The sequence below is a fragment of the Diplotaxodon limnothrissa genome, linkage group LG6 (genome assembly GCF_057381915.1).
Source record: "Diplotaxodon limnothrissa isolate DT_005_m linkage group LG6, D_limnothrissa_male_GT1.1, whole genome shotgun sequence".
Classification (NCBI taxonomy): Eukaryota; Metazoa; Chordata; class Actinopteri; order Cichliformes; family Cichlidae; genus Diplotaxodon; species Diplotaxodon limnothrissa.
In genome coordinates, this window is record NC_140601.1 from 23,267,021 (window position 1) to 23,407,624 (window position 140,604).

At 41.0% G+C, this 140,604-nt stretch overlaps 7 protein-coding genes across 7 annotated transcripts; 4 read left to right on the forward strand and 3 right to left on the reverse strand.

Annotated features, from left to right (window-relative positions):
• The first annotated feature begins 14,762 nt into the window (after positions 1-14,762).
• On the forward strand, positions 14,763-49,462 carry doc2g (double C2-like domains, gamma). The gene is made up of 10 exons (XM_085355945.1): positions 14,763-15,162; positions 15,664-15,743; positions 16,308-16,382; positions 19,258-19,367; positions 27,550-27,676; positions 28,585-28,641; positions 29,242-29,366; positions 39,112-39,193; positions 39,435-39,531; positions 49,323-49,462. The coding sequence occupies exons 1-10, from the start codon at positions 14,775-14,777 to the stop codon at positions 49,460-49,462; spliced, it is 1,281 nt and encodes a 426-aa protein (XP_085212071.1). The 5' UTR covers positions 14,763-14,774.
• A 2,726-nt stretch (positions 49,463-52,188) lies between these two features.
• Positions 52,189-58,108, reverse strand: serping1 (serpin peptidase inhibitor, clade G (C1 inhibitor), member 1). The gene is made up of 11 exons (XM_085356971.1): positions 57,966-58,108; positions 57,613-57,660; positions 57,382-57,493; positions 57,139-57,288; positions 56,735-57,034; positions 56,385-56,606; positions 55,179-55,322; positions 54,884-55,087; positions 54,667-54,806; positions 52,935-53,157; positions 52,189-52,684 (listed from the first exon to the last, which is right to left on the reverse strand). The coding sequence occupies exons 2-11, from the start codon at positions 57,658-57,660 to the stop codon at positions 52,437-52,439; spliced, it is 1,791 nt and encodes a 596-aa protein (XP_085213097.1). The 5' UTR covers positions 57,966-58,108; the 3' UTR covers positions 52,189-52,436.
• Positions 58,109-61,107: 2,999 nt separating this feature from the next.
• On the forward strand, positions 61,108-69,658 carry tmem134 (transmembrane protein 134). Its single transcript, XM_085355946.1, has 8 exons — positions 61,108-61,286; positions 61,648-61,889; positions 63,738-63,805; positions 63,892-63,978; positions 64,047-64,123; positions 64,622-64,666; positions 69,167-69,220; positions 69,325-69,658. Exons 2-8 carry the CDS (start codon positions 61,692-61,694, stop codon positions 69,405-69,407), a joined length of 612 nt encoding a protein of 203 aa, XP_085212072.1. The 5' UTR covers positions 61,108-61,286; positions 61,648-61,691; the 3' UTR covers positions 69,408-69,658.
• Positions 69,659-72,927: 3,269 nt separating this feature from the next.
• On the forward strand, positions 72,928-78,461 carry aip (aryl hydrocarbon receptor interacting protein). Its single transcript, XM_085355947.1, has 7 exons — positions 72,928-73,055; positions 73,518-73,700; positions 73,786-73,974; positions 74,648-74,824; positions 74,970-75,111; positions 77,337-77,566; positions 77,694-78,461. The coding sequence occupies exons 1-7, from the start codon at positions 72,957-72,959 to the stop codon at positions 77,697-77,699; spliced, it is 1,026 nt and encodes a 341-aa protein (XP_085212073.1). The 5' UTR covers positions 72,928-72,956; the 3' UTR covers positions 77,700-78,461.
• A 457-nt stretch (positions 78,462-78,918) lies between these two features.
• On the reverse strand, positions 78,919-85,249 carry cdk2ap2 (cyclin dependent kinase 2 associated protein 2). Its single transcript, XM_085355949.1, has 5 exons — positions 85,200-85,249; positions 83,750-83,905; positions 83,379-83,470; positions 80,961-81,081; positions 78,919-79,496 (listed from the first exon to the last, which is right to left on the reverse strand). The coding sequence occupies exons 2-5, from the start codon at positions 83,802-83,804 to the stop codon at positions 79,429-79,431; spliced, it is 336 nt and encodes a 111-aa protein (XP_085212075.1). The 5' UTR covers positions 83,805-83,905; positions 85,200-85,249; the 3' UTR covers positions 78,919-79,428.
• A 15,330-nt stretch (positions 85,250-100,579) lies between these two features.
• Positions 100,580-101,556, reverse strand: LOC146630572 (general transcription factor II-I repeat domain-containing protein 2-like). The gene is made up of 2 exons (XM_085356579.1): positions 100,722-101,556; positions 100,580-100,611 (listed from the first exon to the last, which is right to left on the reverse strand). The coding sequence occupies exons 1-2, from the start codon at positions 101,554-101,556 to the stop codon at positions 100,580-100,582; spliced, it is 867 nt and encodes a 288-aa protein (XP_085212705.1).
• Positions 101,557-122,384: 20,828 nt separating this feature from the next.
• On the forward strand, positions 122,385-128,049 carry LOC146630573 (serine/threonine-protein kinase pim-2-like). Its single transcript, XM_085356976.1, has 10 exons — positions 122,385-122,445; positions 123,084-123,326; positions 126,089-126,331; positions 126,466-126,600; positions 126,718-126,812; positions 126,954-127,001; positions 127,105-127,323; positions 127,427-127,607; positions 127,694-127,864; positions 127,958-128,049. The coding sequence occupies exons 1-10, from the start codon at positions 122,385-122,387 to the stop codon at positions 128,047-128,049; spliced, it is 1,488 nt and encodes a 495-aa protein (XP_085213102.1).
• Positions 128,050-140,604: the final 12,555 nt, after the last annotated feature.

Genomic DNA, 140,604 nt, shown 5'->3' on the forward strand with positions numbered 1-140,604 from the left:
GGGTGTGTGTGACCCTGCTTGTCAAAGTTAAGGACAAATCAGAGAGAGAGTTAATGGAATCTGTCTGTGTCAAAAAAGAAGAAAAAACCCTCAGAGGGAGAAATGGAGAAGGAGAAAGGCGTAGAAGTTGAGGTTGAGCCTGGTAGTAGATCATATCAGTGAAGGGAGGGAGGGCTGAGAGCGACTGAAAAACAAGGACGGGGGAGCGGCTTCTCGTGCGAGACTAGAAGCTCCGCATGCAGGATTTAGCATGTGGTGAGAAGAATAATGTACCTTGACAGAGCAGCGCTCTCTTCCAATGCGACCGATCACTCCACCCCCACCTCGAAGCGGAGTGATGTGGAGCGCGAGCACCACCTGTGACACCAACTGCCACCCTGGGGGAACATCCGCAGCTAGCCACCTGTTAAAAAATGCAGCCGCCAACCTGTCTGTTATATTCATTCAGTTCCCCGTTATTGACGTTGATTTGAAATGCGATGAGTGCCTCTTAACAATTCTTGAGCAGAATTCAAATGCCACTCAAACTGTTTCTCACAGGAGGAAAATTTGCATCATGCACATCATGTGCTCATCAGGAAACATCCTCTGGCGGCTGCTTAATAAGATGTTGATACAGCGCCTCACTGTTCCACACTTCAAAGAAGGAAAAACTGTCTTTGGCTAACGCATACACGAAGAAAGAAAATAAAGTGTTTTGCTTGATATAAGATACTGTTGATGTCCCCTTACTCCTTTTCCCAGTCTTTTCTATTCCCAGTGGCAGAAAGGTGCAGTTTCTCCAATGGCCACTTGAGGCTGGCTCCAAACGCAAGTCAACCTCCCATGACTTTCATGTTAAAAGCATATTTCAAAACTGGTTACACACTCGCACACACACAAATACAAACACTTTGTTTGTCCTGAAAAATAACATAGCCTACTGTGTGTTTAGGTGAAGGAAATTCTTGTGTTATATTAGCAGACACGTCCCTCAAACACAAACAAACACGACTGAAACAGCATTTTTATATTTCAGGTCAACAATGGTTGAAGTAAGGTGGCAAAAAATATAGAGTAGAACGGTCAGATTGTTGAGGTTGTTTCCACCTATTAAAGGCCCAGTGAGACAAAGCAACTGAACTCATTTTATTATGATGAAATGAAGAAACAAAATTTCTTTTTTTTTCTAGTCCTGTGAGCGATATGGTTTTGGCTTTTGGAGCTGAAAGTAGGAAATGCTAGAAAACGCTAAAACACAGCTGTGTCACGGGTGAATTTTTATTTTAGTTTGACTTTAGCAGCCATGCCATTAATGTGGCTTTGCTTTTTGCAAAAAGTAGCAAAGTTACTCGGGAACTTAATATAGTCTGGCAGTCTGTCTGCACACATTTGCAAGGGCAAGTGTAGGAAACGGTAAGCAGTTCTTTTGATCTCTATCAGAAGATTTATGCTGTTTCTTAGCCTGTGCTGTGGTCAAATGTTAAAAAATTCACCATATGCTAGTGCTGAAGTATGTAAATAGAGGTTTACTTAATCTCAGAGCTAATGGCTGGGTGAGAGGCTTGGGAGGCTGTGGTTATACACTTAATGGAAAACCTGCACTGCTTTGTGCTGTAGTAATGGGAGGAGATTATCTTGCCATGCAGAAGGACTGGATAAATGCTTCTCCACAAATTGCTCACAGCCTCTCCCTCCTTCCCACCAATCTCTTTCTCACTTATTCTAGATGTTTATTATTCATATTATACTCATGAGCGATGTGGATGCTTTAATCACGCTGACACGGAGGCTGAGGCGTGTGTGGCAGCTGAACGGCTTTGTTCAGAGATTCTGTTTTCCAGCATTGTTTCCCTCTTTACTTCTCTCTATTTTTTTTTACTGTTTATTTAGGTTTTTAGTCGGTGATATCACTGACTAATATTTTCAGTTTATGCAGCTCCTTTCATCATTCTTTGTCAGGGTTTACGTTTTTTGTTTTTGTTTTTGGAACTCACTTGACTCGTTTTCTTTGGATGTTGCTCGCCATGCTTCACTTTTGTCAGCTCATGGATAATGCAATGTTTACCCCTAAGAAAGATCAATACCTCAACACCACTGAGCAGACTTCATTCTTCAAGCACAATTGATTGGATTTCTTCCTCACAGCTTGCCTGGACATGTTAAACCAGACAAATCCATGACACCCTGAATGAAGAACAGCGTAAACCGAGCATGTGCCTGTTGAATGTACCACCTCACTCCCCTCATTGGTGAGCTGTAGTTATGATGTTTTCACTGCTAGCATTGAATACATTTTTTAGGTGTAGACTCCAAATTTGAGCCATTGATTGGGCAAAAACTCGTTTAATGGAAGTAAGTCAAAATTTTGAGCTTTTATGTCATTATATAAACTATTTTGCCAAACCTACAGTTTCAGTGTAGCCAGTTAGGACGATAACTATTTGTACAATAACACACCACCACAGAGGAGTTTACAAACTGTGATTGAAGCATGGAGTTTCATCTTTAATTAAAGGATTTGAACAAAAAGATTTTGCATTAACTTTTTTCTGAATTACAGCCATCAGCCACAACATTTTCAGAGGCTCAAAGGTTATCAGACAAGCTAACATAATTTTAGATATAAGTATTATTTTTTAATGCTTACAAGAAATGAGTCTCTGAAGTCTAGAAGCTATGGACGGCACCAAATGTTGTGTTTGCTCTCTTGCTATACTCTGTCAGGCCTTTACGGCAGCTCGCTTCAGTTGCTGCTTGTTTACGGGGATTTCTTTTATTCAGTTTTGTATTTAATAACTAAACAGCATGCTCTTTTGGATTATGATCAGGTGACTGACTTGGCCATTGAAAATGTAATAATATCCCTTTTTTTGCTTTGAGAAACTCTTGGGCTATTTTGCAAGATGCTTTGGGTCATTATATCCATTTGCACCGTGAAGCACTGATCAGTCAGTTTTGCAGCATTTGGCTGAGTAGAGAGTCCTGTACACTACATTTTCACACAGCAGTCACACAATCAGCAATCATCAATAAACACTAGTGGTTTACATCTTTCTAGATAGATGTTGTGATGGTATTTTTCTTAACCATGGAAATAATTCAGTTATTACAGACTTAAGCTGTAATCTGTGGCCTCCAGACTTTTTGGAGCTGCTGTGCCGGCCAGGATTTAAAATGTCTTCGGGTGGAGAAACAAACTCTTTAGAACTGAGTTGTATGTGAACGGAGGGCCGAGAGCATGTTGGTGAAGGAAATAAAAAGCAAGATACAGGAAGTCTTGACTAACTGCATTTTATATATAAAAACACCCAGCACGCCCCTGCGGGCGGTTTATCCTTCAAGCTCGGGTCCTCTACCAGAGGCCTGGGAGCTTGAGGGTCCTGCGCAGTATCTTAGCTGTTCCCAGGACTGCGCTCTTCTGGACAGAGATCTCCGATGTTGTTCCCGGGATCTGCTGGAGCCACTCGCCTATCTTGGGAGTCACCGCACCTAGTGCTCCGATTACCACGGGGACTACCGTTACCTTCACCCTCCACATCCTCTCGAGCTCTTCTCTGAGCCCTTGGTATTTCTCCAGCTTCTCGTGTTCCTTCTTCCTGATATTGCTGTCATTCGGAACCGCTACATCGATCACTACGGCCGTCTTCTTCTGTTTGTCTACCACCACTATGTCCGGTTGGTTAGCCACCACCATTTTGTCCGTCTGTATCTGGAAGTCCCACAGGATCTTAGCTCGGTCATTCTCCACCACCCTTGGGGGCATCTCCCATTTTGACCTCGGGACTTCCAGGTTATACTCCGCACAGATGTTCCTGTACACTATGCCGGCCACCTGGTTATGGCGTTCCATGTATGCCTTGCCTGCTAGCATCTTGCACCCTGCTGTTATGTGCTGGATTGTCTCTGGGGCATCTTTACACAGCCTGCACCTGGGGTCTTGCCTGGTGTGATAGACCCCAGCCTCTATGGATCTTGTGCTCAGAGCTTGTTCTTGTGCTGCCATGATTAGTGCCTCTGTGCTGTCTTTCAGTCCAGCTTTGTCCAGCCACTGGTAGGATTTCTGGATATCAGCCACCTCCTCTATCTGCCGGTGGTACATACCGTGCAGGGCTCTGTCCTTCCATGATGGTTCCTCGTCTCCCTCCTCTTTCTTGGGTTTCTGCTGCCTGAGGTATTCACTGAGCACTCGGTCAGTTGGGGCCATCTTCCCAATGTATTCTTGGATGTTCGTTGTCTCATCCTGGACTGTGGTGCTGACACTCACCAGTCCCCGGCCCCGTTCCTTCCGCTTAGCGTACAGCCTCAGGGTGCTGGACTTGGGGTGAAACCCTCCATGCATGGTAAGGAGCTTTCTTGTCTTTATGTCAGTGGCTTCTATCTCCTCCTTTGGCCAGCCTATTACCCCAGCAGGGTACCTGATCACGGGCAGGGCGTACGTGTTGATGGCCCGGATCTTGTTCTTACCATTCAGCTGACTCCTCAGGACTTGCCTGACCCTCTGCAGGTACTTGGTGGTTGCAGCTTTTCTAGCGGCCTCTTCATGGTTCCCATTCGCCTGCGGGATCCCCAAGTACTTGTAACTGTCCTCTATGTCTGCAATGTTGCCTTCTGGTAGTTCAATCCCCTCAGTTCTGACTACCTTCCCTCTCTCTCTCTCTCTCTCTCTCTCTCTCTCTCTCTCTCTATATATATATATATATATATATATATATATATATATATATATATATATATATATATATATATATATATATATATATATATACATACATACATACATCCATCTTCATCCATTTTATCCGGGACCGGGTCGCGGGGGCAGCAGCCTAAGTAAAGAGGCCCAGACCTCCCTCTCCCCAGCCACCTCCTCCAGCTTATCCGGGGGAACACCAAGGCGTTCCCAGGCCAGCCGAGAGATATAATCTCTCCAGCGTGTCCTGGGTCTGCCCCGGGGTCTCCTCCCGGTGGGACATGCCTGGAACACCTCACCCAGGAGGCGCCCAGGGGGCATCCTTGTCAGATACCCGAACCACCTCAGCTGGCTCCTTTCGATGTGGAGCAGCAGCTGCTCTACTCTGAGCCCTCCTGGATGGCCGAACTTCTCACCCTATCTCTAAGGGAGAGGCCAGCCACCCTTCGGAGGAAGCTCATTTCCGCCGCTTGTATCCACGATCTCGTTCTTTCGGTCACTACCCACAGCTCGTGGCCATAGGTGAGGGTAGGGACGTAGATCGACCGGTACATTGAGAGCTTCGCTTTTACACTCAGCTCCCTCTTCACCACGACGGACCGGTGCAGCGTCCGCATCACTGCAGCCGCCGCACCAATCCGTCTGTCGATCTCCGGCTCCCTTCTCCCATCACTCGCAAACAAGACCCGAGATACTTGAACTCCTCCACTTGGGGCAGGAACTCATCCCCGACCCGGAGTGGGCACTCCACCCTTTTCCGGCTGAGAACCATGGCCTCAGATTTGGAGGTGCTGATCCTCATTCCCGCTGCTTCACACTCGGCTGCGAACCGTTCCAGTGCTGGAGGCCCTCACCCGATGAAGCCAACAGAACCACATCATCCGCGAAAAGCAGAGATGAGATTTTGAGGCCACCAAAGCGAAAGCCCTCCGCCACTTGGCTGCGCCTAGAAATCCTGTCCATAAAAATTATGAACACAACCGGAGACAAAGGGCAGCCCTGGCGGAGCCCATCACCCACCGGGAACGAGTCCGACTTATTGCCGGCAATGCAAACCAAGCTCTTGCAACGGTTGTATAGGGATCGAATGGCCCGTAGCAATGGGCCAGACACCCCATATTCCCGCAACACCTCCCACAGGACACCCCGAGGGACACGGTCGAATGCCTTCTCCAAGTCCACAAAACACATGTAGACTGGTTGGGCAAACTCCCATGCACCCTCAAGTATCCTCGAGAGGATAAAGAGCTGGTCCAGTGTTCCGCGACCAGGACGAAAACCGCATTGTTCCTCCTGTATCCGAGGTTCGACTAGCGGACGAACTCTCCTTTCCAGCACCCTGGCATAGACTTTCCCAGGGAGGCTGAGGAGTGTGATCCCCCTGTAGTTGGAACACACCCTCCGGTCCCCCTTCTTAAAGATGGGGACCACCACCCCGGTCTGCCAGTCCAGGGGTACTGCCCCTGATTTCCACGCAACATTGTAGAGGCGTGTCTACCAGGACAGCCCTACAACGTCCAGAGTCTTCAGGAACTCAGGGCGGACCTCATCCACACCAGGGGCTCTGCCACCAAGGAGTTGTTTAACTGCCTCAGTGACCTCGCCTCCGGAAACTGGCGGGTCATTCCCCTCATCCCCAGACTCTGCTTCCTCCTCGGAAGACGTGTCAGTGGGATTAAGGAGGTCCTCGAAGTATTCCTTCCACCGCCTATATATGTATAATAAAATGATCTTCAAACTAATTTTAGAAGTTAAAAATGTCACACGTTATTCCAAAATAACTTCCACAAGAAGGAGGCCCTTCTATTCTACAGTCTACCTCACTTAATGGTGAGGTAGAGATTTCACTTTTAAAGACCATCAATTATTATCCAGAGTGTTTGAGTCATACTAATTTTTTGCCTTGGTTCAGTTTTTAGTAGCTATTAAATTTCATTTTACCTTGCTGCTTGGTTTAGGAATCAAAATAATTAGTAGTGAGGTTGAAACGTTCACCTGAGATGTTGCATGCACTTATTAAAGTAGCCAGAGGCTTCACACACCTATTCTGGGTTGTTTCCTGTTTATCACTGATGATGTCTACTAGCCACAGAAATGCAAGTAAATAAAGCTGATATCAGAGATTTAACAGCCATAACATTCAAATCGAGTGATTCTGGATACAGGGTACTCATGTTTCACAAACATTTATATTCCCTTCATTTTGCTCATACAGTGTGTAAAAATCACGGACATTTTCTTTCATAGGAAAATGTTACTGTGAAAAACAATGCCTGTGATTAATCCAGAGTAGCAGAGGCATTGTTTCTGGGCTGTGTTTTGGCTGTTTAATGTTTTGGATGGATGATTTCAGTGCTTTGAGGAGAGCAAACAAAATGAAAAAAAACTTCATCTGCAATGGTGTAGAACAGGATTTTAAGAAAACCCCACAAATCCTAAAATTATTCAGTTATTTAGACATGATTCAATAAAGGTTTTCTTATATAGTAACCTACATTTCATTTAAATGGTTCTTTAGAGCCCTTTTGTATAGAGAGATAGATATAGAACAGCAAGAAGCTTTAATACACAGTGTTGATAACAGTATGGATGATTTCCTGAAGTATTCTTTATGCCATCAATAACTGAATAATGTTGAGGAAGAATGAGCTCCGCTGCTTGTGTGGTGATGAATGGAGCTGATGTGACAGGTATCCATGATGGAGAGCAGTTTTTCAGTGACCTCTTGTCCTCACTTACTCAAACACCTCCAGAATCTGGCCAGTGATGACTCCTGGCTTGTGAATTAGTTTATTGATCCTGCACGGCTCTCTCCCACTGATGCTGCCCCCCAGCAGACAACAGTAAAATCGCCTCCACAGTCAGGTGGAAGATCTCAAGCATCTTTCTGCACACACTGAAGGACCTGAGCTTCCTCGGAAAGTAGGGTGTGTTGCTCATCCCCTTCTTGTACACATCATCACGGTTGCTCCACCAGTTCAGTATGTCATTCAAATGAACACTGATTTAACCTCCTCACCTCCTCACCTGTAGTTTTTTCCCCTCCGGGAATCAACCGCCATCTCTGAATGTCTGACATTCAGGAGCAGGTGATTTCTGCCTGGCAAAATTCTTCACCGGCTCCCTGTGCTCCAACTGGTGCCCACCCCTAACACACCCAACCACTGCGATGTCATCAGTATACCTCTGCAGGTGACATGAATCACTGATATACTCGATATCTGAGGTGTACAAAGTAAACAGGAATGGAAACAGGACTGGCTTTGGTATTACTAACCACCACATCAGACATAATGCCTCCCCCAGCCACACAACTAAATAGCCTAAATACACTACCTACAAAAGCCAACCAATATAGCTCTCCTATAACCTTGTTCCTCTATATACCGTCCAGCTTAAAAAATAAAAAATAAAAAGAACAAACCCCCCTGGTGTTCCAGACACCACTCAGATAATTGAAAACTTTTTTTTGCAATTGTTTTGCTAAACTAACTCAGCAAAAGTGCCTCACAAATCTGTGGTTCATTGTTCATCCATGACCTGAACATGCTGCAAGAGCCCTCCTGGTGGACTACAGTGCACAGACACATGAAGAGCGTCTGAGAGTTTTGGAGGTCAGCTATGAGCACTCTAATAACTGACGCTGTGGGTGGAGTGAAATTGCTCACCTATGCTTCTTCATTTTCACCAGACAGCTGAGTAGCTGTGTGGAAACCAACACCATGAAGACTTTGTGTCTGTGTAGCCAGAACTCAGGCAGATGTTTACTGTAGGAGAATCAATTTCAAGCCCCTCGAAGCATGTGGCGCATGTCGAAAGCACCTATTTAAAAATAGTTCATTTTGGCACCGGTACACTGAGTAATCATTTATCTCATTTCAACTCATTTAGCCAACATGTTCTTCTTGCAAATTAATGAATAAACAGTGTAATGGTTTGTTAACGCAATATTGATGTGGTAATCCTGATAGTGATGACATGCCCAGACTAAATCTGCCTATAAACGGATGAGCTGACACACCCACATGCATTTACCCCTCTTCTCCTCCGACCATTAACATAACTGAATATGCTTGATGTTGATCATTTGTTACTTTTTAACAATGCAAAATGACATTGTTAATGTTTACGCCAACCCACTGAGTGCAGCTCAGACCAGCATTTACTACATATATTAGTAATTATAGGACAGGTGTAATTCTGTAATTCTGAGAATAGTTGAGCTGCTATCAGACAACTCTTGTCATCTTGGTTGCCATAATAAACACACTGTTATTATTAGACAAGGGTCAAAATGCTGCACTCCCACCTGAAAGCAATTTTTCAGCAGCTCCAGTGACGCTCCCCTCATCCACCATAAACTTTGTGCTCTATGACCACAGTACTCCACTTTACCCTTAGCATGACTTGGGGTTTTTTTGCCAGTCAAGATTATCACAATGAAATAGGAGGTAATCATAGACTGTATATAAATGATGGATGCAGCCAGCCTAATATTAGCCACTAGTTTGTACAAAGCTTGGATCTAACTGAAAACCGATGAATGCATGCTTATATGGTGGAGACTCGTCAATCAGACTAAATTAAGCTAAATCACATCCTGCTTTGTTCTGTATTTTTATCTGAATAGGACTTTAATTACATATTTAACTTGTTGCATAACTACTGAGGCTGTAATGTCATCAGGAATTTTTTATAAGATCATAAATTCAGTGAGCAGTGGGGTCAGTTGGGCTTCATCTCACAACCAGATGCCCTCTGATGGCCATTACAAAGATTTAGAGCTAAGACACTTAGACACTGGCTTGACTTTTCAGACCTGACGTTATGTCTGTTTTTTATATACAGCTCATAGCTGGAATAAGTGTCTCAAACAAATCGGGTCATTTAAAGGCAAAAAGCCTGTTTGTGTCTCTGAAGAAACTCAGTTATATCAGACAAAACAAATATACTCACGTTTTTAAAATGCTTTTCTCAAAGCTCTTTAGACTGAAGGCGAATTTTAACCGTGGTAAATGGACTGGTTCTTATATAGCACTTTTCTACTCAAAGCACTTTATACAACTTGCCTATACAAGTGTTTTGTATCTAACATTCACACTCCGACAGACACATCTGCAGCAACTTAATATCTTGGCATGCTGACTGCAGCCAGGGATCAAACCAACAACCTTCCAATGGGCTCCCACTCTACATGACACATCATGTAGCGTTCATGTCTTTGTGCAGTTGTTTGTGCTATACACTATCGCTAGCTCACTTCCATGGCCAATTTAAAATCACTTTGTCTTTGGACTCTGGGAGGAAGCCAGAGCACCAGAGGACATGCCAACTCTCCCCCAGCTGGGATTTGAACCATGAACCTTTTTGCTGGGATTCCAAAGAGCTGCCACCCAGGTTTATTGGTTTACTCTCATTTTTCTCATTGAGACTGGATATTTTCTCTTTTATATCCATTTTTCCATCTTTGTTCTCCCCTTTTCCTTAGAATACTGGAGATGGCCCCTTCTTCACCCCTCCTATCAAAGCCTCGTGTTTTATTGATATTGGCTGCATGTCCCATCGACCTTAATGCTCCTCATGCTAACATTTACAAAATGTTATCTTTCCTTTAATTTTTCCTTCAGATATTCTCTTTTCTTTTGACTTGATTAAAATCCACTTCAGAAAGTTTACTAACCAGTCGCTTTGAAGATAATTTAATAATGTAACCAAACAGGACCATAAAACATTTTTATTGCACCAAACAGTTCACATTTTATGCCTTAAGGTCTTTGAATGACTAAAAAGTATAAACTATTTCATACATTTGGATGACTGCCAGGTCTAAATGCATGTTGAACCTCTTAGAAAATAGGATTTGGGGGTTAAAAAAGTATTATCACAACAAATAAAACACAAAAATCGACATACATGTCTGATTTGGAGTTTTCTAATGCTAATAAGCCCTCTAATTTTAAAAACCTCATAAACTTGCAGGGTTTAACGCACTCAGTCAGTCCTATTCTTGCTCATCCTTGTGTCCATCGCTGATTTCCATCAGTGACATCCCACATAAATCCACTGCTACTGATGCGTTGCTGCCTTTGATTCATTTTATTACTGTGGCAGGTGGCAGCCGTTACTATCAGCTCTTCTTGAATTGGACACATGCAGACAAACACACACGCACACACATATGCTTGTCTGATATTGGCTGTAGTCATAGCCCACACAAAGTAATCTGGTAGTGTAATTTAATGGTTGGCGGTGTGTTTTGTTGAGCTCAGTCAACACGTTGAATTTAATTTCCTTTCTGTGTCCTTCAGCTAGTGCCCCCGTCCCCCTTTTTCCCACCCTAAAGTAATGTTTCCTATTGTGTGCAGTCAGTGTTTTCACACCCATTTCCCTCCACATGTACTGTATGTATATATATATATATATATATATATATATATATATATATATATATATATATATATATATATATATATGCGTCTCTGTGTGTTTGTCTTTGCTCCTACTGCCTTGTGTTTGTCTGTATGTCTGTTTGTCTCCCCATCTGTCCCGATGTATTGCTCTTCTTGTCTGTCTGTCACTCTCTCTCCCTCTCTATCCCTTTCTGTCAAAACCCCACAAACACTTCTCCCTCCCAAGCCTGCCTTTTTACCCGGATTTCTCCCCACTGCCGAGAAAGTGAGTGACAGTACTATATGCACAGTATGGAAACGACTGATGTGGATTTTAAGCACATACGTCACAAGTAAAGGGGAAGGGAGAGAGGGAGGGGAGAGGAGAGCAAACGATGAACAGAGACAAGGAGAAAGCAGAGAGAGAGAGAGAGAGAGTACAGAAGGATATATTGACTCAAAGCTGGTCTGCATGCTCCACAGAGTGTGAGAGACAGAGGATGTGAGAGCAGGCAAGATGGAGTGCTGGCACAGATGAAGACTGTCCCTGGGTATGTTTTTTTGAGGGTGGCTATAATTGTGAATGTGTGTACGAGTGTCTGGAAGTCTGTGTGTGTGTGAGCACATGTGCTCGCATGTGCGCGTCTCAGTATGTAGAAGGACGCGAGCGAATGAGTTTGCAAGCAACATGCTGCAAGTGAACATTTGAACGCGGGTTCCCAAGCAGCGAATTTAGGTGCTGTTACGTAAGAGCGGCGTGAGTGACTGAATGAGTGTAGTTGTTGAGGACGGGGACAGGCGGTTTGGGGTCTTTATGTGTGTTGAGGGTGTGAATAAATGTGTGTAATGAAGTATGGTCAGGAATGCGGGATGCTCTTACAGATGCAAGTTCAAAAGCGAGTTAAGGTGTTGACACAGAGGTGCGTTAAAATTCAGCCTCACATGCACGTGAATGTTTGTGCGTGGAGCTTCACCGTAGACTGGAGAGGAGCTACACCAATGCTGATGAAAACAAGGCATTGTTAGTCTGTTTTTGTTTTTCCCCCCGTTGCTGATTTTTGCTCGAGCTCTGACTCATGTAGATGGAGAAATTAAGCTCACTGTGAAAAAAGATGACATCGAACGACATTCCCGCAAAGTCTCATTAAAGCTCGAGCTCATTTCAAAGGAGGTGAAACAATCAATCAGTTATTCTGTGTGCAAATTGACAGGACAATAATCAATAACAATTTTCAAGACTGATTAAGTCATTTGTTATGCAAAAATGGCAACGATTCCGAATTTTTCCATGATTTTCTGTTTTTCGTGAACTATCTTTGAGTTGTAGACCCTTGGTCAGCCCACAGTCAAAAAAACCCAAAAAAGCCTGAAATGCTGACTTTAACTAATTTAATTACATGCAATTTTTTCATCTAATTTTCTTACAAAATTTTACATTTAATGGAATCTGGTCAAGTGAATGTTGCTTGAGTACAGTCTCAGTTTATACCAATTACATTTTCCTTATTAATTAATTATTTGCATGAATAAACCTTTGATTTTATTTATTTCAGTTGCATTTTACTCAGACTCATTGCCTCACATTTGCTGAGGGTGAAAAACTATTTTTTTAGTGCAACTGTGATAACAATTTGGCCAAAAAGCTGGTAAGAGAATATTTTCAGTCTATTTGTTTTTTCCCTAATGAATCGCCCCCTCTGTGCCAAGAGAAACAAATCTTTCAGGTCTTCATCACACTACATTTGAACATTTAGCCAGTGCAAAACTGATGTGACACAACAAATATATATCGTCCGCTGCCGTCAGCGAATGCTGACTTGTTTGCAACACCATTCGACCGATTTATCATTGCATCTTTCTCTTATCTGACAGATAAGAGAAAGATGCTCTTGAAACATGCGTTAGGTTTTTTTCTGTGCACTTTTAATTAATAGGAAAGTCATCCGCAATGAAAACTGCTTCAGCACTTTCACACGCAACTTTTCAAGTTAAGGAAACGTTTGTGCCTTCAACAAACGAATCAAGTTGAATCAGTCAAACACTAAAGAGCGAAACCCTTTTATTTGGAAAGATGTGTGTGAAACACAAACTGCTCAGATATTAAGGAGCAGATGCCACCAGCTGAATCTAAAAAGCTGTGACATCATGGACATGTGAAACATATAGGAAGGATGACGACTGGCGTGCATCCTCACATGACCTGCTGTTGTGATGTGGCTGTCGACAGTGACTTCGTCATGCTCGTTCATGAAGTGCATCTGTATATTTTTGCACACACTAAGCCAGTTTTTTCTTTAATGGAGTTATTTTTATATTTAGCATTTTAATCTGGGACAGCGACAGTAAACAGTCTGAAGTTGGTTTTTCTTTTTTTGTTGTTGTTGGGTTTTTTTGTTTTTCTTTTTTTACTGTGACCAATAAAATCAAACAGGATCTTGAAATATTAAAGACTCAAGAGCACCGTGGGAGTACATGAGATAGGACATCTTCAGTATTTCTTAATTACTGCCAGGAAAATAGGAAATTAGAGCATTTGGCTTAATGATGATGGAGTCTAGAAACAGTCATTATGCTTCATTTAGGTACAAATATGCTAAGGACTGAGAAAGGCTCCAAGTAGTATTATGTAAATATTGCTCCGGGGAGTTGCAGATGAGAGAGAGAAGAGGGAAAAGAGGGCGGTAAGGGATGGATTTGAGAACCGATACACAAGTGACATCTCTTGTTCATACTCTACAGCATTGCATTTGAATATTCATTCAGAGCACAGACTCGGTGCTGACACAATGTGTGAGTCATGCTTGAAGTGCCAAAGGTTCTGGCAAATTCTATTTTGGCTTTTGACAGGTCAGGATTTCATCAGTGGATTAAAACAGGAACACATTTCAGTTTTTCACAGGATGTTGCAGATGCGTGTCATGACCACCTGTGACTGGATTTTCACCTCCCTGCTCCATATGCAAATAAACACATGGAAATATAGTGTTGATTTTAACCCGTGGGAGGCAGCAACGCGCTCCCTGTGCATAGTCTGCCAGAAAATAAAAGAAGAAGACAAATAAATACTAGCTGGATCCACTTATGTGGAGGGTGTGGATTGAGTAAGTGGTCCTTCACTCTGGTGCAGGGCACATTTCTCATGGGAAAAGTTTGTCTTCAGTGGCTTTCTGCCACGCAGAGATTGGAAGACACAGTAAACATTTAAATGAAGGTGGGTTTAAACCGCAGGCTTTATTTTTTGCTATATCTACCTATTTTGGTGCCTGTATATAACTGAAGAAGTGAAAATAATGAAAGATATATTAAAAAAAATTTTTTAAAAAGCTTTGAGAGACAAAGCATTTCTGGCAGAAAGGTAAACTTTCTCCTTACATAGTGCTAACAGAAACAGCCCAGACCAGCTCCGAATGTGGTCTGAATGATCTCAGAGATCTGAGAGTTCTTGCATCTCAGTGCAGCCTGAATGCATCTCAGGGGACTCAGACCTTTGCTTGAAGGTGCCCACTAGTGATGGGTTCACCCATCCTTCCATGTGAATACGAGACCAGTGTGCTCTTTGAAAACCGCTGACCCCCTGCAAAGTGGAGTGTGACAGAGTCAGAGGAGGCTGACGGTGTTTTCGTGTAATTATCTTTGTCTTTCTCACCTTTTTTTTTTGTCCTTCTCCGCTTCACTTCTCCATTTTTATTCCACAGTCCCGTCTGACAGTCCACATGAGTGTCTCCAAGCCCCCACCGCCACCCTCGACCTCCCACCTGGCCATCCCCCCTTCCTCCGCCTCCACCCCTTCCTCGTCCGCCTCCTCCCCCTTGGCGACGCCCCACTCTATCGCCCCGCCCCCGCCCTCGCCGGTCAAAATCTCTATGCAGGAGCACTTTGCCATTAACGTGTGCCCAGGGCCCATCCTCCCCATCCCACAGATCTCAGACTTCTTCCCGCGTTTCCACGACTACCCCTGCACGCCGCCACCTCCCAGGGAGAAGAAGATCCTGAAAGAGGAGACTTTCAATGGGGAGACGGGCGGAGGGTACAAGGATGGCGAGAGAAGAGGGGAGAATGAGGGTGACAGGGAGGAGCTGATCGACTCTGATGATGATGACAGTGAGTTTTGCGGTGGGGAAAGTTGTGTTCGAAGTTCAAAGTCGGGGGTTTTCATTCATGCGAAAATGACTAAGCACCGCAGCATAAAAAAACAACGCTGTTTTATGCAGTTTAGAGTGGAACATTATCTTGTTTTACTTGATTTGAGCTTCTGCTTTTTTCCCCCTTCCCCTTTCAGAAGCACAGCATATGCTTGCAGAGTAATTGTGGAGTGAAGCATTTTGTGTTTGTGTGTTTGTCACTCCCACTTTATGTGACACAGCGGCTCTAATGATTTATTACACCGCGCTGCAATAGCAGGGCTCTGGTTTCTGTTCTTTCCCAAACAGTAATCAAACAAGACAGATCAATTCATATTAGGCAGCATCGTATTTTGAAGAGCCCATCTGCTACAAATATGACTCAGAGCTTTTGAGTGTGTGTTAGACTGAACGTGTCTCTGCTTTTTACTGACAGTAATTGGTGTGTTTTGTGCGTGGTTGTTTTTCTTCTTTTTTATAGCCTACCTGGGAACGCTGGAGTTCAACCTGCTCTTTGATCAAGAAAACAACTGTCTGCATTGTACTATTCACAAGGCAAAGGTATGCGCAATTGTAAAATCTTCTTTATAACTAGGCTGTCTGTCTGCATGTGTGCCGTTGCGTAATCCTCCTTGAAGGCCCAGTGAAAATAATTCTCCTGTAATGCTTTTACGTTTGCAGAAGACGTCAGACTCCTGTCTCTCAACCTTTGTAGGGAAACAAATTTGCCACGTAGCCTCGGCAGCTTGTCAGTTCAAGACTAAATCATCTCACAGCGCGACGTAATGCTGGATAATGTTGCTAGGTTGCTCTCGCAGACACATTTTGGTCATCGTGCAAGGACACGAGCCGTCCGTTGCATGCTGCACGCACTCCCATGATGTCAATTATGCAAATCTCACTGAACAGTTCCCTTGAGGACATTACAAAGGAGGTAGAAAACACTAGCCTAGAGGGAGAAAACCGCCAGAAGAACTACTGAGATGTGACTGCTGTCAAACAGGTCCGTCGTACGTGCTGTCTTTTTCTGACCCTGACAGTTACGTGTGAATAGTTGGAGGGCACCATGACATCACCTTTGACACTATAGTACTTGTGTGTTTGTGTGTCTGTTTGTGTCCACAGGGACTGAAAGCCATGGACTCCAATGGGCTGGCTGATCCATACGTCAAGCTGCATCTTCTCCCTGGGGCTAGCAAGGTCACTGCTTCACCCTTACCTCAACAGCAATTATCGTAACATGCCGCCATGCTGGGATGTCCCAGTTACTAACTGTCGTTGAGCTTGTATGTCACGCAGTAACTGGTAGTAGAAGTAGATCACTTACTGAGGAAACCAAAAAAAAAAACCCAGATGCAGTTCTATGTGAAATCCCCCCTTGTGGATTCTTCCTTATGAAACATCATGAAGAGGTCAAAAGCCTGAAAAACAAAAATGCAACATGGGAGCAAGCTAATTTGTTGTGTGTGTGTCGCTTCAATCCAACGAGCAGGGAGCGTTTCAGAGCTCGTCCGGTGCTCCTCTTTATCGAGCGCAAACACGTTCTGGTCCACTGGACTTCTCTTGTCTTGTTTTCAGCTCAAGCAGCAGGGAAGATAAAGCTTGCCACAACAGCAGCAACCCCATAATACAACCTGTTGTCGGCCATTTTGGCTCAAAGTTGACTCCAAATGAGGTTATGAAAGTGCTGCGGGTGGAGACGATGAAGGCGGCACAGCCCGAACAAGGCAAACGTCTGAAGTCTTAAGGTGCCATAACGACGTCTGGGGGATTTTTGTCCTCCAGCCTTCCTCTGTCTGTCTTCTGTCCCATTGTTGTAATTCTCACCTCCCCACTTCGCCAGCCCTATCTCTGTCTCTATCTCACTATCTGCCTGTGACCCTCTTTGACCTTGAAATACCAACAGTGTGCAGAGAGGGAGACAACTGAGAGGAGAGGAAGAAAGGGGGGAGTGGAGGCAGGGAGGGCAGGGGGGAGAGAGGGAAAGACAGATGAGGGGAGGACAGCAGCAGGTGGTTGTCATGGAAACAGGGAGGATTGTTACACGGCTCACGTCAACAGGCAATTGTTGATGGGGGGTATAGGCGGTGGTGGAGGGACGCAGAGACGGCGTCAATGAGTAGTATCCATGAATGACTGTTTGCTAAATATCCACCACATGGGGGTGGGGGGTATCTCTCCTCTGCCCCGGCACGTTTCCTTGCTTCCTTTCCTACTGTCTCACACCCACCGACACACACTCTTTAACCAGCAGACAGCTAAGCGCGCCTTCCCTCGCTGTCGAGTGCACAACAAGAACACATGCTCACCGTGACCTTGTACATGTGCTGACACATGCTAAGGATTTAGTCATAACCACACAGAGATGCTCCCACTTTCCCTCTCTTACACACACACATAGAGTTGTAGTTCTTAGTGCACGTCTGTGATGGTCACCGTTATCTTCATCTCTCCATTACTAACCGACATGAAAAGAATATTCATTCAGAGCTTTGGGAAGTAGGGACTGAGGAAGAGGGAGTATGAAGTATGTAAAATGATCTATGCAGACAGATGGGGGTGGTGTGGTGGACAGATGGAGTGCTACTGATAAAACATTTAAAAACAAAGCAAAACAAAAAAAGGCAGGAGTACAGAGGGAAAACGGAGGATGGGAGTGACAGAGACGGAAGTGGTGTTTTTTTAAGTTTTTTGTTTGAAGATGGAGCAGAAACCAAATCTGATCCGGGCGCAAACAAGTGATGAGTATTACAAAAATAACTGTTCTGCTGAGTTGTGCTGGCACGCACACGGCAGGCGGTGAAACACCGCTGCAAGTCGTGATGCTGCTTAAGCGTGGCTCGTCTCGCACATTGATGAATCAAACAAATGACACGAATCGAAGACACTTGTTTTCCTCGATCGACCAACTTCTGAAGAGCCGAGTGCGGTCGATAAGCCAGATGTTTCCAGCAGGACACGGAGAATAGAGGAGGAGACAGAGATGAGGCAAGAGGGGAGAAGAGGGAATTTCTGCTCAGGCAGAACAATAGGACGAGGGGACAAAAACAGACAAAGAGAAAGAAGATGGCATGGAGCATTCAGCCTCTGGCCCTGAGGCATTATAGCAAGAAGCTGACAGTGGCAGAGAGGACGAGAGTTAAGGCATCTGACTTCACACACGCCTCAGACACGAGCAGGAGGGTATTAAGAGGGAAATGTGTATTTGTAACATACATACAGTATAATTTTGCATAGCCTGCAGTGGTGAAAGAAGAGCAACAGCACAAAAATACTCCATTAAGCAAAAGACTTGCAGTCAAATTAAAATATGCAAAGTAACTGTTGTTTATTAATGTATTTTTTCAACAGAGGGAGAAAATACACAAAAACACACATCTGCACTTTACTAACCCGTCAGTTCGTTCTGCCAGTGTCTCATCATGGTCCTACTTGTTTGTAGAAATTGAAGACGTTTTATGGGATGCAATCCAAATACAGCATATATGCATATATATACAAGTATATAAGCATCCTGATTAAACCTGAGATAAAAATCAAACAAGCTTAGAACTCCCTGAAGACAAGCGAGGCAGCACGTAGATGCAAACTTTATTTATGGTTGCTGAAGCCATTAGGAGCTCGGGAGCATTTCCTCTTCTGGAAAGGTTTAATTTTTCATGATGATTGTGTTGCACGGTTTAATTGGCTGCTGTGTCGTGTTGCGTTTGAGACGCGGTGTTTGTTTTGGAGGTCTGGCTGGTGCTAATGCACTCTCTAATCATGTTGAGAAGGAAGCAGACGGACAGGTGAGGTGAAGGTAGCCGTGCGTGCTTTCACCTCTTTTTCTTTTTTTAATAGCCCAGGCAGCAGATGTCTGTGATGTCCAAAGGGACAGTGAAAAATGATGCGTCCCCACTCTTTCACTTTCTTTTTTCTTGATCTATTGTCTCTCTTATTTTTTTCTTGTATTATGTGAATCTGAGCTATTGAATTTGCTCTCCTGCCCTTTGAACATTCCTGACTCTTCTGTTTGTTCTTTAGGTCTTCGCCTTTCTGTGACTCTCTTTTCATCTGTCTCGCTTTTCCTCTGCAGGCAAACAAACTACGCACAAAAACCCTGAAAAACACACTGAATCCTGTGTGGAACGAAACGCTGGTGTATCACGGCATCACTGCAGCAGACATGACCACCAAAACGCTCAGGTAGGCACTCAGCTTTGGATTTCAGTCCTGCTGTTACACCCCCGCCCTCCCTGAGAGCCAAAATTTATTATGTGAATGATGAAAACCCAAACTTGAAACCCTCCAGTGACTTGCCAACAGCCAGTCTGCTTCCCAGTGGGCTTTTCCAGGTACTGTAATTCATTATTCCAGCCCAGTGACACCAGCCAAATGTTCCACTTGCTACTGCTGCAGTAACTGCCCAGGTGTTGGCTTTGCCAGGAGGCTCTGCCCTCCTTCCTCCCACATCGTCCTGCATGCGGAGTGATTGAGGTCAAACGTAGCCATCTTGGCCCAAAAACTCTGACGCACGCGTGCCCGTCTGTGCGCTGATTCAGAGGCAGAGTTTTTTGTGTGTTTTGTTTGTGAACATGTAATCAGTGTCAGTTTAGTCAGAGGATTCATAATAGGTTTGGATAGCATTGTTTATCCTGTGGAAATGCAGCGGAGAAGCTATGCACGCATTCGTGCATGCACACACAGGGAAGTGCATTTACTCACACGCACATGAGTCCCATCTACTCAGCACACACAGAGGCTGGCAGTCAGGTGTGTTGCTTATCCTCTTGTGTCCATGTCAAGGGCAATCACTGGCAGGAAAGATCATGCATGGCCCTTCATCTGCATGTAGTCAGAAAACACACATACACACACAAACACTCAAACAACAAATGTCCTTGAGCGTGTACGTTTGAGACAAAAACATTTACTCTCCCGACCCAAAAAAGCCACAAAAAACCCACGCTTGACATGCAAACAACAGCTTGAGGAGAGGCCCCTCAAACTAGAGGAAACCCACCTGACCTTTGTTCAAGGACATAGCTCACAGCCACAGACCAGCAGGGGGGCTCTGGGTTGCCAAAATGAGAAAGAGGAGGAGGTGGAGTGTGACCAGTGCCAAGCAAGAGATGATGATGATGATGAGAGAGAGAGAGAGAGAGAGAGAGAGAGAGAGAGAGAGAGAGAAGTGGCGTCGAGTGCGAATGATGTCGAGTGACAGATGAGGGTGCGTGGAAGAGGAAACTAGGGAGGCCAAGACTGACAAAGACGAGAGAAAAGAGGGACGCAGAGAATCCAAGAGGTCAACTGGCAGTGTGAGAGAGTAGCTGGAGTAGAGTGTAAGATGGATGAAATGATGAATGAAGACAAAAAAACGAGTAGAGAGCTGGGGAGGAGTTTTCTCAAAAGGGGTGGCCAAAGAAACGAAAGAACGAGGACAGTAATATATATGAGACAGTAAATGAGACACTGTCTGAAAGTAAGGAGAACGGAGGAGAAGGGGAGGCTTAAAATTGGATCAGTGTCTCTCTGGATGAGTTCAGGCACTAGCACAATACCTCAGACAATAAACAGACTTTGTTCTCATTACTCCCTAGAAAGGGGCAAGAAGTCAGAGAATGGGAAAGCAGATAGGGATCCCCAGAGAGATGTTTACTCGCTGGGGTTGTGCCCTGCTGCATCTGCTCTGCTGGGGATGCTGCAGTATTTGATCCCTGTGCTCTGTGCACTGCTGAGAGGGAGGGACTCTGCCCAGACTCGGCATTCTCGTAGACTCGCCCGAAGGCCTGGAGAGTGCAAAGTGCACTGTCAAACTGGGCCGTCCTGTCACATCCAATAGGTCCTGTGTTTAAGTGATGTGTTTTTATGTAAGCGCAAGGATTACGTCCACGCAGTCCTAAACCTGCAGTAACTGAGTTTGTCTGTGGATTTGGTGTCGAGCGGGTAATGTACAGCGAGTGACTCTTTGAAAACAGCTGCGGCCAAAAGGAGGCGCCGTGAGGGTGGTGAGAGCGAACCACTCGAGTAAAGTCGCATAGCTGTGTTACAAACTGATACGTGATACAAAGTTGTGTTGTTTGGCATGTTTGTTCTGCACAAACTAGTCTTCATATTGATTCAGTAGATTGTCATAAGGCTATAGTCCCTTATATTTAAGTGTGTTAACATGGTGTAGCCCATGATTGTTATGTAACAGTCGTTGGTCCACTCCTTAAGCAGCTGTTTGCCATTGTGCTCTCATGTCTAGCAGCTATAGAGAGACCTGATTTACACTGGCTGGCCAACAAAAGTCACACACCCTAATATTTCATTGGACCGCCTTCATATTTGATGACAGCGAGCATCCACTCTGGCATCATTTCCATAAGCTTATGCAGTGTCACAACATTTATTTCCATCCAGAGCTGCTGCGTAAGGTCTTCTCCTAAAGCATATCCCTAAGATTCTCACAGGGGTTAAGGTCTGGGCTCTGTGGGGGCCAAATGTGTGAAAAAGGATGAAAACTGGCATTGTCATACTGAAATATACCCGTGCTGTGAGTGAAGAAAAAATCTGGTCACCTCAGTTTTTGGGCACACAGTGTCGCAGTATGTAGACCTCTGATCTAATGGGAAGCTCTTACTTATTTCTTTATATAAATTCAGCTGTTTTTTGTTTCCAGCTTGCAGTGACAGAGTAATTTGTTTCTGTTTTTTTTATAGTGCTGAAGTAAGAGAAGGAGCTGTCTTTTTCCTCCTCATTTATCCTCACAAAAAAGTGTTTCACTGTTACGTTGAGTGAGCCGAGGCACAGTGATGTCACAGGAGCACAGTGGCTCTGAAGGAGGTTTAGCTGATAGCTGCGTTTGCTCTGAAATTGGAGGTATTGTGTTAATGACAGTGCTTCAGGTGATTTACCTGATGAGGAGCTTTCGACTCATTCATGAATAAGCAGATCTGGAGCAAAAAACATTAGGAGTTTGTATCAGACAGAAGGAGCTCTGGATTGTGTAGCTGTCAAACTGGGTTGCATCAGCATTCTGGCACTCGGGACAGATGAAGCAGTGACATTTAGTTACTTGATTCTGTAGTTTTCCATGCCAAATATCTACTTAGGAAGCCAAAATCCCAGAAAGGCTCACGCTCTTGGAGGATGCTGGCTCACAGATGCTGTGGGCACAGCTGGAGAAAAGGAAAAAGGGGGTATCAGGATTTCCCAAAGTTAATGCTCTAGTCTTCAGCAGTGATTGAAGAAAATCAAACTTGATGTTCACTCTGAACCAACAAGTCAAACATGAATGCATACCTTGGGGACAATCTTTCAAAAGTCCTTCTGACATTTACAACTGAAACGTCTGTCAGGCTCTGAATGATCAGCAGAGAAATTGATCATGTGGAGGTGTGATGAGAGCCGGGTATCACGAGATGTGGTGTGTTTGTGCGCGTGCGTGCGTGTTAAAGGAGTACAAACATGATTTCAGTGCCAGCTCGAGTCTGTCTCCTTTCACTTTCTTTCCTCTCTCTCTCTCCATGCCTCTGCCTCATAATAGACTTCCACCGTCCTCGGATGTGGGCAGATAGGAATGAAAGCTTGTAGGTGTGCATTACTGCCACTTTTTTGGTAGTGGCAGCATGTTATTTACCACCAGGTGCTCATAAAAACAAATAAATAGATAAATAAGTACTTTTGGCTGCTGTCATATTCACGCAGGGCTCCACAGCAGGCAGCTCTGCATGTTGAGATTTTTATGCCGGATGCCCTTCCTGATGCAACCCCAAAGGGATTTGTGTCTCCTCCCAGGATATAGCCTGGGATTTTTGCTTGTTAGGTGAATGTGTCAGTGAAACAGATGCAAAACCTGTTTTTGTTTGTTTGTTTGCTGGGTTTTTTCTTTTTACATTTAATTACTCCTCTCAGTCTTTTCTTGCCCAGAAACAGTTGAAAATAACTGAGGATGGCACATTTGCCCATCATCACACTGCCTCAAAAACAGTGAGGTGGTGTGCACTTTGTGCAAAAACAACCACATTGCAGTAACCATGAGGACGTTGCTCTGGCAGAAGTTAAAGCGGATTGTGAACAAATTACGACATAATCAGCATGAAATATTCATGAATTCTCACACATATTAATGCCAGGCCTCTAGAGACGTATGATATATACGTGTATAATAGTCGTGCATTTATGGGGTTGGAAATGATTAGCTATAAAACACCAATGGGATAACCTCTGTGACAAATTCATCAGGGTTTCCATGATTGCTTTTTGCTGCTTTGTCATTTTTTTTATCTGACTCTGTTGCAAAAGGAAATTTGCTGTGAATCCCTCTTAGTCAGAATCTAGTGCAGGAATGGATAGCTTAACCACTAAAAGCTACTGCATAAAGCCATAGTTAGTAGATGTGAATGCGTTACATGGCCACTGCAGAAAAACCCTGTACACGTACCAAATATGGGCTTTGATTTCATGGAAATTTTAAGCACCGCGTCTTCTGATGGTGCTAAAGTGGGAGTGAGAGTCCATCCTCCTGCGCTGCTCTTTGTAGAACAGGACATAAAAAAAGAGTTCTTCAGTGAGTGGGTTTATGCATTTATTTCTTTTTTTCATCTTTCATTCAATAGTTTGCGCTAAGTGTGATTATATAAAACCATTATGCTAAGGCAAAATACAAAAAGGGAACGGCTAAATTAAAGACAGTTCTGAAAAAGCCCTCAAAGTTGTTTCAGCGTTATTGTTTTTTTCTTTACATCCTTTATGCAACGCCTCAATGCTTCAGTGTGCAGACTGTATCTCTAAGGGCTGCTGGAGGTCCATTCTGTTATTAACAATGAACTAGCTGAGTAAACTAATAACTAACGTCCTCAATCCAGACTTTACGGTTGGCCTCATACCAGCTAATCCTTTAATTGGTGCGGCGGGCTGCCGGAGGTGCTTTCGTCTTGAGTGAAAAGTCCACTGCAGTAAAACAGACTGGAAAAACCTCCAACCTTGCCACTTATTTATTCAGGTTATGACTCGCAAAAATTGTCAGGAAGGGTAAGACATTTGAGATCATTTTTGCACAGCTTCAGCGCTGATAGTTCGCTATAGATATATCTGCTTCCTTTTGAATTCTCAGGATGAGACAGACTCAGCCTGTTTTATCACTGCGGGGCCACGTGATTGTGGGATTAGGCCCAAAATTTCTCCATCAGTTGCCGCAGTGTGAATCTGCCTTTAGGCGGTATTTTTAATAATTTAGAGAGCAGTGAGAGTGATAATGTGATACCACGATCCAGCCCCTTATTTCAATGACACCACTCTTGTGTGCATTTTAATGCACACAAAAAATAAATAAATGCGATGAGTCAAACATGAATACACCTTGGGGACAATCTTTCAAAAGTCCTTCTGACATTTACAACTGAAACGTCTGTCAGGCTCTGAATGATCAGCAGAGAAATTGATCATGTGGAGGTGTGATGAGAGCCGGGTATCACGAGATGTGGTGTGTTTGTGCGCGTGCGTGCGTGTTAAAGGAGTACAAACATGATTTCAGTGCCAGCTCGAGTCTGTCTCCTTTCACTTTCTTTCCTCTCTCTCTCTCCATGCCTCTGCCTCATAATAGACTTCCACCGTCCTCGGATGTGGGCAGATAGGAATAAATCTGTGGCTTGATTTGGTATTAGATGGAGGCTGAAATTGCCATAACAGGTGGCTTAGATGAGATTCAGTCAGGTACAAATATGATCAAGGAGTAAAAAAAATATATATGTTGGCTGGGTGTTAGATGTTGGGTGGTGATGATATTGTTGTTGGAGTTGACTCAGCTTTATAAATTGGCTTTAAACTGAACTATCAACAGCCATGAAAGTTTACACAGACAACGCCTCGTGAATGCTGTGCTTCAATTGTTGTTTAAAACTAAATACTGGTAAAGATTAATGTCTGTAATAGAAGAGAGCTGTAATAACTCTTGCTTTTGTGACTTCATTATGAGATCAAACTTGTCATTTTAGAGTTTGCCTGCCTCAAATACGATCTGGACTGTTTTTGGGTTCATTTTAATTGGCTGGTTTTTATCACACAGAGACCTGACAACCCTGATAAGGAAATTGTGTTTTTTATGCCACTTAATACTGACCTATGAATCATTCAAGCATTAAAAGTCACCTAACTCGATCTTGTATCTTTAAACACACTAACTAGATGTCACAAAAACACATCAGTAATTTGTAGAATTACAAGAAATGTGAACGATTACACAGTTCGACGGGCAGAAAATAGTATTTATGTAGCAAAACTGTGATTTCCAAAAAGACATTAGCTGAAAACCTGGCATATCTCCGCACTGTGTGCAGTGTGTCGTCAGAAAATCTGTAGAAAATGAAAGACAAAAGAAGAAGTGGCAGCCATAAAAACCACAGCAGATGAACACGATCTGAAAGGCACACCCTTAAGAAATTGGAAAACCTGCAGCAAAGACCTAAGACAGGATCTGAAAGATACATCTGGCCTTTCAGTTTGCTGAAGCCTCATTAGAAACTATCTCAGTGAAGGGCTGGCTTTTAAGAAGCCATTCTTAATGAAGGGAAACAGAAAGAAAAGGCTGAGGTATGCCAAATCACACAAGAACAGGACTGAAAATGAGTGGTAACAGGTCCGATGGAGTGATGAATCCCAATTTAAAAATTTTAGTTCAGATTATCTTCAATATCAGGAGAAGGGTGAGTGTGTACAGCCATCTGTGGACACAGCGGAGCTACATTTCAGCCAGTGGTGTTGGGGATCTTGTCTAAATTAATGGAATTATGAATGCAGAAAAATGCAGTTTGAACCACTATTAAATACCATCTCATCACCAACAGCTTCATTTTTCAGCATGAAAGTGATCCCGCATACTGCCGCTGTGTAATACCTGGACAGAAAGAATCACAGTAGAACACTATCAGTCATGGATTGGCCTCCCCAGAGCCGGGACCTCAACATTATTGATGCATTGTGGGATCGTCTGGACAGACGACACTATCATAGGAAACACTACTTAACCAAATTACACAAAAGCTTGTCTGAGGGAGGTCAGGCCCTGTTGAATAAAGGTTGTTATACCAAAAATAGATTTTCAAGTATTGTAAATCTTTTTTGCCTTATATACCATATTTCCATGAATGTTTGCACATGTTTCAATAAATCACTGCACCTATTTCCCCTTTTCTTACCAAAGTATAAAAAAACGAATGGTGCTTCTAGACTTTTTCACAGCACAGTATAAAGCCATTTTAGTGCCAGTCTTCGTAGTTGTTTTTAACACTATGAATGGGAAACCCTAATTTTACTCTCATGTGGTGGATTTTATCAATAATATCAAACCAAACTTGGCACAAGAGGTTGAACAGATTCTACCAGCATCTGCTTGGTTTTATAGGAACTCCTAAACTGGGGAAATGAAAGAAAAATCATCACAGAAGAAGTTTGAGCAGAAATGGTGTCACATTGCCCGCCAACCTTTGTCTCAGTACAGACACCCTACATGTATGACAGAGCAAAGGGACATAAATCATCTGACAGCCGTGGTCGTGAGTCAGAGCTGTTCTGAAGCTTCTGCTAGAGATACTCATCCGTTATGACTAAAAGACTGGAACCAGCATGTCAAAAGTCCAAATGTCAGCAGGACAGGGACAGAACAGGAAGAGGGGGAAGGTGTGTGTGAAGAATGTGCGTGTGTGAGAGAGAGAGAGCGAGAGAGGTTTAGAATGAGACAGTGAAGAAAGAGGTGAAGCAGCTACAGTCCCTCTGGGAATATCGGAGCAGAGAGAGTATTGTGGCGGGCGATGGGCTGTGAAGACTCAACTGTAGCTGATGAAAAACTCGCTTTCTATCAAACATAACCATCAGTTTGAATAAGTGCTCTCGGTGGAAGAAATCATTTTACAGAACCAGTTTTGTAGCAGTAGAGACAAAGTTATTGATTTAGTTGTCTCGCTTTAAATTCCGAGTGCATCTAAAGAGAAATAAACTATAGAGGCAGCTATACATTGATTCATATTATACGTACAAACAAATCCATGATTTCTGCAGTGAAACAATGTGTGTGTGAGAGATTAAAGATTTTATTCCAGGAGATCCCTGTAGATTTAATGTGCCAGCACGCATCATTATTTTTCTTTTAGCTCCTGTGGAAAATGCTTTTTTTAAAACATCTTATGCCTCTTACATGGGAGTGGTATGTCTGATGGGCGCAAGACAATGAGAAAAAAACCCAAAACACACAGTGGACTGATCTCGTGTTGCGGATGCACTGTTCAGATGCCATTTGGATATTTTGGTGCATTATTTGCTTGCTTCAAGACTTTGGGGCAGAGCAGCACAGTTGCAAGAGGGATTGAAAACTTGCCACTAATTCGCCTGCGCCTCTTGTCTATTGAAGGCTGTGCGTCTGTGACATGGACAGACTAGGACGAAATGAATTCATCGGAGAGGTGAGAGTGGCTCTGAAGAAACTGAAAGAAGGCGAGAGCAAACGCTACAACATGGGCCTGGAGAGAATTGCACAGGTATGTGTACATTACTCTGTGTGCGTGTTTGTGTGGACAAATATGTGATATTTATTATGTATGTGCATGGTCTTCACATAGAAAGAAGGTTTAGGTGATGTGGGTTGCACGAAGGGGTCCGCAAAGGAAATGACAGATGCGCAGTGAGATTTAAAGCGGAGAAAGATGATTGGACTAGAGCTTTGATGTCACAAACAGCTTGATAGCGTGGGAAAGTGGAAGTGACGAGAAGCTTAGATTTAGCCGGCAACACCTGGGAGCAGACAGATGTGAGACAGTCGATCAGCCGTCTCGAACTTACGCATAAGCTTCATTAGAAGACTAAGAATCTGGAGAAATCTCTGTGAGCAAGGGTGAAGGCTTCAGCACAGGATGACTGTGATCATCGTGACACTGCATTAAAAACAGATTTTGTCATGGAAAACACTGCATGGACTCAGCAACACTTCTGGAAATTTAATGTGTTGTCCAAAAGTGTAGGTTAAAGTTCCATAATGCAAAAAAGAAGACATATGTGAGCAAGACCCAGAAACACTGCTATCTCCGCTAAGCCCGTCAAAATGGACTGAGCCAAAGTGGAAAACTGTTCTGTCAGAGGAAACCAAATGTGAATTTATTTCTGGAAAACATGAGCGTCACGCCTTACAGACTAAAGAGAAGAGGGACCATGCAGGTTGTTATCAGTTCAAAAGCCTCCATCTGCAATACTGTGTCCATGGACATGGCACTTGCACATCTGGTAAAGCACCATCAATGCTGACAGATGCACTTTTTTTCCTTACATGCAATATAACGTCTCAATGATGTGCTTACGAACTGCAATGTGATTACTAAGTTACATTAGAGCATTACAGAAAAATGCAATGTACTATGCACTGTGATCTCTCTTCCTGTCTTTATTATTTCAGAATAAAGAAACTAACAATCAAACACAGGAGCAGGGAGCGCTAGTTGCAGAAGAGGAGGTAATGATATCAACCTCTTTATCATTATCGTTGTTTTTTTTAACTAAAACATGACCCACTGCCTTATTAATCTCCCATGTCTCATGCAATTTATCCTTCCAACAGTCCTAATCCTAATCTGTCATCTACTTCCATAATCTTAGAGGAAGTTTAATTATGTGTTTTTAATCAGTATATATGTTTAAGGCATGACCTTTGATAGAGAAGCTACAGTTTGTAATTTAGACCAGTACCACTGCCACTACACTGATTTTTTTCCTCCCCTGGTGGTGATTATCTCACGTCTCTCTGTGATTCCAGAGACGAAGGCTAATAGCTTTTGGTCTCTGATTAGACTCGGCTTACGGTTCAACCTGGAGATTAAAAGGAGAAGGCAGCAGTGTCATTTTTTCCAGCCCAGATAAGACCTTTAATTATGAGCTTTAATTCCAAACCTCTCGGCTAACACGCTATATCCTACATGGTGAAAGTATTTCAGGTGTTTTGAGAAACTTTGCTGACCCGGCCGCAGGATTTCCCGCTGTGGTTATTCGCTGAAGAGGGAAATATCAGAGTGGAAACAGGTGCTCTGTCTGACACTGTAGCTTCTTGTGTCCCCAGCGTGGCCGCATCCTGGTGTCACTGTGCTATAACACGGAGAAGGGCTGCTTGCTGGTTGGGATCATACGCTGCGCCCATCTGGCCGCCATGGACTCCAACGGCTACTCTGACCCCTTTGTCAAAACGTAAGTCGTGTTAGATACCCGTGAACAACCTGGGATCCTGCAAATTATGCTCAGGAACAGCTTTTAATTTAAGGATTCATATTTAATTCAGGAAGTGTTTGGGTGTTTTTATGGTACTGCAAAATGAAAGGCATAGATTGGACTGCTAGTGTGCTGTCTTATCAGTGCTGACATTTATCTTATTTAGCTGTAATCACAACACCTTTTAACCATAAACAAGAGAAAGCCACCTGGTGTTTATCTGATTCCATGGTGGTTTTAGTTTAGGGATCTTTAATTGTTGACGCTCTTCAGAGATTAGAATAGACGCCTTGCAGTCGTAAAACAAGGAACACCCAGAGGCTGTATGTAAAAGAAAGATGTGGCCTCCAGGATTGAAAGAGAAGTGCCTCAAATTTACATCCTTGAAGATAGTGATTGAATACAAGTCCATTAGAAAATTACCCTGCACTTCTCTTGATTTATGATCTCAGTAACTACTTTCTTTTGCCAAAACCTCAGTTCAACATTTTCTGAGCTACAGAAACTACTGTACATCAGACTTATGCTTTATTGATCTATCCAGGCCAGGCTGCCTGGGTAGATCAATAAAGCGGGCTTCTTTGAATAAATTACATGCTGCAGCAATCAGAATGCATCTTTAATATGATTTTGCTCATTAAGATTCTCAAACAAACATCAAAGTGTATTTACAAGGTTCAGAGTTTTTCACAGGACTCTGTGGCGGTCCTGTGAAAAACTAAGTACACCCCATGATTCAGTTGAACCTACGTTTAGCAGCATGAACCTGAAGGAACGGATTTCTGTTTGACTTTGTGAGTCTCTAAGAACGCTGCGGAGGAATTTAGGCCCACTCTTCTTTGCTGCCATTTGTTTATGCACAGCTCACTTAAGCTCTGGCACAGCATTTCAGTCAAGTTTTTTCAGTCAGGGGACTTTTTCTGGGCCATTGCAAAGCCTCTTATTCTCTATTTTTCAGAAATTCTGATGTAGAGTTGCTGCTGTGTTTGGGATCATTATACTGTTTCATGATCAGAATACTTTGGTATGTGGAGGAGTTCTTGGTTTACCCAAGGAGTGCAAGGTACCTCAGCACCTGTGGTTGTAAAACAATCCCAAAATCATCATCATTGGCGTGAGTTGTTTGTGCTGATATGCTGTGTTTGCGTTTCACCAAATGTGGTTTATTATTCTTACCAGACATTTCCGCTTTGATCTCATCTGTGCTAGTGATATTGCACCAGAAGTCTTGTGATTTGTTCAGGGGCAACTTTACAATCCTAAACCTTGCTGCCATGTTCTTTTAAGAAAGAAGAGGCTTTCCCTTCCAGACAAGCCAAACATGTCCAGGTTTTTTCTAATTGTCCTGTCATTAACATTTAACATGCTAGCTGAGGACTGTAGAGTCTGAGATATAGCTTTCAGGTGTTTTTCTAGTTTCTCTGAGCATTGCGAAGACTGACCTTAGAGTGAATGTTTTGGATCTCCACTCCTGGGAGGATTGTGGCTTTGTGTGTACACACACCTGCTTTTATAGAGGTGCTCACATTTTCTGATTATCATATAATCAAGTGCAGTTTATTAGTACCACCAACCTGCTCCTTAGACTTTTAATTCACATTGATTCACTAATTCACTTAGTTTTTGTCTGTTGCACAGAACTGCAAAGAGTTCTGCGAAAACTTTCTTATATGAAACTTTTTGGGGTGCTTGTAGAATCCACAGATTATTTTTAACTGTAAAAAGCTGTTTCATTTCTTTTGTTTCCAGGCTTTTATTACATTAGAGACAGGAATGTGAAGTCAACAAGAGCCTGACTGACATTATACACCGCAGTAAGCAGATCAGCACTCTTTATGAGCTTCCATGTGTTTCTGCGACAGTCGCTGAGACACATGGAAGGTCCTGCAGAGTGGAGGTGGATGCATTCTGATCACATTGTACTCTCAGTGAGATCAATTCTTTTCTCAGCCAACGCAGGTCTCTTCAAAGTCTGAAACAGAACTATAGTTGATACTGTACCGGCTTGCCTGTAAGGCACGGTGACAGATAAAACCCACACAGCTAAATCTCCAGCGTGCCTGCTGCACTTAAGCACCAACAGTGCAGAGAGTGAAAGCTCCCACACAGGACAGCAAATCTTGTAACCAACGCCACCTCCAACAGTGGGAGGCTTCAAGGTAGAAGCAGCACAAGGTTGCTAAAAAATAATACTGAAAAGGTTGTAAAGCACCTTTCTGTTTTCTTTAGATGACTCTAACGATGCAATAACGTCATTTATGGTTTAACAATAGGTAATTTCGTTCTTTGAGCCTTCCATTTTTGAACCTGATGATGTTTGTTTATTGCCTAAGGGTGATGGGTACTTTTCTCATTATTTATAATTTATGAATAAATGACACAGGGATGTAAAGAAAACACATCCCCAGTTGAAAAGGCATAAGGTTAAACATACTGTTTCTCTCCCGTTTCAACCAATCTAGTGGCTGAAGCTTGAAAACGCATTCATGTTTTCTCTTCTGAACTAAACTTTTGGAGAACCAGTCAGCTTGTCTGACACGCAGGCTTCCTGACACCCAGCTTCCTTGCCAATAACACCCTCCTCTGAGTACATCTGAGGTAAAAATGACATGCATTTGCTGAACTGTAAGTACAGGCTTACAGGAAAGTCTGGATGACGTATTCTACAGTGAGGTGAAGGAGTACTTTTTCAGTGCGTAGTAGTTTGATTTGAATAAGAGGAACACCTACAATCACTGCACTGAAAACTGCTTTTTAAGCTAATGGTGTCAAAGGTTCGTGCAAGTGGACATTTTCTGAGTCATTTTATTAACTGTTGACAACTGAAACAAGAAAGTCGGAAATGCTCATACTAGCAGTTTCTCTGAGGAGTTGTTTCTTTACTTTAAAGCCGGCACGTTGTACAGTATCGGTGTCTCTTCTAATACAATGTTTTAGAGAACAAAGGTAAAATTACATGTGCACCCAGAATGCACAACTGATTCTATCTTATATCCCTGCTTGGCCTTGTGCACACTGGTACATGTTATTTCTCTCAGTTGTGTCTTCCTCCTCTTGTTCTACATTATTGTACCAGCTGCTTCTTTTATGCTGACTCTTGTCGTTTATTATTCGTTTAAGCCTCTGCCCTGATCCGATTCGTATTTCTGGCACTTGGGTCTTTTCAGCTGCCCGTCTGCCAGCATTTCTTTTTGTTCCCTTCTGTGTTCGCGTATCAGGGACTTTGTATCCATCACACAGAGCCGTGTTTACCTCAGTTCAGCGGATGAGCTGTTGAAGGTGTGCAGCTCAAGGCGCTGTTTTTTTTGTCAGTGCACACCGTAGAACCAGCATAATGAACGCCGTGAAGTTTTAGTGAAGTTAACTTTGAACAAATAAGGAGTTAGGGGGTTAAATATGTTGCTGGCACAGGTAAATTACATCCCTTAAGTGTACTGAGCAATTAAATCGACAGGAATTAATTTACATAGTTCACTGATGTCCTGCAGCTGTAAAACCAGACATCCTCTGCAGCTCAAGCATATCTTGATGCCTGTGTGTGTGTGTGTGTGTGTGTGTGTGTGTGTGTGTGTGTGTGTGTGTGTGTGTGTGTGTGAGAGAGAGAGAAAGAGAGCTGATCAGATACAAACTGTTTATTAACATTAGGTGGATGATTATTTGGCACTCGTGATTTTGATTTTAATTTTAATTTTAATTCTTCTTGTTGCGTTTAATGAAACTGGAAGAAAACCCAAAATTCTTTGAACATATCAATCAGCATGTTCAGGTCTATACAGACACACAGTATGTTTGATATTAAATAAAATATGCAGCAGTCGATTATCCATCCATCCTATTCCGCTTATCTGATTCAGGGTCGCGGTGGGGCTGTTGCCTATCCCAGTCACCACAGGGTGAGAGGCAGGGTAAAGTCCAGCCACAGCTGAAGCATACTGGTATGGTCATGCAGGCCTGAAAACTGCTCAGCAACCATCTGGCAACCACAGGTCTCTCTGTTTCCAGCAGGGAGCTGCACAAAAAGCCTCTTTATTATTTTGGGTGATTGCCAGTCATTTGCCAGTTGGCACAGAAGATGCTGACGTGTCTGTAAATACTTGCTACCTGTGGTAGTAAAATTAGAAAAGGAGTGACGTGAACCAGAAATGGGCAATGTTCACCTTCAAGGTAAAAGTTGCATCATCAACACTTTTTAAAAGGTTCGCCTTTTAACTTGAAGCTGAACTTCATCTTTTTCTATCGCTCAGAGACTAGCAGGTGACATTGGGCAACTGTGACAACCTGCTAGCAACCAAAAGCAATTTCAAGGAGTTTTTTGGTACAGCACAATAGATCTATTTGTGAGCAGTTTCACCCCGTAACTGCCAACATCTTCAAGCAGCAATTTGCCAACTGATCATGGAATACCCATTTTTCTGAAGCAACCTCAGGTTGCCAGGGAGTCACTGATGCTTTAGTAACTGATTTCACAGAAACTACGTGCCGATCGGTTGTGAAATATGCGTTTTTCCTCCGGTGACCAGCAGCTGCCAGGTGGTCTCTGAATAGTCTCGAGGCCTGTGTGACAGAAACTTTAGCCAGAAAAGAAATGTGTCTAAACATTCTCAGTTTTCCTCAATGACTTTCCTTTTTTGGATTTGGAATTCATACTGATGAGACATTTATGTGTGAACGTCCATGTTAACCACTGTTTTATTTCCCTGTATAGGCTACACATTTTTACTATTAAATAATAACATTATAAATAATATGGCATAAAGGTTCAAAAAAGCAACCATTCTTCATTTCTGTGTGCATATATTTATATATGAAAGCCACAGGGAACCAGGCCAAAAGAGAAGAGATGACTGCATAAGGAGTCCAGTCAGTCTCTCTCTCTCTCGTTAAGCTTTTAGAAGCCAATCAAGTGACACAAGGTCAGAATTATCTTAGAACTAATTTGTCTTCCATTTAAAGGACAAATTAGCATTTTAAAGACTAAATTATTCGACATCTTTCAAAAGAGCCCTGAGTCTTTTACCCTGATCTTTATGCACAATCTAAAACATGAAAAAGAAAAGTCTGTCGGAAAAAAAAAAGCCATGTAAGGGCAGAAAAAGTGCAAACATGTCAAATCCTTCATGCTGACCAAGCACACCGCCGTGCTTTACAGTTTGGTTATCTCTCTGTTCTTGCACAACGAAGTAAAAAGATCATGAGGCTCCGCTGCAGCAGGCATATATTTAGCTCCTCTCTTCTAATTGTGACTCCTTTTTTTTTTTTGGCACATCTGTGTGTCATAACTTATTTTTGTTCCCTGTTTTTAACGTTGGCTCCCTCTCTTCCATCTACCCCTGTCATTTTCAGCAATTTCCCCCCTCTCACTCACAGGGCTGCTCTCATTCTTCTGTCAGCCTCTGCCTCAACTTGCCACCACGGTGGTACCGAATTTTTTGGAGAGTTGTCAAGTCGTCATGTGGGTCCCATGGTGGAAAGAAACATTTTGGGCAAAAATAAAGAAGTTGATTCTGCTGTCCTGACTACACATTTCATTTAATTTTTAATGCATCTATTAAAATAACAACAACAGCATGGCGATGCAGCGGTTAGCACTGCATGCTTGTTAGGCTGATTAATGAGGTAGGTGTGCCGTAGGTGTGGATGTGAGAGTGTGCTCTTGCTTTGTTACCCCTGTGATGGACTGTCTTACTGTCCGGGCCAGTTTGGATATGTTGCTCCTATCAGTGAGAGTGACGGGACTAAATCATTTTTACTCTGCTAGCTCTCAAGTATAAAATCAGTGTGATGTCCTTTCCCAGCATTTTCCAGAGTTCATGTGTCAGAAGAGCCTATAGGGGACTGGCATAATGATGAAATGAACAGTGCACTTCCATTAGAAAATCAATCAGCTGACCCTAATGGACCCCATTAGAATCAAATGATTATTTTTCAATGACTGTTTGACTAAACTGGGACATTATTTTGACACAGACGGAATTGTGACCAAAAGATGAACCTGGTATCAAATGCACTGTAAGTTGTTTGGACCAGCCACCAATGCTGGATGGTTGTATAACCCGTGCACATTTACCCAGATTTACTTTTTGAAGTTTTCTCCAGCTGCAGTGAGAGTTCTAACAGGGGCTAGAAAGAGAGACCATCGTTTTTTTCCCCATATTAGCTTCTGTTCATCGGCTCCCTGTTAAATCCAAAACTAAAAAAATTCTCCTCACATACACGATAGTGAATAATCAGACCCCATCATATCTCAAAGACCTCAGAGTACCATATTATTCCAATAAACAGAGTGCTTCACTCTCAGACTGCAGGCTAACTTGTGGTTAATTTTCCAGTCTAGTCATGCAGTCATCATGGAAAATAACCAGTTGATTCTAATGGGGTGAGTTAGGGTGCACTGATTGATTCTTATGGAACTGCCTGTACTATAATAGCCTCCACTATTGGCTTTTGTCACACATAAACTCTGGGAGGCAGAGCATTCAGCTGTCAGGCCTGTCTACTGTAGAAACAGGATGTTTCTAACTTTAGAGATATTGCACAAATGTGCATTGGAGGACATCTCCTAACTCTTAAAAAAGAAAGAAAAGGATATGAAAAATATTATTAATATATATCTTTATCTTCTTTTGACTCCTTATTTTAGAGGTCACCACAGTGGAACATCTTCCTTTATCTCTGTTTCATGCTCCTGTCACACCAACCCTTCACTCTGTGAATCTTCTCTGTGGTCTTCCCCTTTTTATACCCTTCATCCAGTACATCCACAATCCCTCTTCTGCACATGTCCAAACTATCTCAGCCTTGCCGCTCGATGTACTAATCCTGTCCATCCTGGTCACTCCCAGTAGACAAACCATAACATTTTGAGTAGTAGTGTAGCTGCATTAGATTTCTTAATAGTATGTGTACGGGGAGGCGTTCTCATTTCTTTGTCCACGCCTTATGGGGCTTTTTAAAGATGAGTCCTGCTTGTTCATGTTGCCTCACATTACAAACACAGTTTGTCTCGTGAACAGCGTTTAAAGGTTGTCAGCAGCAGCTGCGGTAGCTCGCTAACCTTATCAGTCACTGTCAGCCGGTGACACAGAGCTAAAACGGTGTACGTATACGGCACATAAACATGTGGTTACTTAGTTTGCTGTTCCCCACTGTTCTTTTTAAAGAAACTGTTAGTGAAAAACTGAGGGGATTATCCTCCCGTATCTCTGTGGACCAGCATCCTGCGTCGTGAATTATTTTTCACATTGAATTTTCTGTGGCAAATTGGGCACAGTTCGGTTGCTCCTTTGTGGCCTTTATTTCCATTTACCCGATCTTAATTACGAACGTTGGTGTCAAAGAATGTTTTGTTATTCTGAAAATATGAGTTCTCCCGCGTGAGTTGCCCTTGGAGGCGTATGCAGAATGTGAGTCGGCAGAGCTAAGGCTCGGATGTCCTCGAGCTTTCACTTCACCGCCTCACGTGCTGGGGGTTAAAAAGATGCTTTGCTTGGCCGACTGTCTTAATTGATTCATTAGTTTCTTTAAGATTTCTTTTTTATTTCTTGTGAAGTAAACCAAACTATTATGTAAACACCAGGTAGGATGCATCTTGTGGCGATAATGAGCTTTTTAATGCTTTAAACATTTAGCTGAGCCTGTGTCTCGTCTTTATACATTGTTTGAAACATTTAAGTTGATGGCTTTTACTGGAACAACACAGTAATTGGGACTTTAATAGGCACACAGTTAGTTTGTTACCCAGGGGATACTTATTTTGAATTGCTCAGAGATATTTAACTTCTCTCTAAGAAGACAGACTCTGATGCATTTGGTTGTCAGGCTAATCTGATGTACGAAACTGGACCGACTTTGAGTTGTATACACTCATTTGTCACTTTGTTGGGCTCACCGAAACTGGACAACAGACTGGAAAATGTTGCCTTATTTGATGAGTCTTGACTTCTGATTTGGCATTATGATGGAACATAAAAACATCTGTACATCATGGATGTATGTTGATTCATCATTCATGTTTACCCCAAACAGTCTGCTGGGTAGGCCGCACAGATTATAATGTTATTTCCTGCACTCGCGTTACAGCAGCCTAACTAAGTGAAAACAAATGACACCACAGTTTCTGGCTTTTTATTAGCTTCCGTGTAGATTATCTCAACTTATGAAAGATGAAGTACATTAACTTACTTTACCCACAATAAAGAGATTCCAGGCTTGCTTGATAAATTGTGACTATTACCATTGAACATGGGCCTGTTTCCTACATCTAGAACAGGATCAGCAGAGGAAATTAAAAAGATGTTGGATAAGCAGCACAAAGAGGAAGCACAGACCTCAGATTTAGATTCCTGGAACTCATCAGTACGAATCTGATCCAAAGCCTTAATAGTATTTTTATTCTGTTGTGTATTTTACATTAAATTGTTTTTTTACCCCCCACAGTTATGTCTTTCTTTGATACCATGAGTTTGTGGAATGAAGTTACTGGAGAGCCATGAATGGTTTGGGATGTGTGGGATGTAAATGTTGTCTTTTTGTCTGCTGAACCTGAACAAGCTGCAGTTTACAAACGCATTCACCTTGTCATGGTGGTTGATGTGCTGCCACCTAGTGGACACAACATTTGAACTCTCCATCATAAAATCTTAAGCATCTGTTGTTTTTTTCTCTTTCTAGTTGACAAAGAAAAGGTCTGCATTGATGAAGGGAGTGCACTCAGATACTAAGCTGACAGATAAGCATTAAAGTTTACATTAAAAGGCACTAGAATCCAACAGTAGATTCAAACTTTGTGCCACCTTGCTCTCTGTCAGTTCCCCCTCCTCCTGCTCCACCTGCATCCCCTCCATCCTTCACTCGCTCTGATTCCAGCTCTGCATGCATCAGCTGTCAGGCCAGGATTCGTCATTGACAGTGAAAGGCTGGAAGAGTGTGATATCTCACTGCCTGAACATCTTGACTTTGAATTTATGCTGATGATGAATCCCGTTGCCCTCCAGCGACCCTTCTGTTGCCTCTTCTCTGGAGCATATACTCCTCCAACATCAGCACGATTATGATCTTGCTGTGGTCTACAATCCTCCTCTGTCTCTTTCTCGTTCTCTTTCAGCTGCTCTCTGTCCCTGCCATTGTTCAAAACACTTCTGGGTTGAAGTTATCTCATAAAGACATTTTGCAAAATTTCATTCTCCCTTTTTGTTTCTGCTATTCAGCAGACTTTACTGTCAACTTTACGGACAAAGATTTTAAAAAGTTGTGGATTAGCTGGTTTGATAATGAAGTTCTGGCTCTGTTTGACAGGAGTTCAAAGATCTCTGTTGCACAAACCTATTTTACATTTGAGATCACTCACTTTCTCAAACAAAATACAATCACTGTATGTTAATCTGTGCAAAACTGGTGGTGTAAGAATATCTGTTTACCATCCGTCTCCACTCCACTAGAGACAGATGGTAAACTGTCTCTATTTGTGCCTAACACTAATTACTGCACAGCAATGCTAAATATGCATGTGTGTGATCATTTCCATTTGTTTGTCAGTAACACTAACACTAACCTACAAGTAGCAGAATTTCATGAAATATAGGCAAAGATTAACTAAGACATTGACCGTGGCTATTTGAGTAATAGTTTCTGACAGCCTGTTTTCCAGGGGTTGTACAGCATGTTCCCTGATTCCCCAAGATCACGCTGAATTCATGTCTTTATCTGGTTTCTCTCTCTTTCTCAGCGTCTTACAGCCAGATATGGGGAAAAAGTCCAAATACAAGACTTCCGTGAAGAAAAAGACTCTCAATCCCGAATTCAATGAGGTACAGCTCCACACTTTCTCTGCAATTAACCACACCGCAGCTAACAACTTCTTTGATTTCTCTACTGAGCTCCCAATGTAAAGCATGGCAATTTAAGCATACCTTAAAGGGACTGTGTCATATCCTGCAGGTGCACCCAGCGTATCACAGAACACGTGCTGAGTTAGGAATTCAGTTCCTTTCAATCACCTGTTTATGAATCATTGATGTAAATATGCTCTCATGTACCCCACCTGCACAGGAGTTTTCATATGAAGTATCCTTGGACCAGCTGGCGAAGAAGACCCTGGAGATCACTGTGTGGGACTATGACTTGGGAATGAGCAACGACTTCATAGGTAGGCTCAGAAACGCTGTAGTGTGGAGGGGAGGAGTGGAGAGGAAAGCAGCGAAGCAAAGAATGTGACCGTAGCAGACTGTTGAAATGAAAGCGGAGCAGAAAGATAAAAAAAGAAGGAGGAAAAAAACAGGCTGAGTGTGGGTAGAGAGAGGGGGAAGAAAACTAGAGAGATGAGAAGTAATTATGAGGCTTGAGGAGAACGATTGAGCGAGCAAAGAAGAGTTTGAGTGGAACAGGAAATGGAGGGGAAAACTCAAAAAGGAAGACGATTTTCTCTGGGTCCACATCCTTCATAGACTTGGCACATTAAATGGTTGCAGCTTCATCAGACTGCTAAAAAGCTTTGGCATGGCCCGGTGTGTATATCACAGCAACGGAGAACATGGGAGCTTAAGGAGTGATGGAGAACTGGTAGGGAGGCACAGTGAGAATGGATTACCACCCTATGAGCTCGGAGGCCTTCAGATCAAAGCATTTTACTTTGTCTAATGTGAGTGTGCGCGAGTGTGCGCACGTGTGTGTTTGTGTGTGGGAGAGACGGTAGGCTGAAGGGAGACACCCCCTGTTTAGATAAACCCAATGACTTATAAGCCCTGCTGGGGGAAAAGGCCATCAGACCCACACACAGCCCCAGATAACAACCATTTCCCCGACCATTATCATTACAGGTTTAGCTACAGCAGCCTGCCCATGATGTTAATTGGGTCTGAGAGAAAAATGACACAGAAACAAAAAAAAGGAGAGATGGAGAAAAACAGTTGATAAAGAGGTCGAGCAAGCATAGTTCCAGTGCAGTGGTCTTCTGTAAGCGTTACCATTAGAAAACAGGCTTACTGTCGTAGCAGAATACAGTGGCTTGCAAAAGTATTGCAACTTTTCCACATTTTGTCACATTACAGCCACAAACATGAATCAGTTTTATTGGAATTCCACGTGAAAGACCAATACAAAGTGGTGTACACGTGAGAAGTGGAACGAAAATCATACATGATTCCAAACATTTTTTACAAACAAATAACTGCAAAGTGGGGTGTGTGTAATTATTCAGCCCCCTGAGTCAATACTTTGTAGAACCACCTTTTGCTGCAGTTACAGCTGCCAGTCTTTTAGGGTATGTCTCTACCAGCTTTGCACATCTACAGACTGAAATTCTTGCCCATTCTTCTTTGCAAAACAGCTCCAGCTCAGTCAGATTAGATGGACAGCGTTTGTGAACAGCAGTTTTCAGATCTTGCCACAGATTCTCGATTGGATTTAGATCTGGACTTTGACTGGGCCATTCTAACACATGGATATGTTCTGTTTTAAACTGTTCCATTGTTGCCCTGGCTTTATGTTTAGGGTCGTTGTCCTGCTGGAAGGTAAACCTCCGCCCCAGTCTCACGTCTTTTGCAGACTCCAACAGGTTTTCTTCCAAGATTGCCCTGTATTTGGCTCCATCCATCTTCCCATCAACTCTGACCAGCTTCCCTGTCCCTGCTGAAGAGAAGCACCCCCAGGGCATGATACTGCCACCACCATATTTAACAGAGTGTGTTCAGAGTGATGTGCAGTGTTAGTTTTCCACCACACATAGCGTTTTGCATTTTGGCCAAAAAGTTCCATTTTGGTCTCATCTGACCAGAGCACCTTCTTCCTGTTTGCTGTGTCCCCCACATGGCTTGTGGCAAACTGCAAACGGGAATTCTTATGGTTTTCTTTTAACAATGACTTTCTTCTTGCCACTCTTCCATAAAGGCCAACTTTGTGCAGCGCACGACTAATAGTGGGATGTTCAAGGCTTGGGAAATCTTTTTGTAGCCTAAGCCTGCTTTAAATTTCTCAATAACTTTATCCATGACCTGTCTCGTGAGTTCTTTGGACTTCATGGTGTTGTTGCTCCTAATATTCTCTTAGACAACCTCTGAGGTCGTCACAGAGCAGCTGTATTTGTACTGACATTAGATTACACACAGGTGCACTCTATTTAGTCATTAGCACTCATCAGGCAATGTCTATGGGCAACTGACTGCACTCAGACCAAAGGGGGCTGAATAATTATGCACACCCCACTTTGCAGTTATTTATTTGTATAAATGTTTGGAATCATGTATGATTTTCGTTCCACTTCTCACGTGTACACCACTTTGTGTTGGTCTTTCACGTGGAATTCCAATAAAATTGATTCATGTTTGTGGCTGTAATGTGACAAAATGTGGAAAAGTTCAAGGGGGCCGAATACTATTGCAAGCCACTGTATGTAGAGGATGTCACATCACAGAGGTGAGTAAACTCAAGCAATGAATCGAATGGATAAACTGAGGGAGCAACATGCGCATGAAGAGAGTTGGGAAATTTCATCTTCACCATGAGCCAAATCTAAACCTCTGAGCTGTTTCCAATCGGTTCCCTTCAAAGTCAAGTCTCAAAGCTAAAAAAGCGGATAAAGAGTTGATGAAAAGGCCACGCGAGCACAGTCTCAAAACAGTGGGACTGTGTTCCAAGTCTGATATCTCCGATTCAGTTCAATCTTGGTTTTAATCACGATGCCAAATCGCAAGAGACTTTATGTTTATTGCAATGTAATGATGCCACAACTGCACAGACAGAAACCCATGAATCCAGTTACTGCGCTGCCATCAAATCAAGCTCCAGTTCAAATTTTGAGGGCAGGTAAAAAGTGTCCTTTAGAAATTTTAAAGCCATCTGTGCTTCCCTTAGTGCTTTTCATTTAAAATGTGTTGTATTTGAACATGTTGCATTTAAAACTGTGGAAGTCGAGAGCTTTGAATGTATACACATACAAAAAAAAGACTTTAATTATTGCTTGATGTTTATGAGGGATAAGATCAGGTTACCCAAATTAATAAGCTTAATATTTAACATATAAAGCTATGCGACATGCTTGCTTAAAAAGTCAAATGTAATTTAATATACAGCAAGTCTTAATGGTTTCTCTTTTAAACACTTATTTACCTTAATTTACCTTCACCTACTCGTGTTCACCTACAGGTGTCAGTCCTGTGAGGGACTTTGAGTGATCGAACATTAATAGGTTGGTGTTTGTAAAACTGTTGATCTGATGGCCCAAAAACACTGCTGGACACGCCTCCACCCATAAAAGGATTGGAAAGTTGTGTGGAACAGAGAAATTCAGATGCAGTTCAGTGTTTCAGTAGGAACTTTGACGCCTATTGATTCTTTCAGATCTATGGCTCTGCTAAATGCTTGGTTCACCACAAGCAGTTATTCATCCGCTGGTGGGGTTTAATGAGAGGGATCTGCAGCGGAGGAGAAGTGAGGAGAGAGCAGGGGTAAAACCGTGCGAGTTTTGGCACGCACCAGCCCACCAGCCTGTGCGTCAGCCGCCACGTCTCCCCCCGGCTCCAGTTCCTCATCCTTCTTCTATCCCCCAGTGTGTGTCAGGATGGCTGGCCATTCGTTTGTCACTATCAGCCAGCGGGCCCGGGGAACACTCCATCGATCACTGTTGGGAGGTGGTGGGAGTGCTGCGGGGGCGTGCAGCGAAACTGACAAAGTGTTGTGCGTGATTATCCTATCGAAACTCTGTCAACAGGTTTAGACCTGTTCTACAAGTTGCATGATTCTGTGAGAGGAAAGCGAGGGATGATCTGTAGATCGCTCCTCTTCTCCTCCCAGCAGCAGCGTCTCAGGCGACGCTCGGTCCCGTGCTCAGAAAAGGCGTAGATCAAAAACCGAGCTTTGTTTGCTCATGGCTGTCAGTTTCTGAGGCACTCTTATGCAATCACAGCCCAGAGAAAGACTTTGTATCCCCAGCGTGACAGCTGTGTGCAGCTTTATCATACGTTGTGCTCCTCCTCCAGTGGCTCCATTACCTCACTTGAAGTATTTCTTGTTTCTCCACTTGTTTATTCCCAGCGCATCCAATTCTTGTAAAATCAGTCATCAAAATTTCAATTTATTGTTATTTTCCAGCTACCTTAAATTTCTCTTTCTCTCCGTCAGGGAAAATTTGACATGAAGGCCTTTTTGCTTCCTTCTGTCCTTACATGACAGTCTGGCAGCAAATAAAGATATTTACATAAATTTTAATATAATGCATTGTTGGCTGTTCCTAATTAAATATTATTAAAGATTACTTTTTAACAACAAAGTTAAAAAACAAAAAACCCCAACAACAACTGATTTGCACTTCTTCACAGAAAACATACATTTATTAATATTGCTGCTGTTCTTAAGGTCATGTAGTTATGATTCGCCCTGAGTGTTCCTCGACTTGCTTCCTGGAAGTCTAACTATGATCTGCAATTGCTCATCTCTATCCCACACTGGATTCCCTTCCTTCCTCACACTTTTAATTATATTTTGGGAAGGATGATCACATTTAGAAGCTGGATCTCAGAGCTACGATGATTGTGCTATGTGTGTGGTCATGCTAGTGGCCATGTTGGGGTTACTACTCAGAAGAAGGTATTTGTCACTTTTTTAAAAGTAATGCATTAATCAGTCCTTGGAGAAAAAACTAGTTGAAATACTCAGTAATTACATTACTCTTGTGTTACTCATTTAGCATAGCATGAGATGCATTTTACCTTCTAAACACTGACACAGATTCCTGTCTCAATAAGGACACCAGAGACCTTTCTTTTAGTGTTTAAATATGAGTACAAAGTCAACAACCCCAAAAACACTTTACAGCAATCGCCACAGTGGTGTTCTGTTAGAACATAAGACAAAAGTCCTGCAAGACTGACTGATCATTGCTGTTTTTGCTCTGGCTGCTGTGCTGGGGGGCAGCATACATACACTCAGCTTTAACTTCACTAGGGACGGGGATTATTAGTGTGCTCTCCTATCAATCAGTATTGATCAGTCATTGCCTATCAACTTATCTTTTCAGTTGCACTTGAGCTACAATCAGGTGATTTCAGTTAATGTTCAGGAGGTGGAAAATAGTGTGTAGAGTGGATATGGAGATTAGCATTATTTGTATTGTACAAATGGACAAGAGCACAATGATAAAATTGAAATTTGGAGGAAAACACATCGGGGATGCAGAGGTCAAGGACAGAAGAGAAGAAAAAAGGTGACGGTGAGACAGCGGAGGCTCGAAGCGAGGAGGAGGTTTAAACCGTGTCTGCCGTCTATCGTGATGGGAAATGTGCGATCGTTGGCAATTAAAATCGACGAGCTCTCAGCACTGGTACGGAGTCAGAGGGAATACCGAGAGTGTAGCCTGATGTGTTTCACCGAATCATGGCTGCACCAGGACATTCCCGATGAGAATGCTTCCGTGGAAGGCTTCCACACTGTTCGGGCGGACAGGGACAGCATCGCTAGCGGTAAGCGTAAAGGAGGTGGGCTTGCTGTTTTAGTTAACAACCGGTGGTGTAACCCTGCCAACATAACAATCAAAGAAAGGATTTGTTGCCCGGACACTGAACTGTGTGCTGTTGGACTCAGGCCGTATTATTTACCCAGGGAATTCTCTCACGTCATCTTGGTGGCTGTCTATGTTCCCCCCTCTGCTAACCCCACAGCTGCATGTGACACTATCCACTCTGCCATAGCTCGGCTACAGACTCAGCACCCGAGTGCCTTTATTGTGATCTCGGGTGACTTCAACCATGTATCACTGGACAATACACTACCAACATTCAAACAATATGTGGACTGTCCCACCAGGGGAGAGAAAACTTTAGACTTACTGTATGCTAACGTCAAGGATGCATACAGCTCCTCCTCCCTCCCCCCACTTGGTAGGTCAGATCATAACCTGATTCACCTCACCCCCCGCTATGTGCCAATTGTGAGGAGGGAACCTGTGACCACCAGGACTGTTAGGAGGTGGTCAGAGGAGGCAATAGCGGAACTACAGGGCTGTTTCGAGGTGACCGACTGGGAAACACTCTGTGAGCCTCACGCCGAGGACATCAATGGGCTTACTGAGTGTATCACAGGCTACATAACTTTCTACACCGACTCCATTGTTCCAGCTCAGACTGTTCATTGTTACCCAAATAACAAGCCGTGGGTGACTAAGGACATCAAAGCCCTCCTCAACAACAAGAAGAGGGCTTTCAGAGGGGGCAACAAAGAGGAGGTGAGGAAGATCCAGGTGTTACTAAAGGACAAGATCAGAGAGGCTAAGGACAATTACAGGAGGAAGCTGGAGTGGAAACTCCAGCAGAACAGCATGAGAGAGGTGTGGAGGGGCATGAAGACCATCACTGGATTCAGGCCAACCAACAGCAGGGGAGCTGAGGGAGGTGAGAATAGAGCCGACGAGTTGAATCTGTTTTTCAATAGATTCGACACCACGGTGTCTGCTCCCACCCCCACAACCTCACCTGCAGTCAGCCTGGAATCCAGAGCCACACCACTGTGCCAGCCTCTCTCTTCACATGTTGCCTCCTGTGAGATTCCTGACACCCCTCCCCCACCCATCACCTTCACTCAATACCAGGTTGAGATGCAAATGAGGAGACTTCACTCAGGCAAGTCTGCTGGACCAGACGGAGTGAGTCCCCTTGTCCTCAAGACCTGTGCCCCCCAGCTGTGTGGAGTCTTTCATAAACTGTTTATGCTGAGTCTGAGTCTGCAGAGGGTCCCGGTGATGTGGAAGACATCATGCCTCGTCCCTGTACCAAAGACGCCTCGTCCCAGTGGCCCCCAGGATTACAGGCCCGTGGCATTGACCTCCCACATCATGAAGACCCTGGAAAGGCTCATCCTGGACCAGCTGCGACCCATAGTAAGACCACATCTGGATCCCCTTCAGTTCGCTTATCAGCCTCGTCTCGGAACTGAGGACGCCATCATCTACCTGCTCAATCGTGTCTACACCCATCTGGACCAGCCGGCGAGCACTGTGAGGGTCATGTTTTTTGACTTTTCCAGTGCTTTCAACACCATCAGGCCGACCCTCCTGGGTGATAAGTTAGCAGCGATGCAGGTGGATGCTTCTCTGGTGTCCTGGATTGTTGATTACCTGACAGGAAGACCACAATATGTACGTCTCCCACAGTGTGTGTCTGACAAGGTGATTAGCAACACAGGGGCACCACAGGGGACTGTCCTCTCCCCCTTCCTCTTCACCCTCTACACCACAGACTTCAGCCACTGCACAGAGACCTGCCATCTTCAGAAGTTTTCTGATGACTCTGCGGTGGTTGGATGCATCAGCAGGGATGATGAGACAGAGTACCGGGCTGTGGTCGACTCCTTTGTCACGTGGTGTGAGCAGAATCATCTGCAGCTCAACGTGGCAAAGACCAAGGAACTGATCGTGGACTTCAGGAAGACCAGGAAACACTTGACCCCTGTTTCAATCCAGGGGGTCAGTGTTGACATTGTGGAGGACTATAAATACCTTGGAGTACACATTGACAATAAACTGGACTGGGCTAAAAACACCACAGCACTTTACAGGAAGGGCCAGAGTCGTCTCTATTTTTTGAGGCGACTGAGGTCCTTCAACATCTGCCAGAAAATGCTGAGGATTTTCTATGAGTCTGTTGTGGCCAGTGCGATCCTCTATGCTGTTGCATGCTGGGGGAGCAGGCTGAGGGTCGCAGATGCCAACAGACTTAATAAACTGATCCGTAAGGCCAGCAATGTTGTGGGGATGGAGCTGGACTCCCTCAAGGTGGTGTCGGAGAGGCGGATGCTGTCCAAGATAAAGACAATGTTGGATAACACCTCCCACCCACTCCATGACATGTTGGTCAGTCACAGGAGCACGTTCAGTGAGAGACTGAGATTACCGAAAAGCACCACTGAACGACACAGGAAATCATTCCTGCCTGTGGCCATCTCCCTGTACAACGCATCCACTTAACACACTGTTTGCTGCTACAGCTACACATGTTTCTTTTCCAACTATTTATTTATGAGTGACTTATGTATGTATGTATGTATGTATATATATGTATATATTGTACTATTCTTAGTTAGCGTATTGTCTGTCTTGTCTTAATGTTGGTTTAAAATGGAGCACTGTAACAAAAAATAATTTCCCCCAGGGATCAATAAAGTATTCTGATTCTGATTCTGATTCTGATAAAGTCCAAACTGCATCCTGTAGACAGCATGCTAACGCTAAGCTAGCCAAGAACCCAGAGTGGTGATAAAGCTGAGTGAATGCTGACCCCAGCCAAGCAGCCAGACCCTAAATTCAACAGGTAACAAACTGATGATCGGTCAGGCTGCAGCTTTCCTTTCCACCTGTTCATGTTTCTACAGTAGAATCACTTGAAAGTCTCTGTGCTGGTTCTCATCTTTGCTTTGTGCTGTTAACTTTGTGTTCATACCTAAACACTAAGAGAAAGATCACATGTGTGTCCTCGTTAGGATTGGCATTTGTGTTGGTGTGTAGCCTCAGTTTATATTGTTAAATGGTAATTATGAGACAGTGTGTTTCAGGTCGTTTTACAGAGAAATTTGCATAAATGTAGCATTTATGACATGCTGCTTAGCGATGGTGGTCACTCTCAAAGCAGAGCCAGTGAGAACTCAATAGGAGAATCAGTAATGGAATCGGCAGCACTGAATTCTTATCAGTTCCCATCCCTACACTTCACTCTGTGTTCTTGGCTAGCTTTGTGTTAGCATGCTGTCTGTACAGAGAGCATTGGCTCTCTTATCACAAGCAATGGGTAGCTGCTTCTGTCCTGGATGCAATCTGCACTTTACGATCAGGCTATTGTTCTTATCATGCAATAAAAAATAAAAATAAAAGCAACATCCATATGCCACCTCTCAAAGGCTGCAGTCCACTCCCTGCCCAACTGAAATCAGCTGATTAGGGAAATGTTTAGGAGGAAAAAGTCGCATTTGATGATCATTAATCACTAACATCTGTAACAGTATTACAGTAGGTGTAATTATTGAATTCATCACAGTTCACGTTACTTTGAAGAAAACTGTAATGTGATTACCCAGCACTGGTAGGTGGATGGTGGCACGAGGGCGAGCTCCATAACTAAAGCTGTGTGCAGTTATGGTTCTTCTTTTGAAGCCTCGGGACACAAATTGTGGTCCAGTTGGACTCCTTTGGAGCAAATTCACAATGCAAAACCCTGAAAGAGTTGATAAAGCTGTGAGCATATGCTCCTGCTTGTGCTCCTAACTAATGCCCCTTCTTCAAGCTAAAACTGGACGATTAACTCTCGTTATGTTTGGAACTTCTGGGGAGCAGTCCAAGCATAGCAGATGTGCCTTAATGCTCACAGTGCTTCACAAGGAGAAGATCTAGGAGCAGACAGGGGTAAAATTTAAAGCAGAGATGCTTTGTTTTTTTGCTTTTTGTTGGTAGATTCAATAAATCTTTAAACACGCCTTGTACTAATGTACCAATTTTGAGGTACTGAACTTGATTATATTCCACTCTACACTGCCACTCCAATTCATGAGAAATGTGTTACTTAAACTGTAAAGATAATGTTTTGTAAGGTCCCAGGATAATGTACAGTGCATTGGTAAGGATGATCCAGTATTTCCCAGATTTTTGGGGGCTCTTTAGAAAGATCTGGACCATTCTTTGGTCCCTGCAAACATTTCACATAAGTGAGTGTTGTGATTGTTTTCCCTCTGATAGCTATGCTAAAAGGATCAGGAATTTCAGATTCATAAAGAGTATTTAAAAAAAAATGAAAAGCAAACTCAAATTTTTCTTTCTTTAGTTTGTTAGTTATTTTGTTTCCTTATTAGTCATCTTCACCTCCTCCCAGTTTTTGTCTCCTTTTATCGTCCTCACCAGCAAACAAGTTTTCCTTCGCCTCTTGACTCCTCTCTGTTTCCTCTGCTTCTCTCTCTCTGTGTTTGCAGGAGGAGTGGAGCTGGGCATCAATGCGAGCGGAGAGAGACTCAGACACTGGTTCGAGTGTCTCAAAAACAAAGGGAAGAAAGTCGAGTACTGGCATACGCTCACGCAGCAAGGAGCCCCAAGCAGTGACAAACCGGACTAGATTATACAAGATATTCATGATACAAACGCATAAATGCACACACATGCAAATGCACTATACCACACACACACACATTTATGTCTCACTGAACGATGGCCGATAACAGAATGTGAGTAAGGAAGAAATAAGAACAAAGGATAAAACATGCAATAACAATACTGATTAAAATCTGTCTCATATTGCCAATAAATACGGCGCAGAGTATTAGTATATGATATTCATACTAATATTAGTGATGGTAATAAGGTGTAATCTGAATACTTTTCTTTTCCAAGGTAAACCAAATTGTGACAATGTCCTCATTAAAGTGTTGACGTAACAAAACAAAGCTCACTAAATTGTGCTTTAGACCGTACTGTATTGTAGAAGTTGCTCATGTCCATTCAAATTTTATGCATAATGACCAGATTTGAGACTAATGCACTCAAAATTCATTCAGTGAAAGTACCTGACAGTATGTGCACCCTTTGTGACTCATTATGTGGTACGCAGATGCAGGAGCGGGGGGGAGGGATGTTACGAAAGGATGATTGTCGTGAGAAGTCTCTTATCTTCGTGGGTGTCTATCTAATGCAAAACAACACACCGTATTATAAAGCACAAAAAGATCCGTTCGGTGGATTTCTACCTTTACCTTTTCATTGTTTTTATGTATTTTCATTGTCTTCTGGTGACAGTGGTGTTTTATCCACCTTCACATGAGACGATAATGTGTCAAAATGTGCGCGTGCGTGAAGGCTGTGAGACTATGAGTGCCTGCTTTTTCTGCCTGTGCAGCGTCTGTTAATCTGTATTCACGTCATGCCCCATTCAAAACGTCTCCATCTGAATTCAGAAGCGCAGAGGTGCGAGGGAATGTTTTTTAAAAAAGGACAAAAGAGAGAAATCCTCTGTTACCACCGCAGGCCTCAGTGGTGCGAGTGCGCCCGGCCACTTGTTCCAGGCCTTTGCTATCTCTGTCTCCCACTGCCAGAAAGCCAAAAGAGCAACTTTAAGAAAGGCAAATACTGTGGTGCGTAACCTTTGACTGCTCCTGTCTGATGAAAGCCCAAAGCTGTGTCCACAGCAGGCAAAACGATGTCTTTCAGAGTATCCTGCACTGTGTTGCAGCATTTCTGAAACAAATTTCATCTGGATTCAAGACAGTTTACCTCAGTGACTGTAATTTTTGCTCCAACAGAAACACCAGTTATGCAACATCTTCTTTCGTCAGTGCGGTGTCACATATTTTGAATTTAAAGATACAGGAATTTGATTAGTTCGGTTATCTGATTTTTATAAACAGCTCGAAAAGGTTCCCTAACCCACATCTGCACGACCTCAGACATTCGATATTGGTAGAAGACATCTGGCTGAAGGTGAGATCAGCCATCAGACGGAGTCAGTGTTTCGTCTGATTGTCCCGTTATTTTTGACCTGTTAAATATCAGGTCTCTTCTAAATCATCTACACGTCTATTAAACACAGGAATTCCTGTTCAGATACAACTTTGCTTTTGGTACAAGAGCCTTCCTATAATTTAACCTCTCGGTGTAAAGGGGGATTACATCCTTCAGGGTCAGTGGAAACGCACAGATCCAACAACAATAAGATCCCATTTTCATCGAGCTGCATGCATGCCGTGGATCTTTGTGCACATTTCAGCATTTTCATATATATAAAACTTATCTACATGCCTGCCAGGATATCAGATGTCGTCCCCTGGTTCATCTGTCACAGCAGCTCTGGCCATACACTTGTTCAGAGAAGCACATGCACGGTGGGTCAGTGGCCTCGGGGAGTTTTCTAACTGTTGAATCGATCTGGCTGCTCATATTCTTGGTGTCCTTCGATAACCTTGTGAATGTCTGATTGCTGACAGCAAAAAAAACAAAAAAAAAAGAGAGAGAGAGAGTAGATCCTCCAAAGTTGGATTAGGATAAGAATAAAGGGCTTGGACACTAATAAAAAGCACTTTTAGGCTTCAGGATATTTTCATTCAGAGCTTAAATAATGTCAGTAAGATTTGGAAAAGGGTGGTAGGTTTATTCTGCACTCTGTCTATGCACATTGAGACTCCCAGCACGTCAGCAGTGAGATAATCAAACCAAAACAACATTATCGTATTATCCAGGCATTAAGGATACATTTCTGGTTGGCAGTGATCAAATAGAGTTCACATTTCTGGCTGGGTGGTTATTTGTTTCCGTCTCTGGATCTGTTCGTTTTGTTTACAGTCACTGAATTTTCTGACTCTTTGTCTATTGACCCTGCTTTGCTTATGCAATCATTTCAATGTGCAGTACAGCTGCATGTTTAGCAATCCCCATCAGCTTGTATAATAGAGTGCAACCTTAGCTGATCGTTCTGAATGCCGACGTGCCATGCATTCAGACTCCTCGCCATCTGTGTATTTGTTTGTGAATACGACGATTCAGGGTATCTTTTTTGCTCAGTTCGCTTCGCTTTTCCGAGCAAGCTCTCGCTTTAACGAACAAAAAACCTTTACTGTCGCCGATTTTGACACTCGTCTTCCTTGAATTATTATCAGTGGTGATGATGTGGGAGGGCTGAGGAGGGAATGAGATGGGAAAATCACTGTTGCAGTCCCTGTGTATTCACTGTCCATGTCAATCACACAGTATGGCTGCCATCCTGTGGTGGGTTTGTGTAAGTACTTCTCAAAATAAATCAGAGCTGTATCAGTGGGCGTCTGTCCTCCTTTGAACATGTGATTCTTCAAGAACATAAGATAAGCACCATGTGTGTTGTGTAGATATGTGTTTATTTATCATCATCTCGGAAGATAATCCAAATCCACAAGTCACTGCTCACTTTAGTAACTAGACTATTTAAAGCAATATTGATTCTTAACAACTGAATTTTCAGAAAAATTCTTCAAATTACTTCAAACACAGCAGCAAAGCAGCCTTTGTTAAACATTGCCTGTCGTTTCCTGCACATTTTACTCCCCATCCCTCGTTATGTTCTCCTCTCACGGCTCGGTCAACCTGCCAATAAAGAGCGGCACATTGGTGTGGTCACTCCACAGCAGCATGATGAAAGGCCGCAGGGCTGAGAAGGAAGGGAAGGAGCGGGAGAACGACAAGGTGGTGACAGCGCCGGCCTCCACTCCTTGTTCGGTCAGTGCGAGGAAGGCTCTGTGTTTGGCGTCGTCCAGGAACAGTTTCTCCTGAGGGTAGAGGCCACACAGGTCGGCACCCTCGTAAAGCACTGACAGTCCTGGAAAGGGAGTGAAAAGTACAGAAAAGGTAGTAGTGAGGGTGAAAGCAGGTAAGAGAGCCAAGCATGTGGTGGAGATGCTTTGAGATCAAAAAGCAAACGTAGAGACATATTTCATAAATGGGAACCTAATGTTTACTGCTAGCTAAACTGCACAGGATGAAGGCATGGGTGGTGTTTATTTTTGGTAATACAAAAAAAGGTCAGATGTTGGGTTGGAAAGAGAAGAGAGCACAGAAGATGAACCAACCTAGTTTCTTGATAAGCGTGTTCATTTCCGGCTGGAAATTCAGTTTGATTTTGGGCAGAGTGACCTCAATATGCTGAGGAGATGCTGTTTTCATGTTTTGTATCATTTGAACCACAGTCCTGTCGGTCATCTTCTGCTCGATCTCCTGCAGCTTTGCCTCTGTGTTGGTGGAAGGCAGCAGGATGTAAAGACTGCTGTCTCCTGTGAGGGCAAACCTCGCCACCTGTTGGCCAAAAAAGATAAAAAAAAATACTGGAAGTGTTAATAAGTGACAAAAGAGATCATTATGAGACCATCTGTTTTTACCACTGGCATTTAAAATAAACCTGAGATGTAAAAAAATGTATCTCATCATCGTAATACGCATGATAGTATCAGTGCCTGTAACTGTTTGGCTGGCATTAACTTTGTTTAAGTCATCTGGTTGTCCATGAGATGGAAATATTCTCTGTGTATTGTTTTGTAAGGAGTGAAAAAAGAAAATGCACCAGTGGTGCAGTAAATTTAGTAACTGTTGACTCTCTAACTCATCTGAGCAAAACCACGGTGCACTGAGGCCACCGACGTGTTTATCAACTTAAAGATATCTACTGTTGTGCAAAAGTCTTGAGCCATCGCTCATTTTCCTTGGAAAATGTTTAGCAATATAATGAAAATATGATATATATGACAAAAACTGAGTTTGTACAATTCTAACGTGCCTGAAAGTCAAAATCTGCTTTTATTCTTCAACACAGCCTGAACTCTCTGAGGAAACATAGATAGCTTTTGTTTTTTGGTCTTCCACTTGTCCATTTTCCTCTTTTTTTTTAAGGGCACACTGCACAGCATGCTGAAATACACCAACCCTTTAGATAAAAGCTTTTTTAGAATCACCTTGTTGGTGCAAAAATACTATTTAATGCTCTTATAACTGTGTTATCTTTGTTATTTTGCATAGAGTCAACAAAAAAAATATACAAATTGTGTTTGTGCCTGAAGATAGAATTTAAAATTGTTTCTTTACTTGTTTGTTCATTTCAATGGTCAGTGTTAAATGGCTTGAGGAACAAAAAAACTTTTCCCATTTTTGTAGTAATAGCATTCTTATGAAAATGGTCAGTTACACAGGCCTGGACTGAAAATGAGTGAAAGAAAAAGCAACCGATGTCCAAAGAAAAACTATAAAGGGACCTTCAGAAAGCCTGGAGAGCTGCAGACCACTTTAAAAAATGATACCGTCTGGTTCCTTGGAAGTAAAATATAAGGAAAGGAGAGGTGGCTCAAGACTTTTGCACAGGACTGCAGGTCGCCGGAATCATGGACTATCAGATGCTGGATTCTGGTTACGACTCTGATACCTGTCATAGCTCAAGAGACAAGACTAGAGACAAGAAACTGACCCTTTGGGGAACAGGAAATTGAATGCTATAGATCTGAAGTATTTTAGCATATTTACTTATACAGGAATAAACTGCATAGTAATTGTGATATAAAATTAAAATAACCGTAAAATGACAGATGAAATTTAAACATAAAGCTACTGTTCAAACTGTATGTTTTGTGAGTTAGTAGAGCAGTTTAGATGTGCATTAAAGATGAAAAGCTCAACATTAAAGAAACATAACACGCATGTTTCCTGTAGGAATCGATGAAGACAGGATGTCACTTCTGTTGCCTGTGGCAGAAAGGTCTGTGTAGGATTTAGACACATATTGCTGTGAAAAGTGTCAGTTGGTGGTTTGTTCCTTACCTGTGCCTTTAGGTGAGGATCATACATCATAGTTGCCATGTACTTGTCATGATAGAGAAGAGGCACCGTTACCACATCACCATTAAATTTTGTGAAATATCCTTTTTTATTGTTTGGGTTAAACTTGACCTTCCACTGACCTAAAACACACGTAAACACAGTTTATCAGTCTCCACATTTTTGAAATGTGCACAAGGTGTGCGCACAGTTTACTGACCGCTGAAGGAGACGGCGTTGAGCAGGATCAGCTGTGAACTTTGTGGGACAAAGTCAAGCAACTTTGTGATTTTATTTTGGGTCTTTTCTGCCACCCAGCTGTTGATCATCTGTGTGTTTTCCTCAGTGGTATTCAGCAGCTTTGTGGGCTCCGCATCATAAAACTGGATCGACTGGTCGGTAAAGGACTCACTCAGATTCATGTCTAAGGAGGAGAGCCGAAATAGAAATCATTTTATCTCTTACGATCTGTGATTTTCTGCTCTGTGATATACTTCACACTGTGATAGTAATACGTGAATTATAGTAGATCTGAGAGGCCATCAGCAGGGAGCCGGCCAGCTTCTCTCTCAGCTTCTTCATCTGGGAGTGAACGCAGTGGAAGTCGTGAGGCACGCAGATAGCGCTCTCAATGGCCTTACGGGTATCGTTCCTTGCACCTGAAGGTACAATTAGACAATAACAATACGTTTAGTACATTATAGGAAGCTGCAAGCCATGTTTGATTTTAAAAATACAGTTGAATCCATAGATTTTTGAGACACTGGTGTATTTTTTGTCTTTTTAGCTGTGTACCAAAACATTTTTAAGTCACAGTTATTTGAAACATTTACTCCAGGGGCTCCTTTAGTTTAAGAAAAAAATATGGCATGACCTTTACACAGCCCTCTAAATGTCTTAAATGTAATGGGAAAATGCACTGTGCTGTGGACAGCTGTGAGCTTTTTTTTGTTGTTGTTGTTATTTCTTAATAAATTCAGCAGGTGAAAGATCTGAAGATTATTTCAGGTGCAACATTTACATTTGGAAGCTTTTTTTTTTTTTAACTCATAACATCTGGTCAAAAGACATAATAGAAGAAAAACGGGCCATCCTTAGGCTTCATATATAAAACACTCTCCAACACAGGGAGAGAGCGGGAATATTAGGAGTGGTCAAATAAACAGTTTCACTAGTTACGCTGATGAGCTCAGAAACATTGTAAGTCCAGGACATTCACAGAAGATTGCAGTGCTGTATGATCACAGCATCATTTCTATTTTTGAGTTACACTTCAAAACATCCATTCAGTTCATTTCCAATCATCGATCATCTTCTACTCGTTTTCTTCAGCTGTCATAGGGCTAAAAGCTGGGCACATCCTGGAAAGGTCTATCACAGAGCTAACCACATAAGACGTTAACCAATAATACCTAACGAAAGCCAGACCAGTTCAGAAACAGAATTTTTTTGGAAGAGGAACTTAATATCAACCTGTAACCTGTTATTTCTTTAGCTTTGTTCATTACTGTATTAATTCACCCTCTAAAATTCTGCCGAACTGAAACATAAAAAGGTATCTTAACTTTTTACCTGCAGGTTTATCTGGTTGGTTTATCTCAAATTTAACATGGTGATGCATGAAACTGGAAAACTTTAAAGGATTCACTGGAGAACATGATGAATGCTAAACATTTGCAACGTGATTACATTAAAATAGCGACTCGCCTCTCTTTTCGTACCTAACAACAAATGGGAGAGCACCCCACCGATGCTGACAGGAGAGAAGAGCATGTTGCCAGAAGGATATATTTCTCTGAGATAATAATACAGCTTCATTGAAAACTCTGTCATGGACTCCTTCAGTATGGGTTCTGCTGTGCGGCTGTTCTCCTCCGGGCAGGGCTCCCATGGTGAGGTGGAGCCTTGGCATGTGTGAGGAAGAGCTGTAGGAGGAGCTAAAACTGAAACAAATCATAAATAAAAATGTTTTATGCAACTAATCGATCCTTTTCCCCCCCCTTACTGACTCAACGCGCAGTGGAAATCATTAAATCTATTAAATCTCTATTAAATTTGACAAGCCCCCTACCTTCCACAGTAAGGTTTATAGAGCTCAGCTTTTTTCCATCATCCAGTTCACATTCATAAATACCAGCATCCTCCATGCCAGCGTTTATGACCATGATGCTCTGATCGTGGTCTAGTGGAAAAATCAGCTCTATTTTTTTATTATCATCTGCGGAGTCATCGTCAAGATTCAACTTTATTCTTCCGTTTGCACTTTCTTTGAACCACAGTGCATTGGCGCTGACTTCTCTGGAACTTGGGATATTGCAAGGGAGTTTAACATCTGACTTTGTAAATACTTTCATTTGATAGTCAGTGAATTCTGCAAAAAGAAACAAAAAGCAGACAAACAGCAAACACTTTATTGTTCGTTGCTCCACTAACTGTAAAATTAAAAGTGGTCGTATGATGACGAAAGAGTCTCACCATCAACTATGACGTCAAACCTTCGTACTATTTCCATATCGCTCCCCTTTAACAGACACTCGTACGTGCCCTCTTTGGTTTTAGTGACAGACTGAAAGCGGAGGGAAAAGTCTGAAGCGACGGGCTGATAGTTTTGAAGCAGGATGGCACCTGTAGTTTAAAGAAGGCCATGTGTTATATACATATATGTACATAAAAGCAGCAAAAATTTGCATCACACTAAAAACAGAAGCCGTTTAAAACCATTGAATTTCCATGTGATTGCTTCCACTCCGATGAAGTGATTATTTGCTGGGAGACAGGGAAGCTCCAGCGTAGAGTCAGGTATCACCCTGATTTGTGTGCATGATGACAGCTGACCAGGAGGAAAGAAAGACATCAAATGAAACCTTTACAAATTTAAGAGACAAAACACCTGCCATTTAAGTTTCTGTGGATTAGTAAAGATATTGTCCTGCACTACTTCAGATTTACCTCAAAAATGAGCTGCAGGAGGAAGCAAAGTGTGGCCTTTTGTCCCATCTGCAAACGAGAGAGGATTTCAAAATTAATGTGGCACCAAGCCGGAGGAGAGATCAATATGTGGCGCAGTCTTTGAAGTAGTGATATCAGTCTGCATTCAAAGTTTCTTAAACTGTTGTAATTACAAGGATTTCACTGCCTCGTTAGATTTCCAAAAATCAAAAGACACATATGCACATTTTCCTGTTCATGTCAGATATGTTTACATATTTTAGGAAGTAGCTGAACATATTCGAGTTGGGTTAGTCGTACACACACACACACACACACACACACACACACACACATGCAAATACATAACTTACAGCTCTTGAATTTCTGTGCGTCCAGATTCGGTCCTGATACGAGTATTTGTCAGTAAGGTTTCTCTGACATTGAACCAGTGTCCACTGCAACCAGCAGCTCTTACTATCTGCTCGCCTGAACTGCAACCAACAATGACTAATCTGTGATTGTTGGTTTAGAGATGTTTGTTTGCATAATGCAAGTCTTCTGACTTGTTGGAAATCACATGATTTCACATGTTGGCAACAGGTACTAAGTGAAAATATTCAAATTTCAGTGTTTATTTCACCTTCAAACATAATTTCAAATAAATTTCATTACTTCTAGTATCAGTGCTTTAGTGCAGAATTTGCAAAACACATCATCTCAGCTAAGAAAAATGAAACACGGGTATTATGGGGGAAGACAGACAGTTTCACTCCCTTTTATGTTAGTTTGCTGAAGGTTGTGGTGGGTAGAGAAACAAGGACATAAAAAAGTAAAAACCCAGCTTGTCCTAACTGGCAGGCGACATCTTTACTTTACTTACTATTTGTGTAGAAACATCTTACAACAGAACGACTTTAAAGTTTTTTTCGGTTGCTTCCTAATTCTCAAAGGGGTGAGACGGTGGGCAGCTCTGCATGTTTGATTTGGCAGATTGTTTTTTACATGTCCTTCTAAACACAACCGCAGAAAGATTTGTGGATCCTCTCAGGTGCAAAGCACCACAACATGGAGCCACAAAAACCTCATATAATATCAGTGGAAAAACAAAAACAACAACAACAACTGCTATTTCATTAATATAGATAAACCTGGTATAGGTGGTGTACCTAATCTGAAGCATAGTTTACTCAACGGTTCTCTACATTACTTTTATTTCCTAATCAAATTTTTTGTATTATTATTTATTGGATTTTCTTGTGCTTGGTTTTGAATGAATGAACAAGTGTTTGTTTGTTTGTTGTTGTTTTTTGCTGAGATATAATTTTTAATTTATTTGGGATTGGGATGTTACCCAACACATAAAATATGAAAATCATTTTAAAACAAATAAACATACATACAAAAAACCCAACAAAACTGCCAATAAAATCGGTTACAGTTAAGTGTTACCATTTTTGGAAACTGGCTCTCTTGCATCTTTTACAGTCATGTAACAAAGGCAGCTTTCACAGTACTCTATGCAATCCTGCACAGAGTACTGTGAAAAAATCGTACACCCCATGATTCAGATTAGCTTGTAGAACCACAATTTCTGTATAACTATCAGTTTCTCACATTGTTGTGGAGGAATTTTGACCCACTCTTCTTTACAAAGTCCCTTTGGTTCATTGAGGTTTACAGGCACTCGTATGTTTACAGTGCTTTTAAGGTCTCACCACAGCATTTCAATAAGAATAAGATTTCTTGTCTTTTTCAGCATTTCTGTTGTAGACTTGCTTGTTGCATAACCCAGTTTGGACTTTAGGTGCCAAAGAGACTGCCTCACATTTGACTCTGGTGTACAGAGGAGTTAAATGGCCAACTCAGTGGCTTCAAAGTGTCCATACCCAAGCCCAAATCATCACCTCACCACGACTGTGCTTTACAGCTGGTATGAGGTACTTGTGCTGCTATGCTGTGTTTGGGATTCAACAAATGTGTCTCTGTGCATTATGGCCAAACATCTCTGCTTTGGTTTAATCTGTGCAAAGGATAATGTCGCGTGCGTTTTGTTGTTTGTTCAGATGCTACCATGTTATTTTTAGAGAAAAGAGGCTTTCTCCTGGCAAACCTTTGTTGTTGAGTCTTTGTCTTATTGTATTTTTATGAACTAAGACGTGCAGTATTTTGCAGTTTCTCTGAGCATCACACAGTTTGGCCTTAGGTGATTTGCTGAGATGACTAATACTTGAGGGAATATGGCATTGCATTAACACACACCTGAATGCGTTGGACAGCATCAAGTCCTGTGAAATATTAATTTTTCACTGTAGTGTGTCGACTATCTCAACTGGTTTTCCTCTTCATCAGCATACCCATAACTGGAGACATTTCAAAGCAAGTTATATATAAAAATAAATACTTCCTTAGAGCCTTTAAAAAAAATCATTCTAGTTATGGGAGAAGAGGCAGCTTTATCAAATTTATTATGCATGTAAATACAAAGATCCAGTAAATCTATATGTGTGTTTATATCCAAATGGAGAATACATTAATTTAGCTGATTTGTTGTTATCAGTTCTTAAGTGCACTGCTAATGAATATTGAATATGTTAAAACAAAATACACTAAAACTCCAGTAAATGAAAAGCTGGAATGCTGTTTGATTAAAAGCAAAAGATAAAAACGCACAAAATAGATTCCAGCTCTTTAATTGACATTATTTAGCCTTGGTAATATATTACTGGCTTGTGGGTACAGGATGCCTTTCCTCCATTAGATGACCACAGTCCATGAACACGAATATGCAAACATACACTTTTGTTGATATTCTGATAGGTTTTGCCCTAAACAACCAAGGTCAAGATGTTTTTGAATTGATTCGTGCTTTTAATAAAATTAATCTTTTCTTTTTTATATTTACTGTGTTTTTACACTTGATCAAAATTATGAAAGAAGACTGACAAACTGCGTCGAATAAAATACAGCTTTGCTAGTTCTATACTATCCCTGAAGTTAGTGAGAACCAAACGTGACCATCTTTAACGAGATGCATTGTATTAAATTATATAACATATCTCTAACTTGCAACAAAAAGCTGCACACACATCATGTGACAGCTGTGTGACTTACGTTTGTTCATTTCTTTTCAGTTTCTTCCTATTCATTTTATCGTATTTATCATTTATCCTAACTTATTCGTTAATCTGTTTTAGCTATCTTATATTATTCAGCATACACACACGCACACAGTGAATGCCTTTTTGAATTATTGTCTCACAATTTCATGCTTTAAACTAAAAAATTTCCACTTACTGTAGAGAAATTTCGAGTGACTTATGTAATGCTTTGCCATCTATTTTTTCGTAGGAATTTCATAAATTGTAATGATTGACCCAGTTTCTTGAGTTTTTTCTCCTTCATAACAAAAGTTAGCGGATCGATCGATAAAACGACACTCGATTCGGCGCCCTGGCTCGCACGCGAAGAGAGCGCTTTGGGCGTAATCAGTCGTATCTAATCGATTGCCGGTTGCCAAAAAAAAGAAGAGAGTCCAAACTTCTAAAGAAGTCGCACTACAGAAGAAAAACGAAGATACTGCTAACAGAAGGCTTTAAAACCACTTTTTCCAGGGCTTACAAAAATGTGACTCGTCTCCGAACAAAGTTCAGAAGTCGAAGTTTCTTCGCAGGAGAAAGGATTTACTTAAGACAGTAAGTTTTCCTCCTGGTCATCTGATCGGACAGAAGAATGAGGACAAACAATGGCAGAGACCTACAGGAAAGCCGTGTAGCCTCTGCTCTGTTGTACTTAGCCTCGATCCCATCCGCTGTTACGTGTAGGCAGCACGGCAGCTGTTTTCGCCTTTTAAACTAATTCGAAAGTGGTGGAGTTACTTTATTTAGTTTTTATGTAGTGTAGCATGTATGAGCGAACTTTAAACGTTTAAAGGGAAATGCTGTGATTGGTGAGAGAAAACTCAGCAGCTGCTGAGTTAGTATTTTCACAGGCTGTTTCCTGCGGTTTGAGGGATTAAAAATCCATAAAACATTCGTTATTACTCTTAAATCACAGTGAGCATCCGGCTACAGGACCTCAGGGTGTAAGAGGGAATCACCATGGCAACACAGTTTACCATCGACGATGCGTTTGTGCTGGAGGGAGATGAGGAGGGGGTTGTGACTGACGGAGAGCCGCAGGGATGGAAGGACAGAGAAGGAGGAGAGATGACATTTGGCCCTTTGAGTTTCTCCAAACCTCAGAATCATCCCTCACCTGCTGCCGCCTCCCCTGAACCCACTAACCTCAAGTATCAGGTAGCATGCACACAAGAGATACAAAACATTGTTTGCATTTCTGTTTTCATGTTGCTGTTACATTTCCAGTGAGAGGCTGTCTAATTCCTTTTTGATTGGTATCAGTTTTAGCTTGTAGTGTTTTTATAACAACACTACGAATTCGTAGCTACAAACTCAAGAATTCAGCAAGTCCCTGTGAGCAAGGAAGACAGCTAACTTGTCATTTTTAGGACTGAAAGAGAAGATCCAGGCTTAAGGTGGGCAGCAATCGGCAGCAGCCAGTGAAATGAAACAAAAGAAGAAAGAAAACAAGAGCATGAAAAGATGGCAAAGAATAAAGAAGAAAAGAAATAAACCTTGGGAGCACACAATTTTAATGACGTGTAACAATGAGATGATTTGAATCTATGTGGAGTGAAAGAGCAGGCTTCACGAGAGCTTCTGCTAGCAGCTTGAACATAAAGCAGCATTTTTTTTAAAAAAAATTTTGCATTACCTCATCTAGCTCTGACTGTAATCTTCAAAAAAGGAAATATTTCAACCTTAAAGAAAGGAAGAGAGAGGGTGTCTGTCCACAGCCTAAACTGGGAGCTATTTCCACAAAAGATGTGTCTAGTAGCTCAAGGCTCTGCCTCCCATTATACTCTGGAGAACTGTAGGAGCCACAAAGACTGACACTGACAGCACAGTGCTGTATTAGCACAACTTGTACACACCAATTATCTGTGATCTCTTTGTGCTGTTCTGCTGCAAACAGATATAGTTACCAACACTGAGAAAAGTTTAAGAAAAGTAGTGGTGGTAGATATTGTTTATACAGTAAAAGCTGCTCATTTTAGCCTGTTGCTAGGTGGTTGCTAGGCACCCTCATCCATCCTAATACTGAATGCATAATTAAACTTTTGTGGATGTGAATGAGACATTATTGCAATGAAATTAAAACAATAGGATGTTTTTACAATGTGTTATAGGAGCATAAAAGTTAAAACTGGTCATTTTGTGACTGGCGGTAGCTAGGCAACATAATAAAATCATAATATGTGATATAAAAAACAATTGGCAGATGCCTAAGTTGGGCTTGTGTGCCAAGTGTGGCTGTTCAAGTTATGAAAGTCAAGGAGGGATTTATGGAAACACACATAGATACAGTAAGTTCTGGTAAAATGGAATCTGTAAGATGTGATGGAGCTGGGCTGTTAACCGTGTGAAAAGAACTATTTTAAACGTGTCACAACATATTTGTGAAGGCCAGTGACTCTTGTAGATTACTGTTCAAAAGTCTTGAGCTGCCCTTCATTTCTATTTATTTTGCTTACAAGCAGCAAAGTGGTGTTAGGTATTAGTTCTCCAGTTTTTTTTTCTCCACTTTACACTGCCTGCCTGAATCATTCAAGGATAAAAGCAGTATCTAACTCCAGGCATGAGCCTGTACTGTGTCTACACTTAACAGACAACTTAGCAAAGAACCAGTTTTAAATGATATTTCCTGGCACTTCATTCCTAGCAGCCTGTCACACAAACACATAATTTGTTCCCATTTCCTCTGGCGAATATATGAGCAATGCCAGAGATAACACAGTTTAACACAATGAAATAAACATTTGGCACCAACAAGAAGATTCCTAGCATGATGTGCAGTGTGTCCTCAAAAATAAAACTGGACAAACTGGGCATGTGTGGACAAAAGAAGAAGTGGGAGGCCTAATAAATTTCTACAGCAGATGAACATATCTGAAAGTCACGTCCTTAAGAAATAGGAAAAAAAAAACAGCGACTATAATAACAGTATTACTTTTGCTTCCTCTCTGCGAGCTATACATTTTTCTTTGCCGTTTATATGACATCCACCATCTCCTCTTGTTTTAGAATCTGGAAAATGAAGACGCCTTGGGCAACAACGGGAATTCCTCTTTCAATAACTTCTTCAAAATCAGGTGGGCTCTGTAGTTCAGGCGTGATTTTTCTTTTCCCTGCTTCTTCTGTGAATGTGAGATGAAGCGTGTTTCTGCTTTCTCCACAGTGACCCTGCAACGCTGTCTTACTGCAGCTCTCAGTGGTCCTTCAGCACCTTGAGTTCAGTCACGCAGCTTTCTGCGCACTGCTGCGGGTAAGTTCGGTCTTCTCTCACGGAGAAGCATAACAAACACGGTTACTTTAAAAACACGTTTCGCCTAGGTGGGTGTCCCATCCGCTGGTGAAGAAAAACAGAAGGGTTGTTCTCTCTTCATTCCTTCTCCTCATCACTGGAGTTGGTAAGTACATGTTTTTGTTACTTATTAAGTATGAAACACACAAACCAGAACAATTTACTGAGAGAAACTTGTTTTTCTCATGTTTACCTGATTCATTTTGGCTGTGGGAGCATCACAGTAACAAGGGCTGCCTGCTCCCACTGTAGATGGTTTAGTGATTTTAATTTAATTTTGGTTTTAAACTCAAAAGAATTGCTAATCTCCAGTTAAATGACTGCAGTCGAAAAGGACAAACACACCTCTTCTTTCTGATTCTAAGTTCACTTCAAAATGACGCTCTAACATTAACACAAAGGCACCACTCCAAATTGTTTTGCAATGCTACACCAGGTAGTTTGTTCCGTGTTGTGTCAGGCAATGATAGTCTTGGCACTTTGCACAGTGAACTTTGTCCCCCTGCACTGATCAACAGATTATGACAGAGTTATTGCCGGAATAACCAAACTAATAAAAACAGAACCTTTCAAACCTATAATGTTTGTGCTGTTTTTGTTTTAGCTCTTATTTTCACAGGTATTGTCATACAGCTCAATCCAAGTGCAGGTAAGGAAGATAAAATATTGACATGCAAAGCATTTAGACTGTTGTTGTTGTTTTTTAGAAATGCATGTTAGTCCAAATGCAAGCATACACAAAGAAGCGCGTCACTTCTCAACTTCTTTCAAATCATAAACAGACCAAACATGAATGAATGCAGGACTTATATAGTGGATTAAATAGTATAATTCAGAATGGAATGTTTTTATTAGAGTCCATTAGTGCTGGTGTGCTTTCCCACAAGTGGGAGGATCTCTGTGTTATCTTGACACACAAAAGAACACACAGAAAGCTGCCATAGTCCTTGCCTGCTACAGGACAGTATAGTTCTTAGTCCAGATCTCACAGTCTGTCTGCTTTTACGACTGGAGTGACAGAATCATAACAAGAATCATGTACAGTGGGCCTTTTTTGCTTGTTTCTTTGTTTTTTGTACCGCCTTATGACAATTAAGGTGATAATCCAGCCAAAGTAGTCGCTCTGAGGTTTTCAATCTCCTCCAACAACCACTGCCAACCAGTCAGAAAACACATGTTTCCCTAGCAACCGGTGGCTTTATTATATCCATGGTAGATAACTGTCCTACACTTGAAAGTGAAAAGTGCAAATATTTCATGCTGACTGACCTTAGTGCATAGGGGTCATCTCAGACTTGCCATGATGGTTTGTCTCAGTCAGCATCTGCTTTTGTTGAGAACAATTTAACCCTCGCTCAGCATCTTCAGCATCTGAACATTTTTGGGGGGTTTTGTAAATAAATGATAACATGGTGCATAATCTTTGTAGCAACTAGTTGGCCGACTTCCCGCTAACCTCAAACTCCACTGAACCTCTTTAAATCCTCTTTTTCTTGGATGCCTGGAGGTTTTACTTTATGGTTACACCTGGGGGAACAGCCACCCTGATAATTTAAATTCAGCTGAAAAGTCCCTCAGTTTCTGGGAACCGAAGGAGCATTTGCACTTGGAAATGACAGATGGCTTAAGGTTTAGGCTGTAGACGGTGATCACAAGTTCACCTAGAACACCTAAAACTTCTACTTGTCCTCTAAAATAACTTCTTCAAGCTTACGCATTGTTACTACACACAATGTTGTCAGCAGAATGTTTGTAATGTAGCAACAAACCTATACAAGAATCACTGTTTCTTACTGTCAGGGAAATCTTTAGTTAGATCATTGTAAGTGTAGTATGGGTGTGAATAAAGTTCATAGTAGTCCACAGCTGTGTATCCCTCCACATTATACCTGCAATGTTTTGCAGACAGGACAGGCTTTGCCACATTGGAAAAATCTTGTGGAAATAAAATATCTTTTTTCCAGTAAGTTGACCATTTTTTCTGAACCCTCCATTACTCACTGTGTTTCTATCTTTGGCCAAATGGAATTCAATTGGTTGGTGATTTCGGTATGTCTTTGTGAGCTGGGTGGATACTGTGATGTGTCGTATCCACCCTTGCTTTTATGGACATGAGCTGACATTGGATGATTCATGTTAGCAAACATTGCATTGTTTTTCTTGGCCTTCATCTATTCATATACTCTTGTGGTGTGTTTGCAGGTGGTTGAATAACTTAGTTCGTGTTGCCTTGCAGTGCAAACTCCTTGCGTATGAAGTATTCTTGGTTAATATCTCTTGTGCTAAATCTGAAGTATTACCAAACAGCAGATGAGGATCTGCTTCAAGGAGCAAGCTCTTCACCTTCTGCCTTACCAGACATTTGAATTTCGTTATTTATGCAGGCACGTGATGAGGCACTGATTTAAGGGGCGCTTGATTTACTTTTGCTTTGTACTCAATTGACAGAACAAGCATTTGCAGCACTGGTCAATCATGTTTGTGATTGAGTTTCAAATTTGGTTAATTGTGCAGCCCTAGTGCAATGCTCTGACTGCATGCTTGCGATAAGTTTGTATTGAATGAGATCACACTTCACATTCCATATAGTGCAGAGGTCTGCTGGGCCCGGTAGTGGCTCTGTGTGTCACATGTTTAACTATCTTGAACCTCTCTTGCCTTGTCTTTGATTAGTAGTGTCCCTTTTGATTTTTCTGCCTCCAAACCTCTAAAAAGCTGAGTGTTCAATACTTCTCATCTTGTATTTCTGTCCAAACCCAGCGCATTTTATCAAGTATCTATATGTTCAGAACTGTTATTCAGAATTTCTTTGGCTGTACAACCAGGATTCATAATGAATTAAAGTCTGTCAGGCAAGTTTTAAAAAGTCTTTTCAGATCAAATGAGCCTTGCTTTTCCCCTTTACAAAAATCAGCACCTCCCATTAAATTGGTCAACACATTCCACGAATATCAGCTTCAAATGCTCACCGCGAGTTAGGCACTTTAAATTAGTCGTGTCTGCCTTTTTTGTATAGAGTGTCTCCTCTCCAGCTTGAGGCAGAAATCAAGCAATTAATGTGCTCTTTGGGATGAGCTCACCCACAACATATTAAGAAAATGTCACCAGAGTCAAAATAGATGAGATTAGATCAATTTGCCTTTCATAAGTAGCTACAGGAGCAGGTGCATCTCTGCAATTAAGCTGTAAAATCTGCTTAAGAACTTTCGTTATCTAAAGTTGACTGGGCATACTTCCATAACCCCGAGTCCTGTTCAGAGCAATTCATGCTCTTATCACTGCTCCCAAGCCTTTTCTTGAGCATCATCACCACAAGAATTGTGGGTGGGTGGGGGGGGAGCTCTCTTACCCCCTTTTTTTTAAGTAGAGAATTTTGAAAGTTAGCAACACATTATTAATCACATCTGCATCAACTTCTGTGCTATTTTGTCATACATTAGTTGATGAATTATTCTACTCACCCCTTTAAGATTTTCTTTAAAATGTACATCTGCTAAGTCACCATCTGCCTCCAAATGAACTAGCATAATAGTAATTGTGCATACGGCTCAAGTATTGCATTATTTAGTAACACCTTATAATCACAAAGAGAGTATTTACCCTGTAACTAAAAGGAATTCAATGTATTTAATTTGAAATTACAATATAATTATATACTTAAAGGTAACAAGCCAGATTTTTACAGGAAACAAAGCAAAATTATACTCTGCAAGTAAATTTAAGTAGAGTGTAAGTACGTTTTTAAGTACTGCATGAGTAATTTTAAATAAGTAATTTTGTAGAAAAACAAGTTAGGCAAGATCAAGCCGCTGCATAATATGGCTCAAGCTTGTCTGTTTGTTTTCCCACTAAATTGCTTACTTACTTAAAATTACTTACACACTACTTACATTTACTTGCAGTATAATTCGTGTGAAAAACTGACTCGTTACCCCCTTATTCTTGTGTAACTACCTTTAAGTATTTGTGGGTAAATCTAATTACAGTGTCGTTTTAAATTAAATCCAATAAAATTCCATCTAATTATAGGGGCCTTTAGACATGTACTTTTAGACATGTACTTTAAAATGTTGTAAAGTATGCACTATTTTTTCCTTTTGCTTATAACCAGAAAGTCTGTAAGTGCAGCCCAGCTGTGCAAGCATTCTTTTTTCAAGTGTTTTACACTGTTCAGACTCCTTTCATGTGCAACATAAAATGAGATCACATAGTGAAGGAAAGAGGCCAATTATTTCCTGGTTTGTTTATGAAAATTACAACAAAATTCTGTGAGCTGTAGTTATAAATGTGGTTTGCTGTTCCCACAGGCAGCTGCAAATATCACAGATTGAGCTACAGCTGAAATCTTTGATACCACCACTTAAATTTTGCCTAACTAAAGTGAAAGTACCATCGATATTGATGGTTATATATTAGGAATTTGCAGTTTGGCTGTTTCTGGTGTCCATTTCTGGGGTGGCTGTAGCTCAGGTGGCAGAGCAGGTCAGCCACTAATCAGAAGGTCGGTGGTTCGATCCCAGGCTGCCTCCTGGCTGCATGTCAAATATCCTTGGGCAAGATACTAACCCCATGTTTGCCTACTGGTGGTGGTCAGAGGGCCCGGTGACGCCTGTGTCCGGCAGCCTCGCCTCTGTCAGTGCGCCCCAGGGCAGCTGTGGCTACAATGTAGCTTGCCATCGCCAGTGTGTGAATGTGTGTGTGAATGGGTGAATGACTGAATGTAGTGTAAAGCGCTTTGGGGTCCTATGGACTAGAAAAGCGCTATACAAATGCAGGCCATTTACCATTTCTCCATTTTTATGCCTTCCTTTCAGCCACATAATTTATAATCATAAGATACTTTTTCACCTTCTTGTTCACACCTTTTATTAATGTTGTTAGAAAACTAAGCAGTGATTTCCAACAACAACGTGTTAATCTTGTCAAAAGAGTAGTTAGTCATTTTCAATATTTATGCAGCTGTAGCTTCAGATTTACTGTACAGGCAAACTTCATCAATCCTCTAATTTAACTTAGCATTTCTGGCTGTTTCAGAGCATGTAAATGTTAAATGGACCGGTAGTTAAGTAGTACTTTCTTAATCTAATTAAGAACTCAAAGCGTTGTGTGTGTTTTCTCTTGACTGTAGCTGATAAAACTGTCCCCACAGGTATTTCAAGTGCTATTTTCTTCATTCCTGGATTTCTTCTGTTTATCCCTGGAGGTAATTTTGTTCATTTTATCTCTTAAACCTTTTACTTGTCTTTTTATGTGCAAAGCTTTGTTTTGATGAATGCTAATATTGCCATTCTGTGTGTTCGCCCGCAGTGTACCATGTGATTTACATCAGCTGTGCAGTCCGTGGTAGAAGAGGCTTCAAACTGTTCTACCTACCTTATTTTGAAAAATGAAATTTCATGTGACCAGACATGTTCACTACATTTCTTTCAACTATGTTATAATTAATGGTATTTTGACACTCATAAGATATATTGACCTGTTTTTTGTTGTTTTTCTTTGTTTTTGGTTTGTTTGACATATTGACCACTCCTACTTTTACCACTCAGCGCCTTCACTATATTTCCACTCCATGAACTGACATTACTGTATGTGTATACCAAAAAGACCACCGTCTCGCCTGTGTATTCTGTTTTAAGTGAAAGATGACTGTGAAATTACAATAAAATGTTGTATATTTTAATTTGTGTCAGTTGGTTTTAATGAAAAGCCATTCCTTTAAATCATGATATATTTCACAATATATATTTAAAATGTAGATGTTATATTGTTCAAAATCAGGCATTTACCTCTGCATCTGTTATTGAGTGCATTTTTCAGAGAAATCTATTTTTGACCTTCTGCTATTTCTTGGTTCTAAGAACGTGTTTACTCACTCTATTCATCCACTGTTCTGAAAGGTATTACGCATTTATTCAATTTGTAAGGCTAATTGAGAAGTAGCTTTGGGTCTGCTTTTAAAGGCTGATGGATCAAATCTATTTAACAGAAGCATTAGGATTGCACAAACACACACATACACACACACATATATTTGTTATATACAATTTCATGGTCCAAAGTTTGGATATATGTAATAATTGCTGTTAAATTTACTTTCAATTTAAATGTAATACTTTCTTTTTAAATGGTCCATTGACCTGCTTCCAGCATGTTTCTTTTTCAGATTTTGAGGCCGTGTTTGAACCTGTCTGAACAAGCTATTAAGGATAAAAGCCTGAAATTTGATCTGAACCGGGATACATCAAAAAATCCTATTGCCTTAAAATATGAAAAAGTCCCATATTTGAGCACACACTAAAAAAAACTAATAAACTTCACATTGCAAAAGTCAATTAGTGATCATTTCTGGATGGTATATGGTTATATTTCACAGTAATGTAAAATGAAACATGTAGAATACTTTAACATAAAATTTTTAGTCACAAATATAACAAAAAGGCTATTTTCATTATGCTGGCAAATATTACAAAATGCACCACAAAATAAGTTAATTAAAACAGTAAAAAAAAAAATAGTAGATAACATTTTTGGACCTACTGCCCTGGAGGAGTCTCATCATTCAGCTTAAATTAAAAATGTGCTTAGAGACACTGGTCTTGAGCAGTAGACCGGTCCTTGTATCTAACCATTTTTATAGATTTTTATTTAAAATACTGACCTATGAATCATTCAAGCATAAAAAGGCACCTAAATCAGTCAGTGTTAGGTCTACCTGTAACAGACAACTAAGCAAAGAACCAATTTTAAGCCTGTGATTAACACACATGATTTGATGCCATTCCCTCTGTTAAATCTACAAAACAATTCCAAAGTGCATTAATTTGTTTTTCACATAAATAAACATCATATTAATTAGAGTATTAATTGATAGGACAATAAAATGAAATTTGGTAAGATTTGGAGGAGCATATGCTGATCACATCTTTTTTTAATGAGCAGAAGCAACAACAGGACAGAGCAGGTGAGAATAGAGAAGATGAGGCATGTGGCATGCACATTAAAAAACAGAGGTAGTGGAGAGGTGAAGATGAAGAGAGAATCAGTACTACAGAAAAGAGCTAGAACAAGTTTTCAGAGCTCACATTTGCCATAATTCAAAAAGTGGCCAGATCAGATAAGACATGACACCTGATTTGATCCTTGTACATTTTTAAAGCAAACTGATAAACCTGCACTTTCTTTTATTCATTTAACCTTAAAACAATATAAAAATATAAAGTCTACACATCTAGTAAAAATGCATAAGATGTATGAGTCTCCAACATTTCAAACATTACTCTGGATGCTTATACCTTAGTGAATGTGGTGTTTCTAATAGGGTGTTACTCTAGGACAGATGGGTTTATGGCTAGAATCACAGTATATCTATTAGAATGAATTGAATTGCAGCACTGTGCTACATATACTGCCACTGGTTTGGTACTTCAAGCCTGATCAGACCAGTTATGAGTATGACAAACCAGCAGGCTTTTAATCTCTGTAGAGTGTGCATATGAAAGTAAGCTAAACAAGCACTTGAATGTTCAGGGTTGATTTAATTGACTCTTAAAAAGAGCAATTGGACCCAATAAACAGAAACTATTTCCATTTAAATTGACAATAGATTATTCTAAATATCTAAATCTCCAGTGATCCCAGTTTTAAAAAGAAATAACAGCAATAATAACAAACCCAATGAAGGACACTTGGGTTCTGCTGCTTTCCTGTCATACTGGTCAGATAACTGCTGAGCCAGGAGTAAGGTAGCACTTTCTTAAAAATAACAGGGTTCTTGGTGATCTGCACTGATGATCACTCTGTATGAAGCTACAATGTTTGGACCATTATGATGAGAAAAAATAGTGGTAATTCACAAAAATGATGAAGTCCATCTGCCGGAGGCTAGCAGGTAGAGTGTGGGAAATCAATGGGTTGCAGACTTTCACATCCACACAGAGGAGGAGAAATAACAGATAAGCATGGTGTGTATGCTGCTGGCAGTGTGTTTGAGATAACTGTCATGCTGAAAATGAAGCTGTTGCCCATCAGATGCTTTCCAGATTATTTTGCATGGTGGGTCAAAATCTGATGGCACTTTTCTGTGTTCATATTCCCATCAAATGTGGCACGATCTTCAACATCACTGGCTGAAATGCACCGACCACGACAGAGGCTTCGCTGTGTTTTACAGATGGCTGTACCTCCGCCTTTTCTCTCTGGTCTCCTTCCTTCAGAATGGCTTCCTGACAGCCACCCTTCCAGTTAGACAGTTTCTGATGAGTCTTCAGTCAACAGTAGATGGCTCTATTAAGAATCTCTCAGGTCCTGTGTCAAGTCTTCACTGGATTTGTTTTGTGCTTGAATGATTTGTGGGTCAGTGTTAAGTTACTTAACAAACAAACAAACATTCCTCTAAAAATTGTAAGGTACAAGGTCTGGACTGAAAATGAGTAAAAAAAACTTTAAAAAAAAAAAAAAAGAAAAAAGCAGCCAATGTCTAAAGAAAATCTCTGAAAGACCTGCAAGACACAATTAAGTCTCTCTCCTCGGAAAGAAAATATAAAAAGGTGAGGGGGTGGCTCAAGACTTTTGCACAGTAATGTACATAGAGAACTCATAAAAAGTAAAAACATATGAAACGTTTTGTGTGTGTTTGTAATTAAAACAAATACGTTGCATTATCCCGATATTCGAGAGCGCCATCATCTGGCGACATCGGGACTGTTCTTACCAGGAGGTAATATCAATGTAATAAAAGCGTAGGTAAATAATAATCTTTTTAATCTATTTATTTCGTTATTTTGCGTGTTTGTTTCTGAGCATCTACAATTGTAAACCATTACAGCTGTTTTTCTTTTAAAACGAAAAGCTCGCGCTAGATGACGCCCCTAATGACGTCTTACGAAACGACAGCACTCGCGAAAGATCGTGATATCTCGTGAACTGAGAGTCGACCGAGGATGGAGGAAGAGGCTCGCAAGCTTCTCGCGGAGGGAATTAAAAAGAAATTAACCAGTCCCGGTAAAGGAGACTTATCGACCTTTCCCAATGGAACTAAGGTAAGACCTCCGGTCCCAGCGACTGATCGGGTTCAATCCAGGCTTTAGTCTGAGTAACGCGACGAGGTACGTTAGCTAATGCTATCGGCGTTTATACCTTTGCTAACACTTTGGACTCGAGTCAGTCCGAGTCTTTGCTGTATCGGACGCTTCTGTGTACACACATCACCGACAAGCTAGAGTGTTTTGTCGATTTATGGTGATACAGTAGTAGACGGGGTTAGGATCGTTTTAGGCCTGGTTCGTTTCCCCCCCTCTGTTTCATCTGATGGAAAGATAGGGGCGGGAACAGGACGGCCTGTGTTTGTAAATTCTGATTCGTCGAGCTCTCACGTCAGTCAATTTTTCATTTTTGTGATTGGTCACAGTGTGATACAACGCAGACCTTTACAGATATGTCATTTGGGGGTGCTAATTCTTCCTTCTTTTAGGTAATAACACCATTTCCCTTTTTATGATCAGGTGGTCTTTCACTACCGCACCAGCCTGTGTGAGGGCACCGTGCTGGATGACTCCAGAACCATGGGGGGCCGCAGTAAACCCATGGAGCTCATCCTGGGCAAAAAGTTTAAATTGGCTGTGTGGGAAAGACTGGTCATCACTATGAGAGAAGGAGAAGTTGCAGAATTTACCTGTGACACCAAGGTTGGTAAGCTGGTGATACTGGAATTGATTGGTTTAACAGTTCGTTCTTCCTCAGGGCTGATTGTATCTCTGTCTCATTCCTCAGCACACAGCACTTTATCCGCTTGTGTCCCAGTCCTTAAGAAACATCAGTGTTGGTAAGGACCCTCTGGAAGGCCAGAGGCACTGTTGTGGCATTGCCCAGATCCACTCGCACCACTCTCTGGGCCACAAGGACCTGGATCATCTCCAAGCCAATCCACAGCCACTTGTCTTTACTATCGAGCTGCTGGAGGTGAGCAGGAAGGAGAGCAACATCAATGGTGGTGCTGGGTTGGGTTCCAGTAATAGCACCAACACAGTACTTGAGTTTTTGTTCATATATATATTTGTATTTTCTTTATTGATTAGGCCATTAAAGATTGTGCTGTTAGTCCAAAGTGACACCTTAATTATGCTTGTTTGATCTTACCAGTAGTCCAAACTTAATAGAGCTTTTTTTTTTTTATTCACAAAACGTCACCACAGCAGGTAGCTCTGCATGTTTGATTTGTCAGATTTTTAAATGTGAAGGATAATATTATTATTTTATTATCATTACGTTATCCATTAAGTAGATCAATGACTAAATGAGCTAAAAGGCAGCAGAATCTCACTTGTCAAAAGCTGGTACTGTAAAAATGTGTTATTTTTATATGAAAAATCATTATTAGAATAATTTTCAGTTAATTAGCTATAAATCAAATAGTTGTTTCAGCCTGTATTAACTTTGTATTAACTGTAAAGTTGTTTAATCTATATTATGAAATATTTTCAAGCTTTTCATGGGATCATGAAAAAGGAAAGAAAATACTAGTGAAAAATATATATTTTTCAAATTTCTTCCTCAGTAAATACACTCATTATATTCCATTAGTAGGTGCATCAAATATACTAAATATACTTCATGTGTCTCTCTACCTGCCCAGGTTCTTCCTCCCGGGTCATTCCAGCTGGATGTGTGGGCCATGACGGATAAAGAGAAACTCAGTTTTGTGCCTCAGATCCACGAGGAGGGCAACAAGCTCTTCAAAGAAGGCCACATCAGTGAGGCCAGAGACAAATACTACAATGGCATCGCCTGCCTTAAAAACCTACAGATCAAGGTTGGGGGACAGTCATGCATTTTGTGCACTGATAACCATGGACACATTGCTGTCATACATTTCCTTCCTTGAATATGTTTTCAAGTGGAATTAAGATTTGTGTCTCTTGTCATTTTGTTAATACTTTGTGAAATCTTTTATTCAGGAGCAACCTGGAGATGAAAGTTGGTTAAAGTTGGACGGGATGATCACAACACTGCTTCTCAACTACTGTCAGTGCCTCTTGCTCGAGGGCCAGTATTACGAGGTCATCGAACACTGCTCGTCCCTTCTCTTCAAATACGAGAGTAAGGCTGCATGACTCAAATTTAGTTAGTTTGCACCAATTTCACTGCTGACGGATGACACCACTTAAACGTTAGCGCAGGGCTCTAGACGAACTTTTTGCCATGGGCGTACCGGTACGCCTAACTTTAAAAAGTTAGGCGTACCGGCACAAAAGTTAGGGGCACACAAATTTTATAATAATTGATATAATATAATGTGTTTTTCTGGATACACTGTGCTTTTTCAGCATTCAAAGATTGATGACACCGTGTCAGAGCACTGGCTATGAATTTCAGACGGATCAGGCCTTAACTTAACAGAAAAGTTAGCAATAGTTCTTTTCCTATTGCAGCTACATCCACTTCTGTCGTGCCTAGGCTGCTCACTAGGGCTGGGTATCATCACTGATTTCTATAATCCATTCGATTCCGGTTTTCAAAAAGACGTTATCACAGCGCGGAACGGACGCATCAGAATCGCTAAGCTCCGACAGCGTGTCCGTCTACGGGCCGTCGGGTGAGAAAGCCGAGAAAGACAAAGTTGATTCTGATGCGTCGGGTCGTTCTGTGTTTACGTCTTTGTGTGGAATCCGTGTACCTGCTCTCATTTGCTGTTTGGTTGTTGTTGAAATGGTTTTGTGAGCTTTAATCTGAGAATCTGGCGTTTCTGGCAAAACACAGTTATATTTAAAAGTCGATTCAGGATTTAATGAATTGATATCGCTTTATTCAAGCTACTCACCTCCCACTTCCACCTGCACTTTCAACTGGACCACGGCCAATCAGAGAGGTCCCGCCCCTTACTATCTCTGATAGGTTATTCCACGATAGGGGCAAAATGTGTGTCTGTTGTTGACCACAGGGAAGGTTGCAGATTTTTTTTTTTTTTTTTTTTTTTGCTACCTGAACAGTTGGTCGCACAGGTGCAACCAAATGGTTTTTTTTTTTAGTCGCACCACTGAAAAATTTGGTCGCATTTGCGACCAAATTGGTCGCACTCAAGAGCCCTGTAGCGTCTTGCTTAATACAGCATTAGTTGCTTTCTCCCTTTTGCCTTTCTGTGGCACATTATCGTTGCTAAGAAACTTGGTAAAATACATCTTTTAATCTTTTTTTTTTTTTTTTTTAAACAAATGTGACTCTGTTAGAGTCAGTTTTGTCAAAGTTGTCGCAGATTGCATAACTTCAATTATTTACCCCTCTTACGCTTGACTCTGACACCGCCACAACTACTAGCCTCATCGTCAAAGATAAGTCGCACCTCCTGGCTTAGGTCTGGAGCTGGGTCAGTGGATCACCTGGTTCCACCTCGTGGCCACAGATGCAACCACGCATCGATGTCATGCCCATGTCCTCCGATCCACTCCGGGGTATTACACAGAAAGTTGAACAGACGCAGAAACCAGCCTGAACCTGACTGATCGTATCAGTTGTGGTTGTCGTATTAGTCTTGTTTTTTTTTTTTTTTTCATTTCTATATTAAAATGGTAAAATACTGTTACTATTTTTGGCATTTATTCTTTACCATTTGGGAGTTTTATCACCAACACAAGGGTGCTCAGCATAATAAAATAAATCATTATACGTAGGTTATTTTACTTGTGACAGCTGATTGCTTCACAATTGCCCTCTGCACATACAAACACTAAACTATATCTCATGCCATACAAGTGAACTGTGCAGTTGTTCAGGGTTATTATGGCATGGAAAAGCGTCTCACTGTCATTAATATTATTGGACGCTGCTATTCTCGTTAGCTCATCCGTCCGAAGGATTGATGTGATGGCAAGGCACAAGAATTGCTCCTCCTGCTACTGTGGTAGTCAGATTTTAATAAAACGAGTGTTTTCGGGCCTCCTCGACTTCTCAGTGGATTTAAATTCTTGTTAGGTTTAGAAAAAACGTTCTTTCTGCATGTCACACATTACAATAATTTCCAAATTATGATGGATAACAAGCCAGTTGAGCTCCTATCTAATAATGATGTGTATGTGTTAGTCTCTGTAGAGAAATTACTCCTCTGCATTTAACCCATTCACCCAGTGAAGCAGTGGGCAGCCACCAGTGCAGCGCCCGAGGAGCAGTGGGTGGCTACAGTACCTTGCTCAGGGGTACCTCAGGGTAGCCATTCAGTGGATTCGACCCCTGACCTTCCAATCATGGGCAACCACTTTACCTACTGAGCTATCCCTGCCCTGTGTCACCAATGCTGTAGTTTGAATAGCTGTTCTTCCTCCTCCTAACAGACAACGTAAAGGCCCTTTACAAGCGCGCTAAAGCCCACGCTGCTGTGTGGAACGAGACGGAGGCGCGAGCCGACTTCGCGAAGCTCTTGGAACTGGATCCTTCTCTGGGACCGTCTGTGGCCAAGGAGCTGAAAACCATGGAGGAGAGGATCCGCTCCAAACAGAAGGAGGAAAAGGGTCGCTACAAGGACCTGTTCAACTACAACACGCCACCAGCTACTGCCACTACAGTCAGTGCAGTTTGAGTTTTTCCTAATTGCACTGATCATATTCACAGGCCCGCAAGTGAGGAGCTTGTTTTGTAAGTAAGTCGTATTGTGTTTTAATGAAGCGTGTTATACTCCTTCCTTCTTGCAGGGTTGAAGTCTCGATGAGTTGGACTCGAGAGGATGCCTGTTAATTTCAAGATGGAGGAGAGAAACAGTCGGTGCGCTCGGCGTTTCACTTTTATTCCATCCAAGCCAAACACCCAGCCACGGGTCGATGCGCAAACAAAACTTGCATTGCAGCTTTAGTCCTCTAAATGTTAAATTAAGATTTTGATTTGAAAATGTTTATGTTGTAGCTGGAATTTAAAGTGAAAACCCAGTTTTTTTAGAGGACTGTAATGTAAGGCACAGCCATTAATTCAGTCTGTAATATTAATTTAAAGGAAGGTTGTTTTTTTTTCCATTTACCTTCTTAAAGGGAGCGTTTTCCTTTTAATGATCAACTTATCTGCAATTTGGGAGCCCATTACCATGATCAAAATGATCAGAAAATCTTGTTTTTTTGGACAATCATGTATCTCATCTTTGCCTCGCACCCCCTTTCTATTATGGTCACAGCAGAATCACCATGACTACATGATACGTGGGCCATGAAACGTAACCTCTGCGACAATCTTATAAAACACTTTCATTGTCTTTGCTTTCTACTGTGTACTTATTTCACGTATGTACTAAATACTACCTTTATTTTTATGTCAAGATGTACTCTGCGCAAACTCACAGTATCTCATTCACTTGCTTAGAAAGAGCTACTCTACTGTTCATGTGAAGCAGTGCGTCATTTAGCCCAAGCTTGCCTGCAGTGACATGTTATTGAGGTTGTGATTGTGGAACTGTAAATAAATCTGTGTTTATCCTCAGCTTTGTGTTTTGTTAAATACGGCCTATAGAGCTGGATTTATTTAAAAAAAAAATTTGGATGTTTTCTATCAATCAGAAGTCTTGAGTGAAAAAAAACAAACTGTCCTTGCTCTTTAAACGTTTTCTAGATTAAGGCCGTTGAGTTTAATTTCCTAAAAATAAAGAAATAAATCTGCCAAGTATGTTGTCAAAACACTATTTCCAAGGTCAATAAACATTTCAACTACTTTTATAAAAACAAAAAACACTCCATTCAAAGATGTTGAGTCACATTTGTTTGATAAAACCTACTGTAACATCTTAAAAACCTAAAAAGCATTTTACAGTTTTTTTGTGATTTTTTTTTTTTTTATTTATACATACCGAATCTCAAAAATCTGGTTTACAAAATTTCCATACTAACAAACTGACATGAGATATACAGAGTTCTTGGGAATGAGAAACATCCGATGTGTGTTTACAAAATATGGAAAACAAAACAAGGGTGAAAGGAACAGGAGGATATTCAAGATGTACAGAATAACAGAAAATGCTCATGGGTTGAAAACTGGATGTTCAAAATCGACACAGGAGCACTGGTGCAGTGGGGACATCTTTTAAAAAAGTCAACTTTCTTGGTCAAATCCCATTGTTGAACAAATATAAACATTCCCATCCACTTTGATATCCCCAGCTTGACCTAAAAATGTGCTGAAATTCCCCACATTTTTAAAATAGATATAAAATTTTCTGTTTGCGTACGCCCAACGAGTTGCAGAAAGTTTGTCTTTACCAAAATGGGCGAGGGGGAAATGCTGTGAACAGATACAAGGGGGCATAATGCACCTCTAAAAAGCCAGTGGAAAGAGGAAGGATTTAATTTATAATAACAAAAAAAAGGTTATAAAACATCGAATGGGGATCACGATGTGGGCAGGTGTCACAGGAAAAACAGTGCCAGGTGGAGGGATTTGTCCAAAAGGTTATGTGCGGGCGCTTCTCTCCGTCTCTGCAAGACACTCCCTGACCAGTGCACGGGCATGGATTATACCTGTATGACACAAACACAAGGCAAGTTTACAAAAAAATAAAGAAATTTAAAAAAAACCTCAAATACAACAAACGCAACAGTCATTACTGCCAAGTTAGAGGTCTCTCATTAACCAAGAAAACTGAGTTGATTTAACCCATAAAAGTATTTCAAAGAAGACCCGCTAATGTTGTTTTCTTACCTAATTAGTGAAAAGTTGCTGTCATTTCATATTCCAGCTATACCTCAAAAACACTTTTTGGCTATCATGCCATTTAAAATTTTAACTTTCCTTTTATACTTTTAATAAAATTCTAGTTTTTGTGTTTTTACCCCAAACTTCCTGCATTTGTTTCCTATGGAATTACCCTATATTCTTACAAAGTGTGAGTGTCAGGAATATATTTTTGTGGACCACAAAGAGTGCAACCACTTAGGTTATTTTACACAACAAGAACTAACACACAGTTTATCCCCAGTGATTGTGTCACTGTAGACAAACGCTTGTGCCATTCACGGGAAGGTTCAGATTTTTACAATATAATCCAAACAAGCCCGTCGAGTATGGCCTAAAGATCTTCTTGGTTTGTGATGCACAAATCTGGACTCAACAAAATGGTGGATGAAAATACCAGAGAAGGGAAAAAAAGCACAACTGATCCTGTTCTACAATAAGACCAAAGGAGGTGTAGATACTGTGGATACACAAGACTTCTGGAATGATGCATTTTGGACACACAAGACTAAAGTGGAGATATTCTGGGTAATGCACAGCACAACACAAATCAAACACAGCATATCAGCACAAACATCTGTCTTGAACTATCAGAGTGGTGGAGGTACAGAACAAATCCCTGCAAACTTCAATGAACTGAAGCAGCTTTGTAAAGAAGAGTGGGATCATTACTCCAAAGATATGAAACTCAGCCATACAGAAAATGAGAACTTATTTTTAGTTATTGCTGCTAAATGTACACAAGCTACCAAATAATAGAGTGTACTTATAGTTTCACAGGACTGCACAGTCATGTGACAAACCTTATCTTTTAAATGCATGTATGCAACTCAGTTTCACTAAATTCTTCACTGTGCCCCACACTTTGACAAATGTGTCTTAGTGGATAACTGACTGTGATAACTTCCAGCTGTCATGGGGGGCTTTACCTGGCAAATTTCTTATAAATGTGTTTATTGGGCTTTAAGTCTTCAGCTGGAGTCAGAGACAATTTTCTATATATAAAAGGATAATAACAGAGCACTGTTACTGCAGCTAGTAAATAAGCATTTTCAGAATAAGCTGTGTGAAATCCACATTCACCAAAGAGCTAAGGCAAGTGAACAGTTCACCAGTCTTCCTCTGATTCCATTTGCATAATAGATGCATTAAAAAAAAACAAAAAACTTCACCCCACCCCCCAAACACCGAAACAACAACAACAATGATCTGAATCCTACTGACATGCACTTTTGACTACTAAAACATACCTCTCTTTAGCCTCTCCATAGCGCTCTTGCTCCCTGCGTACGTGGGCCTGATCTCACGGCTCATCTCCTCAATGACAGACAGGAGCTCACTGTAGGTGGACCCTTGGGACACTTTCACAGGCTGTTTGGGAAAGTAGTAAAAAACGTTAGTCATGTCACAGTTCCACATACACACCAGACATGAATGAAAAAATGTAGATTTTTTTTCTTTTTTTGTAGAATGACATGAAAAATATGTTTGCTTTTTACAGCAGATGTAACAACAATGTTCCCTGTAATTTTTCATGTGTCTGAGCGAACACACAAACTCCCTGAGCGGACCCTTGGACCACTGTGAGCAACAGCAGACTTGTGCACTGTGATCACGCCAGCATCGAATCCATCCAAGTTACATGGTTTATTAAAATAATCAAATTACAGCATTTACATTTATGTTAGACTACTTTTAATTAACTGCTTTAGCCCACTTACAATGAAAATTTAAAAGAAATCTTGTTCACGACCTGTGTAGTATGTTAACACTATTGGAAGTACAAATAACTTGAACTCCAATTTTGAAAACACAACTTTATTTTTTTTATAAAGCTCTGACTTGTATTATGAGTCTGAGTCTGTGGTCTGGGAGAGAGTCCTGTAACTCTCTGTCTGCAAAATACAGTATATAAAGACCAATGCTGGGCAATTAATTATATAGTTACTTCTTCAAAAAAGTAACTGAGTTTTGCAAACAACAAAGTTTTTTGCAGCTGTTTACCTAAAAGGTTTTTTTTAAACAAACATTTCACACTATTTACAGAACAATCAGGTGTTCTGCATCAAATCTGATGCCACACAAATTATTTGTGCCACCAAGAAAATAATTTCTGTCCACTATGATAAAGGAGAACATCAAAAGCCTGATACCTGCAGGCCTGACAACAGGAGATGCATCACTCCTGTAACACCTGTAACATTTAGTTCTGACACACACAACAAAACTATTGAATACACTACACACTAACTACACAAGATTTGCGCTAAATGTCCCAAATCACTCACATCTCAAAACCGCCGTAACTTCTAAAACTTCCTCCCGTTTCTTTACAACTAAATGCCATGTTTTGATTGCTCGACATGGTACATTTTTCGACCAATAGGAAAGAGTGGGGGTGTTTTGGTTTTGTCTTTGCTAACAGGCGGAGATTGCGTTCGAGCGTTTTCCTTATAAAACGCTGTTTTTACTGTTTCAGGAAGGAAGAAAGAAAACCAAACATTGTATATTTCTTTTTTTATCACAACTCTGGTTTCACATGACCTATCAACACAATTTAAAAAGTGGTATAAAGTCCAGACTTTTTCCCGTCTGTCCTGCTCACATCTCCAATGGTTGTACACGTTGTCATTAATGTGGCTTCACTCCACATCAGCCACGCCGCTTTGCTGGCTAAAACACCAGTGTCGGCACAGAAGGACGCTGTCATAGCTTGTCAACGACGTTGATTAGCTATATACGAATGTGAATCGCATCATTGGCTGGACTATGGGATAAGGTGGCATCGTTCTAATCCCATAGGGGAGCAGCCAGTCACTCACTGACTAACACTATAAAACAGAATTGTTAACGTATTTACTTTAATTTCAATTCAGGTAAGGATTTTTTTTGTGCGCAATGCAGATTTTTTCTGCACAGAGACTGTGCCAGCTGTGCGCAATTGCGCACGCGCGCAGCTTAGAGGGAACATTGTGTAACAATGATGAAATAATTATAATACTGCAATGATGTAGTATTGTAGTGTTCAAGTATTCACTGTCTCATCTAACAATAATGTAACTGCTCCCATGTCCTCTCAGAACTCTTTTGAAATCAAGTTCCCTTCAGTGGTTTCAATTTATGCTAATGAAACATGCTTCAGTCAAACCGTGACCGCCTTCCACTGCCAACAATATTTACTGTACTTAATCAATATAGCACTAATAAGTAGTGCAGAAAGGCACATTTTTTTCTACTACCTTAGAGGGTGACTTTACTGATAGACATTTCTATAGTATCTTCTTGTATGTTGTAATGCTTTAACTTAACTTACTTAAACTTAACTGTTTAACTCCTAATGCTTCACTTTTTGCTGGATGTATGGGAACAAAAACAAACTTCTGTGCAGCTTCAAATAAAGCAGATTTTATCACGCCTTTCAGAAATAATTCAGTAACAGTAAAGAGGTGAATTTAATCAAACCCCAGGCTGGGACATGAGTGTGAAAAGTATGTGAATACACAAGTTGTTGTTTTTTTTAATTTATTTACTCAGTTAAGGTCCAGTATTGACATAATCAGAGTGGTTGAAAATCCATGTTTGGTGACCTATGCTTCAGTAAAAACATGACAACTCTTTACTAAAGCAGTCTGTATTCAAGTATCAGAGCAATTAAATTGTTGTTGTACCTGAACAAAGCCCATGGAGGGCGGGCCAAAGTCACTGAAGGCTGGCCTGAAGTTGGACGACGATGGAAGAGAGGGAGAGGGCACAGAAGACCCTGGCCAGAAGGAGAGAAGAGATAGAACACATTAAAGGCTGAACCTAAAACACAAGCAATTTTGTTTCAAATGTAAAATCTTAAAAAATAGTTTAATAATACTATTATGCTGTATTGTTAATGACTGATAAAATATTGTGTGGGGCAGCACTGGTTTATGAAGGCAATGGGACTGTTGAACATAGTCACAGTGTGAACTGTTTTATACATACACACCACAGGAAACTGACAACATGCTAATAACGGCACTGCACAACATTAAAGCTGGTCCTAAAGTACCTGGTGGAGTGTGGTTGGAGCCAGATGGTGCAGGAGCAATGGGTTTGTAACTCATGGCGATTTCAGCAGGCAGCTCCCCGTACGACGTGCCGCTTCCTTCAGTCCCGTCAACCCGATACTTATACAGCTTTACAGGTGATGATGAGCTCCTAAGAGCTAATGCATAAAGATACACAGAAACACAAATGCAATTCAATCCATGAATAGAAGGAAGCAAAGGAAGCTGTGAATCAGAATAATCAGGAATCACCATCAACAAAAGTCGGAGAGGAAATGAGCACAATTGACCTTTCTTTAACAGCAGTAGCAAGACTTGTCAGCCTGGATGTGTTTGGGAGCAACACAAGCATTTTTTATGTAAAAACGGAGCACGTTTGTCTTAGGTCACACATTACACAACAAAATTTATGACCTGTCAGTGGAAACGTTTCTCATTCAGGTTGCTTTTGCAGCAGAGAGATGAGAAAACCGACAGGAAACCAAGGTCCTCACTGCGGACATTTTATACTCTGTGCTAAAATGACGCCTTTTCTTAGGTTCAACTTTAACATTTGAACTTTATGGCAAAAATTAACAGGCTTGAATTCAGAAAAGATCATTATGCTGTATTACATGATCATTACTGCTGTAGTCACATTTACTTCTGATCAGACATTCGCAGAGCACTTGTTTTGTACATAAAGCATAACATTTCTACCCATCCCCATGTCCTCTATATATATATATATAAATATTAAACCTTATACTGCCCCATTAATTATAGCAAAGTTATTGTGAAAAATTTAAAAAAAAAGTTAACTCATTCACAGGGGACCAGGTGGATTTCAATGATTTTAGCTGACCCATGATAGTAACTTGCACTGTATGGGAAAGTACATTAAATCTTCCCATTCAGTCACAAAACAACAAGTGCCATTAAAAACATACCCATGCTCGTGTTCAACCAAATGAGCTTTCACAGGTCATCTAAGAGTCCGCTGGACTCTAATTTAACAATTTGCAGCAAAAACATCGTAATTACAATACAAGTTCCCTAATCTGTCAATGGTACTCTGACTGCAGAGAACCATAGCTTAATATCAGACTACACTGAATGTGTCAACCTGTGAACTGTACTTGTTTTGTGTTTTAAGCCGCCTCTAATGAAGCTTTTCATAGGCTGGGTGAGTGTGAATGTGGTCACTCAAAGTCGCACGAGGGGAGCCCAGAGGTGCTCAATGAAACAAAAGCTGACGTTAGCATTTACATAAAGCTGCCAAGCTAACTACTACTTGGTAACGTTAGCCGGATTAGCTTGCTTTTGCCGGTTACCACAAAAACATAAGTAAACCCCAACCAAACAGGCTTACCGTTTACATTCTAATACAGACAGCGACTATTAATAGCGTTAAACTAAACTTGTGACCACCGATGACACCTGAAACGATACAAAAAAGTGGCAATTTTGTACCTTTTTAGGGAGACGTGAAATCCTCTGTGGGACGCGAGCTCTGACTCTTCCTCAGTGACTGAGTCTGCGCAGACGAGGGGGCTGTTTTTTCTTTCTTTTTTTTATCTTTACAGCGATTTGATTGGTCGGTTTACATGTGACATATGTCCTAAATGTTTTCGTCACCAGAAACTACTACCGCGCCAAACCCGCGTCATACGTAGGGAAAATGAAAATACGAACGCTGAAACAAATGGCAGATATAGTTATAGATAAATACATTACGATATTTAGGAGAGAAATTCTTTCCCATTTACATAATAATTATAAAGTCTAGAAGAACTTTTAGACTTTGAAACATGTCTGAATAGTTAATATGAAATGGGAACATTTTACCCCTTGATGTACCTTCATTTTTCTGTTTTCACTCCCACATTTTAAATTTAAATATATATTTGCGTAACTTGATTGAATGCTTTACTCATGATAAAAAATTGTTCCCATTAATACTTTATTACATAGGTAATTACAATTCATGCGAGGGCATAGATAGATAGATAGATAGATAGATAGATAGATAGATAGATAGATAGATAGATAGATAGATAGATAGATAGATAGATAGATAGATAGATAGATAGATAGATAGATAGATAGATAGATAGTCAAGGCTGAGAAGGTCTGGACATGTGCAGAGGGATAATGGATATACTGGACAAGGGATGTAGAAGGAGAGAAAGGGAAAGATCAGAGGGTTGATGTGAAAGAGAAGAATGCAAGGGACAGGGTGAGATGGAGGCAGTTGAGGCGCTGCAGTGACCCCTTAAATGGAGCAGCCAAAGAAGAAGAATAGGATCACAAAAGATGTCCTTTTTGCAGTACTTCAGCATGTTTACATGTTACACATTTCGATGTTTTTTTTCCTCGCTACCTAGCCTGACCTGTCTCCCCAATGTGATGTTTGTGTATTGCATGTACGGTCGGCAAGGTCGGTCATCTTCGGGAAAAAGACCTGCAACTGACAAATAAAGGCTATCTCATCTCTCATCTCACATTTCCTGTAGTAAAGCAGCGGTCCCCAACCTTTTTTTTGCGCCACGGACCGGTTTATGCCCGACAATATTTTCATGGACCGGTCTTTAAGGTGTCGCGGATAAATACAACAAAATAAAACTAGTACCGGTACCGAAAAAAAGAAAATTTATTCATAGCACACGTGAAAAGACCAAGGAAAACCAAGTAAACGATAAAAACGATAACAAAATAACGCTGAAAATTGATAAAAACCCTGAAAACTATACATTTCACACCTGAGCCTCAACTCTCGCGGCCCGGTACCAAACGACTCATGGACCGCTACCGGTCCGAGGCCCGGGGGTTGGGGACCGCTGTAGTAAAGTACCAACATTCGAGTTTAAATACACTGAGCTGAGCTTATGATAACTGTATGATGTTAAGTTTTCATGTTGATGATGTTAAGTCCTAATATGCTGTGATAGTTCTCAGATAAACTCGGTGGAATAAAAAAAAAGAGAAATATTCCCTCTTAAATACGGGAGCTGGAGTATAAAGTCAAAATACTAAGGTAAACTACAAGGACCTTAGAAGAGGTATAATAATTCAACAGGTTATTTATTTAATTTACATTACCTGAGGTGGTGGAACTATTCTAGTTTAGCATACAGATTTAGCCTCATCTGCTCCAAAAGAGTGAACAGACAACTATGATTTTGTGGAGATGCAATGTCATCATGCCCCTGCTGTAACATTATGACCCTTTGAAGTACTGGAATCAAACACTGTAGCACAAAAAGACCCATTTGCACTTCTGCATCATTATATTTTGGTACAGGTGGGAGATGTATTTATGGATGGAAAAGAGATCACTTTAACCTGCTCCAAATAAATCACCTATCATCTTAATTGCTGTTTTGACAATGCACTTGTTTGCAGTGTGAAAATGATTTTTGCTCATTTGCAGCAAGGCTTTACTGTCTGCAATGACAGACATTATTAAAGTATCATTACAAAAGATTGCACATTGTGTAAATTGTAAATAGAAAACACAATAATTATTTGCTAATTAGTAACATATTCAATGTATCTGAAAACACAAAGTACCAAGACAACATTGCAAATACTTGCAAATACTTGAAACCTTGTATTTTCTTGCTTTTAGAAAGAGATTTTTTAATTTATTTTTATTTATTTATTTATTTTTTGCCTGTCCCGTTTGGCTCTTTTGCCATCAGAATTGTTGTCTAAAGGCAAAGAAAGATGCCCAACGGATTTACTTTACCAAACTGACCATCCCAGCCTTGCCGTAATGGTCCATTTGATTCACCTTTTATTGTTTATTTTATTTTCACTTGCTGAATACGGGACAGACTTGACTGGGGGAAAGAAGGGGAGAAAGAAAGAGGGAAAGAGAAACAGCTGAGAAGAGGGACGGGGGAGAAGGGCAAAAGACAAAAACCAACAGAATGGGCAGAGAAAAAAAATAAAAAAAATGCATCTATCGATCACCTGGGTCACCTGCTGAGAAAGAAAAAAGAAAACAAGCAGAAGAGAACAAGAGTAATAGAATAAACAGCATCACAATGATATATGGGAATATGACAGTAAATACTAAATATTAAACATTATTGTGCAGCACATAAGATCAACAGAACACAGTGTGCTTTGAGGTAGGAGCCAAAAAGGGTGTAGTTTGTGGGTGTGATCACCACCACCAACGCACCGACACCTGAGGGAGTCCGCCACTGGCAGGGGAAGTGGTGGTGGGGGGAGATAGGCCTCCAAACCTTGGAGGGCCTGAGATGTCCCCAGAAAGGTGGCGTCTGATACCCAACCTGATATATAGACACAGACATACAGGCACACACAGACACAAACATCCATTCCCACCCTCATGCTCTCATATGCACTTACTCCACACTCAACCAACGTGGAGACAAACATAAAGAGACGCTGTACACACAATCACACTCCCCAAGCGTACTCTACAAACCGGGTCTAGGTACCCTTGCCCCTGGAGGGGGAACTGCACCCAGACCCAGGTGGTGTTACCCTTTTCCCTGCGGTGGGGGGAGGCAGACCGCCCCGACTCCGCAGCAGCAGGGAGGCCCCACACTCCAGACCGCAGTCGGACGGCCAACTCCTCCTCCTAGCCCCCCCGCTCCAGCAGGCCGCAGAGAACGGGGGTGAGAGAAGACTCCAAACCTCCCTCCACCCGCTCATTGTAGTGTGGATGCATGTGTGTTCTAAGGTGCATTTAAAACCCAGGAGGGCATGGAGCTACCTGCCAGAGAGCAGCAGGTAAGCGCATAGTCCCTCCTGCTAGCCCTCAATGTCTACGTGTATTTAAAATTGAGAGGTGGGCAACGACGCCAGGGGTGAGGTGTACACCCTGATGGACCAAACTATGACCCCCCACCCCCACTAGGTGATGGAGCTGATCAAAGGAGCCCAGAGCAATCGATCTCATGTGGAGAGCAGTTTCTGTATCAAGACTAATGTAATCTAATAGATAATTTCTATATTGGTTAGAATTAAGATTATTTTTATTTTTCCAGTTCATGAGGACTGTTTTCTTGGCTATGCATAGGGCAGTGGAAACCATATGGGCGATATTCTTTTTTGAAGTGACATTATCTAAACTGCCCAACAAACACACAAAGGGGGAAGTTGGAATGTTACATTTCAGACACTTTGATAAGTCTTCACATATCTCGCGCCAAAACTTCTGAACTGGTGGACAGAACCAAAGAGCGTGGATATAATTGTCCGGTGAATTGGTTTGGCAGTGTGAGCAGTTGTTGGTAGACGTAAAGCCCATCTTGAACATTTTTTGAACAGATTTTTTAATTTAATGGCACCAACACATTTCCAGAAGGCCGGGAGCATTGTGTTGCATTGCGCTGCATCTCATCTTCTTTTAACAACGCTGTAACCCTTTCAGAACTGAAAGGATCATTTACTGTTCTTTTGAAAAGAAAGAGAATTGTTTTTCCATTCTTGCTTGATAAGCAGTACTGTTCAGCTTCTGAGCAGCGCCTCTGTGACATATTTTTCAAATCATAGGTGTTTTGCTGAAACACGCAACACGAGTAAAAAATGCTGTCTAGATTGCAGTATATCTGGATGCAAACTCTTAAGGCTACATATACAGGAATATGAAAAAGAAAGTGTCTAAAATACTTTATCCAGTCCTGTTAAAAACTAAGTACACGTTTACTTCTTTCCATAGGTAGTAAGTGCATAAGTAACAGCTAGGTGCCGATAATCAAATTCACTTGATTAATTGATCATCAACAAGTATGACCAGCTCTGTCAAAACAGAAGTTTGGGCAGCTTGATGACAGCAATGTCAGTCATATTTATCAATTTTTCCCTATTGGTCACTTTGGATTGATGCCTGTGTCAGAAGTCTCTTCCTGTCTAATGAGGGTTCTTCCTCCTTAATATCGCTACCTTTCTACTGCTCAGAGGGGATCATCTAATTCTAAGGCAGGCAAAAGATTTTCCCAAGTGGCCACATGTGAACATCGAACTGTAGTGAAAGGCTGCACCAATAAGCTGAAGTTCATTCAGCTCAGTGTTAAATTTATCTCTTTGTAAGCTTATCGGAGTTGCCCTCCACAACAGTCCCAGGAAATATTAATTGGCCACCAATGATCTGAGTTCTGTCTTATACGTTGGGTCTTTAACTTGCTATTTCATGCATTTTAATGACACTTCCTCTCTGACAGGCACGTGCAGAGGGGGGGGGCTTGAGCACCCGCCCCTTTCCTGATGGGTGCCCAAAGTGCCCTTTTGTTGAGGCAACTTTTTTTTTTTAAATTATTATTATTATTTTTTTAATGTGTGCGTGCGAAGTCCTGTCTGTGCCCCTCAACAATAATATTTAACTATTAATCACAGTTTTGCTAAATAAAAGGATCTGGCTTGCATCAGTCACATGATCACTATTAACCAATGATCGCCCTTGACGGCAGAACGCGCTGGTTACGAGCCGGGAACGAGCTCACAAAGAGCACGCGCATTTGTTGCGGTCCGGAGCTGTAGGAGAAACACAAGTTAACTCAGAGACACAGACTGATTCACAGACAGAGCCTAAATTATTTCTCACAGTTTTTTGTGTCCTTATGGTTCCAAGCGCTGTCACCAATCTTTGCATTTTGTTAATATCTCATGATACTTGTTTAATCAGCTACCGTCTCTCCTATGGACTTTTTAATGTCTAGAGTCTCAGATCAACACAGCCCTGCCCTCCAGCACTATCAGCAGCAGGAGCAGCAGAAACCCCTCAACAGCAACATTGTACTGTGGCTGTAGCTCAGGTGGCAGAGCAGGTCAACCACTAATCAGAAGGTCGGTGGTTTGATCCCAGGCTGCCTCCAGGATGCCAAATATCCTTGGGCAAGATACTAACGCCAGCTTTGCAGCCTCTGCAGCAGAGGGTGGATTATGCTCTTTTACCCACACCTGCAACTCAGGAGATAGCATTCGTAAATATTGCTCAAGGATGATGATTTCCCCAATGTCCTGAACGGTTTTATCTTCAGGGTGGACCCATTTTACATAAAGCTCCTTCAGCCGTGCATACAACTCTTTAGGGCTTTCTGCAGGGTTTACATCAAGAGATCGAAATCTCTGCCTATAGGTCTCAGGATTGATATCATATTTATAAAGAATAGCTGCCTTAACCTTGTCATAATTCAAAAAATCATCAACATCCATATGTACATATGCACCTCTTGCTTTGCCCGTAAGCAGCGGTACAAGGTGAAAAACCCAATCATGTCTCTGCCACCGACAGGCCATTGCAATGCGTTCGAAGGTAATCAAAAAATGTTCAATATCATCCTCGTTGGTGAGTTTTTGTAACTTAGGCTCCAGAAAATGGGACTGACCTGATGAACCAGTAACTGATATACCAAGACCAGCTTGAGGAAGAATGTCATCATCTAGAGATTCTGGATCAGGTGATTCAGCTGCCTGACCTTCAGGCACTGGAGAAGTGCGGGCTTGTGCTTCTACCTGTAACAACTGAAACTGGTGTTGAAGTGCTTTAAAACGTTGTTCTTGCTTTGCACTTTCCTCCTTCTGTTTAGCCTCTCTGGCCTCCTGCTGGCCCATATGTGAACGGAGAAGAGAGATCAGATCCGATATCGTTGGCTCCCTACCTTGGCCCTCAGTGCTGTCTACCCCTCCAGAAGCTCCATTCTCCTCCTGTTCTGCATCGACTTGTCCTTCTGAGCCCATTTGCTGGCTTGGTACATCTCCTCGGACTACTCTCACACTCCTTGCTCCTCTCTGCATGGTTTGATAAGGAGTGGGGAGAAAAAAAAAAAAACCCTGAAACTTTTATCTCATGCAAATAGTCATTTGCATGCAAGACAGTCCCATTGTTGTTCAATAAATGTGCCTTGTGAAAATAATTTTCTATTCTGTTGTAATGCATCAAACGTGTCTTTTGAATAATTTGATTAGCTAATTATCTTATTCACTAGTTATCTGGTTCATCATTTGGTTTTTAATTGTGTAGTGTATATAGCCTTTGTGTCTCAGATTCTATCATTGTATCCTGATATGAAATATTGTGATGATGCTAATTCTGAATGTTGGTTGTTGTGGAAATGGTTATTAAATAAACTAATCTTAAATCTCAAAAAAAAAAAACCCAAAAAAAAAAACAACTGTGCCTTTTTTGTGTGTGTGTGTATTTTTTTTAAACTGGCTGTATCCCACTGCTGCCACCAATTGTCATGATCCAAGCAGCCAGGAACACACAGGCACAAATGTAATCTTCAAAAAAATGGGTTTTATTATACCCCCAAAAAGGACAAGATGATTACAAAAATTCAAAATAACAAAAAATAAAGTTTTTAAGAACCAAGTGGGCCCATAAAAGAGGTTAACTTAACAGACCGCCACTCAAAAGTCATTTAACAAAAACATAACTCAACAAACTGACCTGCCCAAATGAGAAACAGCTCCAGTTATATAGCAAATGAATAAACCATTATATACACCAAAGGTGAAAACTAAAGAGATAACAGCTAACCATCATTCAAGAAGAACCCCATTCCCCCTGCATGATCACAATAGATGGTCCAGTCCACTTTATTGGCTTCTGCATTTAAACCAGCTCCACCCTCAGCCTCCTCTTTCAGCCAAACCAGGAAGGACTGGAGCGGAGGTCAGGTAACTAAGTATCTCAGTTAACTAAGTATCTCAGTTGTGTGGTTGCATGCATCCATCACAATTATATACAGAGATTTATGGTACTGCAAACTTCCTGGTTTTCATTCAGAGCCAGAGTCCTAGCAGGCTTTCATTGCATTCAGATAAACAGCCTGTCTGGAGAGCAAAAGAATGATTGCATTTGCCAAAATGAAATCCCATAGCCATTATCAGATGAAAGCGCAGCCTTTTATTAGCTTTTTAAAAATTGTTGCATATTAAAAAAACAACAACACATGACACAGGAAGTTTTGAGCTGGATATCCCTTATCTGGATTTCCTGGATACACTGAAAACTCTGAAATATCTTTCAGCAGATGATTAGTCAACAGACTTTAAAAATAAATAAATAAATAAATAAATATCAAATATTACGGTTCAGATTTCATAACTTGTTTGTGTATTTTTCTGTTGCTAAAAACAAGCAAAGAAAAATACCGCTGGCAAATCTTCAAGTCTAAAGTTTCTCAAAATGAAAAAACAGAAGTGCCTCTAAATTGTAATTAAGTAGTGTGCAGTACTTAAGCTAATGTGCTTAAGCCACTTCCGGGAGAGGCTTTGAAAGAAACGTTACAGCTTCAGTATAGAGCCACGCAGGTGCAGTGTGGATGGCCAGGGGAAAAATATGGAGTGAACCTAAAACAGAATGATATACAGGTAATTTGAAAATGTGCAAGATCAGGGCTTAAACCTGGTTTTAAGAAGAAAAAAGTAAAAAAATAAAATCCATAAAACACAGAAAATGTCCTGGCAATTTTCTGCCAGCACGTTATACATTTTAAATCCTCCTTATTTTAAAACAGTACATTGTACATTGTGTGTATTTATGCATTTTTGTTCAGTACAGAGTCGACTGCTTTATCATCACTTGCCAAATGTTTACTTTAATAGCGATGGAAAAATAAGGCATTTTGATGTGCTTTCATTTGACCTTTGTGATGAGAAGGGTTGTATTCTCACCCCATCTCATCAGCTGTGCCTTTCATCTAACATAAACTGCATCTCCCCCCTCTCCAGTCGAGCATGTCTTTTTCAAACGACTAAAGCACTTGTAGAACCTGCGCTTGAAAGATTATATTCTCACATCAAACACTGAATAAAGGGTGAATCTCACCCAAAAAACACCCCAGATAACAAAAAACCCCTAGCTGCTTGAACAGACTTGATCTTTGTCTGTATCATATAATTCAATCTGGAGGTGACAAACTGTGTTCTAAATAGTAGAGTCTTAAAGCATTGCACAGGAAAGTGAGCTTTCTTTGGCTATGAATTCCATTAAATTATTATTCTAGCAAGCTGAAAACATTTTTAGATTTTGTGTGTGAAGTGGTGCTGTATGCATATGCTTTTTGTTGGCTGCGTAAGAATAAGCAGGTACATGCAAAGTGCTCCATTACCTCCATTAGTCTCACAGTGGCATGTGCAGCCATCAGAAATATCCAGTGTTGGGTAAGTTACTTTAAATTAGAAACTTAGTTACATTACTAGTTCCATCAAAAGTAACTCAGTTACTTCAAGTTACTCGTTACTTTCAAAGTAACTAGTTACTAGGGAAAGTAACTTTGGTTTTACTCAGAATTCTCTTGTTAATGTGCTGCTTCCATAACTTTGCCAGTCTTCTAGCTTGCTTACTTGCCACAAGTGCACTGTGCCACCTACCAATAGAAAGGAAAAATAATGTGCATATTTCCACGAGAGAAATCCCACACCTGGACCGTCATTGACTGCTGCCATGATTCTAGCCTACGTCACAGCGTCATGTGCGCTTTTTACATCCAACACAAAAACTGCAGTCGTGGTGATTTTGATTGTACTCAGAACTCGGAAATTCAGCCTTCCGAATAGGAAGATGTAGGTAACACCAGACTGCAGATGAGCTGCACACAGGGCTGGACTGTATTTAATAATGTACTTAATAACGCGTTAGTCCCAACACTGGAAATATCACTGTTCAAACAGCACGTCTTTGTGTACTGATATCTCTTGCTGTGCTTAAAAATGGTCAGCGGGAATGCACTTTTCCATTTAGCAAAAAACAAAAAACAAACAAAAAAAACCAACTGCCAAAATGCCTTAGCAGGATTCGAGAGTGTCCATAAGTGCGGCACTGTTGCTAGTAAGAAGTAAGTCTTTTTTTTTAATGCATGGAGCTGGGCTTCTAATGCTGGTAAACCAGTCAGAATGCTCGTTACTGCTGATGTGCTGTAGATATTTTAAAAAACGATTTAAAATTCAGATTTTTAGACAGTTACGAGAAAATGTGCTCCCCTCAAAGAAAATGTGTTCAAGAGGAAATTAAAACTATTAGCAGCCAGTATATGCTGTGAGCTCTATGCATGACACATCTGTGTGGTTTCTGCCCGTTTCCAGCTTCACATGCTTAGTCTCATACAGGTTGTCGCCATGGAGATGCTGAAAGCCTCAGAAGTCTTTCAACCACATTTTGCGCTCTTTGAAGGGTTCAGCTTTTCTGATGAATTTGAGATGCTAACAACATAGAATGGACTGTTGCTTTCTAGTTAAATTCACTTGCTTTCATTATTTTTGTGCACAGGTGAACAGGTACTGTAGCACTTATGTGCCAAGACCAGATTTTTCTCATCAGTCTCATGGAGGTCAAATAAAAGCGGAAATAGCAATCGCTGTCTACACTTTTAGCGACCATCTTTAGATGAAAGGTTTATTTCTTTAAATTGGTGCATTTTAACACGAGTCAGCAGGGACTTTTGAAGGCAGCCTTAAGAAGGACTGAATAAGGCTGATTTTTGAATTTGATTTTGTTTGAGCTCCTAAGGTTGGTGCTTATACTGAATATTTGATTTTCAAGAAATATAGTCAAAAACAAACAACAGCAAAAAAAAACTTTTCCCTATTTAATTCTGTATACTATGTGTGTGTTTTTACTCTTCTCTCCCTGAATTGTTTAAAACAAGAAGGGACTGATCGAAGAACATAAATGTTTAAATTTATAAATTTACTTTTTGTCTTAGGTACAAAATCAATATAATTTAACCCTTCTGAGTTTGAATGCTCTCAAAGTTATAAGATGCAATTGTATGAGTTAGGGAACAGAGGAAAAAGCTTCTGGCAACTAGCAAGGATTTGCATAAAACAAAAAGTGCTAGAAGCATTAAGCCACTTTTGAAAACACCAGCTGAACATGAAAACATATTTTTACTGAGAAAGGCTGAGAGAAAAATAACAGGACACGGGATTTGTACAGTTGTTCAAAGACACACACACACACACACACACACACACACACACACACACACACACACACACACACACAGATTATTTTTTATGGAGGTGACAAAAACTTTGTTTGAGCAGAAAGACAGTATGAGATATTTAACCCCTGGGGATTCAAAGTGTTTGCAAAACGCTTCTCTTATCTTCAAATTAAATGCCAGCAGAACATTTTTTTTAAACCTTTTTTCTGAGTTTTTCTTCTAACAATAAGCTGCAGTGCAGGCTTTGGATCCTTGTTTAAACAGTGTAAACTTAGTTATAGAAAAATTCTGTTATAGTTATAGATAAGATCTGCTTGTAGATAAAGAGCTTCGCTTGGTAATGCCATTCTTATCAGCGCTTTGCATGTTTACTTGACATTATCAAAGAAAGTAATTGTTAATGTTTCATCAGGGTGTTTTTCATGCTGCAGTGCACATCCTGCTACTCCCACTGCCCACTTGAAGGTGAAACAGGGTTACATCGTCTGTTCTGCCTGATCCACTTGTGACCACTTTCACATTAGTTTTCATTAGCAGCCTGCCAAGTTGTTACCTTGCTTGCCTGATAGAACTCGAACTTCCTTGTTATGGTCGAGGCCATTTCTATTTTGCTTCATATTTTATCAACAGTGCAGCTTTTACAAACTAATTGCACTTGTTTTGCTGCTAATTTACACATGCTTCTACAATTCTAACAGGTATATAACAAATTAACAAATTCCTCTGATGAGGAAAAGCGGAAGGGAATGGATGGATATTGAGGGAAACATGAAGATGAAACCAGGAGATGTCCTTACTGAATCATCAGAGCTGAAGAGGTGATGGAGAAACAGGTTTACCTTTTAGGTGACATGAATGAGTTGAAGGGAAGTTATGAACTGTTTCTGAGAGACAAATGACACCAGGATCCTTTTCTATGTAGCTGACAGCTGGTAACTGTGCAGGGGTGGGTCTAGCAAAGTTTTTCCAGGGGGGCCAGGTAGGGCATTAACAGGGAAAGGGGGGCACAAAGAAATACTTTTTTCTTATTCTCATTTAAAATGTCTCGCTTTTATTAAATAATTATCTGAATCTTACAACCAAAGTTTTTATCTGATGTAAAATGTATAGAAATCATACATATACCAACAAGATAGTGTACATCACTGTCACAACAGCATTTGTTTTCATTCAAAGGCTTTATGGCTTTTCCTATAATGCCTGGTGGGCCGGTCTCTAGTCAAAATGCCCGGGCTGATTTTTTTTTGTCCCAGTCCAGCCCTGCTCTAAACTCGTAATGAAAAAAATGAGCATCTGTTCTATTTAGTAATATTTGGAACAGAATATAAAACAGATGTCTGCGCGGGGGAGACTTTGATGCAGTCAAACTACTTTTTGAAAGCACAGCAAGCAACCCTGCACTGAACTGTGCTGGCTTCATTTTTAAAATTTGGAAGCTGTGTTTATCTTTTCAAATCTTACAATCCATGGAGGACAACAGCTTATTTTTTACCACACAGGATATCAGAATCAGTGTTGCCAACACCTCAGTAAGAAAAATCGCTACTGGCTGTCCTAAAAGTCGCTAGAAGTCGCTAAACGACGTCCTTGCCTAATTTGCATAATTGGTCATGCTAATGTCATTGTTACCTACGTTGTTGGAGAGAGAAATAACATCGTGGAAGAGACATAAAGTGAGTAACAAACGTCCTAAATGCATTTAGAATTTATTTAAATTACAAATAAAATTTCTTTTAGCAATTGTTTTTTTTTCCATGTCACAATACCAACCTTGCTCCTTTATCCGGCTTGGACCGGAAAAAGTGACCTGAAATAGGGGGGTGTGTGTGTGTGTGTGTGTGTATAAGTAGTTTTAAACCTTGTGATCCACAAAACAGCATAAGAGTAAAAGAACTGACTTCGCTCGTGCGTGATTCATTTGCAGTTTGGACGCACAGGTGTGCACATCTCCTGCCCTGATAGCAGCTGGGGGCTTTGGCACGGGTGAGGTGCCCACAGCAGCATAAATAAGTCTCCAATAACATCAGAAAAAGTGGCCAGATTTGTCGCTAGTCGCTTTTTTAGAAAAAAAAAGTCACCAAGGGGGTCTGAAAACTCGCTAAATATAGCAACAAAGTCGCTAAGTTGGCAACACTGATCAGAATAGTAGCTATAAACACACCTGTCAACTTTTTGTAAAAATACTTTTTTTTTAAAGCGAATAAAACTGAATTATCATTAGACAATAACAGCTGGTTTCAACAACAGCAACATGTATTATCTTTAGTTCTTCATGTGGAAGAAAACAAAAAGAAAAAAGCTAAAAATGAAAAAAATACATATGCTTCTGATTTCACTACATGTTTATGGGCAGTAGACATATTCTGAAGAAAAGCAATATCCATATAGCCTGACTACCAGCAATGCAAATTTGTCCTCTGTAGAGCACCTTTCTAAACCTGAATATCTCCCATGCACTGCATACTACAGAATTACCTCCTTTTGGTATCTACAGAGGACATTTAGGGCTTTCCAATGATACCAAATGTGAAGGGGTGGAGCTTTGGGAACTTTAGTTTTTTCATTAAGGAACATGGCAGCCATCGCTGCAAGCACATTTTATGGGAAGAAGAAAAGTAAGTGCATAAAACTTCTTATTGGGGAATTTTTAGCTATAAATGTTAGCATATTTTAAATAAGTCTCTTAATAACACATTAAAACACAGTATGCTTAATTCTAACTTCATTTTAGTATAGTATTGAAGTGTTTAAAAAAAATGTCCTCCGTAGTGGACATTTGTAGTCATTTCTTCCATTTTGTTCTGTTTTTTTTAAATGACCAGAAAAGGAGTCCTTTTTAGAAGCAGAAAGAAATTTATTGCAGTTTGATGAGGGGAAACTCAGATCTTGAGTTGTCTGATGAAGAAGATCATAGGGAATAAGCCCTTGAAGAAGAAAGGAGGAGCATCAGGGATGGTACTCAGACCTGAACTTGCTGTCATTAAGTGGTTGGACAGTTGTCATGGCATCCTCTGCCTATGGCAATCAACCTCAGGACAGACGCACAAGATGGTTTAAGAAAAACAAAAGGTTTGTCCATGTGCCAAGTCCACTGGCAATTGCTGAGTACACTACCAATATAGGTGACGTGGACCATATTGAATGTTGAGTTTCTACAGGATGGTCTCTCACACTCAGAAATTGACAGTATGTGCAGTTTTCTACTTTTTTGATCTGGCAATCACCAACTCGTGGCTTCAGTATAGCAGTGACTTGCAGTTTTGGGGGAAGAAACCACTACAGTTCCTTGAGTTCAAACTTCTCCTTGGTGAAGAGTTGAAGCAAATGTTTGCCATCAAAGTTCATTTTTACACGTTCGGCCTTCCAATGTCCTCTGCAGTGGACATGTGATATCTAAAAAATGTAAACTTTTTTTTCCCAAAAAATTATTTCAGTCTTCTAATTACTTTACAAACATTGGGGGATTTAAAATTTTTTTTGATTGGACAACATTTTTTTTTCCTGGTAGTCAGGAGGATAGAACAGCTTCATTACATGACTGCTTGGCTCAGTCCTGCTTATTTGGAATACTGATGATTCCTGGTTGTTTGTCAGAATTCTGTGGTTCACTATTTTGTGCTTTCAGGAGGTGAGAAATGGCAGGAGGCAAAAAATAATGAACAAAATGGAAAAAAAAAAATCAATTGCTGTATATGCAAATATGGTTGTTCATCTTTAGGGCTGCAACAATGTGTCGGCATAATTGATGACGTCAACTACAAAAATTTGTTGACGCTGAATTTTATTGTTATATACTAATACTAGTAAATGTGTTTTTGTAACTGCAGTACATTACAGGAAGCCATGGGGGCAGTATCATCTATATCAGGGGTCACCAACCTTTTTGAAAGTGAGAGCTACTTCTTGGGTACCGATTAATGTGAAGGGCTACCAGTTTGACACACACTTCTCAAATAACAAATTTCCTCAGTTTAACTTAATTATGTGTTATCATTAATAATTAATGATATTCATCTATGTACGGACACTAATTATGTTAATTATTTTTCACCATAATTATAAAGAATGCAATTAGGAAACAAGGTAGGAAACATAAATATCAATATGCAACGCTTTATTTCTATATATCTCTGCAAGTATTTACATTTTGAAGTGATCACTTCTACAACATTTTCACTTACCACTAACAAATTTTAACAAATCATGCACTGTTACATACATTATTTTTGTATGTATGTAACATACAAAAAATCAACTTTCAAATTTTACAGAACTTTTCACCAAATTGGCAGCATTTTAAAGCAAATTGTCACATGTTACACTTAACAAACACATTTGTTTTTCAATAATTAAATTCAACTTTGACATGACACTGTAATGTTGCCACTGAGAACATCTAATATGGCTTTCTTTGTCTGTTAGTGGGAAACCTGGCATTGCATGCTGTTCACCAGTGTGTTGTAATCTGGGGTATAACTTGACACTGCAACTCTGAGTGAGTCTTGCAGATGTGCATCGGAGAGGCGTGTTCTGTGTTTGTTCTTGATGAAGTTCATGTCAGAAAAGGCTGATTCACAAAGATAGGTTGAACCAAACAGGCTGGCAACCTTCATAGCTGCTGTGCACACACCACTGTACTTTTCTGTGTCAACAAGGCACCAAAAGTTTGGTGCACCCAGATAGGCTTTGAGGTGGACGTCATTTTGCAATGTTACAATTTCGATTTCCACCTGTCCAGCATCCAAGCTGAACATTGAACTTAGTTGCTCAGCAATGCATGTTGTGTCCACATTCATGAAAGGATTGGAAACAAATGAGACACATGGCTCAAGCTGATCAAGGTCACAAAACCTGTTCTCAAACTCTTGACCAAGTCGGTTTATGACTTGAGTGTACTTTTCTGCAACTTTGTCAAAAGTCTCAGATGCAGAAGCATTGTCTTTCAGCACCATCTGCACAGAGAGAAAGTGCAGCACCTTTTTTCTCTGTAAATGCACAGAGAAAATGTTCATCTGGGCTTTAAATCCATTTAAAGCACTAATCATGTCAGCAACAGTCTTACCTTTGCCTTGCAGCTCACAGTTCAAATGGTTCAGTTTCCCAGTAATGTCTGTTAAAAACGCAAGGTCAAGTGTCCACTCAGTGTCCTCCAGCAGAGATGTGTCTTCCCCTTTGGATTGCATGAACTCCTTGATTTCACCCAAAAGTGACAAAAAACGAAGCAAAATCCGTCCCCTGCTGAGCCATCGGATTTCCGTATGTAGTAGCAGGTCACCATATTCAGCTGACAGCTCCTCCAATAGCACCTTGAATGTTCTGTGCTGTTTAGCTCTGGAGCGGATGCTGTTTATGATCTTCACGACGGGAGTCATGACGTGCTCAAAGCCGATCACCTTTGCGCATAACGCCTGCTGGTGAATGATGCAGTGGTAATGCATGAAGTTTGGGAACTCTGTGTCACCTTTACAGTGAGCGATGAATCCCGTATGTCGGCCGATCATAGCAGGAGCCCCGTCGGTAGTCACTGATACCAGCTTTTCCAACGGTACCTTTTTCTTCGCGAAAAACTCCTTCACCGCGTTATAGATGTCAACTCCCTTCGTTGTTGTCTTTAGCGGCAGTAGTGTCAGAAGTTCTTCTTTTGTGGAGAAACCATCAAATACCATCCGGATAAAGACCATCAGCTGTGCTGTACTGCTGCTGTCCACGGACTCGTCACACTGGATGCTAAACCAACTGCACTTTGCCAGATCCTGATCCAACTGATCGGCCAAGTTCCCGGACATAGCCGACACTCTTCTAACAATTGTAGTTGCCCCCAGCTGGACATCAGAGAGAGTGGAGATTACATCGTTTCCATATTTCTCGTCTTTAAGCACAGTTTTTGCAATTATCATCATTGCTTCTTTGAAATACTCCCCGTCTAAAAATGCCTTCTTTTTCTTAATCATGAAATGTGTAGCTCTAAATGAGGCTTCGGTTGCTTTTTGAGAGTTTTTCACCGGTCTCGTGAAAAAAGACTGCTGTTTGCTCAAACCTGCCTTTAATTCGCGGGCCTTTTCCGCTCGCAGTGTGCTGCCCTTTGGGTAGTTAGCATGGTAGCTTGTGTGACACGTTCGGAAATGTCTCTCCACGTTGTGCCGCTTTGCCGTTGCCACAGTTGCCCCGCAAATGAGACACACGCATGAATCTTTCACAGAGGTAAAAAAGAACTCTTCCTCCCATTCACTGTGAAAATTATGTTTTCTTCCTTTTTTCCGCCATGTTTTCCTCATCTCCTCACCTTTGCCTTTGCTGGTCTTCACGGCAACTGTTTCCGTGGAGACCAGCTAGCACTAAATATTAGATCATGATCTAATATTTAATAATAAACATTTTTTTTTATATATTATCTCTAACAAATTAACGCCAATGCAATTGTGATTAAAAAAAAATAGCAAGAAAAAATAAAAATAGATGCAGCTTACTGGTAAGTTGTTAAGGTGAGCTATTTTTAGAACAGGCCCGCGGGCGACTCATGTGGTCCTTGCGGGCGACCTGGTGCCCGCGGGCACAGTGTTGGTGACCCCTGATCTATATCATCTGCCAAGACTTCACTCAATACTAACAAAGAAGAATGTAGCCAAATGTAACAGAGGAGGATGAAAGAAAATGGAAACTGAGGTTTTAAAAAATGTGAAAGCATTTCACAGACAACAAAAAAAACTTCTCAGGTTGATACTTGCTAAGCAAACACTGTTTCAGTTTTGTTAGCTAATGAGTGAAATGCAACAGTGAACCATTAGACTGAAGTAGCTTCACTTTCTCCTATTTTTTCTCTCACATTAATATTAGCGTTTATTCTGAAACCTATTCCACCTTACGTTGGGTAGTTAATCTGTGGGTTAGACAATGTCAATAATTAATGATATACATAATCAGTTAAAAGATTTTAATTGGCATTGAAATCTACACCATCTGAGAAACTGATATATAACCAAATTTGTGATTAGTAACGGCCTCTTATAATTCAGTTTTGTGTTTTAATAGTATTAATCAAAGGCGTATAGATGAGTTTGTCCTGAAAAGAGGCTCATGCACCTCTCAAATGACTGAAGTTGTGACAGAGAGCAGCTTTATCATGGTTATCAGCAGCTGGGAACATCATCTCAAAGATAAGAGCAAGCCTCACTCCAGAGCAATCGTGAATTCATGAACCGATTCATCTGTTAACTTATTTTGGACTGGAAAATAAAATCTTTTTGATTTCATTTGAAGAATTATTTGAACTTATGTACAGAAGTCATATATTGTGAAAAAATAAATTTCTAAAAACCTTTTAATAGGCACCTAAGGTTCTTAAAATATCAGCCTGCAGATTTCAGTGTCTCCAGATTCAACAAGGTACTGGAAACATTCCTCAGATTTTGGCCACTTGAGTACAGTGAACTCACTGTCATGTTCAAGAAACCAGTTTGAGATATTTGAGCTTCGTGACATGTGTTATCATGCTGGATGGTGGGTACACAGTGCTCATAAAGGAATGGACACGGTCAGTAGCATTACTCAATCAATTGCTGAATTGTTACAATCTTCTGTCATCTAGTTTTGTGAGCCCATGCTAACCTCATACTCATTTTCTTTTTCTGAGATGGTAGAAGTGGCATCTGGTGTGCTCTTCTGCTGCTGTATTCCAGCTGCTTAAAAGTTTGATGTGTCCATTGGTTATTTGCTGTTGCGTTCCAGTCAGCTTGAAGCAGTCTCCTTTGATCCCTGGCATCAACAAGGCAACTTCACCCAGAAAACTGGAGCTCATTAGATATTTTGTCTTTTTTACACCATTCTCTGTAAACCCCAGATATGGCTATTTCCCAGTAGATCAGTAGTCAAAGGAGCTTTCAAAGAAAAGCGTCTGGACTTTAAGTTACTTGAAGACGTTTCACCTCTCATCCGAGAAGCTTCTTCAGTTCTAAGGTCAAATGGTGGAGAGTCCCAGATATAAACCTAGTGGGAGTAACCCCCCACAGAGGGACAAAAGGACCCCCTGATGATCCTCTAATCGCCTGGGCCAAGGTGTGAAACTGGGCGTGGGTCCCAATCAGCCAGAGTTTCGGGTGAGTTCATTGTGAAACCTGGCCCCACCTTATCATGCGAATTCCTGAGATCAGATGGCCCAGGATGTGAGTGGGCGTTAAGGCGTCTGGGAAGGGATCTCAAAACTGGATTATAGATGGCAGAGAGTTGGTGTCGTAAACCCCCGCCTCTGTTCAAAGATGGTCGCTCACAGTGGACATAGATGGCTTCTTTCACTCCTCTTTCAAACCATCTGTCCTCTCTGTCCAAAATGTGAACATTGGCATCCTCGAAAGAGTGACCTTTATCCTTAAGATGCAGATGGACTGCTGAGTCTTGTCCTGTGGAGGTGGCTCTTCTGTGTTGTGCCATGCGCTTGTGAAGTGGCTGTTTGGTCTCTCCAATGTAGAGGTCTGGGCATTCCTCGCTGCACTGTACAGCATACACCACATTGTTAAGTTTGTGTTTTGGTGTTTTGTCTTTCGGGTGAACCAGTTTTTGTCTGAGCGTGTTGCTGGGTCTGAAATGCACCGGGATGTCATGCTGGGAGAAAACTCTGATACACCGGCTACATAGGGGATGACAATGTTGTTGCGTCTGTCTTTCTTATCCTCCCTCGCTGGTGTCTGGTCTTCTTTTCTGTGCCTCTTTGCTGACTTTAAGAACGCCCATTTAGGATAGCCACACGTTTTGAGTGCTTCCTTTACATGTGTGTGTTCCTTCTTTTTTCCTTCAGGCTTAGAGGGAACATTTGTGTTCCAGAGGGTGATGGGAGTCAAAGAGGAGGTACTGGTCCGTGTGTGTGGGCTTCCGGTAAACTTCGATGTTGAGGGCTCCCCTGTGTCACCTATTGTAGCCAACCTTTACATGGAGGAAGTGGAAAGGAAGGCTCTTGGCTCTTTCAAAGGAAGAGTACCCAGCCACTGGTACAGATATGTAGACGACACCTGGGTCAAAATCAAGACACAAGAAGTGGAATCCTTCACTGCGCACATTAACGCTGTGGAAAAAACATCAAGTTCACCAGGGAAGACACAAAGGACAACTGTTTGCCTTTCCTGGACTGCACTGTGCACATTGAAGAGAACGGCAACCTCAATGGCTCAGGCGATTAGAGGATCATCAGGGGGTCCTTTTGTCCCTCTGTGGGGGGTTTCTCCCACTAGGTTTATATCTGGGACTCTCCACCATTTGACCTTAGAACTGAAGAAGCTTCTTGGATGAGAGGTGAAACGTCTTCAAGTAACTTAAAGAAGTCCAGATGCTTTTCTTTGCAAGCTCCTTTGACTACGATGACCTGGATGACTGAGAACCTTCACAGACACAGTAGATCAGTAGTTTCTGGGACACGCAGACCAGCCCATCTAACATGAGCAAAACATGCCACATTCAAAGTCACTTAAATGTTTTCCCCTCCTTTTGTTGCTCAGTTTGAACTTCAGATGGTTGTCATTGCTGTTTCTACATGCCTAAATGCATGGACTTGCTGCAATGTGATTGGCTCATTAGATATTAGTGTTAACAAATAGATGAACAGGTACACCAAATAAAGTGTCCAGTGAGTGTAGTGGTAGGGTGACATGCTTAGAGCAAAAAAAGAAAAAGCCTGTGAAACCACCATACACCATGATCCAATGAAGATCCCAATTATAACAGTACAAAGAAACCAGACTGCCAACATGGACTTCACTGCAAACCATCCAGGGAAGAAGATGATGTACCACTGATATTATGATATGATACTTTTATCATGTAAAAGTGCATGATTTTGAGATGTTGTCACCACAGCTGCTGGCCCGAGTAGGATTCATTACCAAACTGTATGACTTAATTTTTTTTTTATGGTTGTTAAAGCCTGGCAGGAGAGTTCAGCTGACGGTGACATTTTTGAATGGGCCTGGATGCCCTGGACCCTCACCCGGCCCAAATAGGATCTGACACTAGCACTTTCTTTTCTACCTAAATATGTTCGAAAGATCCTGCGAAGACTGACCAGAGGCCATGTGAATGCAGCAGAGACACAAATAGATTAGTACATAATTTTCTTGGTTTTTGCTGTTGTCTTTTCCAGGCTGAAAGCATGTTCACACTAAAAAAAACCTTTTACATAGAAATAACCCTTAAAAATGGGTCCAAATAGAAAAGAAAAAAAATCACTAACTAAAATGTACAAGGTTTATTCAATAAAAGAGTAGTTCTTTTTCACAGCCTTGATGCGTTGCTATAACCACACAGTTATTCATTCACATTATGACAGAAAATTTTTTACTTGACCTGATGGGTACATTTATCCAGGAACATTCACCTGGAACAGAATGATAATGAATCTACAGATCCCAGGAGTTCACACAGTCTCAATATGGACCAACGCTGATGCCACTGATTACAGTTTAACAAGCATAGTAGATATACATATAGTAGAATTCAACTCAGTAAAGCTGGTATGTAATCATCTTAGATACCTAGCTTTACCACTAAGAAAGCTATATCACTCCACTTGTTAGATAATAATGTTAAAATGCTCCAAAATACACCCACATTATAACCTTGTCATAATAAGGCTGGCTTAAAAGATTTATTTGCAAACTGGCAACAGGGAATAATATGTGGACTGGTGATGTGAGGAGTCTTGAGGCACTGGACAGTAACACACGGGCGGAGATTTGTGAGATCCAAGGAGAATGCATTGAAGGGAGCAATGACTTTTTCATTACCAAACTACATGACTTAATTTTTCTCATAGTTGTTAAAGTCTGACAGGAGAATTCATCTGAGGGGTCATGGTGACAATTTTTGAATGGGCCTGGATGCCCTGCGCCCATAATGCAGACACTGACCCTCACCAAAGCGGAACAGTTTCGTGATCGAAATTAGGTAACCTGACACACAGCAAACAGACATGTCAGACACCTATGTCTTCGTCCACCTTAAAATCAAAACAGCTGTGCCCCTAACAATGACAAATAAACCTTATTACAGCTTAAACATTTGAATTAAAAAATATCATGCTTTGTGTATTTGTCACACAAGAGTAAAGACAGAATTTTTTATTTTATACCAGGGTGTAAACATCCTTGTTCCTGCTCCAAAGCTGCCCTTTGAAATGCGGGCATCTATGGGGATGACTCACATTTGAACCAGTCTCCTTCCGGACCACTCAAAGACCTGCAGCTTTCAGCACTTTGCTGCTGGCAACACAGCGGAAAATACATTTGTGCTCCTCACTCGCTGTTTGGAAACACATGCGTGTCTCATGACCCATGAAGAACTGCATTTTGTGTCTGTATCCAGAGGTCAAATAAATAAAAAGATCTCAAATTTGGACTCATCAGACCAAAGCACAGATTCCCACTGGTCTAATGTCCATTCCTTGTGTTTTTTGGCCCAAACTAACCTCTTCTGCTTGTTGCTTTTCCTTAGTAGTGGTTTCTTAGCAGCTATTTGACCATAAAGGCCTGATTCACACAGTCCTCTGAACAGTTGATGTGTCTCCTACTGGAAATCTGTGAGGCATTTATTTGACCTCTAATCTAAGGTGCTGTTAACTTGTGACTCGGATGAATTTATCCTCAGCAGCAGATGTGACTCTTGGTCTTCCTTTCCTGGGGCGGTCCTTATGTGGGCCAGTTTCATCATAGCACTTAATGGTTTTTACAACTGTACTTGGGGACAACGTTTTAGCAATTTTCCAGACTGACTGACCTTCAATTCTTAAAATAATGATGCACTGTCATATCTCTTTACTTAGCTGATAGGCTAAGGGCTGTCAGCTGTGTACCAACCTGACTTCTACACAACACAACTGATGGTCTCGACCCCATTGAGAAGGCAGAAAATTCCACCAATGAACTCTGACAATTCTCACCCGTGAAAACCATTTCAGGTGACTACATCATGAAGCTCACTGAGAGACGGCCAAGGGTTTGTAGTGCTGTCAACAAAGCAAAGGGTGGATACTTTGAGGAATCTAAAATATTAAACATATTTAGAGTTATTTATCATGTTTTCTTTGCTGCCTAATTCCAAATATCTTACTTCATATATTTGATGTCAGTATGTATCTACAATGCAGAAAGTAGTAAAAATAAAGAAAAACTATTAAATGAGAAGGTGTGTCCAAACTTTTGACTGGTACCAGGCCTCTGGTAGCAGTGAAACTTGAAGGATAGACTGCCTGCAGGGGTGAGAGGAGTATTTGATATATATGTGAAGAAAGAAATAATTTCTAAGCTGCATATTATCAGCCAGCAATTGCACAACAGCTAGAGCAACAATATACAAGTTCAGGGAAAAAGACGCCTACAGCACAATTCTTTTATTTAACCGTGATTTGTGTTTGAGACAGCTGTCGTGAGGCTGAGTGCTCTAGTACCAATCATCAATAGTGGGCCGTAAAAGGACAAAGAAAAATGTCACTGTACTCTGAGAGAAAGTGAACAAAAAGACCAAAAATTAACATTTATAAAGGGAAGTTCGAGTTTCTTCAGCTTTTCAGTTGAGAAAATTGAAACTGCAGCTAGGAGTAGTCAGCATGAACGTGGATGCGTTGAACTGATAGTTGTAATACATGAATATCCTGCTGGATCCCAGAAGAGTCAAATGAATTTGACTGACAAGTTTGACATGAGTACAGAAGCACTGTCTATGTCAACAACAAGGTAAACTGGAATACTACTTTCAGAAATGCTTCTGATCCCTGCAGAATGTTAATGTAGAGAAAAACAATTTTCAAGGTCACTTTTACTTATTCCTGACACTCTCTCTGCTGGTTGCCATTTCTCTTGCACACAAAGCTTGTGATATGAAAAATGTTGAATTCCTTTTATCAATTGATGCTAAGTGGTCCAAGTGAGCCAATACAAATATCCCCTACACTATTACACCACCAGCAGGTGACTACATCAAGGAATTCAACTAAATTCAATTTTAGGATTTTTAGGAACCACAGTAGGGCTGTGCGATATGAACAAAATCTAAATCTCATATCCCGATATAAGAATTCTATCATCCCGATAACGATATAAATCACAAAAATGTAACATTTTTTGTAAATTATGTGAATCTCAGGCAGCTCGTCTTGCGGGAAGTGTTTCCAGCTGTGCGTCATGTATCTGGAGTCGAGTGTTTTAACCGATGCATGAAACAATACATTTTTAGACATAAGTTGTAACGGCCGCCGTTTTCTTTGTGAGTATTTATTACACGGCGTGCTGCGGGGAAAAGCTTGTTCTAACGTTTGAGTCTAAGGTTGTTTTTTTTTAGCACCTGGCGGCTCTTTTTTTAATTCTCAGCCGTAAATAATCTGCTCTTTCACGTGATTCAGTTTATTTTGAAAAGTCTCAACGGGATCTTGAGCTTTATTGTGAAAGGTTTATGTGAAACATAAACAAGCGGACACGCGATTGTGTTACCGTTGTTGTTGCTAACGACAACGCATAAAAACAGGCGCTTGTCCGTCTGTAGTGTGGTTATATTACATATAAGAGAAAGAGAGAAAGAAGAAATTAATATAGCCATTACAGTGACCATCAAAAGGATGAAAAAATGCTGTAAACAGTTTATTTTGTGACACCATGAAACAAGCGATAGCATAAAATGAAACGATAGACGTTTTTATATCGTCATCCGATATATATCGTTATATCGAACAGCCCTAAACCACAGGTAAGCCAGCAGTCTGAGAGCGAAGTGTTCTGTTTGGGGTTACTAATACAATAAAATCTGTAAATCGTCAAGACATTGCATGTGAGGAGAAAGATTTTAAATTTCATTCTAGATTATCAGTAGGCCAATGAGGAGAAGAAAATATGGAAAAGCTCAGGTTGGATCCAAGTTTTCATGTTGTTTATACCAAATTCTGAACCTGCCATCCAAATGACAGCAAAACTCGAGACTCATCAGACGAGGAAACATTTTTCCAGTTTTCTATTGTCCAATTTTGGTGAGGCTGTATGAACTGTAGCATGAAGCTGCATTGATTTCCAACAGTAGCGTCTCTTGTGAGTTCTGCAGTGAGTGATCTTTTTCTGCATAGCTTGGCTTTAAAAAGTGGTTATTTGAGTTAATGTTGCCATCAGATCAAAGCAGTGTGGCCATTCTCCTCTGACGTCTAGAATCAGCAAGAGATTTTGACCGAGGGAGCTACAGCTCACTGGATATTTTCTCTTTTCAGACCATTCTCTGCAAGACCGGAAGAAGGTCTAGTAGAAAATCCCAGTAGGTTAGCAATTTCTGAAAGACTCTAAAATACCCAGCACCAACACCTACAGCACATTCATAGTCGATTAAATCACCTTTCTTCCCTTTTCTGTTCAGTTTGAACTACAGCAGGTCTTCTCGACCATCTCTACATCCATAAACACACTGGGTTGATGCAATGTGATTGGCTGATTAGAGATTTCTGATAACGAGCAGCTAAACAGGTGTATTTACCAAAGTGGCCATTGAGTTTCAGTTCATCTTACTTATGTAAGGCATTTTGTTCGTTTGTTTGTTTTTTCAGCTTTAACACAAAAACTTTTGCAATAAATATATCTTATCTCAGCTAAGAATTTGCAGTACAAAAAAGCTAAAACTGACAGTTCAATTTGTAACACATGTCGAAAGAGTAACACCGATAGTAAGTGAATATGAACCATTTTATTAGAAATGTTGAATTTGCAGCCTGCCTGATGACACACTGGTAAAAGCTGCATATAACCTATTCCGTGCATGGCTTCAGTGTATTTAAATAGCCACTGAAAATGTTTTGGAATACTTTATATCAGTTATATAACAATAGAAACTTTTGTTATTGCTGATCTTCAATCATTCCTGTAATTATAGCCAGTGCCTATATTTTAGTTTATCTTGCCTTTCAATGGTTTGATCGTGAAACCCTGCTTTTATCAGCAGTCTACTAATGAATGCTAGTCAAAATAGGCAGTGACCTGTAATCTCACAAAAAACACAAAATAGAAAATCAGCACTGAAAACTACCAGAGTGTGCAAATCTGAATTCAGCTGCATTTAAATGTTGTGCAGGTAATTAGTAGTCATAAAGTGGCATATTGGTAGGTAGAGACCTAAAAAATACAAAACATGGCTTCAGAAACAAGCCAAATGCTAACACATGTAGGCATTGTTCAAGTGAATTTCATAATTCAAAATACACCACTGTTTGCTGGTTTAACAGATGGGACATAATTGAGGAAATGTGGACTCTTCACTGCACCAGTTAAGTGGAGTCGCAGGTGGCAAAAGGCAGTAAGAGTAGGCACTGTGGTGCAGGGTAAAATGCCAAAAGAATAAAATGCAGAAAATTAGTTGTATTAGTATGCTACGTAAAGTCTTCCAGAATAATTTTTGACCCATTAGTTTTTTCCATCATTGCACAGATGAAAATCTCAGTCGTGGCATTTTCATAACGACCAAATGTACCACAGGTCAGATGAAGGATGACTCATGCTGAGTGCAGAGTGTGCTTCTGTCCCATCGTCCTTCCATTAATACGCAACTCCTCCAACATTCATGTTCTGCAAATGACTCTCTGCTGACACCGTGGTTTAAAGTGACCTTTGATGGATTACAAGCTCTTACTCTTTTTCTAGAATCATGTACTGGGCTTGTAAAAACCTAAGAATCGGTTTGGAAACACTAAACCACATCATTACGTGTGTATGTCTTCACTTTCCTGGTAAGTCCATAGTGCCATGGGTAACAGCAACAATGGCAGACTACACTAGTCAAATGTCATCACTTAACGATGTCATTTGTGTGTTTTTGGCTATCAAGCACAAAGAATACCTGGAATTCCCTCTGTTCAAACCACAGGATTGCATGGCAAACAAATGGAAATAAAATTGTTTTGCTTACCAAGTGATCAGAATTAGTGTTGTTTATTTAAAATAAGAAATGCAGTATACATGGGGCGATCGTGGCTCAAGAGTTGGGAGTTCGCCTTGTAATCAGAAGGTTGTCGGTTCGAGCCCCGGCTCGGACAGTCTCGGTCGTTGTGTCCTTGGGCAAGACGCTTCACCTACCGCCTACTGGTGTTGGCCAGAAGGGCCGATGGCGCGATATGGCAGCCTCGCTTCTGTCAGTCTGCCCCAGGGCAGCTGTGCCTACAACTGTAGCTGCCTCCACCAGTGTGTGAATGGGTGGATGACTGGGTACAGGCCATTTACCATACATTAATTATTACCATTTTTAAAAGTAATGCATTTTGTTACTAAAATACTTGCAGGAGAATAAAATTTGTTACACTGCTCGTTACATTACTTTTACATTACTCTTTCACATGGTCTCTGATGCACTCTCATTGTCATTAGTGTTACTGTAATGCTATAATGTAATGCATTACTGTTAGTTCAGTAATCACATTACGGCTAGATATGTTGTAATTTGTGTGACAAAGGTTCGAAAGTTATCTGCAAGCTGGACAGAATTTTTTTTAAAATTTCACACAAAAGTTTTTTTGCTTCCTGTGCAGTTGTGCTACAGTCATTTACTGATTTCAGTTTGTGTGGTGGAAGAGGAAAATGCTGGAGTGGAGATGTGCAGATTACTTTTATTTTTATTGCAGAAAGGACAAGAGCGTGATGGTAAAGTGCAAACTGTGCCCAGTAGAGAAATGGCTGTATTACACTGCTAACACAACTTTAAAGTAAATCCATATTTCATTTATATTTAATGCTTAAATGTTTTGATTTTTACATGTTTGAATGTTTACCTGTACATAGTAATAATTATGTGTTGAAACAGCCCATTTGGTTTTCCTGCATTTATCTGAGTCCAGGACTTCCTGCAGCCTCACGTTTTTATTGTTACCTGATGATTATGTGACAATGTGTCTCAGGTCACTTTGTTGAGTAACAAGAAAGTAATGTAACAAATTACTTTGTCCAGAAAGTAATTGAGTAACCTACCGCGTAACTATTAAATTACTTTTTTTTTTCTTTTTTCTTTTTTTTTTTTAGAGTAACAACCCGAATACTGACCGTCACATATTTACCATTTAATAATATAGATCTTAGGCTACACGTCCATATATCCATATATGTTGCACAAACATTTGACATCAAATTTGTTTGATTTGTAGAGGGTGGGGGGGCAACTTCACTCACAACAATTACCTGTATCTGTGCCTCTAGCTCCTTGATGGTTTTTGATGTATTCCCATTCTGTTCGTTCAGTCTTGCCTCTGTGTTTTGAGTCTGTGTCAAGTTAGTATGTCTGAGGCTTGGTCTCACTGGTAGTTGTTTTCATCTGGTGGCCTCTTGTCTCTTGTGCTTTATATTTAGTGGTGGTGTGCGATACTTTAAATTTTGGTATTAATCCAATGCCAAAATAAAATAAATGGCTAGTATTGCCAATACCAAAACTGATACATTTAACTTTTAATAAGCAGCTTATGTATCAAAGAGCAGTGTGTAATTATTTATGAGATGAAGCATCATGAATTTGCATTGAATTCTAAATTTTAACAACCACTAAGTCACTGTGATTTTTAATTTCCACAATAATTAGTTAGCACAACAAAACACACCATTCAGCTTTTCATGTATTTGAAACTGTTTTTTTGTTTGTTTGTTTTTTTAAACATGAAATGTATATGTGCCTGTTTCTAAAGCACTCTGGGTCAACTTCTGTTGTTTAAATGTCCTATGGGATATAAATAAAATAGATATGATAGTCAACACAAAAAGGTTCAGATATTTTTCAGAGTGCATGTCTGAGGTGTATCTATTTATTTCCTAAAAACAACTAATTGAAGACATTCAGTGGGCTACATGCTGCTGAACTTAGAAGACAGAAACAAAGGATCAATCCTATCAAGATACTCTCACTCTGATACCATTTCCAGCATTGGTATTAATACTGTCAATATCTGGATGGATCTGCTCACCTTTAGTATTTTCCTCATCATCCTATGTGGACATATTGTCTTAGTCTCAATCTGCTCTTTTTGTTCTCCCTCATGGTTGGTTCCCTCTTCATTGTGTGAATGAGAATTAGTTGAGCTGTTATTATTTTGTGCTTTGGTAAAGGCTAAGCAATAAAGCTGCTTCTAAGTTTACCTCTTGTTTCCCAAGTCTGACGTTTTAGGTCCAATTCCTGCCTGCTGCACAGCCGACCTTGACCTATTCTGGTTGGTTAAAAAAATGGAAGTGTACTGTGAATCTACTCGCTAGTGGGACAGCTGATCCATTGTCAGTTTTAATTACCTTTTCTCACTGCGGTGCAAAATATAACACCAGACTATCAGATACCAAACCACTGATGATATGGGAGTAACCAGCACCTCTCACTAATGTTATAATCCAGTGCATCAGGGCACAGACTGCTTTGTTAACTAATAGTTCTCTTGGCTTTCTTTTGTTTTTCTTTTGACATTGGGTGACTTTTCACTCATTTTCAGTGAAATGTTTATTTTAGGTCACTCATAAGTCAATGAGTAATTCAAAGGCAGCTAATTCAAGGGATGAACCAGCGTTTTGTCTACACTCAGACAACTTAGTGAAGACCCATTTTTAAATTGTATCTTTGGCATTTTGTTAGTAACATCCTGTCATGAAAACACATTTGTTTCCTTGTTTTTGGTTGAATCTATGAAAAATGTCAACGGTAACACAGTTTAAAAGGTATAATCGTATTTAAGTAATTCCCAAGTTGCTCACCAAACTGAAAATTAACCTAATGCTAACATATCTCAGCATGCCTCAGATAGTTGATTCTGTCCATCTCACAATGAACAGAATTGAGGAAGTTCAAGGAAATGGAAGAAAAGAACACTACATGTCTTTAAGAAACAGGTAAAAATACAACAGAGCTAACACCGAACCTGAGAGATTCATCTGGCCCTTCAGCTGATCTGTTCACTGATGCCTCATCAGAATTGGCCTAAATGGAAGGGTGGCTGTGAAGACCGGAGATGGAAAAAGGTTCAAGTATGCCAAATTACACAAGGATGGCAACAGGTCTCATCTTTAGATCTAGTGTGCTCAGTGTAATTTTTTTTTAAAGTGTTACTTTTGTCATTTAAACAAGTGGACGGCCTGGTGCATCTGGGTTTTGTTTTTGTTTATGTTTTTGAGAGGACGAAGAGAATCAAACTTTTCTACAGTGTGTTGGTGGCTCCTTATATTTTGTGGTCTGTGATGTAATTGTACTTTTTGTTGATTTACATGTTTAATGACCTCCATTAGGTTTGAGCCCGTCTCAGATCCAAAAGTATGTTTGCATTCTTACTCGCATTGTGCTACAAATTGATGAATGGAATTTTTTCTGTAGTTTTCACTGATAAATATAAGAGCAAATTAAAATTTGGTGATATTTTTGTGACACTTTGTGGAAGCATAAGAAACTTCTTAAGATATTTTTGTTATTTATACTGATGCCTATTGGCTGAGTGCGCAAAATTAATAGATGGAATCAATATTAAAAATAAATAAATGAATACAAAGATCAAAGGTAAGGTTTAACTTGACTTAAAAAGAATATATTTTAAAATGTTTAATTGTATTTGTATAAATAAATAAAAATGAATCACTGTAATAACAACAACAATTAACTTTACTGAATAAATACTAAATTACTATCAATAAATATGGAATAGATTATTTATTACAAACACAAATGCAGATTCATAACTGATCAAACAACCAGATAATCCCCTGTGAGCAAGTGACTGGCAACAACGGATAGAAAGAACTCCTTTTTAACAGGAAGAAATCTCTGACAGAACCAGGATATGGGCAGGGGAGGTATCTGCTTGTAACTGGTTGAGGAGATGACAGCACTGAGAGTTACATAGTGGAGGAGAACCTCTGTGCATCCTGCACTCTGAGCCTGCAAAGCTTACGGGATGGTTCAGAGTCACCTGAGGTTTAATCAAAAAGGAAAGTTTTGTTTGATCTTAAAAGTAGAGACAGCATGTGTCTCCAAATCTAAACTGGGAGCTAGTTCCACAGGAGCAGAACCTCACAATTATACTATACTTTTTACTGATGACTCAGGCTTCATGCTTCCTTGAGTAAGACTGAGTCAGAAAGTAAAATGTCCAGTTACGCCACCGGCTTTGAAAAAACAAAAATAATCACAAAGCTAAATCCTTCAAGTTTTTTAAAGCTGTATTATATACAACACCAATCGTTTATGATTAGACAATATTAGTTTAAGCTATTTATACAAATTCATAGCAACTGATAACACTTAGCAAACTTTAACCACAAAACGTATTTAATTTCCAGAACTTAAAAGGAATAATACAACCCATATTAATCAAATGCATTTGAATAATTTACATATTGGTTGCTGTTATCTGTAGTTATAGGGGGTTTTATCCCCTAAAATAAGAAAAAGCGTAATGACAGCCATTATGCTCCTGGTGTCAGCGTAATGACTGAACATGTATAATCTTATCTCTGAGTGAGCAGCGCATCAAACTGCAGTGGATCTGTATACAAGGATAACAGAAAAACCCTGACCCTGCTATTCACTTATATTAGAGATTCACACAACGAATGAATGAACGAATGAATGGATGAAGTATTAGGTCAAAGTCAAAACACAAATAAAACAGCTGGAATCCACAGCTGTGCGTGTTCATGGAGCTTGCATTTTCACCTGCTGGACATCACTACCTGACAAGTTTAACTGTCTTCAGAACATTGCAGAGGCCTTATTGACAGTATTTGGCTCTACATATCTGCGTGAGCAGATTTTCTCTCACACGAAGAGTGTCCTCAGGTAGCCGTCTGCATGCTGGACACTCGTAGACCTGTGTCTCTGAGTGGGAGACCAAAGGTCACATTAACATGTCCATCTAGGGCTGGGCGATATGACCCAAAATTCATATCTCGATATTTTTTAGCTGGATGGCGATATAAGATATATATCTCGATATTTTTTTAAAGCCATAAAGTAAGAACAAAAAGAGAGTTCTTAGTCAAAGCTGTGTCTCAGATGTCACACAGGCACTTTTATTAACATAAAGCATAGATGTACATGAAAAAAACTACTCAAAAATAAATTATGAGCATTTATTAAAAATAATGCTCCATAAATAAAAGAAAAGTATGTTGTTTTTGTCCATAACAAAAAGCTCACAATTGTGCAGTCAAAATTTAAACTAAAAGAGGCTGAGCATAATAACAAGGGCAGATTTCACAGCTGCTCTGTTCCCAACTTCTACTGCGTGACTGACAGCCTGGAGTTTGAAATCCGCTTCAGGTGCCATTTATGGTCCTTATACACACACAATACGGTAATATTACGTTGAAGCACAGTGCATATTACTACGCGAGGCTCCTCGGTAGCCGTAATGCTCCGACAATCCATCAAGCGGTGCAGCTCCGTAGCTTACCAAAGTCGTACTAAAACATTTTTTGACAGATTGCTGAGCGCCGTGTTCCACATAAAATCGGTTCGCGGTCATCAGGCACAACCAGAATTCATACATAAGGCGCGCTGTCAACTTTTGAGAAAATGAAAGGATTTTAGGCTGTGCAGCCCCTGTGGGCTGCATGGCGTTAGCGTGGTTAGCTCGTTAGCACGTTGACGCCGTCCAGCCCCACGCACGGAGCGATGCGCAGTAACTCGTTAACGGAGATTTGCCGTGTTCATCTTATCGCTGCCTGCAGGTGAAGCTATGGGGGAGGAGGGGGAGTTGTGTTCAGTGAAGGATAGGCGAGGCCGAGTAACGTTGCGTAGAGACAAAAGTGGACGAAAGAGAGGCAAACTTCTGGCTCCACAACTATAATTATAACGTATATATCGATATAAAGGATATGGTCACATCTTATATCTAATATAAAAATATATCGATATGTTTTAAAAAACTCGATATATCGCCCAGCTCTATGTCCATCCCTGTACTAACAAACATGCCATATTGGCCCAGTTTATTTTTCTTATCATTGTTTTGAGGAGACCAAAAATAGCATTTACATTTTCTGTTGTACAGTTTATTTGCTGTTATGGAGTTCTTGTTACTGAAGAAAGGTGATACAACCTCAAAAACGTGGTTGTCTCTAGATTTAAAAAGAGAAATAAGGTCCAGTAGTTACACTATATAAAAAAATAAATGCACAATTTAAAAAACAAAATTTATAGGTAGGTATATCGACTTCTCATTAAATTATATGAATTATTATGGCTTTGTCTGCCATAGTGTTTTTCTTTAAACTACTTAGGAGCACTTTTACTGGCAGTCGGTGATGTCACTGAAAGGCAAGGTTCTGTTGCCATAGTCTCCTGAGTTTATTTTGAAAGCTAACTTACGGAACTCGCTTAAACAGCTTAGGAAAGACAAGCGCACACATTTGAAGAAGTATTCCCTCATCACGGTGACATTTTCACTTTTAAACGGTCTCAAAAATTAACATGAAAAAGGAAACGAGAAAAAATACAAATTCAGGAGAAAAGAAAGATCCAGGAGATCAAAGTAAGTAAACAAATACATCAAATCTGGGTAAAATCCCTCAAATAACAGAATCTACTTTTCTAAAAATGTTGACAGTCTGTGTATAAAATGAAACATTTGAATCCTACCCATATGGAAAAGATATATATAAATCTTATAAAGTTTGTATCTGTCTTGTGTGAAACTTGTATGTTTTGGATACTTACTAAAACAATATATGAAAGTAATGAGAAAGTGGCCACTTTCATGAGTAAATCATATAAGCCTGATATGATTCACTGCATGAAGTAGGCCACATCTTACGCAAGTCTTTTATAAATTTGTACTATTTCTTTTCCATATGGGTATGTTTGACTGAAAATAGCATAATTACAACACGTCTAATCAAAGAAAGGTTAATGGGGCACTTTGTCTTTTGGTAAAATAATGTGACAAGTTTATTCTTGGACTCAGCAGTAAAAACAGATCAACAAGTGTCATGAAGATCTAAGTCTTAGTAGACCTAGTATGGACTCGTGTTGCTCTGTTTTTTTATCAAAAGGATAAACTTGTTATTATAATTTAACCAATACTTCCTAAAATGGCATCAAAATCCTTCCGGTCCTGATGTCGAGCACTCTTTTTCACTACTGTGTTGTTGTTGTTGTTGTTGTTTATAGACTCTAAGAGCAGGATGGCTAAAAGAAAGGCCAGTCCTGAAAAGAAGACCCCCGTAAAAAGAGGGAGGGTCACTGAGCAGGCTGCTCCTTCCACCAGCTCAGATACACACCAGGTCAAAGCAGTGAAGCGTAAGGCCCAGCAAGATGGAGCGGGCACAACCAGTGCACCGAAGAAGATTAAACTTGCTGAGCCTACGAGTGAAGACAGGGAGCAAGCGTCTTCCTCCGTGGACACTGGTAAAGGTAGGCTAATTAGTTGAGTGAGGGGTAGATTAAGTGCACAGCTGGTTGCTCGGTTTAAGATATTAGTGTTTGGGAGATATTTTTCTGTTGTACAGTTCATTTGCTGTTATGGAGTTCTTGTTACTGATGAAAAAAAAGTGTATTTTTTGTTTCAAAATAGCTGATCTGCTCTATGCCAACATCTGCGAACAAATATAATTCTATAAAGTTGGTCTATATAGTGTGTAACTGTTGATATAGAGCATAGGTGTCAAACTCTGGCCCGCGGGCCAAATTTGGCCCGCAGACTAATTACATTTGGCCCGCGAAGCCATACCAAATTACTATCAGAGCTGGCCTACTGGTATTATACAGCTAATATATATATTGTCTAGTATTAGGCTTTGCTTGTTCCATATTCAGTTTTTCAGCAAAACGTTTTTGAGTCTATAAGAAAAGATTCATTCTTATATCTGGAGCAATAAATATATTTCAATAAATATTACTGTTAGCCCGCGACTTTGTTCCAGTTTTGAATTTTGGCCCACTGTGTATTTGAGTTTGACACCCCTGATATAGAGCGTTATTTAATTTATTGCTAATGCAATCATATGGCACGTTGACTTCTAAGGAAATTTTAGATGGCACTTATCATCAGAAAGGTTGCTGACTCCTGGGTTAGACCTTCATATTAATTTTTTTTTTAAACTTTTTTAAGAACGCATTTTAACATTGGACTCAAAAATAAATAAATCCCCCGCTAACAAAAAAGGCTCTTCAAGTGCCAAATTGCTTTATATTTCTTCACTAAATATACGGCCGCAAGTAGGGCTGACATGGGCCCCAGGTTTGATGTGTTCTGCCGTAAACTGGACAAACCAACATAAGGATGGAAGCCACTGTGGGACTTTTTCAGTAAGTTGAGCATGTGTTTTATAAGTTAATCAGTAAATTAACACCAATAGCTAGTTAACCCATAGCTATTCACACAAATGAATAGCTATGAGAAAGGTGATACAACCTCAAAAACGTGGTTGTCTCTAGATTTAAAAAGAGAAATAAGGTCCAGTAGTTACACTATATAAAAAAATTAATGCACAATTTAAAAAACAAAATTTATAGGTAGGTATATCGACTTCTCATTAAATTATATGAATTATTATGGCTTTGTCTGCCATAGTGTTTTTCTTTAAACTACTTAGGAACACTTTTACTGGCAGTCGGTGATGTCACTGAAAGGCAAGGTTCTGTTGCCATAGTCTCCTGAGTTTATTTTGAAAGCTAACTTACGGAACTCGCTTAAACAGCTTAGGAAAGACAAGCGCACACATTTGAAGAAGTATTCCCTCATCACGGTGACATTTTCACTTTTAAACGGTCTCAAAAATTAACATGAAAAAGGAAACGAGAAAAAATACAAATTCAGGAGATAAGAAAGATCCAGGAGATCAAAGTAAGTAAACAAATACATCAAATCTGGGTAAAATCCCTCAAATAACAGAATCTACTTTTCTAAAAATGTTGACAGTCTGTGTATAAAATGAAACATTTGAATCCTACCCATATGGAAAAGATATATATAAATCTTATAAAGTTTGTATCTGTCTTGTGTGAAACTTGTATGTTTTGGATACTTACTAAAACAATATATGAAAGTAATGAGAAAGTGGCCACTTTCATGAGTAAATCATATAAGCCTGATATGATTCACTGCATGAAGTAGGCCACATCTTACGCAAGTCTTTTATAAATTTGTACTATTTCTTTTCCATATGGGTATGTTTGACTGAAAATAGCATAATTACAACACGTCTAATCAAAGAAAGGTTAATGGGGCACTTTGTCTTTTGGTAAAATAATGTGACAAGTTTATTCTTGGACTCAGCAGTAAAAACAGATCAACAAGTGTCATGAAGATCTAAGTCTTAGTAGACCTAGTATGGACTCGTGTTGCTCTGTTTTTTTATCAAAAGGATAAACTTGTTATTATAATTTAACCAATACTTCCTAAAATGGCATCAAAATCCTTCCGGTCCTGATGTCGAACACTCTTTTTCACTACTGTGTTGTTGTTGTTGTTGTTGTTTATAGACTCTAAGAGCAGGATGGCTAAAAGAAAGGCCAGTCCTGAAAAGAAGACCCCCGTAAAAAGAGGGAGGGTCACTGAGCAGGCTGCTCCTTCCACCAGCTCAGATACACACCAGGTCAAAGCAGTGAAGCGTAAGGCCCAGCAAGATGGAGCGGGCACAACCAGTGCACCGAAGAAGATTAAACTTGCTGAGCCTACGAGTGAAGACAGGGAGCAAGCGTCTTCCTCCGTGGACACTGGTAAAGGTAGGCTAATTAGTTGAGTGAGGGGTAGATTAAGTGCACAGCTGGTTGCTCGGTTTAAGATATTAGTGTTTGGGAGATATTTTTCTGTTGTACAGTTCATTTGCTGTTATGGAGTTCTTGTTACTGATGAAAAAAAAGTGTATTTTTTGTTTCAAAATAGCTGATCTGCTCTATGCCAACATCTGCGAACAAATATAATTCTATAAAGTTGGTCTATATAGTGTGTAACTGTTGATATAGAGCGTTATTAAATTTATTGCTAATGCAATCATATGGCACGTTGACTTCTAAGGAAATTTTAGATGGCACTTATCATCAGAAAGGTTGCTGACTCCTGGGTTAGACCTTCATATTAATTTTTTTTTTAAACTTTTTTAAGAACGCATTTTAACATTGGACTCAAAAATAAATAAATCCCCCGCTAACAAAAAAGGCTCTTCAAGTGCCAAATTGCTTTATATTTCTTCACTTAAATATACGGCCGCAAGTAGGGCTGACATGGGCCCCAGGTTTGATGTGTTCTGCCGTAAACTGGACAAACCAACATAAGGATGGAAGCCACTGTGGGACTTTTTCAGTAAGTTGAGCATGTGTTTTATAAGTTAATCAGTAAATTAACACCAATAGCTAGTTAACCCATAGCTATTCACACAAATGAATAGCTATGGGAAAGGTGATACAACCTCAAAAACGTGGTTGTCTCTAGATTTAAAAAGAGAAATAAGGTCCAGTAGTTACACTATATAAAAAAATTAATGCACAATTTAAAAAACAAAATTTATAGGTAGGTATATCGACTTCTCATTAAATTATATGAATTATTATGGCTTTGTCTGCCATAGTGTTTTTCTTTAAACTACTTAGGAGCACTTTTACTGGCAGTCGGTGATGTCACTGAAAGGCAAGGTTCTGTTGCCATAGTCTCCTGAGTTTATTTTGAAAGCTAACTTACGGAACTCGCTTAAACAGCTTAGGAAAGACAAGCGCACACATTTGAAGAAGTATTCCCTCATCACGGTGACATTTTCACTTTTAAACGGTCTCAAAAATTAACATGAAAAAGGAAACGAGAAAAAATACAAATTCAGGAGATAAGAAAGATCCAGGAGATCAAAGTAAGTAAACAAATACATCAAATCTGGGTAAAATCCCTCAAATAACAGAATCTACTTTTCTAAAAATGTTGACAGTCTGTGTATAAAATGAAACATTTGAATCCTACCCATATGGAAAAGATATATATAAATCTTATAAAGTTTGTATCTGTCTTGTGTGAAACTTGTATGTTTTGGATACTTACTAAAACAATATATGAAAGTAATGAGAAAGTGGCCACTTTCATGAGTAAATCATATAAGCCTGATATGATTCACTGCATGAAGTAGGCCACATCTTACGCAAGTCTTTTATAAATTTGTACTATTTCTTTTCCATATGGGTATGTTTGACTGAAAATAGCATAATTACAACACGTCTAATCAAAGAAAGGTTAATGGGGCACTTTGTCTTTTGGTAAAATAATGTGACAAGTTTATTCTTGGACTCAGCAGTAAAAACAGATCAACAAGTGTCATGAAGATCTAAGTCTTAGTAGACCTAGTATGGACTCGTGTTGCTCTGTTTTTTTATCAAAAGGATAAACTTGTTATTATAATTTAACCAATACTTCCTAAAATGGCATCAAAATCCTTCCGGTCCTGATGTCGAACACTCTTTTTCACTACTGTGTTGTTGTTGTTGTTGTTGTTTATAGACTCTAAGAGCAGGATGGCTAAAAGAAAGGCCAGTCCTGAAAAGAAGACCCCCGTAAAAAGAGGGAGGGTCACTGAGCAGGCTGCTCCTTCCACCAGCTCAGATACACACCAGGTCAAAGCAGTGAAGCGTAAGGCCCAGCAAGATGGAGCGGGCACAACCAGTGCACCGAAGAAGATTAAACTTGCTGAGCCTACGAGTGAAGACAGGGAGCAAGCGTCTTCCTCCGTGGACACTGGTAAAGGTAGGCTAATTAGTTGAGTGAGGGGTAGATTAAGTGCACAGCTGGTTGCTCGGTTTAAGATATTAGTGTTTGGGAGATATTTTTCTGTTGTACAGTTCATTTGCTGTTATGGAGTTCTTGTTACTGATGAAAAAAAAGTGTATTTTTTGTTTCAAAATAGCTGATCTGCTCTATGCTAACATCTGCGAACAAATATAATTCTATAAAGTTGGTCTATATAGTGTGTAACTGTTGATATAGAGCGTTATTAAATTTATTGCTAATGCAATCATATGGCACGTTGACTTCTAAGGAAATTTTAGATGGCACTTATCATCAGAAAGGTTGCTGACTCCTGGGTTAGACCTTCATATTAATTTTTTTTTTAAACTTTTTTAAGAACGCATTTTAACATTGGACTCAAAAATAAATAAATCCCCCGCTAACAAAAAAGGCTCTTCAAGTGCCAAATTGCTTTATATTTCTTCACTTAAATATACGGCCGCAAGTAGGGCTGACATGGGCCCCAGGTTTGATGTGTTCTGCCGTAAACTGGACAAACCAACATAAGGATGGAAGCCACTGTGGGACTTTTTCAGTAAGTTGAGCATGTGTTTTATAAGTTAATCAGTAAATTAACACCAATAGCTAGTTAACCCATAGCTATTCACACAAATGAATAGCTATGGGAAAGGTGATACAACCTCAAAAACGTGGTTGTCTCTAGATTTAAAAAGAGAAATAAGGTCCAGTAGTTACACTATATAAAAAAATTAATGCACAATTTAAAAAACAAAATTTATAGGTAGGTATATCGACTTCTCATTAAATTATATGAATTATTATGGCTTTGTCTGCCATAGTGTTTTTCTTTAAACTACTTAGGAGCACTTTTACTGGCAGTCGGTGATGTCACTGAAAGGCAAGGTTCTGATGCCATAGTCTCCTGAGTAGGGATGGGTACCGGTGTCGGTTCTGACATAAACGGTAGTAACCAGACCGAAAAGCAGCGCACATTTCGGTGCTTTATTTCGGTGCTTTTTTTTCCTGAGCTGTGATAAACTTCTAGCCAATCATTTTACGTTTCCGAGGATAGTAGGCGGGTCCAGGTACGTGCGTTCTTTTAGAGCAGAGCTACAGATTAAAAATGTCCAAGGCGAAGCGGTCAAAAGTCTGGCTGTACTTCACAGCAAAATATGCAAACTCAGCAGCAACAAGTGCTTTAAGCTGATACTGTGATACTGTCAAAGGAGGGAACACCTCGAATCCGACGAAACACCTAGCGACGCATAGCGTTTTTTTAAAGCCGAGAAATGCGCCGTATTTGATAGCTTGCTGCGAGACCTCACACCGAGCACATCTACTGCGGGTGGGTTGCCTGTTATGCAACATCCCCCAAAAACACGAAGAGGAGAGTCCTGGCCCCTAGCCCTGCCAGTGTAGCAGAAATGATGACGGATGATGATGCAGCAGCAGCCGTTCTTCTCCGCGTGAGTAGCTTAATGTTGTTCGTGTGTAATTTACGTTGAGTAGGCTAACCACGTTATTACATTAATGCATGTAAGGTGAACTAGCAAACATCATCATAGCTACATGCAGCTGTCCTCTTGTTTGATGGCAGATACTCGCTTCACCCTGGCCAAAAAGGCTAAAAAGACCAAAGAAAAAGTGGAAAACAGTTAAACATGAGAGGTTTAGGACAAAGTTTGTGTTTTTTCCATTGATTAAGCACTGCTTCCAGCCAAGAGTGATGCCATATATGCCCCATAGCTGCAGAAAAGGCTAACATTGTTATCTTTTTACAAAAAAACAGCTGAACATGAGAGGTTTTTGGACCAATTTTGTGCTCTCCATTCTTTAAGCACCGGTTTGAGCACCGTTTGAGCACCGGCACCGTTTCAAAAGTACCGGTTTGGCACCGGTATCGGATAAAACCGAAACGATACCCATCCCTACTCCTGAGTTTATTTTGAAAGCTCACTTACGGAACTCGCTTAAACAGCTTAGGAAAGACAAGCGCACACATTTGAAGAAGTATTCCCTCATCACGGTGACATTTTCCATTTTACAAGGTCTCAAAAATTAACATGAAAAAGGAAACGAGAAAAAATACAAATTCAGGAGAAAAGAAAGATCCAGGAGATCAAAGTAAGTAAACAAATACATCAAATCTGGGTAAAATCCCTCAAATAACAGAATCTACTTTTCTAAAAATGTTGACAGTCTGTGTATAAAATGAAACATTTGAATCCTACCCATATGGAAAAGATATATATAAATCTTATAAAGTTTGTATCTGTCTTGTGTGAAACTTGTATGTTTTGGATACTTACTAAAACAATATATGAAAGTAATGAGAAAGTGGCCACTTTCATGAGTAAATCATATAAGCCTGATATGATTCACTGTATGAAGTAGGCCACATCTTACGCAAGTCTTTTATAAATTTGTACCATTTCTTTTCCATATGGGTATGTTTGACTGAAAACAACATAATTACAACACGTCTAATCAAAGAAAGGTTAATGGGGCACTTTGTCTTTTGGTAAAATAATGTGACAAGTTTATTCTTGGACTCAGCAGTAAAAACAGATCAACAAGTGTCATGAAGATCTAAGTCTTAGTAGACCTAGTATGGACTCGTGTTGCTCTGTTTTTTTATCAAAAGGATAAACTTGTTATTATAATTTAACCAATACTTCCTAAAATGGCATCAAAATCCTTCCGGTCCTGATGTCGAGCACTCTTTTTCACTACTGTGTTGTTGTTGTTGTTGTTTATAGACTCTAAGAGCAGGATGGCTAAAAGAAAGGCCAGTCCTGAAAAGAAGACCCCCGTAAAAAGAAGGAGGGTCACTGAGCAGGCTGCTCCTTCCACCAGCTCAGATACACACCAGGTCAAAGCAGTGAAGCGTAAGGCCCAGCAAGATGGAGCGGGCACAACCAGTGCACCGAAGAAGATTAAACTTGCTGAGCCTACGAGTGAAGACAGGGAGCAAGCGTCTTCCTCCGTGGACACTGGTAAAGGTAGGCTAATTAGTTGAGTGAGGGGTAGATTAAGTGCACAGCTGGTTGCTCGGTTTAAGATATTAGTGTTTGGGAGATATTTGTGTGTATGATCTAATACGCTGATGTGCTTTTGGTGTTTTCCACATCTGCAGACTGCAGTCAAAACACAAAGGGGTGCACAAAAAATGGCAGAAACAAGTCTGCGGGAGACAGCAAAGAGTCACCCAAGAAAAAGAAAAAGGACAAAACCAAAAACGTCGTCCAAAATCCAGCAGCCGACCAGCAACGTAAGTAGCAAGCAGCTTGGCTTTTATACTCAGGTGAAGAGCAAAATGAACATTTAGGGTACAGCAGAGAGTAATTTGTGTCACAGCTGTAGTAAAACAACATTTGGGTCTTTTCAGGGGAATACCAAGCCAGATATGTGCAGGAGCACCATCTAGGAAATGGCGGCTGTGGAGCAGTGTTTGCTGGCTACAGGATAACAGATCATTTCCCAGTAAGTGTTCAGATGGTGGGAGTAAGACAGGCAGTAATGCAGATAACGGATAATATCGTCAGCTGAGCATTAAAGGTGCCGTTTTACACCTTTAATGATGTCATACTGAGGAAATGCTCACCAATGCTCTGTGTCTTTTAGGTAGCCATCAAACACGTTCCCAAGAACAGAATCCCCATCAAAGTGACGGTAAGTGTGCAACACTTGAACTGTTTTTACATTCCTGGACTGAGTGCAGCGTTCACCTGTGAAACATCTGTTCCTCATCATCCACTTTGTTGTAATATATCAGGATGAAAACGGGAAGGAAGTCTCAGTGGAAGTGGCCATTTTGCTGAAGCTTGCAGCTGAAGCAGATGGATCAGTGGGAACGTCGGCTCCTGTGTCTCTGTTGGACTGGTTTGACTTTGGCACAGAGCTGATCCTGGTGCAGGAGAGACCTGTCCCCGCGGTGGACCTGTTTGACTACATAAGAGAAAATGGAGGATGTTTACCAGAAGGAAAGGCCAAGGTAAGTTGACTGGAAGAGCCTTAGACTGTACAGCACTGAAAGCACAGAGTATCAGAGAAGCATCAACCTGTTGACTCATTACTGTCTTTTTCATCTTTTCCAGGTCATTCTGAAGCAACTGGTTGATGCAGCAAAGGACCTGGAAGAGAAACACATCTTTCACCGGGACATCAAGAGTGACAACATTCTGATTGAGACCGGCTCAGATGTGCCTCGAGTTCGTATCATTGACTTTGGCCTGAGCTGCTTTGCTACGGAGCAATCGCAGTTCTGCTTCTTCTATGGTAACATATTCAGCTCCTGCTCTTCACAGATGTAGCAATTTGTGCCTTTTGTTTTAGAAGAAATTGTAATTGTGTCTGTTTATTAGGTACACCTATCCACAGCCCTCCCGAATGTTACTGGGGCAAAAAATACAGGCCTGGACCCACCACGGTGTGGCAAATGGGAGTGGTGCTGTACGAAGCGCTTCATGTGGGGGACTTTAATATCATGACGTTCATTGAAAACGAACTGAAATTCAACGAGCATCTGTCCCCACGTAAGAAAACATCACACTTCAAGATTCACTGATGGCTTGGATCACTGGAACTATCATCTTCATCTTTTCTCTCCTTTCTTTCTTTCTTTCCAGACTGCCGGAATTTCCTGGATGCGTGTTTAACCGATGTCCCGGAGAAGCGCCCAACGCTGGGGGACCTCCAGCGTCACCCCTGGCTCAGATAAACCCATCTCTCACACACACACATTTCATATATTATCATATAAGTGTGATACGTGACCTAACTTTCTATTTTTGTCTTTCTTTCATTTTTTTGGTTTTTTTTAACAGGAAAAGGTTGTTTTTTGGGGTTTTTTGGCCAATTCTAAATTTTGCTATCCTGAAATTCCTGTAACCCCCCCAGCCATCCCAGGAAAGGGGATCTCTCTTTGAATTGGCTTTCCCGAGGTTTCTTCCCATCATTCTGGCCCCCCGGGGAGTTTTTCCTCGTCTTCATAGAGAGCTTGGGCTGGGTCAGGAGCTTCATCAAAATTGGCCTTATTTGATTAGGTTAATGTAATAAAATTACGTTGATGTAATCAAAATTAGTAAAAATCAAAAGATTTAACTTAAACTTCCATTAAAACTTGTTTAACTCAACTTTGCTGAGAATACTCTTTCATTACCATGTCAAGGATTGTTTTTTACTCATGATGCATTTTGACAAGTAAGAAAACTGAAAACTCAATCAGGTTAAAGTATGCACAACGAAAGTCACACTGTCACTGCTCTGAAGACTTGCATCTGTTGCCCTAACCTCTAATGCGTCTCAACAGATTTCCTGGATCTAACAGAGGTTGCAACAGTTTTTCCTTCCCACTGTTGCTGATTGTTTGCTCATAGTGGGCTCTCTGATTGGTGGGATTCATTTTCTAATAGTATAGGGTCTCTGCCTTCCAATGTAAAGTGCCTCTAGACAACAGATGTGACTTGTTGCTATAGTTAAGGTTGAATTGAATCATTAATGTCCATTCAGTAGTGAAAATTTTATATTTCTTAATAGGGGTGGGTTTTGATGATCGATTTATCGATTAAAATCGATTCTGGCTTGGATAACGTGATATCGATTCATTAAAACCTGAATCGATTTTTAAATAGAAATTTATTTTGCCCGAAACGCCAGAATCTCAGGTTAAACCTCACAAAATTTCTACAACCACCAAACCGCTAAAACAGTAAATGAGAGCAGGTACACGGATTCTGCACAAAGATGTAAACACAAAACGCGGACCCGACGGATCAGAATCACTGAGATGTGGCTTTCTCACCCGCCGGCACGTACGCTTAGCTGTGTCTCTAATCAAACCTCTGTAACTTTGCTCTGCTTCACTTCGTTTTTGACTGCACAATATTTTTAATGTCATCTGCTATAAAAACCCAGACCAAGTCTCGCAAGCGTCAGCTTTCTTTTTATAGATATAAAAATATAGATATGTACTGATAAGTGATCAGAATTATAATATTTCTGACTGTCTGAGGCAAAATTTCCCTGATTCAAATCGAATCGAAACAAATCAAATCGTGGATCGAATCGATTCGGGACCTTGTGAATCGGAATCGAATCGATTCTAGAAATCAGTGACGATACCCAGCCATATTTCTTAATATCCATCTATACTCAATGTGAATTCCATAAATTTAATAGAGCTGTTTGACTGATCACCTAATGTGTGACAAAAGAATCCACTGTGATGCTAATGACCGTCTGCGCTCTCTTACCTGTCTGTAAAAGTTGGCCTTGTCGCTCTCACTCTGCCTTCTCTCACTCGTTTCCCAGTCCAGTCATGCCTCTCTCCTCTGTTGCAGAAGTTCCAGCCCGTGCTCTTCCTGTGTTCCGCATGCCCGACTGTTTCTCTGCCCCCTGGTTTCCCACGTCACCTGTGCAGAGTTTCTGTTAATGACCGTGCTCCTGTTTAAGTTGATTCCTCTCGTGAATAAATCTTGTAAATATTTCAAGTGATTGAGTCTGCTCTTAGGTCCAACTGCACTCTCATTTCCAGTTTGTGACATGGGCTTTTCTTTCTTTCCTTTGCATTATTGTCAGGTCTTTACCTTTCAATATAAAGTGCATAGGAGGCAAACGTTGTTGTGATGTTGGCGCTACATTAATAAAAGTGACTTGAAATTGAATAAGTGCAAGAAGACACAGCTGAGCTCAATCTAAATAATAGAGCAATTGAAAATAAAACTAAAGGCAAAGTACAAGAGACAAAAAACTGAAAACAGAAACTGAACTAATTACACACAGAGACAAGAGATTAACACTCAACTAGTCATAGAAACACAGGGGAGGTTACAGCTAATCAAAACACACCGAAATATCAAATTCAAAGAATTCTTCCCCTCAACCACAACCGCTCACAGCAGATGGCTGCCCCTCTCTGAGCAAGACATGTCCGTCAATGCACATATTAAACAAATATGTAGGACTGCTTTCTTCCATTTGGGCAACATCTCTAAAATTAGAAATATCCTGTCTCAGATTGACGCTGAACTAGTTCATGCATTTATTACTTCTAGGCTGGACTACTGTAATTCATTACTATCAGGAAGTCCTAGAAACTCCCTGAAAAGCCTTCAGTTATCCAAAATGCTGCAGCAAGAGTCCTGACAGGGACTAGAAAGAGAGAGCAGATTTCTCCTGTATTGGCTTCCCTGCATTGGCTCCCTGTTAAATCTAGAATTGAATTCAAAATCCTGCTCCTCACATTCAAGGTCTTAAATAATCAGCCCTTATCTTATCTTAATGACCTTGTAGTGCCATATCACCCTATTAGAGCACTTTGCTCTCGCACTCCAGGCCTACTTGTTGTTCTTAGAGTATTTAAAAGTAGAATGGGAGGCAGAGCCTTCAGTTTTCAGGCCCCTCTTCTGTGGAACCAGCTTCCAGTTTGGATTCGGGAGACAGACACTATCTCTACTTTTAAGATTAGGCTTAAAACTTTCCTTTTTGCTAAAGCATATAGTCAGGGCTGGACCAGGTGACCCTGAATCCTCCCTTGGTTATGCTGCAATAGACATAGGCTGCTGGGGATTCCCATGATGCATTGAGTTTTTCCTTTCTAGTCACCTTTCTCACTCACTATGTGTTAATGTGATATAATTTGAAGCATGCGTGGTAACGATATATATCGTGATATATTCTTTTCTTCTGTATAACGTATTTTCCACGCTATAAAGCACACTTAAAATCCTTTAATTTTCTCAAAAATCGAGAGTGCGCCTTATGTATGAATTCTGGTTGTGCTTACTGACCTCGAACCGATTTGGGCGTGCAGAGATCTGTTAAAAAATGTTTTAGTACAACTTTGGTAAGCCGCACTGCTGGGTTGTCAGAGAATTACGGCTGCCGTAGTAGGAGCTTCGCGGAATACTCTGGGTCCAAAATGCCGTCCATTTCAGGGCCCTGTTTCAGGAAGCCGGTTTGGAAAACTCAGAGTGAAAAACGACACTCACGGTTGAGTAACCCCGAACTGTCCAACTCGGAATATTCCGTTTCAGAAAGGCTGATAACAATTAGTTCAATCAAGGCGGAGTTGCTTTAACCCCAAGTGAAGCGCGCGGACGAGGATACATAAAGCCCTGATAAGCGGAGCACAGATTAAGCGAGTCACCATGGAGACAGAGGGAAAGAAGGCGCGGGCGACGTATTTCACAGCTCTCGAGGCGGAAATTCTGATGGCAGCATATGCCGACAGCATGCACATCATGCAGAAAAAAAGCAACACAGCCGCAGCTGCAAAGGAAAGGGAGCATGCATGGCAAAACATAGCCGACAGAGTCAATGCGTGAGTGGTAATGTAAACATTGATCTAGGGATTCCCACCCATTTAACACGTTATTTCATTATATGTTACCCCATTTGTCCTGTGCTACATATTAATATGTGATGTGATTTGAGCGCAGGTGCAACCCAACAGGCCCCAAACGTACCTGGCAGCAAGTAAAAATGAAATACAAGAACATAGTCCAAACAGGTGAGGTGTAATTGTATCATGAGCCATAGTGCTTGGTCTGTGTGTCCTATGTAGATCAATTGCAGTTAGAGGCCACAGTAATTTCCCCTCTGTGAGCACTTATTGAAACTATCTGAGCACATTACAAGTACATACTTGCTTACTCTGTATGCTCAAATGTGTGCTGTCACAGCCAACAGAAAAAAAGCGGAGGCCCGGAAAACAGGTGGGGGTCCTCCACCACCACCACTCACAGAGGCTGAGCAGTTGGCCCTCAGCCAAAACAGTGGGCGCCCTGTGGCTGAAGGCATCTCTGCGGGGACATCCTCTGAGTCAATAACCCCGCAAGACACAAGTGCCTACATAAGGGGTAAATCCAAAACAATACATGGCGTGCACACATCCATTCTGCACAGTCACCATGACCAAAATGAACTATGTCGCAGTGCAGTTACTGTCCTACTGACAGAGAATGACAGTCATCAAACAGTTAGGTGAATAGACAACACTGAGACACTTGGGAACTGTTAACGTGCTGCACGGGTGAGGGCCCAGGGAGAGACTCACACACACCGAGCTGCAGTGGTACGTCTTTATTATGTGCATAGCGGTGTCCGTTAATTTTGCATACGTGTGTGTGTGTTAACCCCCCACAGGGTGAGCTCCCTGTTCCCAGAGACAGAGCGAGTAGTACATTCCGTACCCTCCCCAATGAGTGTAACATATGAACATATACCTCAATGCAACATAGAGCTCATAAAGGCGTTCCCACCCTGACACCTACTGATTTTGCCTTCCCTCAGTGTCGGTTGTCTCCGAGAGCATACTGACAATGAGGTGTATGGTGATTGGTATGTCTGGTAATTGCCATTTGCGCCCACATAAGTCATGAGTGACCTGTATGAACCCCATATTCCCCCAGTTGACGGTGATGGTGTACTGCATCTGGTGCAGCCCCCTGTTGAGCCAGACCGACATGCAGTTGTGAGTACTCGTAATACTCCACAGACTACATGTGTCAACAGTGGAACAGCAATGTTGTTAAATGTCTCCACCACAGGCACATGATGACGACACAGTGACAGCTGCTACAGAGGAGGCCGCATCAGTGCCACACTATGAGGTATACAGTGTACAGTGGAAAATATAACAACTGACTACAATGTGGCACTATGATGACACCATGGACCTACTATGTCCCCGGCAGAGTGATGCTGCAAATGAGGAGGAAGAGGGTCCAGCCACTCCTACAACGAAGCTTTCCGCAGTGGGTTGTCCAGCACACATTCACAACCAACCTAAGTAGGCATGTACTATGGATGCCAATGCTATGTCCTTTGTTGCAATAGCTCCCTGTGAAGCAGCTGTATAGAACATATCTGGCCAGGAGGATAAGGAAGTGTGATATGGAAATGGTGCACCTCCAGCTGCAGATCCAGAAGTCGAAGCTGGAGATTGTACTGCTGGAACAACAGTTAAGGGTGGGTGGACGAATCATGTCAGTGTTCGTACAACATACTAATATTCGCATTTATTCATTGTGCACCGGACATACAGGGTGAGCAATAAAACAAGTTGACCACAGTATCTGTGTATTTGTCTCGTGACATGTTGGGTTGCCGGGTCACAGGAAATGGTTGTGGCATATGGTGTCTCTGACTGCTCGCCCATCCTGTACGTTCGTGGGTGGGTCAGGATGTTCATCATGTGGATCACTGCTGTCGTCTGGTTCAGCTGGACACTGTTCACCTCTAATCGTGGCAATGTTGTGTAGGATCACACATGCCACAATGATGTCACATGCCCTTTCTGGGGTGACTCTGAGTCCACGAAGGCACTGGAACCGGGCCTTGAGCATTCCGATGGTCATCTCAACTCTGGCCCGTGTCCTGCAATGGGCCAGATTATAACGCTGCTGTGGGCCCGGTTCAGGGTCAGGGTAAGGGGTGAGCAAATAGGGTAGACATGGGTACCCCCTATCACCGAGCAGGTGGCCAGTGAACTCTCCTAGGACAGAAGAATACATGTCAGTGCAAACGTCCCTGTGGCAATTGGTCTCTGTATATTTCACAGTTACTTCGACCCACCATGTCCAAATCTGTTGCTCAGTGTACATTCTCGGAAGATCCGTGAGTCATGGACAGAGCCTGGCCACTTGGCTTCCACATTTGTGATGATGTTGGCAGCATCACATATGATCTACACAGTGCAGAGTACACATATTAGCATCCGTTACCATGATGCCATCACTTGTTGGTGTGAAATGCTACAGGGAATTATGTACCTGTACATTGATGCTGTGGAAAGACTTCCTGTTCACATAGTCTCCTTCATTTGCTGAGGGTGCAATGATTGGGATGTGGGTGCCATCTATACAGCCAATCACGCCTGGGAACCCTGTAAATTTATGTACCATTTAAGTAGTAGTTCAAGTATCACCACATCATACATTACGTTTAGGTCCTCCTGATACCTGCAATTTTGTGGAATCCCTCTTTGATGAATCTTGTGGGTCTGTGACCGGGGAACACCACAAACGAGTACAGGAGACGTTTCAGTGCAACTGTAACATTCCTGACTGCCCGACAGACGGTAGCCTTGGAAACGTGCTCAGCGTCACCGATATTGTACAGGAAGCTCCCGTTTGCAAAGAAACGGAGTGCGGTACAAAGAATATGTAATGGACTGAGCGCATGTCCGCGATGTGTCACATGCGTAATATATGGCCTGAGGATGTTATCCAAATAACTTATTGATTGTGCTGAGAAACGGTAACGTTCGCACAGGAAATCATCAGGTAATGATAAGATGTCCAGACGCGCTCGAATCACTCTCTCCCGGCGGAGAGCTCTGCGGAGAATTTGGGCTTCGATATCTACCGGCTCTTCAAGGAAGGGACACGCCATGTCTGAGACTTCCTACTGTCAGGTTTCCGACAAAGGGGCGGAGACAGTCAGGGTTAGTTGTGGTAAACCTGCTAGGGGGCATGTTAGCTTCACGGCGTGTGTCGTCATAGTGACTCACTCAGGCTGCAGCTGAACTCGCTTTGTGAAACCGAAAACCCAGAGTTTTCGTTAACTCAGGGTATACTTACTCAGTTTTTCCACTAAACCGGCTTCCTGAAACAGGGCCCAGGTCCCAAAGTCAAACGAACACAGAGTTAAAAACGGTCTAAATTCTTTAATCTTTAATAAAATCATCATCGTTGCTGCTTTACCAGGTGTAACAATTAAGTTTAACATCCAGGCATCCATGAAAACAGAAGTTATTAAATTTAACGGAGTTAGAAGTTAGCAGGAAGTTAAGCTCGCTACTTTCCTCCTAAACATGACATACCATGTTCTGACTGAGAGATTTTTGAAACTAACTAAAACGTACAGCTCTGCCACCACTTCCGACATAAATGAAGACAGAAAACTAAACAGCAGTGGCGTTTGTATGGTTACTGAAGTTGGACTACCTGGAATATAATGTTGTGCTACGCGATTCCTAGCCACACAGCTATGTTAGCATAACATTAGCACAGTGAAGCTGGAGGATGAACGCCAACTTTTTTTCCCACTCGATAAAGGTTAACGTGATGGATTCTGGTGGTCAGGGACAAATGCAGTCGCATAGCAGGATGCTATACACGGGGCAAACTTCAGTCAGGAGAACAACTGAGATTATTCATCCACAATACGAGGTTAGTTATTAATATACTGCAACAACATGGGAATAGAGCAGCTGCGAGAGAATTCAACATTAATGTATCAATGTTACGGAAGTGGAGGAAGCGCAGTTTTTGGCTTTCCCCATATTTCAAAAGTGCTTCATCTCTTTGCTATGACTGTGAGCATAATTTGCAGATGATAATGGTTGTAGCCACTGCGATGCTTTCGACCAAAACAGGCGCAGCTTGATGACATCATCAACATCCGCTATCGTGATAGAGCGGTATAAAATCTCTATCGTTGGCCAAATTTATATCGTTTCTATCGTATATCGTTTCTATCGCAAACCCCTAGTTAATAGACCTCTCTGCATTGAATCGTACCTGTTATTAATCTCTGTCTCTCTTTCACATCATGTCTTTATCCTGTTTTCCTTCTCTCACCCCAACCGGTAGCAGCAGAGGGCCGCCCCTCCCTGAGTTCTGAGTAACCGCACATAGCAGCTATAGCATCACACCTAGCATCGGGGGTACCATCTGTAGCTTAGAACATTAAACACTTATTGTACTTACTGTAAGGAACAACAAGATAAGTAAAACAACACAATACATTCTCACAGTTCCCGATTGTATTGGTGTTTTGTTTAGTTTTTTTCAAATGTTTCTGAGCTTAATCGGCGGGAAAAATACATTGTCTAAACTTAACAGGTAGCTAACGAAAGCGAGTGACTCACCGGGACAAATAACTCGACACACGTTATTCCCTTTGTGGTCAGAGTTCGGGGCCTAATAAAAGAGTAGCTTATTAGCATTGATATGTAAAAAAACAAACAAAAACAATTTGGTCTCATTATCTAGTTTGCAGCACTGCATACTTTGTTGAAAAAACACTTGACCGCCATTATTGCGAAGCTCTCATAGGAAGAGACAGCCAATGCTTCCTGCGCACAAGACGCAAGGTCGTAACGCAGCAAGACTGCATCAAAGCGCCCCCTTGTGACAATAATAGGCAATCGTTTTAGATGACAAGAGGGGAATTTGCAGCCCTGTATTTTGCATGGGTTAGACCAGGGGTCGGCAATCCTGGGCACTCCTGCCACACAGCTGGCACGCGAAGGGTTAACTGATGGCACGCCACCCAGTGAATTAATCTGAGAAGGTGTATTAAAAAATTAATGGCCGTGCCAGCGGAGCACATCGCAAATTAACTCGCATAGACACATTAGTTGTACTGCTTCTTAATGACGGTATCTAAACTAACAACCCCATGTACCAGATTCAACTTGTAGTTGGCTAAAAATAACGTAGCCTACCAGTGAGAGGGACTTTGCTAGCTGGTAGTTTTTTCAAGCGATGTTGAAATTTCCACATTCCGACACTTCAAAGGCTTCAGGAGCTCTCCGCTCAGCGCAGCATCAGCACCGCGGAAATACACGGATACATCCGTAGACTCGAGCAGAATTCACAATGCGTTATCGGGGCTTTTAGGTGTATGGACCAATGTTTTCTTTTATGATCAAACCAGAAAGCTTTAATGAGCAAGTGGATTTGGATATGGAATCTGGCTGGACACAGATGACATTGAAATGCAGCTGACTGAACTGAAAAGGTTGACTCTGTGGGGGTCAAAGTTTGCAGAACTACGAACACAGCTGGAATCCATAGGTGTGCCTGTTCATGGGGCTTGCATTTTCACCTGCTGGACATCACTACCTGACAAGTTTAACTGTCTTCAGAACATTGCAGAGGCCTTATTGACAGTATTTGGCTCTACATATCTGTGTGAGCAGATTTTCTCTCACACGAAGAGTGTCCTCAGGTAGCCGTCTGAATGCTGGACACTCGGAGACCTGTTTCTCTTATCATTGTTTTGAGGAGACCATAAATGGCATTTGCATTTTCTGTTGTACAGTTCATTTGCTGTTATGGAGTTCTTGTTCTTAATAAAAAGTGTCTTTTTTTTTTTCAAAATAGCTGATCTGTTCTATGCCAACCTCTGCGAAAAAAATATAATTCTATAAAGTTGGTCTATATAGTGTGTAACTGTTGATAATATAGAGCGTTATTAAATTTATTGCTAATGCAATCATATGGCACGTTGACTTCTGAGGAAATTTTAGATGGCCCTCATCATCAGAAAGGTTGCTGACTCCTGGCATAGGCTATTTATAAAAGTTGGATATAAACCAGTATAAAAGGGGCCTTAATGGTTTGATACCACACAGTAAAACACTCCTGAGTTCACAGCCTAGTTTGAAGTGTTATTTAATGTAAAATGATGTTCACTGTGTAAATTATAGACAGTGAAGCCGAGTATACTTTAGGGTGAGTATACCTCGACAGCTTGCTTCCCTGCCCGAGTTTCTTAGTAAGATGCCTCTCTCATCACATCCAGTTCCACAGCTCCAATGTTTGTGGCATCAAAGCAGGGTGTCATAAACTATTTCCAAGATATTTCCATCTACATATCCACCCTTAAACATTTATTTATTTAAAATTTGACAAAAAAAATTGGTTTCCTTCATCAGGAGATCTCGAGTACATAATGGTGCATGGTGAATCACAAGTGGACTACATGGATCCGGCCATAGATCACCTTGCTGGAGCTTTTATTCTAGGCTTCCTCTCTGGACTGTCACTCAAATGCTTTCAGAGCCTGAACTAAATAACTATCTTCAATTGAAATGTATGGACCCTGTTTCACCAGTGAATAGAAAGCTTCCAGTAGCCATTTTATGTGCAATATGAAGTGGTTCTGTGGTCTGTTTGAAGGGAAAACATTTCTCAGAAAACCTTTTTGTAATCCTAGTTGTGCTGCTGAGTACTGCAGCAGCATGCCTCGAGTGTATTGATCATATGAAACACCCAGTCTCTATTGAGATGAGATGAGATAGCCTTTATTTGTCAGTTGCAGGTCTCGAGATGACAGACCTTGCCGACCGTACATACACTACACAAACATCACATTGGGGAGACAGGTTAGGCTAGGTAGCGAGGAAAAAAAACATCGAAATGTGTAACACAGAGGGATAATACAGGAATGCACAGATATCAACACACCATAACACAATAAACACAGACAGCAACATGGGAAAGAGTTCCAGTGTGTACATCTGATCTGGGACCGCTGCAATCTTTTGACTGCGCCTCCAACTGACCCGATGTCCACATCAGAGGGGAGGTAAGCGTTGGAGGTGGCGTTGGATCCGGGGTAGGGAGGGTGATCCGTCAGTGAGTGCTTATCAGTATCAGTATATGTATGTGTGTGCGTGTCCAAAGTTCAGCTGAGACAGTGTCCTTCACACTGCCAGGCTTAGTAAACAGTCTTCCAGCCAACCCAGGTGGCCTTGCATGGAATGGGAAGGAACAGACTCAACACAGTCGTTATCAGGGAGTTTTTGTTGAGCTCGGGCCTTGAGCCCACAGCTGGCGCCGAAGGGGTAGCCGGATTATGATAGTAATCTTTCTTTCTTTGCGACAACTCATGAGAATTTCAAAGCTGTTCTTTAACACTCCGACACTGGTCTCTCAATCTCCTGTTGGAGAACCGCGAGCTTCCCGATGATGGTATCAAACTTGCTGGTGTTTTCATTCTTTTGCCCAAACAGCCGATTCTGAGAACTCACAACTGCAGTGAGCCATTCCGCGATGCAATCCAACTTTCGCCCAAGGGTGTTATTTTGAGCAGGCCTCTCCTTGATGTATCCCAATATATTTCAGAGGTGTTATTCTGAGTATTTACGGCAGCTGTAAGCGTCTCCAAGGTCTTAACCATTCTGCTTTCCAGCCCGTTCTGAGAAGTCGCGCCTCGTCCCATCGTTTCAATTCCAGCGGGCAGCCTTGGGGGGGGGGGGGGTTTGAACAGCCGGTTCTGCTGTCTTAATTCTTCGATAAGTCAGGGCCAAGCCAGCTCCGATCAGCAAAAACCCTGTTATCATGGTTCCGAATAGGTAGATATCTTCAGCGTCCTCGATCGACAGTCCCGCCAGGCACACGACCCTCCATTTCTGCCACCCGTCCATCGTGTATCCGGCAGGGAAAGTCCCTCCAGGGCACTCGGGCTCTCCCGAGCCCAGACTTCTTGTTGAGAAAAGGGTGTCAATAGCATTCAGAGACCAGTTGATCAAATCCATAATTCTCTTTAGGTTTTAGAAACAGAATGTGAGAGTGTGTTCCAGGGAAAAGTAATACAAGGACATAAGCAGGGAAGATAAGGGAGAGGAGAAAAAGTGCGTCCACCTCCTCCGAGAGCCAAAGAAGAGAGGCTCTCAGATTATTATTTTTGAAGATGCATTTTATCTAAATTGCCTTTTTCCAACACTGCATGCAATACAATCGTAATCTGAGCCGCTGTTTTATTAAACGGAGGACCCAAATGAAGGAAACAGGAGGCTGGAACACTGAATGCTTTAATGCTGAGCTGATGAAACTCGTGAATCCAGGGAAAACACGAAAAACTCAAAGGTAAAGGTGGGAGGGAGACACAATAACAAACGAGCAAGGAATAAACAGAGCTATAAAACACAGATAGTGTTGTCAAAACATAAAAATAAGAACCAATACTGTGAAAAACAAAAGCCATGACAGTTTTTCTTGCCTTTTTCCAAAAATGAAAACAAGAACACCCAGAGAGTGCTATCCTAAAGCTTTGATGTTTTGTGCTGATTTTAGCACTGGTAATATGGAAATGTAGTATTATATTCATCTTTTTGTGTCATTATAAAGTTGTATTGAAAACATAATGTTTTAAAGAGCTCAAACACAGAAAGTGCTCATTTTCTCTTAATGACTAATATATTATTTTAAAGTTTGGAGATGATAGACTGGAAACTAAAGCTTTTACCTAACTCCTGTGACTGTGATCGGTGATCTATGATCATGAAGCATTACATACTAAATTTGTGTATTTTATTATCTTTACCCATATGACTGGAGAAGAATTAGTTGAAATCTTTGTCTTCTATAAGCTGTAAAAAGTTGAGATTTTAAGATACATTCATGCAGCGTTTTAATTTTAAAAACTTTATGGTGTCAATGTGACATCAGTGAGACATACTGAGACATAAAGTGTTGCACAGCTCTCTGCATGCCCTTTCATATGATATCTTGCATGATTTTTCAAGGTTAACTTT

What these genes read in the sequence shown, in the direction of transcription:
- doc2g (XM_085355945.1), top strand. Translation starts at nt 14,775, where the DNA reads ATGAGTGTCTCCAAGCCCCCACCGCCACCCTCGACCTCCCACCTGGCC. An exon ending in GTACTATTCACAAGGCAAAG is followed by an intron (nt 15,744 to 16,307) that starts GTATGCGCAATT and finishes TTGTGTCCACAG; the next exon opens with GGACTGAAAGCCATGGACTC. An exon ending in TTCTCCCTGGGGCTAGCAAG is followed by an intron (nt 16,383 to 19,257) that starts GTCACTGCTTCA and finishes TTTCCTCTGCAG; the next exon opens with GCAAACAAACTACGCACAAA.
- serping1 (XM_085356971.1), bottom strand. Translation starts at nt 57,660, where the DNA reads ATGGGACAAAAGGCCACACTTTGCTTCCTCCTGCAGCTCATTTTTGAG. An exon ending in TCCTGCAGCTCATTTTTGAG is followed by an intron (nt 57,494 to 57,612) that starts GTAAATCTGAAG and finishes CCTCCTGGTCAG; the next exon opens with CTGTCATCATGCACACAAAT. An exon ending in GCTCTCCCATTTGTTGTTAG is followed by an intron (nt 55,323 to 56,384) that starts GTACGAAAAGAG and finishes TTGTACCTTCAG; the next exon opens with GTGCAAGGAACGATACCCGT.
- tmem134 (XM_085355946.1), top strand. Translation starts at nt 61,692, where the DNA reads ATGGCAACACAGTTTACCATCGACGATGCGTTTGTGCTGGAGGGAGAT. An exon ending in CCACTAACCTCAAGTATCAG is followed by an intron (nt 61,890 to 63,737) that starts GTAGCATGCACA and finishes CTCTTGTTTTAG; the next exon opens with AATCTGGAAAATGAAGACGC. An exon ending in AATAACTTCTTCAAAATCAG is followed by an intron (nt 63,806 to 63,891) that starts GTGGGCTCTGTA and finishes CTTTCTCCACAG; the next exon opens with TGACCCTGCAACGCTGTCTT.
- aip (XM_085355947.1), top strand. Translation starts at nt 72,957, where the DNA reads ATGGAGGAAGAGGCTCGCAAGCTTCTCGCGGAGGGAATTAAAAAGAAA. An exon ending in TTACTATCGAGCTGCTGGAG is followed by an intron (nt 73,975 to 74,647) that starts GTGAGCAGGAAG and finishes CTACCTGCCCAG; the next exon opens with GTTCTTCCTCCCGGGTCATT. An exon ending in CCTTCTCTTCAAATACGAGA is followed by an intron (nt 75,112 to 77,336) that starts GTAAGGCTGCAT and finishes TCCTCCTAACAG; the next exon opens with ACAACGTAAAGGCCCTTTAC.
- cdk2ap2 (XM_085355949.1), bottom strand. Translation starts at nt 83,804, where the DNA reads ATGAGTTACAAACCCATTGCTCCTGCACCATCTGGCTCCAACCACACT. An exon ending in CTCCAACCACACTCCACCAG is followed by an intron (nt 83,471 to 83,749) that starts GTACTTTAGGAC and finishes CCTTCTGGCCAG; the next exon opens with GGTCTTCTGTGCCCTCTCCC. An exon ending in TATGGAGAGGCTAAAGAGAG is followed by an intron (nt 79,497 to 80,960) that starts GTATGTTTTAGT and finishes TGTGTCATACAG; the next exon opens with GTATAATCCATGCCCGTGCA.
- LOC146630572 (XM_085356579.1), bottom strand. Translation starts at nt 101,556, where the DNA reads ATGATAATTGCAAAAACTGTGCTTAAAGACGAGAAATATGGAAACGAT. An exon ending in CTGTGAGCTGCAAGGCAAAG is followed by an intron (nt 100,612 to 100,721) that starts GTAAGACTGTTG and finishes CTCTCTGTGCAG; the next exon opens with ATGGTGCTGAAAGACAATGC.
- LOC146630573 (XM_085356976.1), top strand. Translation starts at nt 122,385, where the DNA reads ATGAAAAAGGAAACGAGAAAAAATACAAATTCAGGAGATAAGAAAGAT. An exon ending in TCCAGCAGCCGACCAGCAAC is followed by an intron (nt 126,601 to 126,717) that starts GTAAGTAGCAAG and finishes GGGTCTTTTCAG; the next exon opens with GGGAATACCAAGCCAGATAT. An exon ending in GAATCCCCATCAAAGTGACG is followed by an intron (nt 127,002 to 127,104) that starts GTAAGTGTGCAA and finishes GTAATATATCAG; the next exon opens with GATGAAAACGGGAAGGAAGT.